Source organism: Schistocerca gregaria, chromosome 4 (genome assembly GCF_023897955.1).
Source record: "Schistocerca gregaria isolate iqSchGreg1 chromosome 4, iqSchGreg1.2, whole genome shotgun sequence".
NCBI classification, from domain to species: domain Eukaryota; kingdom Metazoa; phylum Arthropoda; class Insecta; order Orthoptera; family Acrididae; genus Schistocerca; species Schistocerca gregaria.
In genome coordinates this window covers 488,542,117-488,686,295 of record NC_064923.1, presented here as the reverse complement: position 1 = coordinate 488,686,295, position 144,179 = coordinate 488,542,117, and the positions used below count along the sequence as shown (strand labels likewise).

The following is a 144,179-nucleotide window of genomic DNA, read 5'->3' as shown; positions in this document are numbered from 1 at the left end:
AATCATTGTACATGCATGATTTCCATGGCTGCAGTTCTTTTTGTGCATGTTCTATATATGGGCCACCAATTTGCGGATGGATACCTTCAGTCGTACCTGGCCACCAGCAAGGTTCAACCACCTGAAGATGTCAGACAGTTGCTCCGAGGAAATACTGTGAAATTTGCACAGCATCACCTGGTGGCAAACCCATGAAGACTATTTACAGTTCAGCACACGTTCAGTCTGATACCCCCCCCCCCCCCCCAAAAAAAAACCTCTGCATAATTTCTACAGTGACAGTTTTGTTTCTGTGGCCTCTGTAAACATCTTCTACATTGCAGAGAAGTCAGTGTTGCCTTAGCGGCCCCTCCCTACCCTTTTCTTTCCAGATGGGGGGAGGTGGGCACATTGAGAGCCTGCTGCTCTTTTGTGCTTTATAACAACTTATTTTTGACTGTTGGGGCACTTTTTATTTTGGTTAGGGTATAGGGTTTTCCTGTTGTATTTGAGTATCGACTCTTTTATAGTCACTTTCTTTTATGAGGGTGGGTGGTAATGATTCTGGCATCCACTCTAGTTCTAAGAGACACCTCCCTAAAAGCATCTGTTGAATGTTCTATTGCTTGTATCTTTGCTGTTTGTCTTCCTCATCTGGTGTTCAGTGTGTGGTCTCTTGACATGATCTGTCTTCCTCTTCAGGATCATCCTCTTGTAAGTGTTTCATATTGTCCTGTTGTATATCTGATGGTAAAATTTGTTGCAGTTTTTGTACCAGTCGCCTTTATGCAAGTTTTGATGATTGTGAACAGATAGGGGTATTTTGTTTTTGGGTACCTTAGAACTGTATACTGTCTTTCTCAGAGCTCAGTTGTTGCTGTTTTGTTCTGGAATTGTTTGAAGCCAATTTTGGCAGTTAATTCCAGCCATCTTTCCTTTAGTGGTTGTGCTTTCATGTTTTGGTAGACTATATTGTTCCTGATCCTGGGAGTCATCTTTCCCACAATCCTTAATATTCTCCTTTCTGTTGCCATTATTTTCTTCACTGCTGTTTTGCATATCATTCATATGGTGCAGCGTACTCTATGATGGGATGAATGAAGGATTTGTAGATGTAAACCATTGTTTCTGGTTTGCACTATCTGTCCTGTCTGCTGCTCCTGCACCAGCTTCCTGCTCATGGCATGGTAAGGCTCTTCTCATTTATTTGGTTTTTGCATTGAAATTGTCTAGGTGTGTTACTAGTCTAATAGCTTTCTTTTTCTCCATATCCAAGTTTCATTTCTTTAGGTTCCAGGCTATCCCTCTCATTTTAAATATGGACTGCTGCTTTTAGCATACCATGTTTTTATGATTTGGTATGAATGATGGGGAGTGGCTCTATGGTAGTTACTGTTTCACTATGAGTTGTTAAATAGAATATGTGTGAGCACGTTTCAAGTATTACTATATGATACTATTTTTCAGTATCCCTTTATTCTTTGCATAAATGTTATGAATTCTTTCAAAAAAATTATTTTTATTAGTTTTTGAACAGATCACCCAAGGATGCCTCTTCAATTGAGATGAAACTGATTGTAACTTTGAATAAAAGTATTTTACAGCCAGTGTGGAACATTTCACTCAAAATGTGGAAACTGCACTGTAACTGTTGGCAATTTAAAATAACACATCTGGTGAACATTTGCTAATGCAGAATTATATTCCTAAGTCCAAAAATCAGCCTAGCTAAATTTATTTTATTGCAGATGTTCCATGCTTGCTCAAAAATATAAAAACACTTCATCTGTCAAATGTCACCACAACAATTCCAGAAAATATTAAACAGAAACGTTCATCTCCACAGCTACTGTGGACTGTCATCACACAGAGTACCTCTATGATTCTGACAAAGATGATGACTTAAAGCTAGCTTCTAAGCTTATAACAGATACCATAAGACCAAGTATATGAATGCATCAGCAGTTCACACATTTCTGAGCCATGACACTATTGTGGACTGAAGTTAGAGTTACTGACAAGGGTGATTTGAAGTTCCAGACAACAGTATGGTTTGCTGAAAAGTTGAACAAATGATTCACATATATGACATAAAGGAACGCTGCTAGTGTTATTAATAACACAAATCCTCAAATGTAAAAAGAAAGCAGGAATTTTCTGACTGATGTTTTGGAATTGTTTAGGCATATGATGGCATCTGATCACTGGAAACCAGTTCAGAGTGTGGCTCAGTACTTGACAAACATATCTAAATCTAGTTATGACAATAGCAAAAGGATTTTAGCTAACTGGAACTAGATATTTAAAACCTCAAATAAGTACAACACCAACAGTATGACTGAACAAATGGACATTCACACTTAAGTTGAGAGGAACTGAACACCATGTCAGACAGTGAACCACACAGTGTGAGAAAATGTCTTTCCCTTATTTTACAGATAGTTTTGTTTGATTTAGGAAACATACAAGTAAATGTGCCTTTTGAATAGCACTTTCCAGTGTAGAGATACTTTGTGATGTTGACTAATAACATCCAAAGACTGAAACAGCATAGCAATACTGGCTTTTTAAGAAACTGTTAATGCAACAATTTCTCTACCTCTAAAATGGTAATTCACATGGATCAATTACTTTTGTTAGGTCCATGACATGTTACAATGCCCCTGCTCATTTTTCTTTCTTACCTGGGTAAAGAATTGGGTCTCCTGCTTATGGAAAACTCATAGTACTTCAAAAGTGAAGGAACTAAGACCATCTTCATTTATGAATTGTTTTACTTGGTGATTTGTAAATGTAAGTGTTAAATTAAGTTGGAGCTTTTGTGGCAACAAGCTGTACAACTTATGAGTTGTAAGGCCAGCCCTGTAGTATGGCATGAAAACAATCTGCCACGGTGTAACGCTTTTTGCATAGTATTCATCTTTTTGCTTTATAATCAGATCGGTAACCAACAAACATAACTTGTCAGACTTGGTAACAATAACTTCACTTGCTATTTTTTCACTATGACTTGAAGATTAACACTCTTAATTGGAATAATAACTTCCTTTATGTTACCCAGGATGATGACATTGACTTACTGGCATAATAGATGAGTTAATCTCTTTCAATTAGTGATGTCAGTAGTCAAACCAAAATTCCGTTCATGATTGAAACTATGTAATAAAACAGTGCTAATTAACACCAAAGTAATTTAATGCACAATTGTTTTCAATCTAGTTTGTTACAAAACACAACCAATGAATAATCTTCAAAATTACCATAACATGGAAGCAATATTAAAATCCAAGAAATGCTTAATTTACAAAATTTCATGATATAAAAACTATTTACCACCTATGTAATTTATATCTCACTAGAAAGCTCAGATGACAGAAAATTCAAAAAATCTCCCACATTCCTCTGAACTTGCTAGATAGAGGATTATTTGAAATAAGTATCTATTTTATTGCATCGTAAATAACAGATTTAAAACACAATTTTTATACTGTCAAAATAATTAATCAGCAGAGAAAAAGTCACAGTTTTTTTTAAAAAAAAACTTTACTCCAATATAATGCTGACGAGCTTGCACAAAATTTCACTCTCTAGACAAATTAAAGGCACTGTTAATAAATGAATTTGTAAAATCAGATTTCCATATCTAAGAGCAGATCTTACAATGAAAACAAAATATGTGCGGATGGATATGTGTGTGTGTGTGTGCGAGTGTACACCTGTCCTTTTTCCCCCTAAGGGAAGTCTTTCCACTCCCGGGATTGGAATGACTCCTTACCCTCTCCCTTAAAACCCACATCCTTTTGTCTTTCCCTCTCCTTCCCTGTTTCCTGATGAAGCAACCATCGGTTGCGAAAGCTATTAATTCTGTGTGTGTGTTTTTGTGTGTTGTGTTCATTGTGCCTGTCTGCTGGCGCTTTCCCGCTTGGTAAGTCTTGGAATCTTTGTTTTTAATACATTTTTCCCATGTGGAAGTTTCTTTCTATTTTATTTTTATCAATAATTTAATTGGATAGATAGAAAATCTACTCACCAAATGGCAGCAGAACACACATATAAAAGAGGGTTGTAATTAGGCAAGCTTTCGGAGCCAGTGGCTCCTTTTTCAGGCAGAAGGGTTGAAGGGGAAGAAACAGGGTTGAAGGAGGACTGGAGAGGTCTAGAAAATGGGTAGATATCAGGAAAGTCACCCAGAGCCGTGGGTGAGGGGAGACTTACCACATGGGATGAGAAGGAAAGACTGATTGTTGGGGACTGAATTGGTCAAGATTTGAAAACCTGAGAGCTTAATGGTGGAAGACAGAGTTATTTCCATTTCCATTTTTATTATCACGTAACATGCCTTATACAATCCAAGATTGTGACATAGGTGAATTGTCAGTTTTACACTATATATAATAATACCAAAAATAGACAATAAACTAATAATACAAATGGTGTAACATCATCAAAGAGGTATTTTAATTACGATTATAATGCATTGTTGCCATTCAAGAAATCTTCTACACTATAGTAACATTTATCTTTCAAATATTATTTTAGTAATTAATGGAAAATCTCATATAAAGATGTGAAACAATTACTAACAAAGAGACAGATGGGCTGGCCAGTACTTACCTCAGCTCAGTACAGCCGATAGAAACACAAAAAACAACTGAAAATTTAAGTTCCTAGCTTTCGGAATAAATGTTCCTTCATCAGGGAGGAGAGAGGGGAAAGAAAGGGAAGAAGGGAAAGTGGATTTAGTTACTCACAACCCAGGTTATGAAGCAACAGGGAAAGGAAAACAGGGAAGGTAGCAAGGATGGAGGCATGGTTGTCAGAGGGAAGCCAAAGATATTCTACTGTAGATACTGTGCCAGCTTCAAACCAAAGAGGATGCATACAGAAGTAAAGAGGTGTATAGTATGAAGATGTAGGATGAAAAGATGCATGAATATCTAAAGAGGAAAGGGAAAGAGGAGAAGACTGAAAAGTAAATGGGAGTGAGGTTGTTTAACGTAGGTTCAGTCCAGGGGGATGGCGGGATGAAAGGATGTGCTGTAGTGCAAGTTCCCATCTCCGCAGTTCAGAGGGACTGGTGTTGGGTGGGAGAAGCCAAATGGCACATATATTCTACTGTAGGTACTGTGCCAGCTTCAATTATTCTACTGTAGGTACTGGGCCAGCTTCAATATTCTACTGTAGGTACTGTGCTACCTTCCCTGTTTTCCTTTCCCTGTTGCTTCATAGCCTGGGTTGTGAGTAACTAAACCCACTTTCCCTTCTTCCCTTTCTTTCCCCTCTCTCCTCCCTGATGAAGGAACATTTATTCCGAAAGCTAGGAACTTAAATTTTCGGTTGTTTTTTGTGTTTCTATCGGCTGTACTGAGCTGAAGTAAGTACTGGCCAGCCCCTCTATCTCTTTGTTAGTAAATATTATTTTAGTGCCGTTTACATTTTGGTCATCCATATCTTTCCAAATTTTATTTACAAATTTCATGATCATATAGGATGGGGTTGTTTTATATGATTTTAATTGGTGGGTAGGTAACATGTAGCTCGTTCTATATCTAGTATCATATTGATGCAAGAAGCAGTTGCCCTCAAAAAGTTGTGGGTTTCTTTTCGTGAAAGTGAGAGTTTCATAGATATATATGTTTGGAATGCTCATTAGATCTAGTTTTACAAATAAAGGTTTACAATGTTACTTTCATTTTGCTCCCACCATTGCTCGGATGATTCTTTTTTGTAGTCTGTAAGCTCTATGTAAATTTATTTTTTCAGGCCTCCAGAAAATTATATTATACCTAATGACTGAAACAAAATATGCATTATATACAGTTTTTCTTACAGCTAAATCAGCAATACTATACAAGACATTCATAATATATAAAGAAATATAATGATACATACATTAAAGAGGACCAAAATCCTTGTAAAGCTGCCTGGAATCTTGTAAACGAGAACAGAAAGAAGACTACCTCCTGCTTAAATTCATGTAGCCCTGATGACTCCAATGTATGTTTTGTCAGAATAGTGGAAAAGACAGTGAGTGAAATTCCACACTCTGACCTACATCCGACTGCAAACATAAGAAATGCAGACAGTTGCAGTATTCAAAACTGGAAGGAAGTAAACCCTGAAGACATGATAAAAATTGTGAATTCCTACAAACACTCAGAAAGTGTAGACATCTATGGCATGTCCTACACACTGCTAAAGAAAATTATTGCAGAATTAGCTCAGCCACTAGCCATAGCAATAAACAAATGTCTATCTGCTGGTGTCCTCCCAGACTTCCTTAAACTGGGGCGCACGGTACCAATATACACTCCTGGAAATGGAAAAAAGAACACATTGACACCGGTGTGTCAGACCCACCATACTTGCTCCGGACACTGCGAGAGGGCTGTACAAGCAATGATCACACGCACGGCACAGCGGACACACCAGGAACCGCGGTGTTGGCCGTCGAATGGCGCTAGCTGCGCAGCATTTGTGCACCGCCGCCGTCAGTGTCAGCCAGTTTGCCGTGGCATACGGAGCTCCATCGCAGTCTTTAACACTGGTAGCACGCCGCGACAGTGTGGACGTGAACCGTATGTGCAATTGACAGACTTTGAGCAAGGGCGTATAGTGGGCATGCGGGAGGCCGGGTGGACGTACCGCCGCATTGCGCGACACGTGGGGCGTGAGGTCTCCACAGTACATCGATGTTGTCGCCAGTGGTCGGCGGAAGGTGCAAGTGCCCGTCGGCCTGGGACCGGACCGCAGCGACGCACGGATGCACGCCAAGACCGTAGGATCCTACGCAGTGCCGTAGGGGACCGCACCGCCACTTCCCAGCAAATTAGGGACACTGTTGCTCCTGGGGTATCGGTGAGGACCATTCGCAACCGTCTCCATGAAGTTGGGCTACGATCCCGCACACCGTTAGGCCGTCTTCCGCTCACGCCCCAACATCGTGCAGCCCGTCTCCAGTGGTGTCGCGACAGGCGTGAATGGAGGGACGAATGGAGACGTGTCGTCTTCAGCGATGAGAATCGCTTCTGCCTTGGTGCCAATGATGGTCGTATGCGTGTTTGGCGCCGTGCAGGTGAGCGCCACAATCAGGACTGCATACGACCGAGGCACACAGGGCCAACACCCGGCATCATGGTGTGGGGAGCGATCTCCTACACTGGCCGTACACCTCTGGTGATCGTCGAGGGGACACTGAATAGTAGACGGTACATCCAAACCGTCATCGAACCCATCGTTCTACCATTCCTAGACCGGCAAGGGAACTTGCTGTTCCAACAGGACAATGCACGTCCGCATGTTTCCCGTGCCACCCAACGTGCTCTAGAAGGTGTAAGTCAACTACCCTGACCAGCAAGATCTCCGGATCTGTCCCGCATTGAGCATGTTTGGGACTGGATGAAGCGTCGTCTCACGCGGTCTGCACATCCAGCACCAACGCTGGTCCAACTGAGGCGCCAGTTGAAAATGGCATGGCAAGCCGTTCCACAGGACTACATCCGGCATCTCTACGATCGTCTCCATGGGAGAATAGCAGCTTGCATTGCTGCGAAAGGTGGATATACACTGTACTAGTGCCGACATTGTGCATGCTCTGTTGCCTGTGTCTATGTGCCTGTGGTTCTGTCAGTGTGATCATGTGATATATCTGACCCCAGGAATGTGTCAATAAAGTTTCCCCTTCCTGGGACAATGAATTCACGGTGTTCTTATTTCAATTTCCAGGAGTGTATAAGGAGGGGGATCCATGTGAGGTGTCCAGCTTCAGGCCAATCTCAGTGGTACCAGTACTAGCCTAAGTTACTGAGTCTGTGATGCACTGCCAGGTAATGAATTACTTTGAGGAAAACAACTTATTCCAAAACACACAGCACAGATTCTGCAAAGGGAGATCAACAGTGACAGCCACACTGGACTTATTAAAAACGATTCGACAGAGTTTTGAAGAGTGAGAGAGTGTGTGGCACTGACACTTTGTGACCTCAGCAAAGCCTTTGACTGCATCTCACACACAACACTAATAGCCAAGTTAAGATGGTATGGTGTTGGAGGTGCTGTTCTGTCAACACTCCAATCTTACTTGGAAAACCGAAAGCAGGTAGTATCAGTGCATGGAGCAACTTCTCTTGAACAAAAACTGGAACATGGAGTGCCCCAAGGATCAGTCTTAGGACCTCTCCTAATCCTCATATATGTCAATGATATGAGCTGTAATAGTCAAATGTTGCAGTTTGCAGATGACACTACCCTTATTGCCAAAGGACAGACAGCTGCAGAAGCTCTTGGTGCATCAAATTTGTTGTTTGAAGAAATAAAAGAATGGTTCATCATAAACAAAATGAAGATCAATGAGGAAAAAACCCAACATTTGATATGCAGTCTAACCAACATTGAAGACCAGAAAACATCGAGACTGTCACACTGCTGGGCTTCCAGATTGACAGCAAACTCTCCATGAATGATCACATTGCACATGTATGCACCAAACTTCCTCGTATGATATACCTCCTGATGAAGCTGAAGAGGGTAATAACTGACCAGTTTCTCACAACAGTCTACCATGCACTCTTCCACAGCCACATTAGCTATGGACTGTTGTTGTGGGGACACTCCTCAGGTAGCAAAGATGTGCTGCTATTACAAAAAAAAGCCATCAGGATCAAATCCTCTAGCAAAAGACTGTACCACTGTAAGCCCATTTTCACCAGGCTAGGCGTAATAACTGTTTTTCTGCCTCATTTATATAAAAGAAAATCAAAGGAATTTTAGCATAAGACAAGAAATACATAATCATGACATTCGCTGTAAGAGGAACATTGAAGTGCCAAGGAGTCACCTATCAAGTACACAAGAGGAACATTGAAGTGCTAGAGAGTCGCCTATCAAGTACACAAGACAGCTTTTCAGCAGTCGCCCAAAAATTTACAATCAACTGCCTCCAGAAGTGAAATCGCTGCCACCTGAATTTTTTCGGGAAAAAATTGCTCAGGACTTGAAACAACATCCACTATGTTCCTTGGAAGAGTTTTTCAACAGTGATTCTAGTGAATGGACAAAATAATAAATATTGTTATGTTTTATATATAATTTTGCCTAAATTTAATCTTCTTTTTATGTTCTCGGTTAACTGCACATTTAATTTTGTGTTTTACTTAAAGTACATATTTTGCCAAAATGAAACATTCTGTGTGTGATCTACATTGTCTTGTAAACATTTTGCTTTATGGTATTTTCATTTGATGCTATGAAGTTTTACTTTCCTGTTTAGTTATATTTCATTTTCTCTATGTTCTATGTGTTTTTGTGCACTGCATACATATTTTCTTTTATTTGTAATACAAATTTTGTATATGGTGTTGTATAAATGTTAGTTGATAAACATTGTATTTGTGATGCAGTTTGTCCAGCCATGGCTGGTAAACGAAAAAGATATAGTAATAAAGTAATATACAATGCTATTCAGTCGACCCAGTATGTTGTCCACATGGTGACTCCATAAGAGGTCTTTATTGACTAATATGCCAAGGAATTTGATGCAGTCTGCAGTCTCTAATTTTTTGTCCATGTACCTTATTCACTTAAAGACTGTGCAGATTGTTTTGTGGTGAAATGAACAATTTCTGTTTTTGTAAAATTTAATGTCAAGTTATTGTTTTTGACCCATGCCTCCACTTCCCCAAGTGTTTGTTCAATATGATGAATTAGATCTACCTCATTTTTACAACAGACTACAGCTGTTGAGTCATCTGCATAGAGGATAGTATCAGACAACCTGGCATGGCATATTATTAATATAATATGGAAAAAGTAGTGGCCCTAATATTGAACCTTGCAGAGCACTTAATTGAGTGTGTTTCCAGCCGGAGAGAAATTTCTTGCCATTGATGTAAATAAGTACTCTTTGTTTTCTGTTTGGCAAGTATGATGACATCCAGCTAAGAGATTTGCCTTGAAACCCATAGCATGCCAATTTTTGGAGAAGCAGGTCATGATTTACTGTGTTGAAGGTTTTGGACAGGTCACAAAAGATGCCTGAGACACACATTCTATCATCAAGACATCTGCTGTCTTTTGTTGCTAATTCATTTATTGCATGGATTGTGCTGCAGCCCTTTCAGAAATCATATTGATCACATAAGATAACGCTGTTAGATGAATTGTGATTTTCGATCTGATCACATGCAGCACTTTCAAATATTTTTGAAAAAATTGGTAACAGTGAGACTGGCATATAGTGTCCCAATTCCACTTGTTTGCCTTTTTTATGTACTGGCCGAACTTCTGCAAATTTTAATCGATCTGGGAAACATCCCCCATAAAAAGATTGGTTGATTATGAAAGAGAGTGGATATGCAATACTGTGACGGACTATTTCTATTTTTCAGTGGGGACCTCATCCCACCCCACAGATTTGGAATTTTTTAGTGACATTATGATTTTGATGACATCTGAGACGGAAACATGAGAAAACTTAAAACATGGGCAATTACTGTCTGTCATATTGGGCTTTGTTTTTTGTGGTGAACAGTCACCCAATTTGTTACAGTTTATGAAAAAGTCATTTAATCACAAATGGCACTGGGTTCTGTAACAGCTCTACCATTTATCTCTATTTTAAAGGGCATTTTGACTCTGCCAACTTCACTTCTTATAGCAGGCCAAACAGCTTTTGATCTGTTTCTTGCATTTGAAATGAAGTTATTTTTTGCAGTATGGTTTGCTAGTTTAACTAGGTTGTCAAATGCTTTTTTGTATGTGCTTACATACTTAAGAAACTCAGGGCTTCGATTTACTTTTGCCTCCATATGCAGTTTCCTCTTAGTAGCACTAGACACTCTAATTCCTTTTTTTACCCATGATCTACTTTTATGGGACCTCGTCCTCACTGTTACAAAAGGGAAGCATTCATTGAATATACCCAAGAACTCAGTTAAAATGTTATTGTAAAATGTCACTTGTGGAAGTGTGTTTGCTGACTGTCCACTTTGTTTGGCTTAGTTTTTTACAAAATACTTCCACATTTTCTTGACTGAAATTCCTACACCTTTTTGTTGTGCAAACTGAATTTTGCTTTGGTAGTGGTACTCCTAAATCTAGAAGAAACTTTTCTTTTACATGATAGTTATAACTACTTACAATATTGTCAATACATGTTGCAGAGGTTCCTGTAATTCTTGTATACTGATCAAAATTGAGATTTAGCCCATTTGTGGCTACCAGGTTCTTTAAGTGTGAAGAAAATTTGTCATCAGTCCTTACATCTATGTTGAAGTCAGCACATATAACCACTTTCTTGTACAGTTTCTCACTTTTTAATTTATGTAGCAATGTATCAAACTAAAAACACAGAACTTATATGGTACCCAGGGGTGCGATATATGCTGATAATTAATATGTTATACTCTTTAAGTTCTACACAACAACTTTCAAATGTACCTTCTTCATTCAGATGGCTAAAATTCTGTCTGATATCATAGTCTACCGAGGAATGAACTAGTACGCCAGAGCCTCTATACCCATCGGTCCTACAAAAGTTGGTAGCCAGTTTATAGCCTGTAAGTTTATTCAGGAGACTGATATTTTCAGATTTTAGCCTATCTTCATTAAGACATTTTACTTTCACAGTGCAAGACACAGATTAATGCTTAAACATCATGCATGAGTTAATAAGAGTGAAAAACTAAAGGGGGGTGGTGAAAAATAGACAGGTAAGACAATGAAAGCTGTAGAAAATTAAAATGGAGTGAGGAAAATAGTAGTTACTGTGAAGAGATGCTGAAACAGAAGAAATTAACGTAAATTAAAGCCAGGCAGATGACGAGAACCACGGACATGTTGCAGTGCTAGTTCCCACCAACTGCAGAGTTCTGAGAAACTGGTGTCTGGGGGAAGAATCGATATGGTACGTGTGGTGGAGCAAGCAGCGAGGTCATGATTCTCATGTTGTAGAGCATGCTGTGCAACAGGATATTGCATGTTGCCAGGATACACCATCTGCCTATGCCCATTCATCCTGATTCATAATTTGGTGGTCATCATGCTGATGTAAAAGGCCAAACAGTGTTTCCATAACAGCTGGTAAATGACATGTGCCATTTCACAGGTGGCTCTCTCTTTGATAGTATATGTTTTGCCAGTTACGGGACTGCTATAGGTGGTGGTAGGAGGGTGCATAGGGCAAATCTTGCAGTGGGGATGATCACAGGGGTAGGAGCCATAGGATGGGGAGAGATGGGTGCAGAAGGAGCATACAGTCTGACAATAATGTTTTGGAGACTGGGAGGGCAACGGAAAGCTATTCTAGGTGTGATGGACAAGATTTCAGACAGAATGGATCTCACTTCAGAGCATGATTTTAGGAAGACATGGCCCTGTAGAAATAGCTGTTTAATATTCTAGACCAGGATAATCCTGAGTCACCAGTGGAGTGCTCTGAAGTTGTTTTTTTGAGGGACCAGCATACCAGTACTGGATGTGATGACCCAAAAATCTGCTTTTGAAGTAGGCTGGTGGGTTAATTCTGTGCAGTGGAGGCTGACATGAGAATGGTAGTGTATTGCTGTAAAGAGTCTGCAGGCGAACAAATACGCTTGCCTCGAATGCCAAGGTTGTATGGGAGCGAACATTGACATTGAACGGATGGCAACTATCAAAATGTAAGGACTGTTGTTTGTTGGTAGGTTTAATGTGGAAGGAAATGTGTAGCTAGCCTTCAGTTAGGACGAGATCAACATCAAGGAAAGTGGCAAGGGTTTTGGAATAGGACCATGTGAAATTTAACTGGGGAAGGTATTTAGAGATTCCAGGAATTTTAACAGGTCAGTCTCACCACGAGTCCATATGGTAAAGATGTCATAAATATATCTCAACCAAACCAGGGACTGAAGAACACATATGGATCCCAGGAAAGCCCTCTCCAAGCAACCCATGAAAAGCTTGGCATAGGAAAGAACCATTCTGGTCCCTATGGGCATACCTCTGATCTGTTTGTATGTCTGCCCCTCAAAGGTGAAGTAGTTGCTGGTAAGTATAAAGTTGATGAAGGTGAGTAGGAAGGAAGTCAAGGTTTGCAATCACTTGGGCACTGACTGAGGAAATGTTGAGCAGCAGACAGATCATGTCCATGGGGGATTTTGGTATAAAGGGAAGTGGCATCAATGGTGACAAGCAAGGTGTGTGGTGGGAGTGGGATGGGTATGGATTACAGACAATGGTTGGTGGCTTTGATGCAGGAGGGGTGTCTTTGTATTATGAGTTGCATGTGCTGATCAACTAAGGAAGATATACAATCAGTGGATGCTTTGAAGCCAGCAACTATGGGACATCCAAGATGACTGGGTGTGGATTGGGTAGGGTGAAGTTCGATGGATTGGAATGTTAGTCCTTAGGGGCCTGAGGTTTTAAGGAGGGACTGCAGGTCAGTTTGAATCACAAGGATGGGATCTTGATGGCAGACGCTGTTTGTAAAAGTGTCAGGCAGTTCAGACCACAATCACAACTTGATCCACCACCCTACCTCAAAATCATCCCTTAAAAGTCTTCCAGGAATTCCTCAAATCCAGCATTACTTCACAGCCATTCCTCAGTCACCTACAAGATGACCCTAACCTGTCCTCTGCAGAACTCCAGGATTCATATTCCGTAAAAGCTGATGACTCCATCATTATCCTCCCAGCATACAAAGGATCTACCACTGTAGTGCTTGACCAAAAGGAGTATGTTAGTGAAGTTCTATGACAGCTATCTGACACCTCTACATACAGTGTAGATAGTTATCAACTTACCAGTGAATAAAGCCAGATGTCTACCTGCATAAAACTATTTTTGCTAAATTAAGAGACAATAGAAAGTATTAATACACAAAAGCTGTATGGAAATATGAACCTGGGAAAAACAGTGCAACTTAAAGGAAACAATTCAGCAATAAAAGTACCAAATTTTTATATCTGTAGGTTGGTTAGTTGATCTGGGGAAGGTGACCAAACAACAAGGTCAGCAGTCCAATTGAATTAGGAAAGTTAGGGGAAGGAAGTCGGCCGTGCCCTTTCAAAGTAACCAGCCTATCATTGGCCTGAATTGATTTAGGGAAATCACGGAAAATCTATATCAGGATGGCCAGATGTGGGTTTGAACTGTGATCCTCCTGAATGTGAATCCAGTGAGATAAGCACTGCACCACATCACTTGGTATATCTGTAGCCATCCAGCCATTTTACAGCAACAGATTTCACTGTGTGCAACTCACAATCTATGAGAGCATGTATGAATTCCAGACAAGAAAGCTGAGTGCAACTTAGAACAGTCCTGTGCCACAGGATTTTAATGCATAGACATTAATTCTATGTGTTTGTTGTAGAATAGCTATCTTTTAATATATTTTCAACAACAACAAAAAATGTTGGATTCCAACAAGAAATATGCTTATAGCAAGCTGATGTGGATATCTTTAAAAAGTTTGTTGACACTAAATGAAAGACTGAATTTTGGACAGCTGCTCCCAATGACACTGCCAAACTACCAGTGACATTACATGACATTAAAGAGGAATCTGAGGAGGAGGAGGAGGAGGAGGAGGATGTAGAATTTCTGCAAACAACAGCAGAAACCATAACAATCAATCAGGGGTAGAGCGAGCAGGAACAAGCAAATGTGTTTGAGAACAAGGAGTGAAGGTAGTACGAAGTTAAGCTTGCAGGACATCATATCACCCCTGTACAAACAGATTAACCTGACTGTAGATGCAAATGACCAAATTTCCAAAGAACTTGGTGAAATGGGTGGCAAACTTACAAGAACAAAAGAAAGGATTCTAAAGCAAAAAAGAATCTTAACAAGCTAGATAGCGCTTTTTCAGAAACAAACCAGTAAATTTTGCCTATAAAAACTGAAACAGTAAATGAAATGGACACCCAAATGGCTGAAGTCAAATAGAGTTAGGTGACCAATTAACAGCACTACCAACCAGGTGGAAAAGCTAAGTCAAAGAGCAGAATAAAGGGTAACCAAAAGAGAATCCAGATTGGAAAAAATAAAACTGAAAATGACTGAAGTAGAAAGGGATCTTAGAAAGGAGACTTTCGTTTTAGAAAATCCAACGAAGAGTGGAGCATTTCGTTTCATCACAGGATCATTTAGTCGGCGTGACAGCATTACAGAGATGGTCAACCAACTCCTGTGGCAGACGCTACAAGAGAGGTGTTGGACTTCATAGAAAATTTTACTACTGAAAATTTAAGAGAATACCTTCCAGGAAGAGTCAGACAACATATTACTTCCTTCCAGAAACATCTTGTGCAATGATCACACTGAGAAAATTCGAGAAGTTGGAGCTAATACAGGGGCTTACCAGCAACCGTTCTTCCCACAAGCTATTTTTGCAAGTGAAACAGGGAAGGAGGGATCAGTTAGTGTTACAGGAAGTACAACCACTACACATAGTTAAGTTGCTTGTGAAGGACTGGTGCAGATGTAGATGGTAAAGATAAGAGTGAAACTGAAAGTAATTGCCATGCTGCAGGCTCTCGCGTAACAGATCACCAACCTTTCGGGCAACATCATCACACAAGCAGCCACCACTGCTCAGCATCACAAGTACAACATGATGGCCACCAGGATACAAAGCTATCATTTGCAGAGGGCAGCACCAATGAGGAGCCTACTTGCATCTGCACACTATTTGACAGGGAAATAGTTATGACAGTATTCCACTGGTGGTTTTTATATAAGCTGGCGACAGGACATTACAAGTCAGCCAGGCTTCAAGAGGCATCCCTGGTCCAAGCAACAGTTGCTATTCACCCCATCTAACAGGACTGTTCTGAAAGTCTGTCGTTAAGAGCAAACATCTCTGTCAGAAATCGTTGGCTGTTTCTTCTTCCAGACTCTCATGCTGGCTAATACCCAGGAATATTAGCTTCTGCAAAGGCACAGTGTGTTCATCATTATTTACGTTATCCTGAACAGGACATTCTGGCTGTTGACCATAATCTTTAAGTGCTATCTGACTGAAACTAGACCCCCAGAACAGTCATCATCTTTGGAATCAGACTTAACAGGCCTTGAGCTTAGCACCCAGCCAGTGATAATTGCCAGCCTTAGTGTCCAGCAAGTGCTCATTCCTGACTTGGTTCCAGGAAGTGTCTAGTTCCAAACAGAGCACTCTGCCAGTGTTTACTCTGTGAACTTAGCCTCTGGCAAGTGGCCTCAGCACTGAGTGTCAGCCTAGCCATATTGTGATCTGCAGTTTTTCTGTATCTAAGCCAGTAACTTTGTGTCTGCTGTGTTTTTCTTGAAATTGTATTCTTGGCCTTTACTTTCATACAAGTGAAACAGAAGTTTTTGTTCAATAAACTTGTCATGTCCTAGATATGGTTTTTCCATGTCATGGAGCATGACACTATTTCAAATAATAACCAAGTGCTAGAGTACATTAAAACTTTAAATGATAAAATTGAAGATGTAAAGAAAGATGTATGTAAATCAGATGAAGACTGCATGTCAAACATATCTGCATTACATGAAAATGTTTGGTAGGAAATAGCATTATTACAAAAGGGTACTTGTTCAAAAACTTTCTGCGATGTAGGGTATAGTTACTGGTGCAACACGCCTGCAAAAAGTTTCCCTGGGGATCACAAATTTCACCCTGTAAATATCATATAGTAGTGCAAGGACAATTAACCTCCTGGGATGAATAAGGATTGAGAGATTATATTTGTGAAAAGATTTCTTGAGGGAGAAGCGTTATCTTGGGCCAACTAACACAACTGCCAAACTTCAACATTCGAAGACTCTGAAAAAGGGTTCTCAAAAAAGTTCTGCTCTGAGGCAAGGCAAGCTAGGATTAAAAGTGAGTTTCTAAATTGACCATATTATAGAGAGCAGAAGGGAGGAGGGTGGGGGGATGAAAGAATTTTGCAGAACTGAATTAAAGGTGATGGTTCACATGAACCAACCTTATGATGAGTTAGCTCAAATTGATGCCTTAAAGAGAAGGCTACCTGAAAGAGTTTATGCATCTGATGATTCTGTTGACCAATTCCTAAAGTTTGTAGAATACTAAAGTATGTAGACAAACTGGATAGAGACCCTTTGAGATCAGCTAGAGCAAAATTTGGCTGTGGGATATCTAATTTGAGAAATAACAACCATAGGCACAACAATAATAATAACCAAGGCAAAGATAGTGGCAATAATTATAGTTATTATCATCCAGACAGAGAGCAGATGTGAGGTAACCCAAACTACAATTTAGACAGAAATGGTAACTGAGTATTTGAAAATAGAGGCAGACAGTGGCAAGAATACAATCAGTCACCACAACCCCTTAGACCTAATGATAGGAAGAATGGGCTGTTAAACAGGACCTTTCTGTTAGTGATCCACAATGTAAGAGCTTATGATCTACATCTACATGACTACTCCACAATTCACATTTAAGTGCTTGGCAGAGGGTTCATCAAACCATGATCATACTATCTCTCTACCATTCAACTCCTGAACAGCACGCGGTAAAAACGAACACCTGAACCTTTCTGTTCGAGCTCTGATTTCTCTTATTTTATTTTGATGATCATTCCTACCTATGTAGGTTGGGCTCAACAAAATATTTTCGCATTCGGAAGAGAAAGTTGGTGACTGAAATTTTGTAAATAGATCTCGCCGTGACGAAAAACGTCTTTGCTGTAATGACTTCCGTCCCAACTCGTGTATCATATCTGCCACACTCTCTCCGCTATTACGTGATAATACAAAACGAGCTGCCCTTTTTTGCACCTTTTCAATGTCCTCTGTCAATCCCACCTGGTAAGGATCCCACACTGCCCAGCAATATTCTAACAGAGGACAAACGGGTGTAGTGTAAGCTGTCTCTTTAGTGGACTTGTTGCATCTTCTAAGTGTCCTGCCAATGAAATGCAACCTTTGGCTCACCTTCCCCACAATATTATCTATGTGGTCTTTCCAACTGAAGTTGTTTGTAATTTTAACACCCAGGCACTTAGTTGAATTGACAGCCTTGAGAATTGTACTATTTATTGAGTAATTGAATTCCAACGGATTTCTTTTGGAACTCATGTGGATCACTTCACACTTTTCGTTATTTAGTGTCAACTGCCACCTGCCACACCATACAGCAATCTTTTCCAAATCGCCCTGCAACCAACACTGGTATTCAGATGACCTTACTAGACAGTAAATTACAGCATCATCTGTGAACACCCTAAGAGAACTGCTCAGATTGTCACCCAGGTCACTTATATAGATCAGGAACAGCAGAGGTCCCAGGGGAGCACCTGATATCACTTTAGTTTTACTCGATGATTTGCCATCTATTACTACAAACTGCGACCTTCCTGACAGGAAATTACGAATCCAGTCGCACAACTGAGACGATACCCCATAGGCCCGCAGCTTGATTAGAAGTCACTTGTGAGGAACAGTGTCAAAAGCTTTCCGGAAATCTAGACATACGGAATCAACTTGAGATCCCCTGTCGATAGCAGCCATCACTTCATGCGTGTTAATGCACACGTCACTGATAATGACCAATATTTTAAAACATAATTGTGGTGGTGATAGTGTAGTCTAGGTATTTCAAATGAATATGGCTACTACTGATGAAGACTACTGGAGTTGATTTTGGAAAGAACATGTAGATAATCAAAATGTGCTGAGTTCTGTTTGGAAGACAGGGATTTACATGAGTTGTTCAGTCATTAATTCGAGGGTGGACCAGAAGGTGAGAACAGTAGAGAATTACATATATTTCAGCAGAAGGGTGAGGAAAAGATAGATAGTAAGGTTAATAATGGTTTTTCTGAAGAGTAATAGGACAAATAAAGGTGTCAAAAGAAGTGAAAGTTGAAGATGAAGAAGTAGGCTATTATGTTAGTTTAAGAGAAGAAGTGGTGGTATGAGATGTAGAATATCCAGTTTCAGATACTGCAAAGTTATTACATGTTATTGGTGGAGGGGGGGGGGGGGGGTCTTAAAGATTATATGGGCTATCTGAATACTGGCTTATTAAAAATGCCTATTCTCCCATGTATTGATAGTAATGGGGGTGAAGACGATTTAAATACTGAACAAAGCCCATAATGTGGAAATTCAGATGATGACATAGGACAAAGTGAGAGGTGCCTTTACAGTATTTTGATGAATTTAGGAGAAAGTCTTGTAACAAGTCCTTTGGGAAAAACTTGCACCAACGTGCAAATAACTGTATCCAGAATGGTGGGCAAAGTATCAAAGAGTATTTTATAATTATTTCAAGGAAATTTAAGTAATGTAGGGACTCTGTTTGATAATGGTGGTGGAGAGGTGGAAGGCTACAATAGTGAGGAGAACATTAAACTGCTTGAGAGAGTACGTCAGGTCAACAAACATCAACACACTGATTTTGGTGACACAGAAACAGACTTACCAGAAAAACCTGTAGATAACACACCCTGGGAGTTAACAAGAGGCCCTTTTATCAAAATAAAAATTGGAGCTTGGCAAGGAAGGCACCTGATTAGACTCTGGGAGTCAAACATCTCATGTAATTAATGGAAGTGTGTAGCAAAGAACTTAGGAAACAACCAGACTACATTGAAATGCCAGAGATGGGAGTGAAGGTCAATGGAGCCACAAGTAGACACAGCAAACATATCAAGTGTCAAGCACTGATAACATTTGATGTCAACAGGCCTTGTGATTCCTGATCTCACTAAACATGCTATCCTTGACAATGACTCACATAAACAAAAAAAGGTGCAAATGCTGTAGCCAATTGGAAGAAAAATCTCTCTACATTATAAGCCAAGATGGTAATGTAATTCAAGCAAAGTTCCTAAAGGAGAGCTGAGTATACTCAGAGCATAAAATTAATAACCTGTCACATACAAATGATGGAACTCATATAGTTGAGAACAATAAGGAATGATGAAAAGAAGGTGAAGAAGCCCAAAAGGGTTCACAAAATTAACTGAAGAGAAGTTGTCTCGAACAAATGCGTAAGATGAAGTACAAAGAAAAATTTTGAAGTCATTAATATGGGATTATGGGAATGTATTTAGTGATATTCCTTGCACTGTAAAAAACTTTGAGTGTGTGTTAAAGATAAAGCCTCATTAACCACTCTTAGAAACCATATGAAATACCTATTACAAAAAGACCTGTCACTGAAAAAGAGCTACAGAAACTTGAGAGTTTCAGTATTATTGATAGAAGGAGCAGTAAATACAACAATCCCTTAGTCATAGTTGCTAATGCGATGGTAGAGTCAGGCTTGTGCTAAAATTCCAGACTTTCAAATAAGTGTATCCAGCAAGAAAATGACCAAAATGAAATAAATGGTGAGTTACTTCAGAAATTAAGTGTATTAAGGAAATGACCAGTTTAGGTTTGACCACAGGGTTCCATCAAATACCTTTTGCTCCGCAATCAAGAAAGTACATAGAGCCTTTTTGTTCAATTGAAAATGCTACCAGTACCATGTTGTTCCATTTGGATTTACTGTTTCATTAGCAGAGTTTACGAGCTTTGGACTGTGTATTACGGCAAGAGTTGAGATCTAAACTAACCATTTTCAAAGATGATAAACTTGCATGTAGTCAGAACTGGGAGGACCATCTAGGCCAAACATTGATTTACCATTTTATTTATGTTCTTGCTCCAGTGATTATGACTTGGGAGCTCATCTATTTCAGGTAAGTGTAGAGTATGGAGAAACATAACACCATACCATAGTGTTTACCAGTTGACTGTTACCAAAACATGAAAGGAGACACACACTAACAAAAAGGGAGTTACTTGCACTACACTGGACTTTTTATAAATTTAAATATTACCTGATAGGACATAAGATGATAGTCTACTGTGAGCTAGGGCATTAAGTTATATACAAGAATACAGACTGTATCATGAACAACTAACAAGGTGCAGTGTGTTGTTTCGATTTTTGAAATAGAAGGTTCTGAAAATAAGGTAGCTGATACTATGTCATGATCACCTGTGGGAGCAGATCAGAGTTTACTTGAGGTTGATGAAGAGAAAGAATTTAAACTTAAATATATGAATGTAGTGAAAGATGAGAAAACCATTAAGGCTATCCATAATGATATTCACAGGAATAAAAACTGTGACTACTACTGGAAATTGATGAAAAGACTTTTAGAAAAACCAGGTGAAGATAAATTACTCAAATTTTATAAAGTCCAGAAATGTATCGTATTCAGAATGACTTAGGAAGACTCTGACCACTGGAAACTATGTTGGCCGGACAGTTTATGGAAAAACGTGTAACATACACTCCTGAGAGTTACTGTCACTCTGGTGCACAAAAATGTCTACAAAAGCTGCAAGAGTATGTGTACTTTTACTGCATGAGTAAGAAAGTAAGGAAATGCACTTTAAGATGTAATGAGTGCCAAAGAGTCAAAGTGAGAAATTAGATTTGTCAGGGATCAATCCAAAACATAATCCCTGATAAACCCATGAGCCTTGTCACCCATGTTTTTTTTGGCCCATGTCCATGTCCAAGTCCAGACTGTTGTTGTGGCCTTCAGTCCGAAGACTTGTTTGATGCAGCTCTCCATGCAACTCTATCTTGTGCTAGCCTTTTGATCCCTGAATAACTATTGTGGCCTACATCCTTCTGCATCTGCTTACTGTTTTTGTCTCTTGGTCTTCCTCTACAATTTTTACTCCCCACACTTCCCTCCAATACTAAGATGGTGATCCCTTGATATCTCAGAATGTGTCCCATCAACTGATCCATTCTTTTGGTCGAGTTATGTCACGTTTTCTTGTCTCCCCAATTCTGTTCAGTACCTCCTCATTAGTTACATGATTTACCTATGTAGTCTTCAACATGTTTCTGTAGCACCACATTTCGAAGTATTCTATTCCATTTTTATCAAAACTGTTCATATTTCACTTCCATACATGGTTACCATACTGTAGGTGCAACCACAATGGAGGGGTATCTGTTGAGAGGCCAGACAAGCGTGTGGCTCCTGAAGAGAGGCAGCAGCCTTTTCAGTAGTTGCAGGGGCAACAGTCTGGATGATTGACTGATCTGGCATTGTAACACCAACCAAAATGGCCTTGCTGTGCTGGTACTGTGAACATCTGAAAGCAAGGGGAAACTACAGTCGTAATTTTCCCTGAGGGCCTGGAGCTTCACTGTAAATGATGATGGCGTCCTCTTGGGTAAAATATTCCAGAGGTAAAATAGTCCCCCATTCGGATCTCCGGGCGGGGACTACTCAAGAGGATGTCGTTATCAGGAGAAAGAGAACTGGTGTTCTATGGATCGGAGTGTGGAATGCCAGATCCCTTAATCAGCAGGTAGGTCAGAAAATTCAAAAAGAGAAATGGATAGGTTAAAGTTAGATATAGTGGGAATTAGTGAAGTTCAGTGGCAGGAGGAACAAGATTTCTGGTCAGATGACTACAGGGTTATAAATTCAAAATTAAATAGAGGTAATGCAGGAGTACATTTAATAAGGAGGAAAAAAAATAGGAGTGCGGGTAAGCTACCATAAACAACATAGTAAACACATTATTGTGGCCAAGACAGACACAAAGCCCACACCTACCACAATAGTACAAGTTTATATGCGAACTAGCTCTGCAGATGATGAAGAGATTGATGAAATGTATGATGAGATAAAGGAAATTATTCAGATAGTGATGGGAGGCGAAAATTTAATAGCCATCGGTGACTGGAATTCATTAATAGGAAAAGGAAGGGAAGGAAATGCAGTAGTTGAAAATGGAATGGGGGGTAAGGAATTAAAGAGGAAGAAGCCTGGTAGAATTTTGCACAGAGCATAACTTAATCATAGCTAACACTTGGTTCAAGAATCATGAAAGAAGGTTGTATACATGGAAGAGGCCTGGAGATACTGGAAGGTTTCAGATAGATTATATAATGGTAAGTCGGTGATTTAGGGACCAGATTTTAAATTGTAAGACATTTCCAGGGGCAGATGTGGACTCTGACCACAATCTATTGGTTATGAAATGCAGATTAAAACTGAAGAAACTGAAGAAACTGCAAAAAGGTGTGAATTGAAGGAGATGGGACCCGCATAAACTGACAGAAACCGAGGTTTTAGACAGTTTCACGGAGAACATTAGGGAATGATTGACAAGAATGGGGGGGGAAAAATACAGTAGATCAACAATGGGTAGCTTTGAGACATGAAATAGTGAAGCCAACAGAAGTTCAAGTAGGTAAAGAGACGAGGGCTAGTGGAAATCCTTGGATAACAGAAGAAATATTGAATTTAACTGATGACAGGAGAACATATAAAAATAGAGTAAATGAAGCTGGCAAAAAGGAATACAAATGTCTCACAAATGAGATCGACAGGCAGTGCAAAATGGCTAAGCAGGGATGGCTAGAGGACAAATGTAAGGATGTAGAGGTGTATATCATTAGGGGTGCAATAGATACTGCCTACACGAAAATTAGAGAGACCTTTGGAGAAAAGAGAACCAGTTGTATGAATACCAAGAGCTCAGATGGAAACTCAGTTCTAGGCAAAGAAGGGAAAACAGAAAGGTGGAAGTAGTATACAGAGGGTCTATATAAGGGCGATGTACTTGAGATCAATATTATGGAAATGGAAGAGCATGTAGATGAAAATGAAATGGGAGATATGATACTGCATGAAGAGTTTGACAGAGCACTGAAAGATCTAAATAGAAACAAGGCCCCAGAAGTAGACAACATTCCATTAGAACTTTTGAAAGCCTTGGGAGAGCCAACCATGACAAAACTCTACCAGCTGGTGAGCAAAATGTATGAGACAGGCGAAATACCCACAGACTTCAAGAAGAATATAATAAAGCCAACCCCAAAGACAGCGGGTGTTGACAGATGTGAAAATTACCAAACTATCAATTCAATAAGTCACAGCTGCAAAATACTAACACGAATTCTTTACAGACAAATGGGAAAACTGGTAGAAGCCAACCTCGGGGAAGATCAGTTTGGATTCCATAGAATTGTTGAAACATGTGAGGCAATACTGACGCTACGACTTATGTTAGAAGGTAGATAAGGAAAGGCAAACCTATGTTTTAGCATTTTTTATAATGTTGACTGGAATATTCTCTTTCAAATTCTTAAGGTGGAAGGGGTCAAACACAGGGAGCAAAAGCCTGTTTACAATTTGTACACAAACCAGATGGCAGTTATAAGAGTCGAGGGGCATGAAAGGGAAGCCGTGGTTGGGAAGGGAGTGATACAGGGTTGTAGCCTATCCCTGATGTTATTCAATTTGTATATTGAGCAAGCAGTAAAGGAAACAAAAGAAAAATTTGGAGTAGGTATTAAAATCCATGGAGAAGAAATAAAAACTTTGAGGTTTGATGATGACATTGTAATTCTATCAGAGATAGCCAAGGACCTAGAAGAGCAGTTGAATGGAATGGACATTGTCTTGAAAGGAGGATATAAGATGAACATCAACAAAAGCAAAACTAGGATAATGGAATGTAGTCGAATTAAATCGGGTGATGCTGCCGGAATTAGATTAGGAAATGAGACACTTAAAGTAGTAAAGGAGTTTTGTTATTTGGGGAGCAAAATAACTGATGATGATCAAAGTAGAGAGGATATAAAATGTAGACTGGCAATGACAAGAAAAGCATTTCTGAAAAAGAGAAATTTGTTAACAATGAGTACAGATTTAAATGTCAGGAAGTCGTTTCTGAAAATATTTATGTGGAGTGAAGCCATATGTGGAAGTGAAACATGGATGATAAATAGTTTAGACAAGAAGAGAATAGAAGCTTTTGAAATGTGGTGCTACAGAAGAATGTTGAAGATTAGATGGGTAGGCCACATAACTCATGAGGAAGTATTGAACAGAACTGGGGAGAAGAGAATTTTGTGGCACAACTCGACAAGAAGAAGGGATTGGTTGGTAGTACACGTTCTGAGGCATCAAGGGATCACCAGTTTAGTATTGAAGGCAGTGTGGAGGGTAAAAATCGTAGAGGGAAAACAAGAGATGAAAACACTAAGCAGATTCAGAAGGATGTAGGTTGCAGTAGTTACTGGGAGATGAAGCAGCTTGCACAGGATAGAGTAGCATGGAGAACTGCATCAAACCAGTTTCTGGACTGAAGACCACAACAACAACATTGTTACACTCCAGAAAGGACTTTCTAACACTTAAATCGATATTTGATCTTAACAAATTTCTCATCTCTAAAAATGCTTTTCTTGCCATTGGCAATCTACATTTTACACCTTCTCTGCTTTGGCCAACATCAATTATTTCACTGCCCAACTAGCAAAACTCATCTGCTACTTAAAGCGCCTCGATTCCTAATCTGATTGCCTCACCATCACCTGATTTAATTTGACAACATCACATTATCCTTGTTTTACTTTTGTTGATGTTCATCTTACATCCTACTTGCAAGATATTGTCCATTATGTGCAACTGCTCTTCCAAGTCCTTCGCTGTCTCTGACAGAATCTAAATGTAATTGTCAAACCTCAAAGTTTTTATTTCTTTTGACTGAACATTAATTCCAACTCCACATTTTTCTTTGGTTTCATTTACAAATTGAGTGTTCATTAAAAAAAAAAAAAAAAAAAAAGACGATCATTCCACTTGGGACCTGCGGAAGGTACATTAGCTTATTTGTTTCAGTTGTAAGTATTTGTCATGTATTATGGTTTTTCTGATATATTCTACATCCTGGAGAACCTCCTTACTACAGATCAATTGGAATGAAAGTAAATCTAATCTAATTTAATCTAATCTAACATTGGGCACAGGCCACAACCCTGCCTCACTCCCTTCTCAACCACTTCTTTCCTTTCAAGTGATCAACACTTACTACTTGTGTCCAGTTTCTGTACAAATTGTAAATAAAATTTCACTCCCTATATTTTACCCTTGCTATCTTCAGAATTTCAAAGAGAGTATTCCATTCAACACTGTCCAAATCTTTCTTAATGTCTAAAAATGCTATAATGTAGGTTTGTCTTTCTTTAACATAAGTCGGACAATCAGTAGTGCCTTTTTCTTCCTACACTTCTCTGGGATCCAAATTGATCTTCCCCCCAGATTAACTTCTACTAGTTTTTCTATTCTTCTGTAGACTATGTGATCAAAATTATCCGATCACCTGGGTGAAAATGACTTACAAGTTCATGGCGCCCTCCATCGGTAATGCTGGAATTCAATATGGTATTGACCAACCCTTAGCCTTGATGACAGCTTCCACTCTCACAGGCATATGTTCAATCAGAAGTAGTCACTGATATGGAGTAGGTGGCAGCACAATGCACCTAATATGAAAATCGTATGTTTTGGGGGGGTTTTGGATACTTTTTATCACATAGTGTTAATGATTCTCTCATAAGCAGTCCTCTTTCAAATCTTAAAATCTTACTGACACACAAGTTGTCATAAATGCACATTGGAAGATTTTTCAGTTCATTCGGGATGCATGTTGGTGGTAACAATAACCATACTGCTACTCAGTGCAAAACTGCCTACAAAAGATTACCCATTCATCGGCAAGTAAGAGGTTCAGAATTTGGAACTTATTTGGACACCAAAGAGTATTTTATTCTGAATGTATCTTCATCACTGGGTATAGTACAGACAGTTTTTAATAGTCTCCATTCATCATACTTGGCACACTTACATCATGTTTTTGATGTAATCCAATTTGAGTAAAACTCACTAAACTCAATTTACTCATTTTTAAAAATCTTTTTTATTTTTTTTAACACATACTGTCCAGCATCCTCTACAAGGCTGTGCAGCCAGCTTCAGCATAACCTACTTTATTCCAAAGTTATAGTAAACAGAATACTGACCATTTTTGAAAAACTCGCCTCATGCATATGTAGTGGTCATTTAAAAACTTGCTGTATGCTACTTAGTTTTCCAAAGATGTCACAGGGATTGCTGTGTTTTCTCACAATTTGTTTAGTGTGTGATAGATGTCAGAAGAACTTTTCTGACAGTTTTATGACATTCCTGGAGTAGCTGTTTTGCTTGGCTGCAGATTGCAGGGCATATTATTACAATCTGTTGGCAGCTGGTTGCCAGTTACTGTCAACTGGTGGAAGTTAGGCATAGAAAACCAAACTTTTGTTAAATAGTGACTACGGAAGACGACAGTGAATATAATATTTCTGTGAGTGAAGCACTTTGTGAACATAAAAGAAGAAAAACAGAGCAATCAAACATCTCCAAACAATATCATTACAGCATTCAAAGCAAAATGTCGTGCCTGATATTGACTGTCAGCATGGTGAAAGAAGTGAGGCAAGCAATAATGGAAGGAAAGGCTGTTATGCAAGCAAACTCGCTTATGCTGACTTACCATATTTCAATAATCTATCATATTCTGCAGGAGACAAGAGGAATCAAGATGCATTCCTTCTGTTATACATGGATTTCATAGCAGCTGCTAGATATGCTGCAGATCCCACTGAAGCTGAGACCTCTAAATCAGTGTCTATCAAGTATAAGACAAACTTTGAGATGGATCCCTGGTACCAATTGGTGCTGCAATATTTCAGGAAATAACAGGTGTCTTGCAGGATCACTTAGCCTATATTGCTCAGCACTATCAAGAAACTGGACTGCACTACAAGAACAAAAGATGGCTCAAGTGCAGTTCAAGTTACGATTACTCTATGACCAAACAAGTGAAAGAGCACATTTTAAAGTATAAGCAGAAGGAAACTGAGTAGGTATATTTGCTCCCAACATTAAATGTAAATGGAATGTGGGAAAATATTTGCGAACAACAAAATCAAGCAGGCAATGAAAATCTATAATAATTGTAAACTCAGCTTTAGTAACCCTCTGGGTGACAACTGCTCAACGTGCAAGGAGCCTGAACTGAAAATAAAGGTCACAGAAACTGAAGGAGGCCAGGAATATGCAAAACTAACCTGTGATTGCATAAAGTCCATGCAAAGAAGTTCCAAAGCATCATGAACCCCTACTCTGAAGACACTGTAAAAGTTCCATCTGACATGCGAAATAAATCAACCTCTGTCACAGCTCTTCATTGGATAAACGTTCAATGTTTAACACACAAGAGATATGGTTCTATAACATGACTGTGGTGATACATTATCAGTATCTAGTTTTGGTTCATGTATTTCACTATACTTGGTGTGAAACAGAAGCTGCAATAGGTGCAAAGGAAATCGCGTCTGCACTACAACATTTTGTCCTACATTATTTGGAAGAAAGTGCTAGAGGTATTGATGAGAGAGGATCAAAACTTGAGCTTATTTCAGACTCATGAATCAGTCAGAACAAAAATTCTTTAATGCTCTATTTGTTAGGACAATTTATGGAACGCATTAAGGTGTACTCTGACCTTATTCACATTTTCCATTCATGGACGTGATTTCACACCACCAGATCATGTATTCGGTACAGTAGAGAGAAAACATTAAAAGAAAGAAGAGATTATATCACCTTGTCAATATGGGAATATTCTTGTGATGTTTGAAAATGTGCTGCCATGGGGAGATGACCAATTTTCTTGTGACTTCAAACAGGTTCCTAAGACAATCTGAAGTCTACCTTGCCTTTCAAAATGAGAATGTACCAATACTTACAGCCAAACCAATTGTAACATTAAGTGTGTTGTTAAAATTATGTATTTCTCTAGATCAGAAGTATACTGAAGATGTTTTCAGCAAGAACATCCTTCTTTTAAAGCCATGAAACATGCTGCCAATATTCCCTAGAAAAATAATGTCAGTGCGAAAAAGAAGACAGATGTAAAGTAGACAATGCATTTCCTTGCCATTCCTAAGTATGTTGTATGTTTGTATGATGACATACTCTCTGCAAATGATGAGCAGTATGAAAATCGTGACAGCTCAAGATGAATTTATGAGAATGAAGAGTTCCTTGTAGGTGTGTAGAAGATAAAAAGAATTATTACTCACAACTTTTTTTTTTTTTAAAAAAAAAAAGGAACAGGCAGCCAATATTCAGATGTCACTGTTCTAATTTAAGCATAAAGCAAGCTTTGGAAAAGAAAACTGTTTTCCTACTCCCAGCAGTGGATAACATAAAAAAATTTATCTATATGCAACAACTAGCCTACAACATTTTCAAAACTGTACAAAATTTAGTAATTATACATGGTTTTTCTCTCTGAACTTGTTTGTTAATTTTAAAAAACTGATTCCATAGAATTTCATTTTTTGCATAGTGAGTTTTGCAAAAACAGTCTTCAATTGAAAATAAGCGATCTGTGCTTACTTCAAGTTGTGGATTCAGGAAAAATTCTTTATTAGTCAAGATCACAAGTGCAGTTTCATATTGATAACTAATTTAGCTTAAGTTAATTAGCCATATTCAGATCATAAAACAACAACAACAACATGTCAAATAGCCATTGTCACAGCAAATCAGGCATATAAACTTGTAGTCCAGAAATGAAGGAGTTTGACTATAAGATACCAGGAACACATGGATGCCTTCTGGCTAAACAATTCTTATAAAAACATTTCTGCAACACATCAGAAGGAACATGACCACCCAGTCAAAGCCATTAATGATAGATAATCTGTAGATACTACTCACTCACAGGAAAGGAAATTGAATGAATCTTCCTCAAGAGCTAAAAATCGATAGCTCCCTATCATCACACTTAATTCTCAATGAAGAAGACCTCACAATCAATTTCTTTCTACACATCTTTAATGAAATATTCAAAAAATCCAAAACTGTACCTCATGGCCCTGTCACAACTAGCAATTTTTTGAAGGCAAAAAAGACAATGTCTATCTTACCTTACATAATTTGCAAGAAACCTTTTGTAAATTATAAATGACAGTGTGGTTCCATAATCAAGTAGCAATTTCGCTTTCACTATTTGTAATATCTGTATGTATAACATATTTTCACTTCTTTGACCTAAGCTCTTTGACCATAACTTCTGCTTTCTATGTAAACGCATTGGATGTTGTGAATGCATGTGTTTCTGAAGTTACTAACATCCAATGTGCACTACTTAATTAAAGAAATGATATGGAAGCACCAATAATTGGTGTGGTGACTAATATACAGTCATAATGTAAAAAATGAAATATTTTTGTAAAGAAAATGTGAGAAATGTAATGCAAAAACAATATGGGTACACCACAGCCACTTCCAAATGTTTCATTTGAGTCTATTTAGCCACCATAAGATTCTTTTTTTATGGAACTATGTACATGGAATGTAAAACCACTTGAAAATTAGCACAAGCTAGAGACCAGTCATGTGTTAAATAAAATCACCTTGTTTAAGTTGCATTGCTTATCATACAGCTTATAAAGATATTTTATAGCCTCCAGTAGCCTCACTTGGCACATTTATGTTGTTTTTTGACATAGTCAAATTGTAAATAAGCAATCTTTGTTTGTCGAAAGTTGTGGATTCAGGAAAAAAACTCTTTATTCGTCAAGATCACATATATAATTTTCTATTGATAGCTAGTTTTGGCTAAGTTAGCCACCTTCAATACAAAAAACCTTTTTGTTTTTTGTACTTCATCAATCAGTGGGACATATGGTCATAATCTTGCTTATGCTGTGTTGGTTATTACACGGCCTTACACATTTTTTTTTATAGTCTCTGTTCACCTAACTTGGCACATTTATGTTGTTGTTATTTTGGCATATCTCCAATATGGCTGTGTCCAATAACAACATAAACGGGCCAAATCAGGCAAATGGAGACTATCTTCATCTCCATCTGCATCTGCACCTGCATCTGCATCTGCATCGACATCTTCTGCAAGCCACCGCATGGTGCGTGGCAGAAGGTACCATGTGCCACTACTACTCATTTCCTTTTCTATTCCAGTCACAAATAAATCAAGGAAAAGAAATGACTGTCTGCATGCCTACTTATGAGCCCTAATTTCTTGTATCTTATCTCTGCAGTGCTTATGCGAAATGTATGTCAGAGGTAGTAGAATTGTTCTGCAATCAGCTTCAAAATGCCGGTTCTCTAAATTTGCTCATTCCTTGAAAAGAAAGTCCCTTCCCTCCCTTCCCAAAACATATCTGTAATACTTGCTTGCTATTCACACTTACCATAACAAATTTAGCACACCGCTTCTGAACTGCTTTGATGCCTATCAGAAACTTTGTAAGGCTGTATAATAATCAATGCCTTTTAAACAAAATTATGACAATGTGTCCCACAACTGGTGATGTACACTTTCTTGACCAAAAAGGTCTTTTTCTAAATCCACAACTTTCAGTGGAATATATGATTTGAATTATTATTTTGGCTGTTCTGATTCCATTTGTGTAATTAATTTGCATTAGGGTAGTCATAATTGAAAAATATAATCAACTGATATTAGTGGTACATTTCTATATGAGAAAGACTTTGTGAACTAACTAGCATAATTCAATATAATAACCCATATCAACAGACAGCTAAGCATTCCAACTTTCCTGTAAAGTATTCTGAATCACCTAAAACTAATTATCTTCCACAGCAATTAAAATCGAAGCTTTAGGCGAATTATAGTTTTCATCACGGATTTTGTAAGAACCACTATCACATTCTGAACTTTGACTACATACATTTGTTACCTTCATTTTTCTGCGCAAAATGAATGTAGCATTGTTTAAGTAACTCACTAATTATTAATTTCATGTAATTAAATCTAATTTCCAATATGGTGTTCATTCATGTAAACAAGGGGATGCACATTGCATAAGGATGATGGTGACCAAATATTTTCCCTAAATTTGTGATTTGCAACAAAATCGCATTAGTTCTTGTAGTTCACCAAAAACAGCAAAATCGTACCTAGCCAAATTTTAAAGCATAATGTAGTTTTCAAAATAACATTTTGTCCTATACCAGTCTTTACTATAAGTCATGAAATAGTCAGTCTGCAGTTTAAAAGTACACAAGTAACATCTATGTCGGGTGCACTCTCAGCGTTGACACTCACCACAATTTTAAAAATTTTGTTTGTGAAAATATGTGCACCAACAATCACAAAACTCATTAATATTAAAGCCTAAAGACTTCAGAGTGATTACAGCACCATTAATTAGTGAACATTGTGACTGTGTTGCGATCAAGTATTATGGAATGTGATTGTCAATGAATTAGTGATTGTTGGGCATGGTGAATCTAATTATGGACCAACTTAAATGAACTACAACAGTGTAATTATATCTGACAAATTACTGAAAGGCTACACTACGTGTGAACTTTGTCATTTTTATATTAATGTGAATGTCATATTTGTACCACGCTACGACATTCAGCTTCACTACTGGACAGTGACTTAAGTATTGTGCTAATAATTTTTATGTAGCAGATAAACTGGTAAAAGTATTTAATAACTGAACAATGATAGAAAAAAAGTGTATGTGTTAATTTCAACTAAAATGTGGTGTTGTGTATACCTTTGAGCAAACACTATCTTGCAATCACCTAAACTTTCAGCTTCGAGGTGATCAAGACTGGTGCTACCAGGGATGAGACTATAAAATCCACATCAGTTTTGTCATACATGGTACCCCAGGTGCAGACTGTTCCACTCTAGCACAATAAGGACTTATGAACTTTGAAAAATGTGGCATTGCAATGGAACTTGCAAATAGTTAAAGTGACGTGAATGATTTATATACAGCAGTGAATGACTACTGCACAGTGGACTATAATTTTGTGTGGTGTAAATGAACTGAAATTATAAATAAACTGCAAATAGGACAGTGCACAGATAAGTTTATGGAACAGAGCAAATTTTATTATATGAAACATGGACAGAAGCAGGTGCCATTACATATAGAGACCTTCGACCAACTGGGGATCAGGACTGCCTGACATCATCAGTGACACCATTTTGTTTAGCAACCGATGAGGAACTGCCAGTTCCTCATCAGTTGCTAAACAAAATGGTGTCACTGATGATGTCAGGCAGTCCTGATCCCCAGTTGGTCAAAGGTCTCTATATGTGGAGTTTTATGATGTAAACAAAGCAGTATGTGAGTGCAGAGTTATGACAAGGAACAATGAGTTGACAACATATTTTGATGGCAGCAACACTTGATGCAGAAACAATTTAGAAGTAAAATTGTCTTATTGTTTAGGGGCAACTAACTGGGCTCACCTACATATTACCACAGTTGTTTTGAGTACACCACAAAAGTTTAGTGATAGTTCAGTAAGACAAGACTGTTCCAAGACGATGGCACTGTTTGACAATGCATTAGAACCATTGCTAGCCACTTTGGAACAAGAGCTAAGAAGGCTAAACATAAATGTCAAAATATCACGTGTAAGGCATACGCTGATGAGGTGAGTCTCATGGTTGCAACTGACAACAATATAAAGAAGGCTCTACAGATTATTGCCCTATAAAAACTGGTGTCAGGAGCAAAGTTAAATAACTCAAAATTAAATATTAAGAATGTTTGACAAGGAGTACCTGTGCAAAGCCTGAGGTACAGATTACAGACCCAAATAGAGAACACCATCTCCATCAATTGTAAAAAAATCGTCAAAAGCATGTGAGTGAATGTGCATGGGCAAGGCATGAGGAAACTCTATGACCTTCAGAGCCTGGAAAACATGTGTATCATTTCAAAACTAAGCTATGTGATGCAAGTTATACTCATTCCTTGTCAGCCTTAGGTCACTTTTTAACCCACACAGACATTTTCAAAGTTAAATTTGAGACTCTAACTCTCCGTGGAAAAAATGGTGGAGTAAAGTTTGTGGAAATTAGTATCAAGTCCAAAGCTTTATACTTATGTGCAATTTACAAGCTGTGGAAGAGATCATTTAACAGCCTAACATCTCACCTGTATAATGAAATTACTCCCTTCAATGTGAATCCACTTATAAATGTGTAATATTTCCCAGCCATATTCCACCATCACAAACACTTTTAATCGAATTCAGTTGTAACAGACACACATTCTCGCAAAGAACATGATGAAGGCGAAGGGAAAGCGCTTAAATACCTCCAAGAAGATTCTGAGATACTCATCCTCCCTGCAGACAAAGGAAATACTATGGTCCTGATACCATGTCAAGTATACAAGCAAAAAATGTACAACTTAATAAAGGATGACGCTTACAAGATTTTCAACACGCATTCCATGGTAAGTCAGTGAAGAGACTTCATCTACGAGCAGCTGTGTAGCCTAGACTTTATAAACTACCTAAAATTATGCAGCAACATATGAATTATAAAATCATCTGACAGTGATGCTCAGCCCCTTTGTGGGCAAAAGGCAGCACCACACACAGAATTTTGTACAATCCATCCAGCAGCTCCAGAACTTCTGACTGGGAAAAGAAGACCTCATGGTGAGCTCGAATGTGGTATCGCTTTTTAAAGGAAATCTCTAAGAGACATCCTAGACCTCATAACAGGAAAGCCAGTGGCAACACTGACAAAACTGCTTGAATTTGTGCTTACATCAACATACTTTCTATTTGATGGAAATTATTATGAACAAGCAGACAGAGTGACTATGTGCTAACCACTATCACAAGCGGGACAACTATGTTTATGGAGGCATTTGAAGTAGTAGTCCTGGAATCAGCAGTCTACATAATACGTTCACAATCTGGCTGCATGGGCAACAAAATCTGTAAGACTTCATCCGATATCCTAATTCACCGCACCAAAACATCAAATTCTCAATGGAGATAGAAGAAAATTATCCACTTCCATTTCTGGAGATGAGCTCATCCAGCAAAGACCAGATCATCCAGCAAAGACTCGATGGCACACTTAGACACAGTGTCTACTGTAAACTGGTACATGCAGATTTGTACAGGCATCTCCCTTCACAACAGAAGGCATCTTAGGCACACTAAGGCACAGAGCACGCGTAATCTCTGACCAGCCAGTTTAGCAGCCAAATTGCAGCATCCACAGGTTGTGATTTGAATGAATAGTTACAGCAACTGCTGAATACAATGTGCCATTAAAATGAGGAAGCAAAAGCCAGCCTGCTGAGGGTGAAGAGAAACCTGTTGCCATGGCAATCATCCCAACGATGGGAATGCATTTGTGAAAATCATAAGAATGCTCTGGAAACATAGTGACAAGTTTGTGTTCTGCCCAACAGCTGAGACAAAAACCTTGTTGGGGAGGATCGAGGATGATCTAGGACACTGAAAACAGTAAGTCTGCCACATCTCCTGCCAGTGCTGGCAAATATACAGAAGCCAGACTATCTGGATAGTACAGGAGAGATGCACAGAGCATTAATGCCACAAAAAGCCGCAAAGTCTACTGTAGCAGAGCAGTGCATCTTTCACAGACAAATCATGAATTATGACAGCACCAAGTTGTCACAACAGTCCAATACCTCCTATTCCAAAAGATGCTGCAGAAATCTGGCTACACAATGAACTAATAAATAAAGACAGCAGTTTCTGGTTAAGCAAGGTTTGAGACCCAGCTTTGAGCGTGGTCAAAGCACAAGGGCAGTCTGCATGGAAACTGGTTCCCATCACAGCAACTGAAGAGGATGAGAAAATGTTGCCACAGTGCTGGCACGGATCTGTGGCCAGTGCTGTTGGCAGTGAGGCTGAGGACAACAGACCATGCCCCAGCGACATGCGTCCACCACCACTACACCACGTCTGCACTCACCGATGGCCAGCTACAGGTCACTAGTCAAAGGAGGATATGAAGACGGAAGACACGTCACAAGGAATGTCTGGAGATGGCAAAAAGTCATATTGTCGAAATAGTCTGCCTTTTGGGTGACAACATCTGGCTGAATACCTGAGAAATATATAAAAGGGAATTTACGTTACCTTACATTCAAATGGGAATTTACATTAAACACATGGACATAAAGGTACATGTGGGATCGAGCTCAAATTCCCAGCCTAGAATTGGAAAGCAATCTGGAAAAATATCAGTTACTGTAATCTGCTCAAACATGATAGTGGCCTGGTACAGCAGGGAAGTTTTGATTGATCAAAAATTTTATGACAGTCACCTAGCAGACTGACCCCTGTGCACGTCTTCCAATTTGGTATATAATGATAAACATAGATTTTTGTGTAAAGAAATAACTGAAATTAGGCAAAGTGTCAGGCTGGTGTTAGTTATTGTTCATAAAAACAACAGCTCCCAAATATACAAAACCAGCACATTGTCTGAATCCAGATCATATTCCATATCCAACAACAAAATGCTATGCTGTGAACTATATTAAAGAACAGACAACACACTGCAAAATAAAAGCAACAAAGATCTTTGGCTTTTCATCAATACACAGCACCACAATTTCTTTTTTTTAAAAAAAAAAAAAAGCCAGAAATAAGGAGTAGTTCAAAAATTTCTTAAACTTACTATTATATAACAAACAAGTGACTGACTAAAATTGACCAGAAGTTAGGGAAATTCAATAGAGTTCATCAGAAAAGTTTCAGCTGCTATTCATAAAGCAAACAAGCATTATTTATTTTCATTTTTTTCAAGGAACTTTTTTACAGTTTATCACCAATGCATATTCATTAAAATTTGATAACATTTTTACAGGCGAAAGCCCTGACTGGAGAAATGTGTAGAAAGTGTATCCCCACAACCTTCCATACTTCAGACTGGAGGAAGAATGAGCCACAATGTGCTTAATAATTTATAAACTGATTTTGTTTTATGTAACTGTGATGTGTTTTTGCAATTTTAAAAATCTTAAATAAATTTTTTTAAGGGGTAAAATGAGTAGCATTACAGATTTCAAATTTACACATCGGTGGTTTGGTTCTAGCTGGTAAATTTTTTTTCTCATTTATTTGAAAAGCATTTTTATTATCACACCAAAATGTCAGTTAACAACTACTACTCAGACTTTTTAATAAAAGTAATCTATTTAAATTTAATTACTAAATGCACAAAAATGTGAATATTCGTGACAACTGAAGTTTTGTTTTCGAAAATCCTTTACTTGAAATTCGTTTACCATGCTTTCATGCTTTAGCATTTCTGAACATCAGTACAGAAGTTGTTTCCTGGATTTCCATGTTACAAGACATAGTTACTACATCCACAATGATCTCATTGAAAATATATTATACTGTTAAGGAAAGAAAGTATTAAGGCTGCTACCAACTTCAAAAGTTAATACTCCAGAAGCAAAATCTGAAATTGTTTTGAAGTCTCTGAAATAATAAAAACAAAACTTCATTATTTCGTGGTTGATTCTCTTTATTTCCTGAATGTTGCAATAAATAGCGATAGTTCACTAGTCTTTGCGATCATCAAATGTATTCGCAGCATCAAACTAGACTTTTAATTAATTCCACATTAAATGTATAGTAGCACATAGTAACGGTCATTTACTTTAGCCACATGCCGAATACTAAGCGAGAAGTTCTGTTATGGTACCACATTTTAAATCAGTGTCTCATGCTTTTCAATAGGTGACAGCAGCACTTCTGAGCGAATTCTGGGAGAAACATGGAGGCCACCTAAGCACTGGTCACTCTCTCTCTCATTACAAAGACCACTCTCTTATTTATCATGGGTCCTGCTCAGTGAACATTTGAGGCAAAATATTTTTAAAGTGCAATAAGACACCTTAGCACAGACAATTGTGAGGGTGGCCTACACCTCACAAATGGAAGGCAAGAATGCAAATCATTTACGAATAACAGCATGCACAAAATAAGGGAAATGGAAACCACAGTATTATTGAGACCTTAATCAACAGATGGAAGCCACTTGGAAGTCAGTCAACATAATAGTAATACAAAGAATTTTATAATATCATAGGTTATAATTTTTATAGTCCAGTAATATATATCTTACCCAGCAAAGAGATACATGACTTTTTAACAAAGAATATGAAACAAAATCACTTTCAGATAAAGTTGAATGTTATCTGGAGGTATCCAATGTTAAAGTCACACAACAAAAAATTATACACCACTAACATCATTAGAACTTTCACATCTGAAACATTCTGGTCTTCTATATGACTGATGATACCTAATTCCCAGATTTACCTATAGAACTGAATTTTATATCTGGTCTTACATCTGAGAGAGAGTTGTGATCACAGATTGCAAAGTACAAATTGCATCAACATAGTGAAAATGATAAGACTGCAAAAATCTGTAATACCCACAATCTCAAAACAATGCAACAGGATCAATGAGCAGACTCACAGGTACTTACATAATTCACAACTGATCAGATGTTTTCGATTATTATTACTCGTACACAGAATCATAACATCAAACAAATAACATTCCATAAGAACTACACACAATTACTTGGCAACAGGTTGAACATAATGATCCCACCACAATACATGTAGTACTAGGGATGGAAGGCCACTGCAGCCATCTTCCCCACCCCCTGCCCGTTATCTATCCAACAACATGTATACATCTGGCATGATGCATCAATATTTGGCACGGTTGTTGCTGAAGATCACATGACGTGTTGGCAAGCTGGAGGCATGTGTGCTTGAAAACAGGTCCTTTTAAGTGGTGTGAGGTGAGACTGTGGGCAGTCATGTACGGGTGAGGATGGTGGGTGCTAGAGGGAGCTGTTAGCAGAGTGAGGCAGGTCTATGGCGGCACCATCTGACCGCTTACTGCACCAGCATCATTGTATCCTAGCTATCATGCTCCAAACAAGGCACATGTAAGCATTTCAATGGTAGTGTTGTTTTACTGGGGGCATACCTAGGTACCTAGCAATTAGTAAGCTAATAATAACAAGTACATTTGGCAGAAGTTTTGTGTGATTGTATATGCTTTTGCAAGTTTGTATGTTACAAGATTTTGCGTATTTGAACTGTTGAGCTGGGTAAACATGAGAGCAAGAAGTATTGTGGGGATAAAATATTTATGAAAGGACCAATATATACATGAATTAAAAATATGCAATGAAGTGGAAGAGGGTTGCATGGCCGAGTTGTGCTGGCATTTTCACTGCCCATTAGGCAAGCCAATAAACATGAATCTGACACCAAGGGGAAAGTGATTACTGGTGCAACTGCATGATGCATCTTGTGTACCATCCAACCCAGCCTTGTGCTGCTGGAAGGGACCTCCCCCTCATATTCACAGATGTCATGGTTGCAAGCTCTGGGGGATCACATTGCCAATATGATTAGGTATATGAAGATTCTTGCCAAAGATTTGTACTTTTCTCTTCAAATACAGGCCTTGCTGGACAAATTGGTGGCTACACAACAATGTGTTTCCATGTTGCATTGGGCAGAAGGGAGTGAAGCTAGCGAAGATTAAGGTGGAGAGGATGCAGGGTGTCTTAGCATGCAAACATGTGCAAGCTGATCTCTTAGCTTCCAAACCCCCTTCTCCCCATTATTAAAAATATTCAATTTTGTAAATTGATAAGGTGAATCAGACATTCAACACAGTGTAATATGTCAACTAATACTACCTTTGATGCAAGAACATTTCAATAGTTTGGTGACAGAGATTTTGCAAGATACTCGTTCTGTGGTGACCCTTCGCAAAACAATAGTATTTGAATAGTTAGGATTGAGCACGCACAAGGACTTGATAGAAAGATATTTCTATCAGATGCACACAGCAAATGAAAACCTTACAGATTACATTGCAGAGGTGAGGGTAGCCATGACTGTGTTGTCTACAGAATTCCCAATAGGGAAGCTGTTATGAGTTTTGTTGAAGGCATGAGACCACAGCACAGATCACAGGTGTCATTCGCAAATAAGTCACAGTCTTTCATTGATTTAGAGAAAATGATTGTCAGTATAGAAAACATCTGGCACGATGATGAAAAGAGGAATTGTGAGGGATTAGCTCGTGAAGATGCGTGTACAGAGCACTGTATGGTACGAGTGTTTTCAGTGTGGAAATGAAGTGTGTCTGGCACATGATTGTGGGGAGCCCCACAAGCAGCTTACGAAAAGCTGATGTCGGAGGGTGCCGCGTGGCATATGAAGCTTCCATTGCCATGCGGTTGCCACAGTATGTGTGCAGTGAACCTCACGCACCTACCTTACATTTATGCTGTGTTAGGGACTGAGCCAGCTTGTGCATTAATAGGCCCAGGCAGTAGCACTTCACTGCTTAGTCACACAAGGAATTGCGAGCATAAGCTCCTGGCTAGACTTCCTAATTTGCAGCCAGTTAATGAGCACTGCCATTCTGTGTCTGGGAAGCAACTTGAATTAGTGGGATGCATGTGCTGCAAGCTTAGGATTGACTAATTTACCTGCTCTATCGATTTTTTTTTTTTTTTTTTTTTTTTTTTTTTTTTTTGTAGATAGGGGTCTGACCATAAGGTTTTTGTTAGGATGCAGATTTTTTTTTAAGGACACTTGTTGTGCGTTGCATTACAGAAAGAGGGAGCTACAATTTAAGTTCTGTCTGATGGAAAAGATTGGGGTTAGTAGTCAAGGGTCCAGGCTATGAGTATGTAATGTTGGGACTGTCAGATCAGGATTTGAATTTGGTCACTTGGGTGAACTGCAGGCCTCTAAGCTGCTGGCAGGTTTGAATCAATTCCTGGAAGTTCTAACATACAGATTAGGGGTAACCAATAAGATCCAGTATGAGATTAGGCTGACTGATACAGAACCAGTGAGGCAATCCTCTATCATCTGTCACTGCCAAAGATAAGGGAGCTCAGGAAAATTGTAGATAGATTACTTAAGGACAGGGTAAACAGGCCTTCCTTATCTCCTTATGCCGCTCTCATGTTTCTAGTACTGAAGTATAATAGTACAGGATTTAAGCCGGTAGTTGATCTCTGTCGACTTAATCAGAAATTGGTCCTTGAGTCTATACCACTGATCTGCGTAACTGTTTTGCTTGGTTTGCTGGCCCTCATATCTTTACAGTGCTTGTCAAATTACACTCACTTAGAACTATGAACTTTACACCACCTTTTGCAAGGACAATAATTTTTTTGAGTTCTCCAAAATTACTTTGGACTATCCACCAGGGTGGCCGCCCTGTCCCGGCTGTTGGTTTCCATTTTGAGTGACTTGAAGTCAAAGTGTATATACAATTATTTGGTCAGTGTGGACATCTACAGTCTTAGCTTCAGCGAGCATCTTAGGCTTCTTATGTAGGTCTTGTAATGGTTGTGAAAGGCAGGCTTCAGTATCGAGCCAAGCAAGGTAACCTTAGCATGGAAGAAATATTGTTTTTAGAGCACCTTGTGGGTGAGAATGAGTAGACCAGTTATGGATCCAGGACATTTATAAATTTACAGTACAATGGAATAAGAAGCTAATTGCTGTATCTGTAGGCATGATAATTTTTTTAGGAAGTTCATCGTCATCTTCACCCAAGTTCCATCCCCGCTAAATCAGCTAAGGAAAATAGACATGAAATTTAATTGATGGGAAACTCAGCAAGCAGCCTTTGACTCCTTGAAACAAGCACTTAGCAGTGTGCTGTTTCTAGGTATACTGGATTGCAATCACTAATCTGTGGTGAAAACCAGTGCATCCAACTCTGGAATCACAGCCATCTTGTTACAAGAACAGGAAGGTGGGGTGGCAGTAGTTGGCGCATGCTTCAAGGGCATTGACAGGGCCTGAATATAATTATTCTGTATAGAAGATGGAAGCTCTGGTAGTTCTGTTCACTCTAGAATGATTTAAATTCTACCTTGTACATCAAAAGCTCCTGCTGGAAATAGATAAGACAGGCCTAGAGCTGGGTTTGGCTACATCAAGCGAGACCGGCAGGATAGCACACTGGACCGTAAGGATTTCAGCCTTTCAACTCGAGGTAGCACACATTTGCAGTAGACAGAACCAAGCTGCTGACACTCTCAGTCATATGTTTGAGGAAGAAGGCAAGGTTGAGGTGGAAGATAGTCAAGAGTCATCGACATCTGCAGTACGGGCAACGATGCTGGGCTTCCATGTAACCACGGCTGTGTTGGCTGATGTTTCTGCTTCATTTACAAAAATCTAGGAAGAGCAATGCAAAAATGATACACTGAGGGCATTCAGGAGAAATTAGAGCAGTGGCACTTGGTTTCACGCTACTCTCTAGAGAAGGGAGTGTTGTGCTTCCGCACAAGGTATGACAGGAGGATAAAGATCTACCTACTAAGGGAGTTGATAACAGTGGTATTTAAAATATTTTCATCAGTGCTTGTGTGGTTGGCATCTGGGATACCTGAAAATGTAGTCGAAGATTCTAGAAAATGTAATGTGGAAAGGAATGGGTGCTGAGATTAGGCAGATGGTCAATATGTGCCAGAGGTGTAAGACAGCCAAGCCCAACACTGGATCCAAGAAAGGATTACACCATTCAATGTGGGAAATGCTACCCTTCATAAATTCTTTATTGACTGTTCGAGACCCCTTCCATGCACCAGAAACAGGAACTTGTGTGTTTGTAGTTGTGGATGCTTTCACCAGGTTTGAGTGGGTCATCCCAATCTGAGGGGCAACTAGTAGGCTGATCATCAAGCATTTGTCTAATGTTAATGTCTTTGCAAGGTTTGGAGTGCCCAAGGTGCTGGCAAGGGACAATGCTGCTGTGTTCATGTCACGAGAGATTCAAAAATTTGGTTTGGCAATGTCATCCACCACATAATGACTACCCTGTATTATCCACAGCTGTTATTCACCAAATGCATAAATAGAAATTTGAAGCTGGTTCCGATAATATACCATTTGCAGACGCAGAAGTAGAAGGTCGGGTCCCTAAATTGGCTTACCCTTGCCTACAATATCGTGAAGCAAAAAAAAAAAAAAAAAAAAAAAAAAAAAAAAAAAAAAAAAAAAAAAAAAAAAAAAAAAAAAAAAAAGACCACACTATCTAAGCTCAGGTTTTCTGGTGGCTTAGCAATCTATCACTGCAGCATGTTCACCCAAATGATACGAGGACAAAGTGAGAGTCTGTTTAGAAGAATATATTACTGGTCCAGCAGTAGGGGGGAGGCAGGAGTTATAAGAGGGGTTGGCATGCGGTGAAAGTTGCACTGGGGGATGTAGTCTCTTTGAAGAAAATTTAGGGGCAGAATAGGCATTCGTGCAATTATGGGGTAGGTGCTGCCTCACTTTGTGGGCCTATACAAATAATTAAGGCCCTGACCCCAGTAAGCCTTGTAACATCCACGTGATAAAATTTTAGCTACAGTGGGATGAGAGGAAATTATTCCTGTAACAGTTATAAACAGTATCTATTCGACATACGAAAAAATAGTGAATTAATTATTTTTATAATATTCTATCAGGAAGTCGTTTCTGAAAGTATTTGTTTGGAGTGTAGCCATGTATGGAAGTGAAACATGGACGATAACTAGTTTGGACAAGAAGAGAATAGAAGCTTTCGAAATGTGGTGCTACAGAAGAATACTGAAGATAAGGTGGATAGATCACGTAACTAATGAGGAGGTATTGAATAGGATTGGGGAGAAGAGACGTTTGTGGCACAACTTGACTAGAAGAAGGGATCGGTTGGTAGGACATGTTTTGAGGCATCAAGGGATCACAAATTTAGCATTGGAGGGCAGCGTGGAGGGTAAAAATCGTAGAGGGAGACCGAGAGATGAGTACACTAAGCAGATTCAGAAGGATGTAGGTTGCAGTAGGTACTGGGAGATGAAGCAGCTTGCACAGGATAGAGTAGCATGGAGAGCTGCATCAAACCAGTCTCAGGACTGAAGACAACAACAACAACATAATATTCTATGATATAATTGGACATATCGATGTGTATCATACAAAGACAATCATAACTGTAAATTCCTCTTATGATCTGCAATTGTCTTCCTTTGTTTTTACCTTTTGTTGGATGGCTTTTGTAGGTTCAGCACACAACACACATATCAAACTGAGGTCTGTTAAGACATTGTAATTATTTGTTAATTATTACTTGAAAATAGAGTTCATTATTATTATAAACATGAGTGAATTATTATTTGTAACTGTAATTCCTCTCTCAGTAAGCATTATCTGTGTTAATAGTTTCTTTCCGCTGCAGGGAGCGCAGCTATTGATGATAGCAATTTGTATCTCGTTTTTGTCTGTGTTTTCATTAGAAACAAATCGAATCTTTGCTTGATGAGGTCTAAATAGTGCACAATATGAAAGTATAGTTTATAGAATTTAATAATCATTTCAAATACTTACTTATTTGGTCTAACAATAGAAAGTCTCTATCAATTGTCTGCCTCCATCTTAACAATTATCTCAGCGGCAAATTCTAATTACGAAACTCTGCAGACATAAATGCCGAACGTAATACACATGTGTAAAATTAAATGTGCACCGGTGGTCCCGAACTCATTTTAATGAAAATAATTCGAATCAGATTGATTCTTAAAAAACAGTGCTCATAGCACGATCCTTATAAGAAACTTTTCTAGCTGGTGTATGGAGCCGAAATTAATTACGCACGAGTTGCGAAGAATATTGTTTCAGGTAACATACGTCAGTGTTGTGGGCGGCTGATATTCGATGGTTTTAATGATCATTTTGCTGAAGATAACTGCTTCCATCTTAATCAATAGTTGTATAGAATCTGTTGTATGAACTGTGATTTAGTGACACTTACACAACTTACAGACAACACTTTAACACGACGTTAACTTGGAGTTCTTTAGCAACTTGATCAAATCTTAAGCCGGGAGAAAAATTATTTAGTAATTACTCAATGTAATAAAATAAGATTATCATTTCCATTTACAAATTAGTTAAATACCAAACCACTGAATAACACAGCAAACACCACAGCTTCTTGCTCTTAGAAAAATGAATGCACAAGATGATTCAGTCCCACCTGAGCTAAATCAAGATGGGGAGTGTTACGATGAGTCTGAGGAGTACAGTTTGATGAAGTTGGGGCAGCACAGATTTGGAACCTGGAAATGAAATCCTTCCCTGACGTATTTCCATTTATGGGGGATGTAATGATATTTGGCGTGGTTGTTGGCAAAGATCGCATGGTACTGTGGCATGTCGGAGGCACATGCACATGAAAACGAGCCCTTTCAAGTGGAGTGAGGTGAGACTGGACAGTGACCTATGGGTGAGGATGGCGTTCACTAGCGGAACCCACTGGCGGAGTGAGACAGGTCTGCGTCAAGAGCATGGCCGTGAGTGAGTTCATGGTGGGGAGACAATAATGGAGCCGAAGTGTGTGCTGGCCCTTGATAGCACAATGCACAATAATGCACACAGCAGTTAGTTGTGGCTCACAGGACTAGTCAACAACCGTGCTAGAAGGAATTGTGGTGAGAACTGTTGTATTACTCAAAGAGCTTACCTCTGTGATAAAGTCATGTATTTGATAATAATCAAATGAGAGTGCACAATAACTGACAGTTCAGTTCTTGTAGCCATCTCTGGAAGAGCAAATGCTGTTCAACAGGTGTTATTATTCTCAGAGTTCCAGCTGTTCCAACACACCTCATTCTGGTTAAGCCGGGCACTGTTCTCATTTAGCACTTATTCCTGTGCTGAGAAGTACGAAGTGATAAACTGATTTTCCTTTTTTTACAAAACATTGTTCATTAAGCAAGCTTTCTGCTCCCTCTCATCTTAGAAGTGTGTAATCTCATACAGTTTGTCTGTTTCTTAGAACTCAAACCGGCTGGCCATTAAATACACACAAGTTTTATTGGTGTGGTACTTTGCTGCAGGCAGCAATGACTGTTCCAATACCAGAAACCTCCCCCCTCCCTCCCCCCCCCCCCCCCCCCCCCAAATGCTCAGCGTTTTGGACAGCTGTGAATAGGCTTGATAATTCCAGCACTGCACTTGCGACACTTACACACTGCATAAAGGTTTGGTTGAGTAAAATCCACCAAGCACTCTGTTGGTACAGTGAAACTGGTGCAAATTTCCATTGACCTTTTGGCCATTTTATTATGAGTAATAGTCTATAAGCCAGTTAATGGTTTGGAAATCACGTCAGATTAAATAAGGGGCAGTGCCCACATATATGTTTTCTATACTGAAATTTGTTCATGGTGTATATAACCCAGGACAACCAGGAAATCTGGGAAAAACTCCAGGAATTTTTTCATCCTGGAGAAAACTAGAAAAAACCTGGCAACTTTTTAGAATTCAGGGAATCTTTCACTCTCCTGGTTTCAGTTAAATGTTTGTAATTTTGACTGGTAAGAACTGATATTCCAGCAAAGAATTTTAGTTTGGCCTGCTACTGCAGAATAATACTACAACAATAAAACATAAATGAATGAAAATGCCAAAATAAAACTTATGTTGCAAAGAAAATGCTCTATTTACAAAAACAAAACACAGCGCACATGCAAATGTCTGCCAACAGCAAAATGTGTCAAAGGCTTCAGGATGAAGATTACGCAATACTTAGTAACAACAAACTGCTTTTGAGGAATGTGATGCCACAACTGTTTACATTAGGTATGTCTGAGCAGATGCCACCAGGCTCTTGCGCATGCACACAACTTTAGTTGTGTATGAGCAGCATCTTCTCCTGCTTCTGACTGCTTGAAGTGTAGCTGTTAAGCAGCAGCAGGCAGCCAGATGTAAATCAGAAAAAAATTTCTAGTGTGTCCAAGCTACCAGATTCACGCATGTGGAGAGCAGTTTGAGTTGTAGTGGGGATGGCTAGAGTCCACGAGACACATGTTTACGTTTCGTTTCATGACTTTGATGTATTCATTCACAGTTCTCATGGCAAATGAAAACAAAACAGAGTTCTGTGGCAGGGAGCTATCAAATGAGTAAAGATACATTCACTTAATTATGGAAGACTGGATGTTATTACTTTCAGTTTTCTGATTTTATTTCATTTCCACATTATTGGCAATCAAGCATTAGGCACCTTAGAGAATAATGAAGTTATTTTTGTCAGTTTGCTAAAGAAATTTGGCTTTTATTAATCCTTTCCAAAGAGGCAGTCAATTTATTTGAAACAAATTGTTTTATTCCACACTGTAGGTTAGTTGGGAGCTTCCAATGTTAGGCGCATAATGGGGCCCCTTAGGAACATGGCTGCCATGGAGGGGAATGAAGCCAGTGTGCACCCCGTGTGCATACCAGGAGGAGTCATTCCGGATGTGGAAAGGGTGCTTCTGGATGCCATAAAGAGTACAGTGTGCAGCCAACTGCAGGTGGTGACTCATGTTGGTACCGATGTGTGTCACTTTGTATCAGCGGAGATTCTCTGTGGTTTCGGTCAGCTAGTGGAAATGGTGAAGACTGCCAGTCTTTCTTGTGAGATTAAGGTGGAGCTCACCATCTGCAGCATCATAGATGGAACTGACTGTGGTCTTTTGGTGCAGGGCTGAGTGGAGGGTCTGAATCAGAGGCTCAGGCAGTTCCGTGACTGTGTAGGCTGCAGATTCCTTGACTTGTGCCATTGGGTGGTGGGTTTCTAGGTTAGGTTGGTTGAAGTGTTTTGGGGGAGGAGACTAGACCGCGAAATCATTGGTCTCATTGGATTATGGAAGGATGGGGAAGGAGGTCGGCCGTGTCCTTTCAAAGGAACCATCCCAGAGTTTGTCTGGAGGGATTTAGGCAAATCACGGAAAACCTAAATCAGGATGGCTGGATGTGGAATTGAACCATTGTCCCCCCGAATGAGAGTCCAGAGTGCTAACCATTGCACCACCTCGCTCAGTGGGGTTTCTCGATTACACATAATAGGTCAGGAGTCTGCTACACACAGGAAGTGGCGACATGGGTAGCAGGGGCTGTCTGGAAGGGACTGGGTAGTTTTCTAGGTTAGTGGGTCTCAGGAAATGACAGAAAGGGCATCCATCTAAAAGGGGGCAGGTAAAACAAATTAAAGTAGTTGTAGCGATAATCGGTATTGTAGTCATAAACTGTTGTGGCTGCATTGGGAAAGAACCGGAGTTCCAAGCCCTAATAGAAGGCACTAAAGCTCAAATAATCATAGGTGTGGAAAGCTGGCTAAAGCTAGAAATAAGTTCAGGCGAAATTTTTTCAAACGACCCAACAGTGTTCAGAAAGGATAGATTAAATACAGTTGATGTTGGAGTATTTTAGAACTAGTTTATCTAGCAGTTAAATTTAAGTAGATAGTTCCTGCGAATTAGTAAGGGTAGAGGTTCTAGTTGACCCCCCCCCCCCCCCCCCATCGCCCATTGACTTAGAAGACATAGTTGCTGAACAGTTCAAAGAAAACTTGACTCTCATTTCAAATAGGTACTCCACTCATACAATTACTGCCGGTGGTGAATTCAATCTACCCTCAAAATGCTGGAAATATTATATGTTTAGAGCTGGTGCCAGGCATATCCGAAATTGTACTGAATGCTTTCCCAGAAAATTATTTTGAACAATTAGTTTATGAGCCTACTCGAAGCATAAATGGCTGTGAAAACAAACTTGACCTTTTAGCAACAAATAATCCTGGGCAAATAAGGAGTATCATGATGGATACAGGGATTAAGGGATTAGATTAGTAACCACAAGGCAGTTGCTGCTAGACTGAATACTGTAACACCCACAACCATCAAAAAGAAACGCAAAGTACAACTATTTAAAAAAGGTGATAAAAATGCTCTTAATGCCTTTTTAAGAGACAGCCTCAACTCCTTTTGATCTGATCAAGGAAGCGTAGAAAAGATGTGGAACAATTTCAGAGACATAGTATCGACGGCAATCGAGAGATATATACCTCATAAATTAATAAGTGATGGTACTGATCCCCCATGGGACACAAAACGGATCAGATCACTGTTGCAGAAGCAATGAAAAAAGCATGCCAAATTTAAAAGAATCCAAAATCCCCAAGGTTGGAATGTTTTGCTGACATTTAAAATATAGCACATACTTCAATGCAAGATGCTTTTAATAATTTCCACAATGCAACTCTGTCTCAGAATCTGGCAGAAAACCCAAAGAGATTCTGGTCTTACATAAAAGCACACAAGTCGTAAGATGCAATCATTATCTTCACTGTGCAATAACAATGGTCATTGAAGCAGAGTTTAATAAACCTGGTTTTCTGAAACTCCTTCACCAAAGAAGATGAAGTAAATTTTCCTGAATTCCAGTCAGGAATAACTGCAAAGATGAGAAACATAGAAGTAGATATCCTTGGTGTACCAAACCAGCTTAAATCCCTTAATAAAGGCCTCTGGTCGAGATTGTAGACCAGCCAGTTTCTTTTCAGAGTAGGCTGATACAATAGCTCCATATTTAGCAATTATATAAAACAGCTCGCTCATAGAAAGATCCGTACCTTAAGACTGGAAAATTGCTCAAGTCACACAAATACCCAAACAGGGTAATAGGGGTAATCTACTGAATTACACGTCCATATCACTGACATCAATTTGCAGTAGGGTTTTGGAATATATACTGTGTTCAAACATTATGAATTACCTCGAAGAAAACTATTTATTGACACTTAGTCAGCAGGGATTCAGATAATATCATTCTTTTGCAACACAACTAGCTCTTTATGCTCATGAAGAAATGAATGCTATCAACAGGGGATGTCAAATTGATTCCATATTTTTAGATTTCCAGAAGGCTTTCGACACCGTTCCTCTTAAGCATCTTCTAACCAAACTGCGTGCCTATGGAATATTGCCACAGTTGTGTGACTGGATTCATGATTCCCTGTCAGAAAGGTCACAGTTCATAGTAATAGATGGAAGCCACCAAGTAAAACAGAAGTGTTATAGGACCTCTATTGTTCCTGATCTATATTAACAACATAGGAGACAATCTGAGTAGCCCTCTTAGATTGTTTGCAGATGATGCTGTCATTTACCATCCTGTAAAGTCATCAGATGGCCAAAATGAATTGCAGAATGATTTAGATAAGGTATCTGTATGGTGTGAAACGTGTCAATTGACCCCGAATACAGAAAAGTGTGAAGTTATTCACATGAGTACTAAAAGAAATCTGTTAAATTTTGACTATGTGATAAGTCACACAAATCTAAAGGCTGTATTTTCAAATAAATACTTAGGGTTTACAATTATGAATAAGCTACAATGGAACAATCACATAGATAATGTGGTGGGTAGAGTAAACCAAAGACTGCAATTGATTGGCAGAACACTTAGAAGGTGCAACAGGTCTACTAAAGAGACTGCTTACACCACACTTGTCGCCCTACCCCGGATTACTGCTGTGCAGCATGGGATCCTAATCAGGTGGGACTGACAGATGACTTCGAAAATGTTTAAAGAAGGGCAGCTCGTTTTGTATTATGGTGAAATTGGGAAGATAGTGCCACAGACATGATACATGAATTGGAGCAGCAGCCATTAAAACAAAGGTTTTTTTGTTGTTGTGATGGGATCTTCTCACGAAAGTTCAATCACCATTTTTCTCCTCCAATTGTGAAAACATTCTGTCGGCACCCACCTACATTGGAAGAAATGATTATTGCAATAAAATAAGAGAAACCAGGGCTTGCACAGAAAAATTTAAGTGCTCATTTTTCCCGTGTGCCATTTGAGAGTGGAACGGTAGAGAGAAAGCACGAAGGTGGTTCATTGAACGCGCTGCCAGGCACTTTATTGTGAATAGCAGAGTAATGATGTAGATGTAGGTGTAGATGTAGGCTAGTTTCAACTGTCCTCTGAATTTCAAGTGCATGTTTTCATCTTCTGACACATACAGCATTATGCCATGATAAAGAACCAATCGTGAGATAATACAGTGCTGGTACTTCAAGTAAACTGGCAATCCAAAAACCACACTGAAACACCCTTACTACCAGGTAGGGCCTATTTCATTGTGATCTGGACATGTGAACGTACACATTATGATGAATTATTCATTTTAGTATGGTTTACGAAATTCTGATGCTCTTGGAGTATTATCGAATGTTCTGTTTCTTTTATGGCATAATGTAAGACCTCTTGGTATTATTTATGTCTGAACATGTGTAACTCTTCATCTGAAAATGGACAAACAGGCAAATTTGGTCTATAGTATTGAATAAAATCTTTTGTTTGAAATACATTTGTAGCTTTAGCAGGATTTCATTTCTGTGTCGCCCCAAAAACACCATGTTTCTGATCATACGATAAGTTTCAACACTTGTCTGGTACCTCCTCTAAACTTGATGTTATTTATTAATTTGTGTTGGTTACATCATAAATTTACAGAACACCATTCTTCAGTAAACTGTATACTGGCAACACACCATGTTTTACTATTCCAGTTTCTCACAAGGCTGTATATTTACTCTTGGAGTAGAGTATAAACTGCCAATTATACAGTTTCTTGGCTTAAAAAATAATCTTACAGAGTTTAAAAACGTCATGGAAAAACTTCTTGTTCTCAGTTATAGTATATACAAACAACTGTTTATTACAAGTATTTTTTTATTTTTGAAAAAAAAATTGTATTTTTTCTTGCTAGCTTATTGCAGTGCTGTGAGGCTGCAAAAGTGATTGGAAATGCTACATAACAGTATTGCAGAGTACGAATAAATAAAAAAAAAGTTAAAATCACCACATAGCAAAATATTTGGGTACTTTGAGCTGTAGAGTCTAGTTTTGAAATGAATATTATGCCAAGAACTGCTTACCGGTACTTATTTTGCATCCCTTATCTGGATAGGATATGGCCCTAAGTACAATAAATCCCTATGTCCCCCAGAACAACATGCCACAGTGCTGCACATGATCACACGTGTACCACTATACAAGAAATTCCAAACATAAATATGGTGAAAAGCATATGAGCAGAGCAAATACCAAGCACAGACTTCCTATGGCATCAAAGCTGCGCATGTGCAGTAACGCCTATTTTCTGGTGCTCTCTTGCAACTGCTCAAATGAACCTAAAATTCTAACGAGTCACAGGAAAATATTGCAAATGGTGATTTGATTGAGTGAAAGAACTGGAAGCGAGGTGTAGCAAAGCTAATGCAGTGAGCGCTCAACTACAATCTACTCTCTTCTGCAAGAAAGAAGTCAGTACCAAGACTAAGTTATCTGTGCACCGTTCTATCTTTCGACCAACTTTGTTGTATGGGAGCAAAAGCTGGGTGGATTCAGGTTACCTTATCAACAAGGTTGAGGTGACGGATATGAAAGTAGCTAGGATGATTGCAGGCACTAGTAGATGGGAACAATGGCAGGAGGGTGTCCACAATGAGGAAATCAAAGAAAAACTGGGAATGAACTCTATAGATGTAGCAGCCAGGGCGAACAGGCTTAGATGGTGGGGTCATGTTACATGCATGAGAGAAGCAAGGTTACCCAAGAAACTCATGGGTTCAGCAGTAGAGGGTAGGAGGAGTCGGAGCAGACCAAGGAGAAGGTACCTGGATTCGGTTAAAAAGTAACAGGTTTAACATCAGAAGAGGCATCAATGTTAGCACTGAATAGGGGATCATGGAGGAATTTTATAAGGGGGTTATGCTCCAGACTGAACGCTGAAAGGCATAATCAGTCTTAAATGATGATGATGATGATGGTGATTTGAGAAGCTTTACTTTCAAAGTAAATTTCCTTTTATGAATGATCAATTGTTATGTGTGAGAATGTGCAACAAATATCTTACAAGATAGATGGTTTGACTCTCATTCAAAACTTAACACTTTGAGGACCAGCCACTCACAAAAATTTTGGATGCAAAAGAACAACATTTACGTCATTATTTACAAATTTTACTGGCACATTTCTGTTTGATATATCTTAAACGATAACACAAGTAAAAAAGATCAATGTTATATGTGAAACCTTAGCTTTTCTTGTAGCTATATCTCATGTATATTAATTTAAACCATTAAATTTTTCTGTTTGTATATTTGTGTTACTTAGCAGTGATGTTACTATGGCTCACTACATCACATATCCTGTGCTGTCACTGGCTGGAGAGATCAAATGATGGGAGCTGTGATTAGCTGGAGAGATCACGTAATGTGAGCTATGATAGCCAACAAAAACAAATCGCTATCCCAATTTCAATGCTTTAGCCACTAATGTGCGTGTTTGCTGGAATTTGTATATATACTTTCATAATATGAAAAATAAAGTGTATATGTTGCTGCACATCAAAGCTCTTACCATTTTATTTTATTTTTTTTTTTTTTTTTTTTTTTGCTGGGTTTCACTTCCTAAAGTACCACAAAGTTCTGCGTCGATGTATGAAACCTTTATTGATTCAAAGAAGTGATAAAATTATTTAAGTGGATAGATAAAATGTGGTGTCACCGCCAGACACCACACTTGCTAGGTCTGTTTCCCAGGCTAAGAAGTATTCTCCTTGTGGTGTCATTGACAGACACAACACTTGCTAGATGGTTGCCTTTAAATCGGCCGCGGTCCGGTAGTATACGTCAGACCCGCATGTCGCCACTATCAGTGATTGCAGACCTAGCGCTGCCACACTGCAGGTCTAGAGAGACTTCCTAAGACTCGCCCCACTTGTACAGGAGACTTTGCTAGTGATGGTTCACTGACTCCTATGCTCTAATTTGCCGAGATGATAGTTAGCATAGCCTTCAGCTACGTTATTTGCTACGACCTAGCAAGGCGCCAGTATCCGTATTATTGATATTGTGAATCATGTACCATAAAGAGCGACGTTCTCCGATAATGGATTAAAGTTAAGTATTCCACCAGCTATGTCCGTTTTTCTCAATTCTAATTCCCTTGTCATGTTCCAGACCTCACGCCAGCCTGCATGAGCTAAAATGCATGCATTTCAACCTCCTTTAGGAACACGGTTGGCTCTCCTGTCAACCACAACATTGGCTACGAGAGTAAAAGTGTTCTTATCTAAATTGCCCTGATTTATTTGTGTAATGGCTTCGCCACAATCTCCAGAGATACTGTCCGAATTTTATCGCTTGCAGAATCAGCAGACGCAGGCCTTACTGGATGCCCTTGGACAGCTCGTCCAGGGTCAACGTGCGATGCAACACAATGCGGCAGCAGCCGCTTCACCGCTAACGCAGCCACAACACGCTGTTGCACCAACTTTTTGACCTTTTGATGCTGCACTGGAAAGCTGGACGGAGTGGTCACGCCAATTTGGATTCCATCTCGCCGCCTACAGAATTCAAGGTAATGAGCGGCAGCCTTTTCTTCAACAGATGTGACCACGAACCGTGTGATAGTCAAATTATTTCCCCGACGCGACGTAGCAACTCTGTCCTACGAAGAAATTTTGTCTGCATTAAATGCATATTTCTAGGAATCAGTCAATGTAGTTGCGAAAAGGTATCCCTTCTTCCGTACAAAACGTACGGCATGTCAGACTAATCGGGAGTGGGTTGCAACCTTGCATGGCCTTACTAGGGATTGTGCTTTTGAGTGTCAATGTGGACTCCCTTATTCAGATACTATGGTACATGATGCAATTGCACAGAACGTTTCTGATGTTCGTATAAGGGAACAGATTTTGAAACTAGTAAATCCCTCCCTTCAACAAGTGATGGACATATTGGATCGGCAGGACACACTTGACTTTGCTCAGGAATCATTTGAAACTTCGCCAGCAATGTGTCAGGTTAACCGGCCCGCCGGGCGAGCTGCACGGAGCAGTGAACAACCCTCGCGCCCGGCCGCGCCACTGCCGCCAGGCTCTCAGCCACGTGTGCCGCACCAGCAAGCAATTGCAGTGATAAAATCATGCCCGCGGTGTGCTACTAAACATTCGCGTGAGAATTGCCCGTCATGCCAAGCTATTTGCTTTTATTGTAATAAAAAAGGACATGTTCAGAGTGTTTGCCAGAAAAAGCTCAAATCGGAAGCTCAAAACCATTCCAGGCCCTTTGCTTCGCGCCGGAATCGGAATCGAACCAAGGATACTTAGGCTCGCGAAACTTCGCCCATGGAAATTCATGTAGTTATTCCACTCTGCGCAGTGCCACTATCTGTAACAGTGTCTGTGTTCGTCCCAAAAATAGTGTGCATCGACATTGCTGGAGCTCCCATCAAGTCGCAAGTGATTATGTACCAGTGTCAGTTCACGTTGCATGAGACAGTCGCTCTTGTCGTCAGCATGACAATAAACTTTGTGTGGACTTGGACATTAATGGCAAAGTGATACCATTCCAGCTGCAGTTTCCCTGATCAATCAAGACACTTACAAACTGCTGGGTACACCTCCGTTGCATGCCGCAAAGGTTAATTTAAGTAGTTATTACGGTCAAGCTATCCCTGTGTTAGGACAGTGCAACCTTCTTGCAACATACAAAGGACAAACAAAACTTGTGTCAATTTACATCCTTCATTCTTCTTCTGCAATTAACTTGTCTGGTTTCGATTTATTTCAGTTGTTTAACTTGTCTATAGTAAATCAAGTCCTTTCAGTGAACCACACTGTGCCTTCAGACAGTGTTTCTCGGCTATGTGAAAAATTTGCAGACATTTTTGCACCGGGCCTCGGTTGCGCTTAAGAACTATAAAGCACATTTGGAACTGAAAGTAAACGTGCAACCGAAATATTTCAGAGCGCGCAATGTTCCCCACGCATTGCGTGATGAGGTCACAAAAACATTACACGATTTGGAATCACAAGGTGTAATTGAACGTGTGCAGGGTTCTCTCTGGGCATCATCTTTAGTAATTTTGCCAAAACCTTCCGAAAATTGAGACTTCGTGTGGACTTCAAAGCAACAGTGAATCCACAACTAGTGATTGCAACTTTTCCTTTACCCTGCCCGGAAAATCTTTTCGACAAACTGTGCTCGGGTAAATATTTTTCGAAGTTGGACCTAGCAGATGCATGCTTGCAAATACCGGTGGACAAAGAATCCCAGCGCGTTTTGGTGTTTAACACGCACCTTGGTTTGTATCGATTCAAATGACTGCCATTCGGGTGTGCATCCGCTCCTGCATTATTTCAGCAATATCTACAAACTGTCTCTGCGTCGGTCCGTACTGCAGCAAATTATCTGGACGATATTGTGATCTCCGGAAAGACGGAAGAAGAACATTTGGCCAATCTCCGAACATTATTTCAGGTCTTGCGACAAAATGGTCTTCGCTTGCAAAAGGACAAATGTGTGTTTTTGCTCGGGACTTGCCATACCTGGGACATGTAATCAATGACCAAGGCATACATCCCAGTCCCACGCACCTTCGTGCCATACACAACTTGCCTTCGCCGCAGAATTTGAAGCAGCTACAGAGTGTGCTGGAAAAAATTAATTATTATCGACGTTATATACCACACGCCTCTTCCATTTCAGCTCCACTTCATCGCTTACGCCGTAAAGGTGTTCCGTTCGTCTGGACAACGAAATGCGAACGCACCTTTCGCCAGTTGAAATCGGTGTTGCTTTCAAATACTTGCCTTACGCCATTTGATCCCCAGAAGCCCCTTTTGTTGATGGTGGATGCATCGGATTTCGGGATCGGTGGTGTGCTTGTGCACAAAGATGGGTCGCAAGATCGTCCTATTGTCTTTGCGTCCAAATTGTTCTTGTCTGCGCAACGAAATTATTCACAGATCGAGAAAGAAGCATTGGCTCTCATATTTGGTGTTACAAAGTTTCATGATTTCTTGTATGGTCGTCACTTCACCATAATCACAGACCACAAACCATTGACGTCGCTTTTTCATCCGACCAAGCCTGTACCTCCACGTTCAGTACAGAAATTCATTCGCTGGTCTATTTTCCTCTTGCAGTACCGCTACGATATCTTGTATCGGTCCACTGCTAAGCACGGAAAAGCCAATGCATTGTCCCACTTGCCTGTTGCTGAGGATAGGGCATTCGATTCCTCCAAACTTGCTTGCATGTTCACTGATATGGAAACCGATGACGTGGTCAAATCGTTTCCGATTGATTTTCGTCGTGTAGCTACAGCCATAGCTGCCAACCCTGTCCTTGCTCCCATTCTGTGTTTTGTTGCTACACAATGGCCCTTGTCAAAATCACGTATCGGGGACCCGTTGGTTCACCTATTTTTTGCTCACAAGGAGAGACTTTTTGTACGACGTGGTGTTTTGCTGTTGCGTTCTGATAATGATCAGTCCAGGGTCGTGGTACCACGTTCGTTACAGTCCTCTGTCTTACAGCTTCTCCACAAAGGACATTGGGGTATAGTGTGAACGAAACAACTTGCTCGTCAGCACTGTACTTGGTTCGGAATTGATGCCGTGATTATGAATATGTGTTGTTTTTGCATGGTGTGTGCCGAACAAAAATCAGCACCACCGCGGATATTCTTTGCATGGCCAAAAGCCACTTCCCCTTGGCAACACTTACACATCGATTTTGCTGGTACATTCTGGAATGCTCGATGGTTGGTAGTGGTAGATTCCTCCAGTAATTTTCCTTTTGTTGTCCGGATGTCTTCCACGACGTCATCTGCTACCATCCATGCATTATCTGCTATCTTTTGCATTGAAGGTCTTCCACAGACTATTGTTTCCGACAATGGCCCACAATTCATGTCCGCAGAATTTCAGTCATTCTGCAAGGCCAATGGTATTCAACATCTGACGTCCGCGCCGTTTTCGCCACAGTCAAACGGTGCCGTTGAACGATTGGTCAGGACTTTCAAGTCACAGATGTTGAAGTTGAAAGAGTCTCATTCTCGGGAGGATGTGTTATTGCTCTTTTTGTCCTCGTATCGCTCTCAGCCCCGAGATGGTCGCTCGCCAGCTGAGTTTGCTTCACGGTCGTCATCATCGAACCTTGAAAAATATATGGGAAAGACAATGAAAGATGTAGAAAACTAAAATGGAGTGAAGCAAAAAGTAGTTACAGTGAAGAAGTGCTTAGATGGAAGAAATTAACGTACATTAAGGCCATGGGGGTGGCGAGAACCAAGGACACGTATATCTGCCTTAGTTGATCAACACCTACTGCCCATAGTACAAAGACTCCAACCTACTTTAAAGATGCCAAACATTTCCTAGACTGTCTGAAATCCAGGCCCATCCCACTTCCACCACACACCTTGGTTGTCACCACTGATGCCACCTCGCTCTATACCAACATCCCCCACGGACATGGTCTGTCTGCTGCTGAACATTTCCTCAATCAGTGCCCCCTGATTCCAAACCTATGACTTCCTTCCTACTCACCTTAATCAACTTTATACTTACCAACAACCACTTCACCTTTGAGGGACGGACATACAAACAAAAAAGGGGTACAGCCATGGGAACCAGGATGGCTCCTTCCTATGCCAACCTTTTCATGGGTCACTTGGAGGGGGCTTTCCTGGGATCCATAGTTCTTCAGCTCCTGGTTTGGCTTAGATACATTGATGACATCTTTACCATACAGACTCATGGTGAGGCTGACCTGCTAAAATGCCTGGTATCTCTGAATACCTTCTCTCAATTTAATTTCACATGATCCTATTCCGAATCCCATACCACTTCCCTTGATGTTGATCTCGTCCTAACCAAAAGCCAGCTACACACTTCCGTCCACATTAAACCTACCAATAAACAACAGTACTTACATTTTGACAGTTGCCATCCTTTCCATGTCAAACGTTTCCTCAGATAGAGCCTTGGCATCCGAGGCCAACATATTTATTCGGATGCAGACTTTTTACAGCAATACACCACCATTCCCATCTCAGCCTACATGGCATATAATTACCCCACCAGCCTAGTTCAAAAGCAGATTTCCTTGGCAGGGCAATCACATCCAAGACTGGTATGCCGGTCCCTCCAAAAAACATTTTTAGAACACTCCACTCGTGACTCATTATTATCCTGATATAGAATATTAATCAACTACACTCATGCTCATAAATTATGGATAAATGCCGAATGTAGTGCCACACAGACACCACTAGCACGTCTGAAAACGTCTGCACACTTACTCGCTGCACCATACTCTGAGATGCACCAACACACCTAAGCATATGTGGACTGCTGCCAGCACCAACATGCGATGACTGCAGGTCAAATGCACCGCATGGTCACATCCTGAGGTGATTTAACCCCACAAACTGCCCACCAGAGTGTTGTTTCACCATGTATCAGTAGTATCCTTAATTTATGAGCACAAGTGTATTTCTACAGGGCCATGACTTCCTAAAATCATACCCTGAAATGAGATCCATTCTGTCTGAAATTTTGCCCACCATGCCTAGGATACCTTTCCACCACCCCCTCCCAATCTCCGCAATATTCTTGTCAGACCCCATGATCCTTCTGCACCCATCTCCCTATCCTATGGCTCCTACCCCTGTGACCGTCCCCACTGCAAGGCCTGCCCTATGCACCCTTCTAATGTCATCCATAATAGCCCTGTAACAAGCAAAACATATACTGTCAAAGGGAGAGCCACCTGTGAAACCACATTGTCATATACCAGCTATTATGTAAACACTGTTTGGCCTTCTACATCAGCATGACTACACCCAAAGTATCAATTAGGATGAATGGGCATAGGCAGAGGGTGTATAGTGGCAACTAGCAACATCCTGTTACAGAGTATGCTCTACAACATGACATTCCTGACCTCTGCGCCTATTTCACCACACGCACCACCTGGGTTCTTCCCTCAGACGCTAGTTTCTCAGAGCTCCGCAGGTGGGAACTAGCACTACAACATGTCCCTAGTTCTTGCCACCCACCTGGCCTTAATTTACGTTAATTTCTTCTGTCTCAGCATTTCTTCATTGTAACTACTCTCTGGTTCACTGTGTCTTCATTTTCTACATGTTTCATAGTATTTCCTGTCTATTTTTCATCACCCCCTTCCCACTTCTGTTATGTACAATGCACTGAAATTTGTTTAACATTTCGAAGATCATTAAAAGAGGATAGCGCTTGTGTTATCTTTTCTATACTCAAAATTGTTTAATATTCAAAGGAATGAGATCCTGATATCATATTTAAATTTTCTTAACATCTTGCAGAGACTAATGTCTCTTTACTTGCTATATCCAAATCATTTAAGTATTTTGAGGAGATAGTTCCTGACCTTTATTGATTACAAGTCATGTCTTGGATTTAAATATGAGGTAAGGCCGGGTTGTAGCTTGCCTTACGTAAAGCAAGTTGCAACAATGGTTGGTTCCAAAATGCTGAGCTTTCATTCATAAAATGGAAGAAACTCCCAGATACAGCACAAGGCAAAATTTGTGTGTGATAAGGCAAGGAACAGTTTCTGTGTGATATCATGTACAAATTATTATTATTGATAAATGTTTGTTCTATGTAAAAAACACTATGAGACAGGAGAACTTCGACTAATCATTCATACCAACTGAAAATCAAATCAAATGAATCTAAATCTTCCACTCAACCCATAGTACTTACGGCACAGAGAACTTAGGTAATGCTTATTGTTGTAAAATCAAACAATAGACGGTCCAGGATGGAATACTAACACTATGGAAAAGACAGATTGCTACTCACCACAAAGAGGAAGACATTGAGCCATGACTCGACGATTACTGATGTAACGTAGCGGTGAAGCAATTTTATTCTTAGGAAACTAAAGCAATATCTTTCAACGTAAACATAATCATGATGTCAGAGAAGTAAGAATGGCAGAAATAGGTTTCACCAGTTTGTTAACATTGTAATTTTACATATGGAGAATAAAAACATGACTTTCCAACTTATCTACATGCTCAAAATAATGATGCACACAAAACTTGTAATTTATATGTTTACATCATTCTCTTCATTTCTGTAAAATGTAGAAAAGTGATGAGGAACTGTGCACCAAGTGCCACCTACTCCAATTTCCCAGTGTAGAGACCATCAACTGCTCGAGAAGTTTCCATTGGTAACTCATATTAACCTCCTATTTGTGGCCCCCTCCTTAATACAACACATTGCAAACACTTGCCAAACACAGCATGCAAGGGGGGATCACATGGATGGCCCCCTATAAACTTCACCAATACGATTTGTTTGTATCACTTGTAGACAATGTCACAAAATCAATTTCCACTTTTTTTAGCATTGTTTTGCTATTTACATTTTCCTTAGCTTGATAACAATGTTGAATGGATAAGTCGTGCTGCCAACTGTCTCACGGAAAAGCTGTGCATGCTGCCATGCTGTTGTACCTCTCCCTCTACTTAGTTCAGCACTCAGGGTCAAACACTTGGAACCATCTAAAATCTTTGTGGAAACTGCTCTTTCATCTGTAAATGGGCAAAGTCATCAAACATAAGTAAATAAAATGTGTAATTGCCTAAAACAATACTAAGAAATTGTCTGAATCTCCTTACTTGGTGGTATTTCCATGTTGTTTGTATCCCCTGTCATTAGTAACTTAATAACACCATTTTCAAACACACTTCTCACAAACACAAGATTCACTGTTTCTATAACTAAGCCAGAGGATGTAAAGTCAAATTTCCATGTAATGGTGCCTTTTGGGCTTCCCTCTGTTAAAATGAGAAAGAAAAAGGGCTAGTTAATGCAGATATGTGAAAAGAGAGAATTTATGCACATTATTACAAATTAAACACACTTTCTCAGAAATATGGAAGGTAACACCATCAGCAATACATGAACCTCATTAATATCAACTGATACACTGACACAATTAAGGTTAATCTGCATACTATGAAAATTCATGAAAAACAGATTCATTGCCAGCAAAAAACACAAATAAGGAACAGAGGTACAACAAAGGAGATGTTATAATGAAACATAAGGCAAACAGAAGACAAAAACTGCAAGTGTGGAATTTCTGCATCCCCAAGTACAGCTCTAAAAGTACATTTATATTTAAGTAATATACAACAACATATTGAAGAAATTAATTGTGCATTTAATGCTGCACCAAATCAAGAGAAATATCCAACTGGGAGAACAGAACACGAATTCTAAAATTTGCACATGGAGCGATGTACTGAAATGCGAGTAAATGTAATAAAGGAAAAAAATGAAGAGGGCAGAATCAAGTACTCAAGAATAAATCAAGATTTCAATTATAGTATGGAAAGTATGTCACAGTAACAATGAAACTTAAATGCAATTGCAGACTCATATTAGTTGACAGTTCCACTATAAACCAAAACATGGCAGTTCTATGTCTAGCTTCAGATTTTCACCTCATGGAAAATTCATCATGTGTGCATGTAAACGTTGATCAATGCCAAAAACAGTCTGCTATTAGTAGTAATGTGTGCCATGGTCATGTCTGAGAAATGCTCTTTAGGGACGATTTGTAAAAATCTGAGGATGACGTGGATAACTATGATTCAGATAAAGATACTATGTTCCTTAACGCAAATGAGATTCAATAGTTGCTATTAATCAGGATGACGTGGATAACTATGATTCAGATAAAGATACTATGTTCCTTAACGCAAATGAGATTCAAAAGTTGCTGTTAATCAGCAAAATGTGAATAATTATTTAAGCAATTAAACACTATTAATTTGTGTTGCTTACCACAATTTATGTGGCTTTGTGTGACAGAGTGATGGCACAAATGTTAGGTGTTATCCTTAACACTATTTACATGCTGTAGTAAGACAAGAATAAAATTAATTTTTATGTTCTGAATCACAGATTACTTTTGGGGTTTTTACGGCTTATTACTGTAAAAAATGGTAATGCGAATCTTAGTATTCTAAATTGAAAGAATTTGGATCTTTCAAATTTGTGAAGTTTCACAGTAATATTTCATTAACTCAACCAACAAATAAACAGTCGTAACTCAACGCTAATCCACGTTAAGTCTCCTCAGTTAGCAAGTTAACATTGTTAAGTTTCCACTTAAGTACTTTTAAGAATATGATTTTGGATAGATTTTACAATTTCAAAATCACGTCACTACTCTAGAAATATTAAAAAAGATGACCTATCTGAATAAAACAAGCACAGTGGATGTACTTGAAGCCTCTTACAAATAAGACTTTATTGAAACTTTACTGCCCTGTTTCTCAAAACAACCAACTTGTCCCTTAAACTTTTGTGTTATAAAGATTCAAAACAAGTACATTCAGCAGTAAAACAGTGTGAATAACTATTTCTTGCAAAAATATGATGATATCATAAACGTATTTAAAAGAGCTTACATGACTTTATAAACCCTATGGCATCAATTAACATAAAATCCATCACAAGTCATTGTTGGCATGTAGTAATATATATTACACTACCAATAATAAAAGTTACCCAGCATTGTCAATCTTCCTTCTATAAAAGATCCAGCTAAAAAATAACTGCACTGATTTTTTAACACATAACCAGCATCGTCCACAACGTCAAATACTATACTGCTGAGTCATGTAACATCTCTTCTTGCCATTTCCACTGCCCACTCCCTGCCGGACCCTCTGTTGGCCCGTGGCCTTCATTTGTGTCAGACAATGTACCTGCTGCCTCTCAAAAAAATGCTTACTGTAGATTAATGTGAATTTTTTTGTGTAACTTGGAACTTTTTTGAAACAAGGATAGAGCAATGCATTCAAGTTTTTTCAGTGGTTTAAGTGGTTCGAAGAGGGATGAGAAGTGAATGAAGGCGAGTCATGTCTTCGACAACACTCTATGTCAACAATGGACAAAAACATTGAAAAATTTGGAGATTTAATATAAAGAGACTGTTGGTTGAGTATGTGAGAAGTTGCCAATATTGTAAGAACTGACAAACAGTTCTGCAGATTTTACATGAATGTTTGCACATGTGGATAGTATGTTCAAAAATGGTGCCAAGAACCTGACACCTGTTACGAGTAGCAGGGATACTATAAGTTGGAACATTCACCCTACTCACCCAATTGTGCTGCATGGGACTTTTTTTCTATTCCCAAAACTGAAATCTGCTCTGTAAGGAACATTATTTGAGAAACTCGAAGCCACGAAAAAAAAGTGATGGAGACCATAAACAAGCTTTCAAAAGATAACTTCGAACACTGATTTGAGCAGTGGAAAACACGCATGGTTTGGGCGTAAGACTCGTGAGGTCTGTTTTGGAGTGAATAATACAAAAGTTGTGGAGAAGTAAAAATAAAGAATGACGTATACCTAAATTGATTATTTTTGGCCAGATATATATTTGCTGTGCCTTACTTCAGTTAGAACACACGATAATAAATAGGCAAAGAAAGTAGAGGCACAAATCCCAAGAAAAATCATTACCAATTGCTTTTCTTTTAAATGTAACTGATTTCAATAGCCTAAAACACAAACACTTACCTGTTCTTGATAAATAGAACATCTTCCAGTCTTTTTCTTCTTTTCGAAAGACTGAATCAAATTGAAACACACCATTCTGCCATCCAGAAATGCAGGACTCCTCAGTGTTAGTACTTCGAAAATATTTGTCCTTTTCACAAGAGTAACTTAACTGAAATCTTTGTGCTGAAATTTCTGCAGCATTTGGAGTCCAAACATATGTAACTTTTTCTGTAACCTCTCCCCTTGCAAGTCTCCAGAGCAGGGAACCTGAGGTGCGCCCCTAAAAATTTAATTTACATCATTTACTTGAAAAACAGCCTCAATATTTTAATATCTGCTATTCTGGTTGTTATCACAGCTAATATTATTAATAAGGTATTACTAAGATTTTCTGTTACATGAGCATCATAAGTTAATTAATTAAAGCTATGTGTTTTGAAAATATTTACTTTCCGCAAGGTGTGATTGGGCATATATGGGGCTTAAACATGTTCAACTGTGAAGCACACATTTCTGTTTGATAAATGAAATACTGCTTGTTCCACATCTACATCTACATCGATGCTCTGCAAGCCACCTTATGGTGTGTGGCGAACAGTACTCTGTGCCACTTTTAATCATTCCCTTTCCCGTTCCACTCATGAATAGAGTGAGGGGAAAACAACTGTCTATATGCCTCCATATGAACCCTAATTTCTCATGTCTTCATCTTCCTGGTCCTTACGCATAAAGTTTGTTGGCGCCTAGAAGCACTTGGCAGTCAGCTTCAAATGCTGATTCTCCACATTTTATCAATATTGTTTCTCGAAAAGAACATTGTTTTCCTTCCAGGGATTCCGATCTGAGTCCTCAATGTATCTCTGTAACACTTGTGTGTTGTTCGAACCAACTGGTAACATAGCTAGCAGCCCGCCTCTGAATTGCTTCAATGTCTTCCTTCAATCCAACCTGGTACTGATCTGAAACACTCGAGTGGTAATCAAGAACAGGTCACACCAGCATCCTACATGTGGTCTAAAAATTTTTTGGGATAACACTACAGACAAAAGGATATTTGCTACTCACCATACAGCAGAGATGCCGAGTTGCAGATAGGTGCAACGAAAAGGCTGTCAGAGAGTGAGCTTGGTCAAAAATACACAACACACACACACACACACACACACACACACACACACAAAACACACCTCACACATGACCAGTTTATGGCTGCTGAGGCCAGACTGTTAGCAGCAGCACATGATGGGAGAAGCAATTGGGTGGTGGGAGTAAGAAAGAGTCTGGGGTGGAATACTCATGGTGGCCAAATGCATTGGCCCAGACTGGGGTCCAAAGTGTTTAGTGCCTGCAGGGAGGCCACAGGGTGGGTAGCAGGAGATTCAACACCATGCACAGCTAGGGTCCATGTAGCAGTTCTTCTGGGTTCTTCCCACCAACGAGTGTGGACCTATATGAACTGAGAAAACGTTTGAGTGCCTCTTATACTGAGTCCTCACCAATGTACTACTTCTTTTGCAAATTGAAAGTGCATATGAGACATTCCACTTCCCCAATCAAATGCGGATAGAGAGATGAACTGCAGGCTGTTGTCAGTTGCCAGAGTACAGGGCAGGCCTTTGATGGAAAAAAATCCGAGTGAGAGTGCACGCCATTGCATTTGCTGTATGGGAACAACAGTTGACAATGTACGGAAACTGAGAGTAAGCATCAATGGCCACTAATGAATGAGCACCCAAGAAGGGGCCCACAGAGTTGAAGTGGACATGCTCCCAAGGCTGTAACGGCTGAGGCCACATTGAATAACACTGCCAGGGAATCACCTGGTGACCTGCACACTTAGAACAAGCAGTTGTTAAATATTCGAATTTCATGATTGATCTAACACTATTAGACACATCAGTGAGCCAGCATCTCCATCCGTGAGATGCCCCGATGACCATGGCGCATGAGGCAAAAAATGTCCCACTGGAGAGTTGTCGGAATGACCATCTGTAGCATTTTCTATAGACAACAGAATAGCACCATCACTGAGTGCGAGTCTCTGTTGTAACATAAAATAGTTGTGGATGAGCTCCAACACATGAGGCTGAGGTCATTCCAGCCATCCTTGCTAAATGTACTGCCACACTTCACAAAGAGCAGGGTCAGAGGGAACAGTTTGAGCAATGCAGCAATTGGTAGTAGGTAATTCATCAACTGTCTATAAAGCTTCCTCATAAAGGTCAAAACAAAGTACTTCATCCTGATCGAAATCAGGGTCAGGTCCCACTGGTAGGAGCGAAACAGCACCCACACTGGAGTGCTGAACCATGAGTCGGAAATGAATCTCATATCCACTGAGAAACAGGGCCCACTGTTGAAGTATATGGGCTGTCTTATCTGACAAATGTGCCGCTGGACTAAGTAATGGCTTTTGATTAGACAGCAAGTAAAACAGAACACCATAAAGAAACACATGAAACTTCTTCATAGCACAAGTAATAGCAAGGGCCACCTCCTCTATTTCCAAGTAATTCTTCATGTATCATTGGGCACCTTTGATGCCAAAGCAATGGGTTGCTCCAAATCCATATGCACTACATTGAGACAAGAAGACTCCACGAAGTATGTGAGGTGCCCTTGCAATCACAAGCCATCACCCCATTTGACATGTGACCCTTTGGGGCAGTATGCAAACCAGCTTTCAACATCCAAAATGTGCGGTCGCAGGCTGGTGTCCAATCAAATGATCCACTCTTCTTATGCAGCTGATTTAAGGGCTGTGGAACAGTAGCCCTTACAGCAGGAACTTTATAATGTGATTTCACCTAAGAATGCTTGGAGTTCCTTCAGTAGGGTGCAAGATAGCCTTAACAGCCACAACGTGACTGTTGGTGGGCTGACTCCCCCGACGAGAAATGGCATGTCCCAAATATCTTACAGGTGTTGGAAGAAACATGACATATCCAAAAATTCTCAGTTCTGAAATATACCATTATTGTCTGCTTGCCAATTTCATCATAAGTTCATCCACGTGAGGGAAGTCATACATATTGACCACTGATTGAGAATTAACCGTCACCTGCAAATCACCGCAAAGACGTAGCTTGCTCATTGATTTCTTGTTAATATCTAATGGTAACATTTAAATTGTGAGTGTTGTTTTGTTACTACTCAATCTAAATAATCTTACTTGGACTCCATGGTTCGGAATGCTATCATTAGGTCTGTCCTCGATAAGGAGGTCCGTCAACAGGCATTGCAGTTTGAAGACCCTCCCTCTTTTGAAGAAGTACTTAAGATAGCACAAGCATGCTACTTTTCAAGAAAAGGAATCTCCTGCCAATTATAAATGAATGAGATTGGCACCACAATGCTTCAAGCTGTCAGATGATCCAGTTCTTCCTTTACTTGAACAAGAAGTGCAAGCAGCACTGACCTGGCAAAAAAAAGAGCTAGGTCTCACCATGGATTTGAGAGTGATGTGTGGCACTTAATCTGTGACTTTGCCAAGCCCCGGCAAAAATGAGGCAGAATACATCTTGCACAAGGCACCCAACTCCTGACAGGGCACAAGATCAGGCACTAAATTGGCTACTGTAAATCCAAATGGTGTAAAAACATGTGAGCCCAACAAATTTTCCATAAATGCACTGTCTACTACAAGAAATGTCACTGGTCAGACCACTGTCTTGTGAGCAGTCTTTGTTGTAAATTGTTCAAGAAGAGAAATCTCCTGCCAGTAATAACTGACAAGACAGCACAAAGTAGCCAACAGCGGAGGGGAACCAATGCATAGATAATAGAACTCAGAAGTAATGATGCTGCACCCATATCTACGAGGGTTGTTTTTTAAGTAAGGGCCGTTCGCGCGTATAGTCCCGTAGTTTACGCAGACGCCGCAACAAGCCACCGCACCACTTGCCAGCATCCTTCCCGTTCACACTGATGCAAGTTGCAGCTCTGTAGCTGACGTGTACGTATCGCTGTGCTACTTTATAATGTTTACGATTATTGAATCGCCAGCCGCGTGTGAGATACGGTCAGTGATATGTTTTTTGACCGCGAGAAGCCTATCAGCTGCATAAATTCATCGTCAGTTAACAGAAGTTTATGGCTTGAATGCAATGAGTGAAGGTAAAGTGCGTCAATGGGTTAGAGAGTTTAAAAATGGCCGTCAAAACGTCCATGACGAAGAACGGTCAGGCCGGCCCTCTGTGATCACTGATGATTTGGTGGCTGCAGTCGAAACAAAGATTTGTGAGGACAGAAGATTCACAATTTCCACTCTTTCTTTGGAATTTCCACATGTTTCAAGATCGGTTTTGTACAAAATTGTGTCTGAAAACCTAAACTTTAAGAAACTGTGTTCTCGGTGGGTACCCAGACTCCTCACAGAGGACCACAAAGGGAAGAGATTTGCCACTTCATTGGACTTTTTGATTCGTTACGAGGAAGAAGGGGATGACATGTTGAGTCAAATTGTCACTGGAGATGAAACATGAGTATCCCATATCACTCCCGAAAGCAAGTGACAATCGATGGAATGCCGACACACAACCTCACCCGTCAAGGTCAAAGCCAAACAGACGCTGTAAAAGTGCAAGATTATGGCAACTGTGTTCTGGGACCAGCACTGTGTTTTGCTTGTGGACTTCATGCCACGAGGAACGACAATCAACTCAGACGCCTACTTGTGCATCTCTAAAGAAGCTCCGCAGAGCAATTCAAAACAAAAGGCGGAGCATGCGACAAAAGGAGTTTTGCTCCTGCACGATAATGCTAGGCGTCACACCTCTCAAAAGACTCAGGATTTGATTGATTCTTTTGGCTGGGAAGTTTTGGACCATGCACCATACAGCCCCGACCTTGCTCCTAGCGATTTTCAGCTTCTTGTGTGAAACACCATCTTGGCGGGCAGCGCTTCAGTGACAACGATGAAGTGAAAGCAGCCGTGAACTCTTGGCCGTCGGAACAAGCGGCCGAATTCTTTGAAGAGGGAATTAAAAACTTCGTTGTATGGTATGACAAGTGCTTAAATAAACAAGGCAACTATGTAGAAAAATGGGTAAAAGTGTGTAGAATCAGAAAATAAAAGTTTTTTTACAAAAGTACTTGTATCTTTTTTAAAAAATAAAAACGGTCATTACTTAAAAAACAACCCTTGTACTTGTAATCTTAAGAGCATACTGTTGATACACATATTACTGAATGGTTTTATTACAAAAAGTTGCAATATCATCCCTTGACTTGCTAAAAACATTGATGCCCATAGCTTAAAATGTTGAAGTCAAAGCAGGAGCTGACCAAGCATTGCATACCATAGCAATATGGCCTTTTTATTCTACAGAGATGGCAAGTAGCCCAATGCTGAGGACAGGCCAGCCAGTCATGTTGAAGAAGACAAGTAGGCAGGGGGTTGTGGTAAGTTGTCCACGTTGGATATGTATTGTCATGACTTCCACTTTCGAAAGCATGCTAGATTGTGTGTGGCAACTGTCAGATAAGTGGACAGAGGCCACGTTTGCCCAGAGCCTAACTGGCAACCTGTGCCACAGTTCCTGTACTATTTTAAGTACTACTTCTAAAGAGGTGATCTTCAAACTGCAATGCCTGTTGATGGACCTCCTTATTGAAGACAGACCTAATGATAGCATTCCGAGCCATGGAGCCCACATAAAATTCTTTAGATCGAGTAGTAAAAAGCAACACTTATGACTTAAATCTTGCAACTCTCCCACTCAATTTCCAATATGATAGTGCTTTAATTGAGTCTGTTACCTATAATGCCAAGAAGAATTTCTCACACGTTTTCAAGTCCTCGGCCACTCTGCCATAGGCAGATAAAGATGGCATGTAGGCTAGCGAATTTTGAGATTATGTTACCAGTCCTATAAACATTCTCACCAACATGTTCACGCGTTCCTGCAGCTGAACCCAAAAACTCTGAAAGACAGCCTCTGAGGTTGCCTCTCTTGATTTAGTAATTTATTGAACATATGTGAATAGCAAACCTTACCCATCATCACTTGTGTAGTAACACACACAAATGAGTACGCCAACAGTATGCAATATGGACATGTTGAGTAAATCATCCCTTTACCTAGGGTGGAACTTCAATAGTGGCAACACTGATGTGGAGGCACTATGCAATGGAATCTACTATTGTCGCTGATAGTACATGTTGAGATACCTACCTGACCTCTGAGCAAATGAAATAATCCATCCCACATCACCCGCGTGCGCACAATCAAGGGAAACACAGTCACTTGGGAGCGAGCAGTCTAACGTAACAGTGTCACTACGTTTTTGAAACAGGAACAACTCAATTGCACCAGGATTGAATGTGTCAGATGTCATACAGCACGACAGTGTCATGAAGGTCTTCAAGAGGCATGTGGGGAATCGACATTGCCATACAGAACAGTGGCACATTGGGTAAAAGCCTTTAAAAAAAGGTCAGCAAACTGTAACAGTCATGCATCGGGCAGGTCGTCCTAACATCTCTGAAGTAGTAGTGAACGCTGATGCCGCGTCAGTGGACAGTGATCGGTGCCATACGATTCGTGAGCTCGCCCACGAAATCAGATTAGTGCATACAACTGTGCTTCGCATCCTGAAGGAACGCCTGAGCATGCAAAAAATTGCATCATGATGGGTTCCACAAGACTTGACAGAAATGCAGAAATGGATGCGTTACAACACTGCTCAGACGCACTTGGAGTGCTATGAGCATGAAGGAGAGGCTTTCTTGTGCTGTACCTTAACATTGGATGAAACATGGGCCACATCGTATGAGTCAAAACTAAAATGTCAATCCAACAAATGGCATCTTATGAGTCACCACGAAAGTTGAAAGTGTGTCAGAGCCCCAGTATGGTGAAAGTTGGGTTGGTTCTTGTGTATGACTGTGATGGTGTTATCCTGATGCATTAATTCTCCATGGCAGACTGCCAATGCACAGTATTACTGCATTTTGGAGCATCACCTGCGACCAGCTTTGCGAAAGAAGTGGTGACACTTTCTGCACAACCCACCCATCATTTTGCACGACAATGCGCGGGTGCATACAGCCCAAGCTGTGGCTGCTCTGTTCAGTCAGTGGGACTGGCAAGTACTGTACCATCCACCATACTCCCTGCACTTAAGTCCTTATGACTTTGATTTGATTCTGAAGATGAAGGAACTACTTCGTGGCATTCACTTCAGAACTTTTCCAGAGATTTGACATGCAGTAGACTGCTCCATTCATACCATCAACAGGCTCTGCTAACTGTATACTATGCCTTCCACATTGCTGGTAATGGGTTCTACACAATGTGAGTGACTACTTTGAGGACAGTAATAGGTGCAAACATGTAACTCTTTTGTATCGGTTGTGAATAAACAGTTACCACTATTTAAGTTCCAATCTTCATACATAGCAAAGTCGGTACTAGTGAGACATACAGTATTCTGCAAGCGGAGTGAATTTAACGGGAGTATAAACCACTGCAGGAAGAGAGAAGCCACTCTGCTCTAGGATTATATAGAATGACATGTGACAGATTTTCAAGTGGTGGTGCTCGGTGGCACCTGCGTGAGCTGCCTCCCAGCGGCCAAATTTAGGCACCTTGAAGCACTGCTGACTAGTTGAATTAACACAGCACCGGCACAATCAAGGTTGTAGCTGTGGGTTACCACAGTTACATTATTATTAAATATTTTAAACAAAAGCATTTGATTTTAAGCATTTGATTTTAAATAATGAGTTGTTATGGAAAACTTGTTGTATGTATAGGCATATTTTGCCCTCTTTCCTCCACTGAAAAAGCTCATTTCAATTCAAAAGATAGTTTTCAATAAATATCAAAAACCAAGTGGTTCATTGTTTTCATATCAGGCTTTGTGGCATTAGGTCCTGGATGCAATCTCTCAGAAAATCTTTTGCTTCACTGCAAAATAAAGGTGGTTTTGACTTCCAATGTTAGGAATGTCAGGCATGATTTCTAAAAAGGATACCAAATCAAAAATTCAAATCACATGACAACAGCTCATAGACTAAACACAAATCAAGTAAAATGATATGAAAAGACATAGATAACATGAAGCAATTTTAATTATTAGCTCAGTCTGGAGCAATCTAGCAGGTGTATCAAGTGCTGGAAAATCCACCTCTGGCTGTTAAAGAGTGGTGAATTCAAAAGAATTATATAACAATATCTTTAAAGGCCTTAACCGCCTAATTCAAACTTGCTCAGGGAATGCAATTATCTTCATTAAAAGTTATCTGTTTCTGATTCATCTCCTGAGTTATACAATTATTTTGAGAAAACTTCAAATTTGTGTGCAATTTTAAGTCTGTTGTCCGTTTCTGTACCATCTACCACATTAATTGAAGAAATGTGGCCTGCACCCAACGAAACTACCTGTTTTTGTTTTATAATCCGTTTTGTGACACCTGTTTCTTGATCAAATTTTCTTTGCATCCTTTCACATATTCTCAAATAGTTTTATTCAATTCAGGAAACTCTAACATGTCATGTATGGGAACACATGGGAAGTTTCCCATTGTGTAAATGTGTCCTCTTTTCATCCTATTTTCTCTTTAAAAGCTACTATTATCATTTTCTAATTGTTTTCACTGCTATTTATAAGTTTCTATAACTCTTCATAGAGGTCTTCTATGAGGTGTGATTGGAAAGTTTAAAGAATGGGCTTGCAATTGTACAATTGTGGTACTTACATGCTACTGTGATGCATCTCCTTCAAAATAATCCCCTTCTGATTGAACACACCGACTCCAACGATGTTTCCACTTTTGGAAACATTCCTGGAAATTTTATTCCTGAAATGTGTTAAGGACGCTCTCTGTATTTGCCTGAATGTCTTCAATCGAATCAAATTGCTTCCCTTTTGGTGAAAATTGCACAGGGGCCAAATCAGGGGAATATGGCAGTTGTGGAAGCACAGGAATTCAAAGGAATTACATAACAATGATGGAGAAGGCACAATGAGCTGGACCATTGTCATGGTGTAGCACCCAACTCCTGTCTTTCCACAATGCAGGCCTTTTCTTCCACACCTTTCCACACAAACACTCAAGGACACATTTGTAGTACTCCTGGTTAAGTGTCTGTCCTCCGCTGGTAAATTCATGATGCACAATACTGGTAGAATTAAAAAAAAATCACCCGTATTATCTTCACCTTCGACCAACTTTGCCGTGCTTTTTCCATTCATGGTGAACCTGGAGTCTTCCATTGCGAAGACTGCACTTTGGTTTCAGGATTATATCCATATACCCACAATTTGTCACCAGTAATTACCCTATTTAACAAATCTGGGTCATTTTTAGTCCAATTAATCATTTCTTGGCACACTTCAAGTCAGTATTGTCTTTGGTCATTTGACAACACTTTCGGAATGAATTTTGTGGACACTCGATGCATGTTCAGATATTCAGTTAAAATTGACTGAACTGCATATAAACTTAAATTAAATTCTTCAGTCATCTCCCTAAGTGTAAGTCTATGATCAGAGTGCACTAAGTCGCAAACTTTCACAACATTTTCATTCATTTTTTGGTGGAAGGACGGCCAGACCATGGTTCATCTTCAAATGATTCGCGGCCATTTTTAAATCTGTTGAGCCAGACAAAATCATTTGACTGGCTCACACAATTATCTCCAAAAGCTGTCTCAGAAGCTGATTTCCCGGTTTTAAAACAAAATGTCACATAAACTTGTTGCTGCATTTTTACATCCATTTTCAGGCAGACAGAATCCGCCAACAAGCCCTAACAGACCCGCACTCAACCAGCTGCCACAATGCCACAATGAACTGAATAAAGGAAACACAGTGTCCTGTCAGAGGGCATTCAAGGACAAGGCAGTGACTCACTCCCCTCCCTCCGTGGACCTGCCCGCCAAACCAGTAAGCAGTAGTGGATCCATTCTTAAAACTTTTCGATCACACCTCGTATATCTTCATTAGATGTTTGTGCATACACTTAAATGATTTCCATGGAATATGTTTCATATTTTCAAAACAAGTCTGGCTATTCTCTCTCAAATTTCTTCAATATCTGTAAGCTTGTCTTTAATTTCCTTGTTTACAACACCATTTAAATCTGGCTTTTCCCCGTGTTATGTTCCTTACACTACATAATATGCTCTGATTTTAATTCTTTTTGGTCTTCTTTATTTGGCACACTTCTAATAACCCTACAAAATCTTATTTCGCTGTTTATTTAACTTCCACTCCAACACCACTAACCTATTTTTGAATTCTAATCTGCAATTTATTCTTCATAAATAAGAACAACAATAGAAGCATTTGGGGCTCTAAAGGCCGTGTTATTGTCTATTTAATCAAACTGCATGTAACTAACTGTGAGCAAAGGAGGAGATGGACATGTCCAAAGCCTGAAGCTATGAGTTTCCTCAGTCAGCTACTCGCAGAAAATTTTTACCCAGGAACTTTAATGGCACTGGAGGGCATTCAATGACCCTACCTACAGTACACAAGACTGCCAGGGCTGGAATAGTTTGATGAAATATTCCAAAAGGGCTTTACCTCAGCACAGCTATGCTCAAAGCAGTCTCTGTTAAGGCCTTTGTTTTTCTAAATCTCAAAGCATGAGATAAACAAGTTCAGTTCACATGCTGATCACATTCCTGAGCTAGATGAGGGGTAGCTGACAAGTTCCCAAAACTGTCTTTATTCACACTGATGAACATACGTAGTTCATTCACAGGTCACTTCCTCCTACTGAATAAAGGTTATCCCACATTTGTATATCTATGTTGTATTCCAAGCTAAAGAGATACCGTCAGTCACTCATCAAGTTTGTGCTTTGAAACAGATAAAACTTGCCTTAATATATTCTATCATACATATCAACACAAAGGCAGCTATTTTCTCTAACATCATATTTACTCTTTTGATTGGACCCACCTGAATTCCATCTTCCCTTTCACATTCCCTTTTTGGATGACCCATGTCCATCTGCATTATATGCGGTATAATAGTACATTCTTACTATGTTAACCTTCCTTTTTCACATGTACAATCACCCAGAGTTCAGTTGTTATGACCCCCACAATCGAAGTTCCAAAGCACATGTTTCCATAATCTCTAGCACACAACACTCAAAGTTTACAGTGATGTAACAGTCTAGTACTGGATGATCTCTCTCAAGTACTCATTATCAGATGTCAACCTATAGCACAGATAATTTAAGAAATATTATGGACACTATTTGTCTCACTCAAAAAATTCAATGTCAGCACAAAAAGCAAACTGTACACCTCTTTGTAAATATATTCGGTAACCGTTATATAACACTGAAAAATTAACACTTCCTCATGAAAAGGATCACAAAGAGACCAGCTTTGCTTAAAATAATAATAATAATAATAATAATAACAAGAAAATTAATAAATGGAAAAAACTGTTCAAAAACTAAGAGATGAAGCAGATACCAGTTTAAAAGGACTTAATATGTAATTTGAAAGCACAGATGGTGAGAGATTAACTGACTAAAGGCCCATCCTGATTTTGGGGTGGATACTACAATCCATTACATATGGTTCTACAGCTGAACAGTGAAGAAAGTAGTAGACATCATATCAAATATATTTCATGTATTCAAAATAATTCATTTAACTTCATATGTACTTTATCTTTAGTTACAAACTTTCAGCAACAATCACTGTTTCCAATATTCCCTTAGAAACTTTCCGTAGAATTAAGGAAAGGTAATCCCCCTCCCAGAGCAGTTCAATGCACGGAGCACAGAAACACATAACAGAAAACAACATTCACACTAGCTTTAGAGCACTAGCTCTTGGTCTAGCAATATTACTGACATTCACACACAGAACCGCACGGATGTCCAAATGCACTTGCCATGGCAAGAGTAATTTAGTGTGTATCTATTTCTCATGTACGAGCACAAATTTTAATACATTGCATGAACTCACCTCATATGCTGCATCAGTCTGCTTTGGAGGTGTTAGAAATTCCACAAGTTCTTTTAACATTCGCTTCTTGAGGTACTCTTTTCTTGCCAATGACAAACCACGTTGTCTTTTTTCTCTTATAGCAAACATAATATCTAAGAGCTGCTGCTCAGAGCACAAATTTCTGCGCCTTAATACTGCATTGAAATTGCAAGTATAGCGCCAAGTGACATCTTGTACATCATCATAAGAAAATGCAATCACATATGAAAGATTTTTCTTCCAACCTACTTCATACATTAAAGGTTTATCATACGCATTTTCACAAGGATCACAATGTATCCATCTTTGTTGACTTACAGAGAACACCTAAAACAGATCAATTAATTAGTCATTTTGTCTTTTGAAGAAAAGCAGATAATATTAGAACACTAATTGTGATATCGACTGTCTATTTTCAGACAATTTAGCACTAGAATTGTAAAATTGGCAAAACATGATTTTGGAATTTTGTCTCCCTACACAAAAAATATTTTTTTAATAAAACTCAGAAATTGAGAGACATACATATTTTCAATAGAAACTGCACTGTATAAATCACAGACCTATACCTACACTCATTGCTTTTATTTCTCACTGAATACTTAGAACTGCAACAGCAGTCATTCTGGCTGCATAACATTTATTTGCACATCTATGCACCCTGAGTGGACTGAAAACACTTACTTGCATTGCAGATGATGTGACATGATGCATTGATGTGTGCGATGTTTTTCAGTTGTTATTGTGTCTCACAAAATCTAAAGTGCTCAACTGTTAGAATGTATGATAGAGATATCGAAAGTGGCTCGTAAGTGGCCAGACAAGGAAGTAATGGAATATTTAAAACACCTGTAGCAAGTTTAACAGAGAGGGTATGAAGATAATGAAATTGGAAGACAAGTAGAAACTAGAATTTATTATTATATTCAAGACAATGTTGAATCAAGAGAAAGTAAATGTGATGCATCCAAAAAAGTTACACAAATGGCTGTTACAACAGTAAGAGAAACCCCTCCATCAATACCAGTATTTCTTGCAGGAAGGAATGTAGCAGAGGGAGACAGTGATGAAAAGGTAGCTGAACCATTTTTTGAATGCTGAGGGTACATTCATTATCAGTTATGTGAAGTCTACAGGCCACAGTGTTTGGATGTCAAAAATGTGCAAAAATTGGTCACAAAGTTCAAGAAAGGAGGTATAGATGCCCACAAATAGTGCTCTGGTTGGCTTTTGGCTTCGGTCAAAACAACTGGGCAGCTGTTGCATGACCAGAAGGTGATGGTAGCCTAGGTCAAGACATGATGGAAACAGAAACCGTGGCCTGGGTCAGGGCCCACTGGCAGGTGACAGCAAGCTACGATCCTCAAACAAATGGAGTGTTAGAGAGGTCTCATCAAACACTAACTGAGATGGTGTGATTGTATGTAAATACAGCCCAGATAAGCTGGGAAAGTTGAATTCCATTCATAGTTTTTATGTATAATACAACATGACATAGAATGACAGGTTACAAGCCACATGGATTGTTCTTTGGAAGAATATGTAACATTCCAGGGATACTACAGAAATATCAAGATGGTGTGAGGTATAATCTTGATGATTATGTGACAGAGCTACAGGAACACATTAAAGAAATGCACCAATGTGCAAGAACACAGAATGCAGAATGTAAGATAAAAAAATATGTAATATTATGATGGGACCCAGAAGCCAAAGTGATTCCGTTGTGGGGATAAGGTTCTATTGTTTGGTGAGAGCTTATGAGGACGTAAAACGTAAGTTAGATAAGCAATGGCGAGGTTCATACATGGTGATACAAACAAAGGTGACTAATTGATAATTTATCTGGTAATAAATATGCAACCACGGTTTTTTTTCTTTTTTTTCTTTTTTTTTAAAAAAAAACCATGAACATGTTTTTGAGCCACTGCAGGCTCATCATCAGTTGGAGGTGTAACAAGAACATTATGTTGTGGATCAAGTGTAGCTAGATGCAGTGCTGGTGAGTGTACTGCCTTGTGATATCCATATCTGATCGCTTCTTATAACAGAAATTATTAAACATTGTGCACAAATTGCACAGTATTTAGCTACACTTGGTTTTACACCGCTTCACAGAAAGTAAACATGTGATGGTCCACAACATAATGTTCTTGTAACACCTCCATCTGATGATGACCCTGCAGTGGCTCGAAAACATATCCATGGTTGAAAAAAATCATAAAAAAGGACTGGTTGCATATTTATTACCAGATAAATTGTCAATTTAAATCACAGTCGCAGTTTGTCATCCACAATGGATATACAGGAAAAAAAGGGGGACTAATGTTGTAATCTGTCTCAGACAAAATAAATATTTTGCATTTCATGCAAACAGACTGCAGGAATTTTTCTAATTCCTGATGTCAGCATCTTACTGTTACATCAATGTTATCCTACTGCTCACTGGGGTTGAGCACTCCAGGCAAGAACTGTACACGCAGGTAACGAAGTTCCAGTTGTATGTATTATGATAATGTGGACCAAGTGAAAATTTACAATGTAATGTGGTAAATTGTGTTATTTTAATTTAATGGAACTGAGGTTCTCACAAGGTGAGCAGTTGGATATTGTAAAGACAAGTTGGCATTATTGAATATGAGTGCAACAGAATGTAACAGTGCCGAACTTGCTTTAAAATGGAATGTAGGAAAAATAGAAAAGTCATTGGGCCTGACTAGGCAATTGGCATGGCATGAATCCCATGCAAAGAAACAAGGAATCTTAAACTTCATGGGCGAGGTCCATAAAATTCTGTTTAGAACACTAGACAAAGATGACACCACATACTTCAATAGATGTCTTAGAAGGAGAACAGAAACAGCTGCTCCAACTTTTGAAGGAACAAGTGACAACAGCTGAAGAAACCTTGACTTTTTTTATTCAAATGGTAGGCTCCATAGCCACAAATGAGGAAATTATCATGCATGGAATGAAGCAATTAAGCTGGCACATCATAGAATTTGAGAACATTATTGGCAAACAGTTTCAGAGAGTAGTAATTTTGATCACAGTTACCGAACAGCTGATACAACTGATGGACATTTTCAATGGGCTAGAATGGGAAAACGACTGTCAACAATGCTCAGAAAGGTATTCTGGAACTGCATCTGGTCAGTCCATTACACGTCACGAAGATCTAGAACTAATAACAAAGGACATCAAAAACAAGCAGTTCCCTGTCGACATTAAGGTACACAGAATGATTGATCTGGATGTTGTTGCTGGTGGAAACATCTTAAGTTATGTGTTAAATATCCCACTAGCAGAGAACGATGTGTATAAAATACTACCATTACTCTCAAAAGTGGACAGAATGTGACATCTATCTACACATATTGCCCCAAAGAAAGAGCTATTGCTAACTGATGATGCAAAATGTCAGTATGCAAAGTTAAATAACAAGCAGTTACAGAAGGACTGTGTGCAAAAGATAATAGTGTTAAATGAAAGTCTGTGGACACCATTAAGTAATAATGAATGTCTATTGGTAGTCCCAGTAGATAAACGCATTACAGTCATCTGGCATGACATAAATCACATTGATATCATGCTCTGAGGCACAGGGAAGATACAACTTTTAAGTAAACGTTGTGGGGTACATGGCTCAGATGGTGATACAGTCTGAACATATAATATGAACAAATGTTCCCAGTAGTGATATAGTGCCAAACTTAAACACGGAAATAGATTGCTGCATAGTGAATAATGAGAGGAAGAATATAAGTGAACTTAAAGTTGGAACTTCCATTACAACTAGCCATTAGCCATTGAGATGATCTAACAGCTGAATGACATAAGTTGGATGAGCTACAAAGTGAGACTGAATACCAGGAGAGAAGTGCCTTCAGCGACATCTCGTTAAGTCATTTCTCTTTCTTGAGTCTAATAGGCTCTGGTGTAGTAATTATAGTAATATTATGTTGAATATATAGATATTGTAAATGTTGCTGAGACTGTTTTAAATGTGTGTGCAAAATAATAGATAATGATTGTTTCACTAAAATATGTGTTAGAAACATTATAATAAATCAGTGCCCAGAGAGGCATAGAGTCACGTACCATCCTGCAAGAAAGACTTCTAGAGACAGTGAAGTGCCTGCTAAAAATGTTGGAAGTGGTGTTTATCAAAGTGTTAAGACAAAAATGGACAAATGCTGGTGAACAATAACACTGGTAGAAAATGTGAAAAACTAGTGCAAAGTGTTTTCTCTTTTAAGTACTGAAATTGTAATTATGTTATGAAGTGTACACCAATGAGTCAAATGTAATTCATTGCAAAGTTGACTGTAAAATAGTATACATACCAATGTAGCAGAAAAGAGAATTGGTAGGGTAATACAAAATGTCTCATATTGTAATATAAAATGTATCTGATTTCAGGTATTAGAATATGTAACAATGATATTCAATGTGAAATGTAAAAATATAAATGTTTCTCTTACAGTAAAAGATTGATTTATACGTATTTCTGTTGTGGACAGCTGTAAAGCAGTTGTGTGTGTCTTTTGAACATTACTGTGTAAAACAAATGTGTGTGTTACCCCATTAATTGAATAAAATTTGTGAAAAACCTCATACAAAAATGAGTAGTTGCTGAGGACACCACCTAAAAATTTTTCCCTATAGGTGGAAGGTGTCACATGTTTAAAAAATACAATGCCTGAAAGGCAACAGAACAGCAGCCAGAACAAATAAATTTCCTAGAAAGTACTCGAAGTACAAAGGAAATGGCACAGGAAGGGCGCTGGTTTGGGCATTAGTCAGAAATATTACATACACTCACGAAGTATCACATGAGTTCACATGTAGAGCTTTGAGGCATAGCAGTCCATTGCAGTGACCATATATGGTCATACGAGGCTCCGCAGGGTGGTGTCGGGAAGCACGAAACGTGGAAGGGGCGACACAGCCTACCGCACAGATAAAAGGCAGGGGCAGAGTAGCCCACAAGAGAGTTAAGTACAGACAGTGGTCCAAGAGCGACATCAGTGTAGGTCAGGCTGGCTGTACTCAAGCTCATACTTAGCCACTTTTGTTATCAGGAGAACTTTATGCAAGTCATTATCCAATTCTTGCACAGAAGAACAATTGAAGATTGTAGTTCTTCAAGTACCGCAAAAGGGGTTCTCAAAGCTGTTTCATCATGACATCAGGATGAGCAGATTTGATATTCCAAAGAGATGTGACCTACTCCTATAACACGTGGCATGATAACTATACACTAATTCCATGACCTAACCCCACATCTGACACCAGAAAAAGATATCCCTATGTTGTATCCAACAAGCGGTGTAGACGCTCAGTGACAATGGAGACTGGAAAAGGTCCATCCAGTCAGCTAATGAGGAGATGACTATGTGGAAGTATGAAAGAGTTATGTAACTCAGTCAGGAAATAAATGAACAAGGATAAAACTTGAATAATTACAATCTTCAATTGCTTGTCTGAGGAAGAATTGGATAGTGCATTGAATGAGAGTAAACTGCTTCCAATTGCAAAATCCCAGTGAGAGAGGTACATGGCTACCAGAGCAAATACTACAATTCCAGGCCCCAGGCCTGACCTACAAAGACGACCCTCTTGGATCGCTGTCTGTACTGAACACTTTCATGGGCTATGCCGCCCCTGCCTTTCATCTGTGCAGCAGGCTGCATTGCCCCTTTCACACTGGCACTTCTGGACACCACTCTTGTGACCATATATGGTTACTGTTAACACACTGTCATGCTTCGTGGCTCTCCACATGGGCCCATGTGATACCTGGTGAGTCTATGTCAAATTTCTGGTCAATGTCCAAACCAATGCTCTTCCTATGGTGTCTGCTTTGTAATCTAAGTACTTTCTAGAAAACTTATTCATTCTGGTGGCTGTTTAGTTGCCTTTAGGCACTGTATTTTTTAATTATGCAACAAACCTGAGATTCCAATGGGCATCATACTCAGAATATTAAGAGATTCCAACACTGTTTCAGAACAAATGGACTGCTACTGAACAGGTTGTAAAGAATTTGAATCACACTGAAAAAAGTACATGCTTCATGACACCTCACAGCTGCATGGACACCACAAAAGGGTATAACAAACACACATTGCTAGAGGATTTCACTGAAGAAAATGTGTCTGAGCTCCTTCATAAGACCAGTTAATATTATTTCAGTTATCATAAACTTGTCTGTGTCAGTCACTAATTGGAACTGAATGTTTCAAAAGTGTCGACCAAATTAAATGTGCAATAGTAACTCTCAGTTTCTGATTACAATCCATGAATTCCAAAACCCGATCATTTATTTCATATTTATCGAGTTCCTTCTTGAAGTAAATATAACATAGGATAAATGATGTTTGTTCAATATGTTATGAGTTGGGAATTGCATCAACAAAAATTGAATACTTCTCATTTCCTCTCAGTTTTAAGATGGCACCCCTGACATGATAGGCTTGACTAGAAACAAGGCACCCCTGACATGATGGGCATAACTGTAAATAAATTTATTCTGAGTATCACTTGACAGATGTGCACTTTTAAAAGCATTCCAGACCTTGCTAATGTATTTTGCAAGAATTGGATCATAGTGGCTCAAGAGCTCTAATATCCTGAGGAAATTTTCATTATTTACATCTCCAATTTTGTGAGCTGAACCTCCAAAGTCCAAGCCTCTTTGACCAAGAAATAATATCACATCAAGTCACATGAGGTTTGGTAATGTAAATTAGCTATTCTATGGAAGAACAGCATCAACATGGCCAATGTACATCTTTCGTGTTATTTCATTTCTTCAGTTTCATGATTCTCCCAGGAGAACTATACACAAATAGAAATGTTTTACATTGTGTTTACTGTTGAATGCAAAATGTTTCCTGCATGCTCGCTTTTCATATAAAATCACCTTGTGAAGCAATCAGAAGTGCCTTATCTTTAAATGTTGTTGGCAGACCTACCAAAGTATAAGGATGTTTCACAGCTGTCGCTGAGTACACTTGTGGAGAAAATGTTTTGGTAGGATTTCCAACACCTTTTAAGGAAAGTGCATTTTCGAATCGATCACATGATAATTTGAGTGCATGATGTCAAAAGAAAAGATTGTGCATTCAAGATTAAGCATGAAATAGAAGTGTATGCTATTGGTCTGTATGATTCATAAAACTGAAGGGGAAAGGAGGAGCTTGATTGGTTATGCTAGTGCTGGGGTAATGTTTTTTTTATTTATAATATGATATAAAAGTTATTTTGCAATAGCAGGTTGATTTTTGCCAAATTAGCAGTCTTGTGGACCTAAACCCTTGAGAAACTTACTTGGGCCTCAGGGATTTTGCCCCCTGCTCCCTCACACACCCTCATCAGGCTTGCATGTGCCGTGCCATTAGTGCTGCTGCTGAGGGTCACTGTGGCTGGGAGCCAAATAAAAACTGTTAGCTAGGAGGACCCTACATTACGCTGAGGTGGAACTGTCACCACAAATTCTTGTTTTTCTCTCTGTCCAATGACAAGAAGTGTTGTGTTCCAGTCTGTAGTTAGAGGTAATTCTGAGATCCTATTTCTCAGATTACCTGTCACCTGAATATGCATTGCCTCCTTTATCACATAGTTCAGTTCTACAAAGCTAAAACTAAGTATATAATTTTTGCCTTCTTGTCCATCATGTGACATCCTGTGCTAAGAGGATGCTCCACTATTCCCAATTTATATTACTGTCCCACTATCAATAAAACTCATCAGGTCAATCTTGCTCTGTTGACATCTGTTTAATATATTCATTCCACAATTGTAAGGAATATTGTATACATATTGTTTCCTGAAACTGAGAATTTATTTTAAGGGGCCCAACACTGGTTGTTTGTATTTGCCAGCAGTAATCAACAGGTACCACTTAACAATGTTGAGCAGCTGGCTAAAAGAAATATTATGGGATTTATGAAATGTGGTGTGGTGGTAGACTTGAGAGCCATATATACCGGGTGACCAAGAAGTCAGTATACATTTGAAAACTGAATAAATCATAGATAGAGAGGTACAAATTGACACACATGCTTGGAAGGACATGAGGTTTTATTAGAACAAAAAAATACAGAAGTTCAAAAAATGTCTGACAGATGGCGCTTCATCTAATCAGAATAGCAATAATTAGCATAACAAAGTAAGACAAAGCAAAGATGATGTTCTTTACAGGAAATGCTCAATATGCCCACCATCATTTCTCAACAATAGCTGTAGTCGAGGAATAATGTTGTGAGCAGCACTGTAAAGCATGTCCAGAGTTATGGTGAGGCATTGGCGTCGGATGTTGTCTTTCAGCATCCCTAGAGATGTCGGTCAATCACGATACACTTGTGACTTCAGGTAACCCCAAAGCCAATAACCGCAAGGACCGAGGTTTGAGGACCTGGGAGGCCAAGCATGACGAAAGTGGCGGCTTAGCACACAATCATCACCAAACGACGTGCACAAGAGATTTTTCACACATCTAGCAATACTTTTTTCTTTTTGTTCTAATAAAACCCCATGTCATTCCAATCATGTGTGTCAATTTTTACCTCTCTATTACATTATTCCGTGGCTTATTAAGTTTTCAAATTTATACTGACTTTTTGATCATCCAGTATATTGAACATATTCACAAGAAAAGCTTATAGAGTCACATTTGATGACACGTGTTTGAGCTCAGAGCAGAGAATATGTTTTCTTGTATGGCTTTTGTAGAGAATGTGAACATGAAAAAGATATGAACATTTCTATACAAGTTCTTGATTAATCTCTTTCCATTTTCTCTCTCTGTAATTACAAGATATTTTTTTGCAAGGCACGTTTGACATGGTCACGACAGAACAGGCGGACACATGATCTTCACCAAATTTCAAATAATGACCCATAATGGATTAAGACACTCTAAGGTTTGAAACAAATTTATTAAAGTAAGTAAGTGTGCATGTATACAAATGAAAGAGCTCTCTTCCAAAAGTTCCAATTCACATCAGCTTCTATGATGAACACCTTCAGATGCACTGTCAAGCACTACCAGGACAGGAAGAAGATAAGGAGAGGGAGGAAGAGGGAGAGAGAGAGAGGGAGAGAGAGAGGGAGAGAGGGAGAGAGAGAGAGAGAGAGAGAGAGAGAGAGAGAGAGAGAGAGAGAGAGAGAGAGGGGGGGGGGGGGGGGGAGATCAATAATTGTTAAACATCTTGGTCACTTTTAGCCTTCATATTATCTTAATGAAAGGGACAAACATTAAGTGAGAAAAAAACAGGGCAAAAATATTAAACAAGTCATACAACAATAATTATTACTGTAATGCTTCAAATGTCAAAATTACATAGCTATATTTCTATTAACTTAAAAGATGAACAAACCTCCACCCAAAGATGGTCTGTCACATCATAGACAACACGAACATCCCAACCAAGTGATTTGCACAACAGAGCAAAACAATTTGCCCATTCTGAACAACGTCCTTTCCTTGTCTCTAGAAGTTTTTCAGTTTTATTGTACCGAACAAAGAGTGTTACTTCCCGGCACAAGGTGCACATATATACCTGAAACATAATTTAAAGCACTGCTTGCATCACAATTCAAACCCTTGTTCAGTTATTAAAAAAAAGGAACATACATCACTTGTTGTCATTGTTGTACATGAAAATATAAATTTTATAACAACAGACCACTGCAACCATTCAGAACAAATATTTATCTGCACAAACTGGCTTCAAGAATCCACATCTTCATCATTTGTACCTATAAGTGTTAAACCCCATTCATCATGCCAGTCCACAGAGAGAATTAAAATACACTGCAACATTCCTTGTTGAACTAAACAAATCTGAACTAGACTCCACCCGAATAGGTCAAGAAGCTCAATTTGGTACAGACCAGCCGCCGCGTCATCCTCAGCCCACAGGCGTGGTCACCATGTGCAGATATGGAGGGGCATATGATCAGCACACCAGTCTCCTGACCATATCTCAGTTTCCGAGACTGAAGCCGCTACTTCTCAATTAAGTGGCTCCTCAGTGTGCCTCACAAGGGCTGCGTGCATCCCACAGCAGAGCAGATGGTCACCCATCCAACTGCCAGCCCAGTCTGATAGCGCTTAACTTCGGTGTTCTGAGGGGAACTGGTGTTACCGCTGGGGCAAGGCTGTTGGCATTCCTTGTTGAAGAAGGTGTTGAATTTAACAGTACAGCTGTGAAACCAAACATGCTTGCAAGTTTTTCTTTTTTTTTAAGATGCATAAACCATAATTCTTTGAAATAGTGATTTTGTATCAATATTTCTTCAGAAAATATTCACTCCTTAGCAATAAATTAGCAAATGATTTGCTAAATAATAAGGTCATGCCTCAGTAGCATACTATACTGTGGAGCAGCCACAGTAGTAGTGTGGAGGAAGACAACAATCTCGAACGCTTCACATTCCTTGTTTTTGAGAGTGTCAAAGGTCTATTCCTCATCCCACAAATGTAAATGCACACTGTTGTTAGTGTCACTTGTCTGAAGCCAATATCAAAACAATTATGGTTTATACTGTAGCATGTGCCTGATTCACTCAGCTGCTGTCGAACAACTTCCTTGTGTTGAACAATGAAATTACAGCTGCTATTTACTTCACTGTTGTTGGTTCACTCTGGGGAGCAGGTGTGTGCCAAAACTAATAAACCATTTAGCCAAAGACTTTGGATATCTCCTGAACACCAGACTGAATATGTAGGTTGGGTAGTAAACAAAAAGTTAGAAGGAATATCTTCTTGATCTGTCCCTCCAGCCACCACTTTCGCTGCTTCCAAGTATAATGCATCAGCATAATAACATATATGAAAATCTATAATTACCTCATTACTTTAGCACAGTTATTTATACAAAGATTGAATATTCCAGATTCCTGGTATTTAAGCAAACACTGAATATTACAGAATACACAAACAATAAAAGTGTAAGGTATTCCAAGAATCTTCCAGATATGATAGCTACTAAGTAACATACTATTACTGAATTACTGGTGGTCATATTTGAACTGGCAAGCCACAGCACACTAGCCAATGAAGCTAGCCACTATACCACACTGCATGCACCACAGTTTACAGCATTGCTCCCCCTTTTCGAAAAACAGTAATCTGCTGTTTAGAAGTTCTCATTGGGACCGATTACAGCATCTGGGCCATGGATTTTGTCAATGCTCTCTTATACGGGAGCACTGGTAAACTCTCATGTGGTGATCATGTTGTTGCATCCTCATCGCTATGATGAACATCGACGGTAGCCCCTCCTGTCCAAGCTTCATGATTCAAGTAGGTTACCAGTAACCTCCCATCATTTATCTGTGCTTCTTGATTGCAGTAGGGCATGGACAACACCCCCACACTTCAGTCTTCTTGATAAAGGGTCATAATCCTCAACTTCATATGTGACATCCAAAAAGCAATGAAGGATAAGATACCCCTAATTAGCACTTTCCTAACTTTTGCAGCAGCCTTATTTTCTGCACAGGTGTAAAAATCCATACCAAGTCTTCCAGGCTGTGTCTCACTGGCCAGTGCTTGGTGTTCTAGTAACTTATTTGACTTAATTCCGTTTACTCTGACGTGGAGGCACATATTAGAACTCTCCATCTGACCCTGTTCATTGCCATCTTCTTGATGTTACTCCAGGAGCGGCCAACAGCTGCCACCTCAGCTTCAACAGTCCTGCACCAGGTCGACCTTGGTGTGCCTCTCCTCCTTGCTCCTTGTGGGTTCCACTCTAAAGCCTGCTTTGGAATGTGTTGCAGGCCTCTTCTCAGGGTGTGTCCAATCCATCTCCATTTCCTTTCTTTTACCATCATCTCGGCTATCCATTGTTGGATGCGTTGCCATAGTTCTTGGTTTGAGATAGCATTTGGCCAGTGTACTCCCAGTACAGTCCTCAAATATTTATTCATGAAGGTTTGTACTTTCATTTTAATTTCTGCTGTAACCTTACACATCTCACACCTCCAAAAGAGAACAGATTTTACATCTGAGTCAAAGATTTTAAGCTTTACCTTCAACAATATTTCATCAGATGTCCAAACTGGTCGCAGCTGGGCAAAGGCCCCTTTTGCTTTTTGATCCTACTTTCGTGGTCTTCTGTCACCCCTCCATTCTTGGAAACAATACTTCCCAGGTAACAAAAGCTCTCCATCTGCTCAACTCTCCGAGCTTCTGTTTCCAATTCTTTAAGCTGCTCACTCATATCCTTGAAAGTGCGGGACAGAAGGGAGATGATGACCACAAAGTCCAGGTCCTCAAGGCGATCATATAGAGTCCACTGTATACTTCTCCTTTTCTCTCAGGTTACCTTCTTCACGACACCATCCTGGAGGACCAGGATTTGTATTAGGTTAACTCCCCTAGGGAAGCTGGCTTCACCATGCCTCTAGAGCCCCCCTGCCCTATGTTGTGGGACACACTTCGTCTGGATCCTAAGTCGAGACCAATCTGGCTTGGGTGACCCGCCAGTAGTTACGCACCACCAGCACAGCTCTCAACTTCACACGTGACATCCTTCTTCTTCATCATATGAGCCACATGAAAGGACCAAGGACTCTCAATGACGTCATCCAGCAGCATCTTCTCCACTTCCTCTTGGATTGTCTATTGTTCAGACAGTGACATCCAATAAAAGTGCTGGATAATTCATGGATGATTCCCTGCACTGATAGTTTTTTACTCTGAGCTCCTTGGCCAATCTTTTATCCACTGCGGAGACGAAAGCATCTAAATGGCCAACACCCACTGATGTTTATCCCAGTCATCCCATATCCTATTGACAGCAGCCAGTAAGTAGTTGCTCCCTTCCTTCTGTTGCCTGTAATGGTAGTGAAGTACGATTCTTTGTTGATGACACTAAGCTGCCATTCCTAGACTGGTCCAGTAGCCCTATGCATGTACCTTCAGGGCCTGCTCAGACAATTACTTATCAAAAGTTCTTGGCCATGTATAATGTTTACAATCATTAATGGCATGCAGTTTTTTTGTGAGCCTGAGTAACTTTTAGCAATCAACAAAAGTTTCACTATTCAACTGCTCATTTAGACTCCTAAGTAGAAACTGTTTCATTGAGGATGGCAGGTAACAATGTCTTCAATGGCAAGCAACTGCCCAGAGTAATCTTTGTTATCTGTGCTTATTGAAATAGCTTCGTCCATCTGGGGTTTTGATCTACCACAGTCTATTACTGCTTGTAATGCCTACAAGAAGGTCCATCTGAGAATAACATTATGACTATATTCTGCTAAAATGACAAAGTTCAAGGGCTGCATTCTGTTGTTAATAGTTAATCTTGTGATACATGTTCCTATCAGCTGGATGCATTTCAGATTTGCAGTCATAAGTAGAATCAAACAATGGAAAATCCAAGATGGATTCACTGTTGCTACTCACCATATAGTGGAGACACCGAGTCACAGATAGGCACAACAAAAAGACAGCCAACAAGTCCTTAAACAGATATAGGCAACACACACACACACACACACACACACACACGGGAGCTGTACCAAATGCAGAAGTAGACAGCCAACAAGTCCTTAAACAGATATAGGCAACACACACACACACACACACACACACACACACACACACACGGGAGCTGTACCAAATGCAGAAGTTTTCGACATACAATGCAGGGGTGACAAGTGGTCTGAGAGATCACTGATGCAATGAGAAAGAATGTGACACTCAGCATGGAGTCCTCCAGGATGCTGTTCTCTTGGACACATGGAGAGATGAGTGAAGTACGAACGTGAACCCGGAACAATCGGTGGGGTAAAAACTGATGAATAAAAACTGGTAGGGATTTTCGAAAGCTCCAGAGATTGAGACTAAATAAAATGTGATGGCGCCAGGCCTTGTCATATGCCTTATCTAGGTCAAACAAGACTGCAATGAGGTGTTGGCTTTTAGGAAAAGCCTGTTGGACTGCCATTTCCAAACTAACCAGATGGTTTGTTGTGGATCGTTCCTCCTGGGAACCACACTGGGGTACAAAAGGTGTAAGGAAACGGCATAAACAATAGGCAACCATACTTTCAAGCAGTTTGCAGAGCACGTAGGTGAGGCTAGCCAGCCAGTAACTGTTGAAGAATCTTCGGTTTTTACCGGTCTTAAGGATTGGAACGATGGTACTATCTCACCATTGTGAAGGGAAGACACTGTCAAGCCATATATGGTTTAAGACCCTGGAGGAAATGAAGCCAGTAAGTACCAGTCAGATCTTGTACCATATGACTTTGAATGGAGTCGGGGACTAGGACCATACCGTGACACAATGCAAGAGACTGAAGCAGTGCCCAGGCAGTGAAAGTTTCATCACATAATTTGTCAAGAGGTGAAGGAGAGAGGGCTTCTTTGTCCCTTACGTGCCAGGAAGGCTGTCACGTAACAAAAGAATGCTGACCTGTTAAATCACGGGTATCAAGGTAGCCAGCTTGTCAGTACAGAGAACATCTTGAAGCAAGAGGCCCAGTACAATTTGGCAGCCCAGAAGACTATGGGGCTTGGCTTACACCTGGGATGAAGACCCATATGTTCCCAGTGAAGAGATTTAGTGCTTCCAGTTCTCCTTTCTAATATGTTTAATTAGTTAGCATGAGCTAAGATTTATGAGCTTTGGGGCACCGCTTTCTGAAAATAGATAGCAAGCCTTAGCATGAAGTCATTTAAAAGTGATAAGGCTGGTCTATGAAGGATGTCATTTGAAACACTGCAAGGCACATTGGCAATCATGAGCAGCAACTACAATGTCTTTGGTCCGCCATGGCACTGGCCAGCAATGGAGAGGACTTGTAGAAAGAGGAATAGCAGCTCCAGCTGCATAAGTAATCAAGTTGGAGATGTTATGCACAGCCTCGTCAATGCAGTCAGACAGATAGGAGGCAAAGGTAACAGCAGAGGCATACAACTGGCAGTTGGCTCTTCAAATTAATCAATGTGGTAGTTGGTCCATCTGGCAGTGGCAAGGAAGCAACATGACAACTGGAAAGTAGTCACTGTAAAATAGGTTGTCACATAGCAACCAACAAAGCAAAGTCACAAGACATGGGAAAAAGATTGTTAGATCCGATAATTTGAAATGTGCAGCACTGATTTGGGTAGGTGTACTATCATTGAGGAGGCACAGATCAAGATCAGTAAGAAGCTGGTTAAATGGAAGGCTCCTATCAGATGAAATGGCACTGCCTCACAGGGATTGGTGTGCACTGAAGTCCCCAAGTAGGAGAAAAGGGAGAGAAAGTTGTTGAATTCAGGTGATCAACTCAATGTAAGCAAGCATGCCTGGAGGTAAGTAAACACTGTGAATGGTTATTTCTGAGGTCATCTGCACCCACATGCTATTGCTTCCACCATGGTATGAAGGGGAACCCACTAACAACATCTGCAAAAACTTACAGATACCATCTCGGTGTCAGCATGGTTCCAACAGCATGCACAGTAACCATGGAGTGTTGAGGAATGGTCATCAGTAAAATTTGTTTCTTGTAGAACAACACATATTGCAGGAGGAGGAGGAAATGAAGTACTGTAGGTCCAGCAGGTGACAGTAATGACCGTTACAGTTCCACTGAATGATCACATTCAAGCATGAAGGGGCCAGGAGTTTCAGTCATGCACCACGATCATTGACTGTCACCGATCAGGATCGAACAACATCAACTAGCATTGGTTCAGAATCTGACAGTGTGAAGGCATCTGGCACCTCTTTGATCACCAGAGTAGCCTCGTCTCGACTCTTCTCCCCCTACTCTCACTAGTCCTCCTCTCCACCTTTGGGGCAAGGGATTCTTGCAATGGCCTACCTGCCATTAGCCTGGGGACAGGTGACAAGCACATATCCCTATGACTCACAGAAGTGGTTCCTTCAGCTATTAGCTGGTGTCAGGCCTCTGATATGTGGGGTTCTGGGGAGATGGGTCCTGAGAGGGAGCTCTGCCTCTGGTACATGCCTCAGGAGAAAGCTGCTCCTCCAGCCTGGTGTGGGAAGTGGTTTCTGAAAATGGTGCTGTGGGAACCACAAGATGTGACTGGTCTTCATATCAATAGGTTATAGGCATTCATATTTTTTTCGTATCTCAGTATACAACAGACAGTCAATAGATTTATAATCCTGTCTTTTCTTTTCCTTCTTGAAGACTAGGTGTTCCAGAGGAGAATGGTGCTCCATGCAACTAATACCGGAAGGTGTTTGTTCACAAGGACTACCTCCACAGAATGATTGTCCACAGTTACCACATTTAGGGTCTGCTGTATAGTGGGATGACATATAATCAAAGCATAAGCATTGAAAGCATCTCACCAGTGGTGAGATTTAAGGGTTCATGTCATACCAGTACAACATGACTGACTTTTTCTGGGGGAAAATTCCCCAAAAAGGCTCAGATGAAGGTACTTGTATCTGTCTGATTACCCTTGGGATCTTTTTGGGCATGTTGGATAAAACGTATGGCCCCTGGTCAAGATTAGCCTGTAGCTCCTCATCTGTTTGGAGTGTATGGCCTCTGTCGACGATGATTCCTTGGACCATGGGGCAATGGTCACTGGTATGTCAACCAGACATTCACATCGGTGAAGAGCTGTAGAGTGTGTGGCAGAGGTGGCTTTAATCAATAGTGAACCACTGTCCATTTTGCCCAATGGCTCAGCTTGCCCAAACTTATCTCCAATATGTTCCACAAAAAACAGAGGCTTTGTCAGGGTACAAGTGTCTTCATCAGTTTGAGTACATACTAAGTACTGGATAAATTGTTCCAATCCCAGATGGCTGGCTTGTCCATCTTTCCTTGAGGTAGCCAGTGTGGAGAAAGCAATAGAAATATTTTAACTGTGCGCATTTAAATTACTATTCCTAAGTGATGAGATGGCCAGGTCAGAACAGCCACCATTTTGGTGTAATTTAAGATATTTCATATGCAAAACATCCACCCTGATGCCACCTATTCTGATCAAGGGACCTCCCCACAGGTGCTATCCAGCTGCAGCTAATGTCATCGGGCACAATGGTCCTTGCTTGGAGCCTTGACACTCCAGGAAGACAGGCATCTACTCTTTGGTGGGTACAGAGAGCTAGCAGCAGAGGAAACAGCAGTGTGATCACTGGGCGTCAGGATGCTTACCTGAGAGGGTTTGTACTGACTCCTCCAGATCAGATCAGCTACCACTTTGGCTTTGAAGCCCACACAAGAGTCTACACAGGTATTGTGTGCACCTGAACTGTAACACAGTATTCAGTGGGCAGTATTTAAAGTGTACTCCCCAAGTCAGAAAAACTTTGGAAAATGAAGGTCAAACACAGAAGGGGTTGAAAAATTACTTCAGGCAAAAAGTGCTGAATGAATGAATATACTGAGAAAGTAAGCAGAACCTAGGAAACAGCTGGGTTGACATCGAAGACTGCCACCATGAGAAAGAGAGTAAGAGAAGAAAGTCTTGCCATGGCCATGAGAGTGCACATTTGGGTGGTTTTGTGTGTGAATGTGCGTACTTCTGCTTGAAAAAGAGCTAGCACTCGAAAGCTAGTGTGGATGCTGTTTTCTGTTATGTGTTTCTTTGCTCCACATATCAATTTGCTATACGTGAGTGGTTCCCTTTACTTTATTATACATACTGGTCCATCTAGGATTTTCTATTATTATTATATGTAACAGAAGGAAAGATAGTCAGAGATGAGAGATTGCAGCACAAGAAAGGAAGTATGTGCTGTAATAGCTTGGGGCCCCGCACTCACAAGTTGTAAGCCCCCCTGAGGGGAGCATTACATAGACCACCAATGACCAGTAATTCACACTCAAATATGCTTTGCTTCAAACTGCAATCAGGAGTAAATGATGAGGATTTCCGCTGCAGTATTTTGTTGGAACAAAGCAATGCTTGTCCCCATATTGCCCATTCAATCATAGTAACTACACAGGATACAAAATTTGAATGTTTCTAACACCCACCTTACGCACCAACATTCACCTAACAGTGACTGTCATGTTTAGAAAGCTCACAGAAGCACTGCAAGGCAAGCATTTCAGAAGTGATAAAGAGGTGAAAACTCTAGACCATAAGCGGCTGCGTTCACACTCAAGCGGTATCTATGCAATTTTTAAACAATGGAGTGGATGTAATATAAGTCATGGTGGACTACACTGAAAAATTATACATCTATAATTTTTCTATCTTAGCTCATTTGCATAATGATAAATAATTAAAGTTTTCATTTGAATTATCCTGGTACATTGGGCAGTTTCTTATTCTGTATACATGTAAGTGACCAAAGGAGCAGTCTGTATCTCTTGCATCTGTCATTTGCTGAATATGTCTTTGGAATGTTCATTAACACAATACAGAGGTGGTGATTTTTTTTTTAACTGGCCAATGTGTGCCTTCACTCTATCACCTAATGGTAAAATCATGATATAAAAGCTATAACATGCTAAATACACACTGATGACATACCTCTAATTGATTTACTGCTGCTTGCTGATCACCAACACAATGCCAACACTCAATCACACTTTTGACACCCTGCGATTCCAAAAATTTCTAGCATTTGTTTGTCAGTTGCACATACAGCTTGAAGGAAGGAAATTAATATGTCTCCAGTAGATGGCAACACTGTGTTAAGAGAGAAACACATGTGCAGACATGAGATTATAAGAGCTGTCTGAAAAGTTCTTGGCCTCGTCCCAGAGATCGCAGCACTACTCACATGATTATTCCCCCTTATGTTCGTACATGTGTTAGTAGACACCACATAAAACTGCAAGTCATTTTTGGCAACAGTTGACAGTAGGCAATCGTTTGAAGCAGTTAAATGGAAAAAACTGAGTATTGTACAGTGATTAAATTCTTCATAAAAGAAGGTTTAACACTGACCAAAATTCATTTGCAGCTAGGGGGTATGGTAACTCTTCACCTTCAGTTTACTCCGTGAAGAAATGGGTGGCCGAGTTTAAATGTGGGCGTAAATGTGTCCAAGGTGATCCACATGAAGTATGTCCAAAAAGTGCAAGCACACTGGAAATCATTGACAAAGTACAGAGTATTACTTTCGAAGGCTGGCGTATAAAGGTGCATGAAATTGCTAATGCTCTAGGGATATCAAAGAAATGTGTTGATCATATCTTGCACCAGGAATTGAACATGAGAAAGCTTTGCACAAGATGGGTGCCAAGTGTTCACTGTGACTCACAAACACATTCGCATGACACTTTCTGAAAAGTGCTTGGTGCATTTTAAGGACAACTGAAGGGCTTTTTGCATCAATGCATGACAGTGGATGAAACATGGATTCAGCACTATGTACACTGAAGAAGGCATGGCTGCTGCCATTGCAGGAAAAGATCCTGACAACAGTGTTTTGGGAAGCAAAGGGAATTTTATTGATTGATGATTTGGAAAATGGAAAAACCATAACTGGAGAATACTACTCCCAGCTTCTAATAAAACCAGATGCAAGCATTCGTGAAAATAAACTTCGCTTAAAAAACAAAAAAGTCACCTTCCATTAGGACAATGCATCTGCCCATAAAAGTGTCTTGCCAATGGGGAAATTGACGTATTTTCACTATGAAGTACTGGAACATCCACCCTATTCTCCGGATTTTGCTCCCTTGGAGCATCTGTTCTCAAAACTGAAGAAATTTCTCACTGATTGGCACTTTTCATCCAATCGAGAAGGCACTTTGGCTGTAGCTAGATACATTGCAACACTTCCGAATGAATACTACAGAGAGAGGGTAATGGCACTGGAAAGCCACTGGATGAAATGTATTGATATTCGAGGAGATTATGTTGGAAAATAAAATTTCATTTAAAGAACTTTTCAGTCCACCCTTGTATACATATGTTACTACAAAGATATTGAAGAAGTATGGAACAAGGCAGTATCACTTCCAAAAACAGTCAATTGGCATCAGCAATTCAGTGGTGCCCAGACAGACATAATAGATCTGGAAAGGCAAAGGAGGTCACTAATTGGGAACACTCCAGAAGTAGTAGACATGGTCTGTTTCAATCAGAGAGTGACTATCACACAACAAGGAGTTAAGTGACATCATTACAGTTGATACGGCATAGGTGCACCATTTCACCCTAGAAACAATGCAGCCATCAATGGTATGCAACACACGTCACAGTCTGTGTACTTTCTCAGATCAGGGTCACAATTTTCGTTGGATGTAAGGTGCTTGTGCACAGTAAGTTTAAAAATGGGCTGCCACAATTGCTGCAACATTTTGTGAAACACTGTTGGCTCTGAGTGTTATTACCTAACTGTGAGCCAAATATTACAGAACCAATAAACCATTTCCAATAATGTAGCAAATTAATCAAGTATCATAAGGCATAGCAGAAAACTCACTCCCCCCCCCCCCCCTCCCCCCGCCCCACATGCATTCACACAGACTTCTGAATGCACACATGTATGTGTACACAAGTTGAGGTACGCACACGCACGACCCTCCCCCCTCCCCCCTACCAAAAACTCACACACACACACACACACACACACACACACACACACACACACACACACACACAGAGAGAGAGAGAGAGAGAGAGAGAGAGAGAGAGAGAGAGAACAAAGAGTGTATTGCATGAAACAAAACAGTGACTTACCTCTGCCCGGTCTCCATTATATTTAGGATCACTACTGTGGCCACGAAATTTTGTTTCTCCTTGACAAAACCAACATTTTGGAGAATCAACCCATGAGAAAAATGATTCTTTAAACCATGCCATCAATTCTAACAAAAGCATGTCCTGCACATCTGCTCCATTGTCCTCTGCACCATTTTTAATGGCTTTTTGTAAGGATCGCATATGTTTTACTGCTTTTATCTCTAGTTCTGTTAGTGGAATTAACGCCAAGGCCTTCTTCTGTAACAATTTGTTTTCATGGCCCAGCACTGTCTCAGAAATAACCAAAAGTTGACTCTTGAAGTGTGCAAATGAGGTCTGAAAATCAGAATATTGTAGTTTTAGTTTTTGTACATAAGCAATGCATATGAGAAAGAAAGAGAGAAAGAAGGTGGGTGGGGATATGCTTTGTGCATAAATTAATAACATTGACAAGCTATTATTATTTTAGCTTCTATTCTGATATAACTGTCATAAAGGGGTGTGACTGTAATATAAGTTAAATATTTATTTGACACTACAGTAGTGAAGCCATAGTCACGATGCATAAAATTATTCTTTAAAAAAAAAAATAAAAAAAAAAAAAAAAAAAAAAAGTCTTACGTTACCAGTTTCAAAGTACTATGTCATCATTTTAAAATGTAAAACATCAGCTGAAGAATATACAGGGTGTACATAAAGTTCAGCAACACTTTCAATTATTTATTGCACATGAACTAAACATTGAACAATTTATTTATTTATTTATTTATTTATTCTCTCCTGGAGCTCTACTACATCATGTGGTACAGGCGGTACATATGCCAGATCTGTGGGAAATCAAACAGAGTGAGATCTGGTGATCAGGGAGGCCATTTCATGAAATAGCTGTTCCCTTCTGTAGCACGGCCAATCCATCGATGCGTCAGCTCCGTGTTCAGGTACCCACGAACTTCACAATGGATATGAGGTGGAGCCGCATCCTGCTGAAAGATGAACAGAGAGTCCAACTGCATTCGAAGCATCAGCCATTGCTGCAACATGTCCAAGTAGGACAAGTCTCTCATACACGCTCCACATTCACATTCACTTCACTCACACTGGGATGTCTGCTTCTCTTTGCCGGGTTCTTGTGCAATAAATAAATGAAAGTGTTCCCAGACTTTTGTACACTCTGTATAATGGGAATTGTGATCATACATCTGAATTACGAAAAATAATGAGACCAGGCAACTAAGGCAATGGTTTCACAACAAAGTCACTACAAATTATGCTCATGCTTGCCTAACCTTCTATTCCATGTCATAATGTAGAATAGATAAAAACTACACCAGGGTAAAAAATACCAAAGATTCTTGCAATGTGTCTTGCTGTGACACAATGATCGTATGGCTCATATAAATTCACAAGTCTGAAAATTAAACACACATGGGTATATGTAACCATTATCATGATGCAAACTCCCATGAGATGAACACATATAATAACCTCACCATAAGTGTATCAAGCACTGCACATGATTTTACTATGTTCCGAAAATAGAATCTTAAAACAAGCTGTACTCTCATGTAGGACTGACACACTACTAACTTGCTAACATAACATTGCTCCATTTGCCTGCTAACCCATTCTGTCACTATAGGGCATGAACATAGTATAGAAACACAAGAAACAAAACAGAACCTACATAATGTACAATACAGGCATTAGATAGTGCCACAGTAAAGTTTTAATGAAACTATCAATTGCAAATAATTGCATTATGCTTTAACAGTACTGACAAATTAATTTATCATCTTCAGAAGCTTGGTATTGGTTCAACGTATGTCACAGATGCATATGTGTGATTCAGTTACTGGAAATTTTCAATCAGTGCTTACAATAATTACATACAATATGAACATTTCTGGACATACCATGGCATTATGCTTCAATGAAGAAGATACTCAGATCTGGTAAACCAATACAGAGATTCTGAAGATGACAAATTAATTTGTCAAAAGTCATAAATAATAACAAAATTCATTTGAAACTGATGGAATTTTATCCTGAAAAATTCCTTTTTCCACAACCATGATTGATTTCAAGCTTAGCCCATTGAAACAGTGAATTCTATAACTGGTTAGAAAAAACAGAGCAATTGAAAATGTGTGGTGTTTAACAGCAGTTATCCCCTTGTGCCTTCTTCTTGCTCTTGCAGTAGCAGCACTTGTCGGCAGCTGAGGTTTCAATTAATTACCATTTATTCTAGTGAAGCTGCACAGGTATCAATGGTATCTGTTCTTTCAAGAGCAGTTACTATCTCCATATATAGTTATAGGCTACCCATCCATTGACATTTATCTGTGTGAATGCGCACAGGTTGCCCGAACTCTTACAGGAATTGTCACCTTAGTTTATGTGAGTAATGAGTGGATGGGCAAATATCTATTAGGTGCATTATGTATGTAGATTGTGGACAGATGGGAATGTGGGTCCCATGGGAAGTGTGCAAGGGATAAGTCACTGCAGTCATGCTATTCATCTGTGTCCTCGGTTGTTCAGATGGATAGAGCGTCTGCCATGTAAGCAGGAGAGCCCGGGTTCGAGTCCCAGTCAGGGCACACATTTTCAGCTGTCCTCATCGAGGTACATCAACTATACCTGTTGCAGGTGAGGGTTTCAATTAATTATCATTTATGAGGATGTATGATCTACTGACAACCTTGACAAACCACCAGCAACAAGCGACATGATCAGTCAGTCCAACTGGTACCAAACAAAAGAATTCCAGTAAGATGTGCGGACTCAAAGAGTTAACAGGTCAGTGGTCCACTTCACACAGGAAGCAGCTACATGAATAGTGTGTGGGGAGGACTGGGTGGTTTTTTTAGGTTAGAGGGTCCCATGAAACCAAGAAGAGGATGTCAATAAGGAGTGCAGGGCACACACAGGACAAGGGCAGACCTGGCAAAATCAGTATTGTAGTTGTAAATTGTCATAGCTGTGTTCAGAGAGAACCAGTGCTCCAACTGCTAATAGAAAGCATTCAAGCACAAATCATTATAGGTATCTGGTCGTGGTGTGTTTAATACTGTCAAAAGTAGGTCACCTTGTAGTGAAACTGAAGTAGATAGATAGTTTCTCTGAGTTACTATTGGTAGAGGTTACACATGACAACTGGTTCCTTTTAGCACCACCTCCTTCCCCCCCCCCCCCCCCCCTCCCCTTTGGCCATATGAAGCAGTTGTTTAACAGTTCAGTGAAAACCTGAGTCTCATTTTAAACAAATATCCTACTCACACAATTATTGTTGGTGGTGACTCCAATCTACACCTGACATGCTAGCAAAAGTCACATATATTATTTCTCAATTCAACACCTCTTTTTCTTAAAACATATTCATCATATAGGGAAGACTCAGGTACCATAAGAAAGGTTTTCAGTTGGCTTCTGACACTGCATACCAATTTTGCACTAAAACTTAATATTTGTGGAAATTTTTTTACCATAAAAAGAGAGTTTCCACTGTCATACACAAAAGGGCATCACGGATGCTCAGCTTCATACCTATATTTTATGAAGCTAACTTTTTAATCATGAACAACAGACTTTATTTTCTTGTTATTTTATTATAAATATTATTTTATTTGTTTTAAAGTACTTATCAGCTGAATAATTTGTTTGCGACATTGTCATAGATAATAACCAAGACGACTGTAGTAGTAAATTATCTCTGTCCAAAGTAAAAGTTGACTTTTCTAAACGAGTATACTGTCTGACTTCGCCCCCCCCCCCCCCCCCTCCCTCCCATGAACCATGGATATTGCTGTTGTGGTGTGACTTATGTGCCTCAGCAATGCAGATAGCCGTAATGTTGCAACCATGTCGGAGGTATATTTGTTAAGAGCGTGGACAAAAGTATGGTTCCTGAAGAGGGGCAGCAACCTTTTCATTAGTTGCAGGGACAGCAGTCTGGATGATTGACTGATCTGGCCTTGTAGCATCTACCAAAAACAGCTGCAAGCAAGAAAAAACCACAGCCACAATTTTTCTCAAGGACATACAGTTCTACTGTATGGTTAAATGATGATGGCATCCTCTTGGGTAAAATATTCCAGAGGTAAAATAGTCCCTCCCCCCCCCCCCCCCTTCCATTCAGATCTCTAGACAGGGATTACTCAGGAGGAAGTTGCCATCAGGAAAAACAGAAGTGGCGTTCTATGTACTGGAGCATGGAATGTCATATCCTTTAATCGGGCAGGTAAGTCAGAAAATTTAAAAAGGGTTAGGTTGTAGTTAGATGTAGTGGAAACCAGTGAAGTTTGGTAGCAGCAGGAACAGGACATCTGATATGAGTAGGTTTAATAATGAACAAGAAAATAGGAATGTGGATAAGCTACTATGAACAGAATAGTCAGTGTATTAGTGTAGCTAAGACAGACACAAAGTACACAACTTCCATAGTATTATAAGTTTGCATGCCAACTAGCTCTGCAGATGAAGAGATTGAACAAACATATGATGAGATAAAAGAAATTATTCACAAGGGAGACAAAAGTTTAATTGTGATGGAGAAGTGGAATTCAATCGTAGGAAAAGGAAGAGAAGGAAAGAAATTGTGGGTGAATATGGACTGGGGGGAAAGGAATGAACAGGGAAGCTGCCAGTACAATTTTGTACTGAGCATAATTTAATTATTGCTAACACATGATTTAAGAATCATTAAAGAAGGTTGTATATGTAGAAGAGACATGAAGATACTGGAAGGTTTCAGATTGATTATATAATGGTAAGACAGAGATTTCAGAACCAGATTTTAAATTGTAAGACATTTCCTGGGTCAGATGTGGACTATGATTGCAATTTATTGGTTATGAACTGTAGATTAAAACTAAAGAAATTACCAAAAGGTAAGAAATTGTGGAGATGGGACTTTGATAAATTGAAAGAAATAGAGATTGTTCCAAGTTTCAGAGGGAGCACTGGCCAATGACTGTTTAGGACAGCAGAGAGAAATACAGCTTTACGAGATGAATTCATCAAGGCAGCAGAGGTTCAAATAGGTCAAAAGACAGGGCTTAGTAGAAATTCTTGGATAACACAGGAGATAATGAATTTAATCGATGGAAGGAGAACATATAAAAATGCAGCAAATGAAGCAGGCAAAAGAGAACACAAATGTCTTAAAAATGAGATTGACTGGAAGTGGAAAACGGCAAAGCAGGAATGGCTAGAGAACAAACGTAAGGATATATAAGCACATGTCGCTAAGGTAAAAACAGATATTGCCCACAGGAAAATTACAGAGGCCTTTGGAGAAAAGAGATGCAGCTATATGAATATCAAGAGCTCAGATGGAAAACAAGTCCTATGCAAGAAGGGAAAGCTGAAAGATGGAAGGAGTATATATGGCTCCTATACAAGGGAGGTGAACTTTCAGGCAATGTTACAGAAATGGAAGAGGACATAAATAAAGAAGAGTGGGAGACGTGGTACTGCAAGAAGAATTTGACAGAGCACTGAAAGACCTAAACCAAAGCAAGGCCCCAATAAGGATTAGACAACATTCTGTCAGAGCCACCAATAGCCTTGGGAGAGCCAGCCATGACAAGACTCTTCCATCTGGTTAGTTGATTTGGTGGGAAGGGGACCACACAGTGAGGTCATTGATCCCATTGGATTAGAGAAGGATGGGGAAGGAAGTCAGCCATGCCCTTTCAAAGGAACCATCCCCGCATTTGTCTGAACTGATTTCGAGAAGTCTTGGAAAACCTAAATCAGGATGACGGGTCATGGGTTTGAACCGTCATCCTCTCAAATGCGAGTCCAGTGTGCTAACCACTGTGCCACCTCGCTCAGCTCCATCTGGTGTGCAAGACATATGAGACAGGCAAAATGACCTCAAATGTCGAGAAGAATGTAGTAATTCCAATTCCAAAGAAAGCAGGTGCCAAGTCTTATCAGACTACAAGTTTAGTATGTCACAGTTGCAAAATACTAACACAAATTCTTTACAGGAGAGTAGGAAAACTGTAGGATCCGACTTCAGGGAATATCAGTTTGGATTGCAGAGAAATATGGGAACACATGAGGTTATACTGACCCTATGACTTATCTTAGAAGAAGGTTAAGGAAAGGCAAACCTATGTTCACAGCGTTCGTAGACTTACAGAAAGTTTTTGACAATATGGACTAGAATACTCTCCATGAAATTCTGAAGGTACCAGGGCTAAAATACAGGGAGAAAAGGGCTATTTACACATTGCACAGAAGCTAACTCCTCAACTCTTACAATTGCTATAAGAGTTGAGGAGCATGAAAAGGAAGCAGTGTTTGAGAAAGGAGTGAAACAGGGTTGTCGCCCATCCCTGATGTTATTCAATACATATATCGAGCAAGCAGTAAAGAAAAACAAAGAAAAATTTGGCAAAGGAATTAAAGTGAAGCTTTTGAAATGTGGTGATACAAAAGAATGCTGAAGATTAGATGGACTGATCACAAAACTGACGAGGAGAAGTTGAATACAATTTGGGAGAAAAGAAGTTTTTGGCACAACCTGAATAGAAGAAGGAATCAGTAGATAGAAAACATCTTGAGACATAAGGGATAATTGATTTAGTGTTGAAGGGAAGTGGGGGAGGGGAGGGGGGAGTAATAATCATAGAGGTAGGCCAAGAGATGAATACCATAAGCAGATTCAGAAGGATGTAGGTTGTAGTAATTATTCAGAGATGGAGGGGGAGGAGGAGATTAGTGTTTAACGTCTCACTGACAATTAGGACATTAGAGATAGAGCACAAGCTTGGACTGGGGAAAGATGTGGAAGGAAACTGGCCATGCCCTTTCAAAGGAATCATCCCAGCATTTGCCGGAAAAGATTTACGGAACTCACGAAAAACCTTAATCAGGAAGGTTGGACACGGGTTTAAACTGTCGTCCTCCCAAATGCGAGTCCAGTGTGCTAACCACTGCGCCTTCCCACTCGGTATGCAGAGATGAAGAGGATTGCACAGGATAGAGTAACCTGGAGAGTTGCATCATCAAACCAGCCTCCAGACTGAAGACACAACCAGAACAACATACTTTCTGACATGACAAACATGTCTGTCACTGTCACCTTGAACTGGGAGTTATCTATTGCAACTAAGGCCTTATATACTTACATAAAGTACAAAGTACAATTAAAATCTCAAAACACAGTTAGAGGTTATTGTGGCCTTAGTGCTATACCAGGTAAGAAGTGTACACTACATTCCGACCTATAAATTTTACATTTATTTATTTACTTTTGTCTTTTTTATTCATGTTTCTCCTTAAACTTGTCTTGAACAACAGGTAAATATAAATATTATGGTTGAAAGTTAGGAATTAAAAGCAGTAGTGCATGTATAAGAGGCGTTCAAAAAGAAACAAGCCAGAGGCATAATTACAGAAACCAGTACCTGTATGATAGAAGAACTGACCCTGGCTGTTGAGACACTTGTCCCACTGTGACGCAAGCCGGAGAATGGCTGTCTCATAAAATTACCGGGGATGCAATGTTAACCAGTTCCGCATGTAAGCTGGACGTCGTCATCCGAGGCAAATTGTTTGTCCCAAGGGAACCAAAAATAGCATAATCACAGGGAGAGAGGTTCTGACTATGGAGGGTGGCCAAGAACCTGCCATTTGAATTTCTGCAGGAGTACTGTGACTTTGTTGGTTGTACAAAGCTTTGCATTGTCGTGGAGCAGAATGACCCCACAGGTGAGATTGCCTGGTCATTTTGATTTGATCGCTTGGTGAAGGATGGTCAAGGTTTGCAAGTAACACTGGGCACTCACTGTTGTCCCAGGATGCAGGAAGCGAATCAGAAGGGGACCATCTTGGTCAAAGAAGAACTCAGCATAACCTGTGACTGACAGCATTGGACAATTGATGCATGCTGCTGCTGCTAGGTCTGTATAGTCACGTGATGTGCTCGCATGCCCTCTAGCGACAGGCTGTGAACTTCCATGCTCTGGGTGGAACCACACCTAGTTACACACGGCGCGATATTACTCTCCTGTCACTGGTTTGTGCATTCCAGACTCTGGCTTGTTTCTTTTTGAATGGCCCTTATAAATGTATATTCAAGGATGTATCATAAATTTATGATTATTATTTCCCATCATTTGGTTCATAAAAAGATGTTCTTCATTCCCATAACTCTCCTTGTCTGAAAATATACACTTATTTCACATACTGTCATTTAATCTACAAAAGTGTGAAAGTTTCACATGGATCTCCTGATACACATTTTAAGTTGGTGGTAAGCATAAAATGTTGCCCAAAATCGGACTGAATGCTTTCTCATGATACAGCGATTAGTGAGCTGCAGGTCATTGTAATAAGACTGAACACCATAACATCCAAATCCATCAAAAATAAATGCAAAATATATCTAAAAAAAAGCAGTTACAAATGTACTTGACTCTTTCCTAAGACAGAGTCTCCACTCCTTCCAATCTGACTATGTAAGACTACACCAAATGTCAAACAACAAGTATCAATGGCAGCTGAGAAACATATGTCAAATAAATTAATAATAAATGGTACTGATCACCCTTGGTATATAAACAGGTCAGAACACTGCCGCAGAAGCAACAAGAAAAGCATGCCAAATTTAAAAGAACTCAGAATCTCCAAGATTTGGTGATGTTTTACTGAAGCTCAAAATTTAGTACAGACTTCAATGCAAGGTGCTTTTAACAGTTTCTACAACAAAACTTTGTCTTTAAATCTGTCAAAAAACCAAAGAGGTTTTCGTTATATGTAAAGTGCACCAGCAACAAGACACAGCCAGTACCTTCACTACACAACAGCAATGGTAATGTCACTAATGACAATACCTCTAAAGTAGAGCTACTACACATGGTTTCCAAAACTTCTTTCACCAAAGAAGACAAAGTAGATTTTCCAAAACTTGTATCAAGTACAACTGCCAGCATGAGTGACTTAAATGTAGATATCCTTGGTGGAGCAAAGCAACTTAAATCACTTAATAAAGACATTGCCTCCGGTCCAGATAGTATACCAGTCAGGTTTCTTTCAGAGTATGCTGATACAATAGGTCCATACTTGGCAATCATATAAAAGCACTCACATGGCAAAAGATCTATACCTAAAGACTAGGAAGTAGCATAGGTCACATTAATACTCAAGAAAGGAAATAAGAGTAATCTGTCAAATTACAGACCATATTGCTAACGTCAATTTGCAATACCTGTAACAGAAAGTTTGTTAAACCCAGAAGTAAATCCTACAGCCATGAAATAATAAACTCAGAATGAACCATAACCCAAAGAACAGGCTGGATACCAATGGTGGCAGAAGTATCCAGCTACATTGCAATGATTATAAAAGTCTCCGTCATGTGCTACATTTTAAAAACTGGCAACCAGTTTCAGCTTTGCAGCTATCATCAGATTAATGATTATGACAGCAATTTGTAGGCACACAGTCAATACTGACTATGTGTAAATGTGTCACTTCTGCAAGCATAAGGTCCAATGTTGACTGCAAAGCCAAAATCGGTAATCAGTTTCAATAAAGTAGCATGTGACCAAGACACTGACTTTGGTAATCTAATTGGATGGACCTCCACAGGTCCAAATGGCCTCATTTTTCATACATTACAATGAGTTTCCTATTACGACTACTTAATGTAAGAGTACTAGGCAATGTGTGATGAGAACACATGTTAATGTTAGCTGTAATCAACACAAAAATAGTAATAATAATAATAATTTACAATTTGTTTCACACGTCCATGATTAAATGACTTACATGCCGTGTAGCACTAGCTCCTTCAGAACTTGCTGAAGACATTTCACTGGAATTGTTAACAGCATTGACTGTTTCATAATTACGCCTTCTACTAACTATTTCTGAGCGTATCTGTCTTATGTTCTCCAGTGACGCTTCTGGTGTTAGAACTAACTTGTCATCCATCTGTAAACAGGTCAAATAGAGAACATAGCTCCAATTAAAACCAACATATCATATAAAATAAAAAAAGAATGAAACAAAAACATATTGAAAGTGTCAACATGAACCAATTATCTGACTTCTTGCTGCTGTTTTCAACCTCAACAAATTATTAAAAATTCAGAGACACATCTTTACTCACTACTTCATTAATTATTCTGAAGGACTGACTTTAAAGATCCTTCTGAGAAAGAACTAAATTTCACCATACATATAACAATATTCCATTGTGAAAGGTGGAATTTTGGTACATATTACTGAAGGTACAGTTAATTAATGTTTATCCCACATTTATAATGAGGAGCAAAAGAGAAAAACTCCATCAGTCTGCACATAGAATCATCATCTATTTGCAGACCAATCACCACTAGAATTCTATAGAAATTAGTGTTTAGCAAATGTACGTTTTTGTTGCATATAATAAATTCCCCATCTTACACCGATAAAGTAGAATAGCCTATTTTCTAAGTGTACAACAGGCTCATTTCATATAAAATTACTGAAAATAAAGAAATCTTATTGCCCTCATGTCACATATGTTTTTATGAAAAATTGTTGCTAGAAAGGAGTGCATAATGAAAGAGGGTCAAAATAATTTTTCAATAATTCCTGGACCATATCCATGTTTAGGGCATAATTTTTAAAGTAAGTTTGTTTTCACAAACTTTCTAATTTATGAGGCCATTTTATTTGGTATGGTGCCATTGGAAAGATACAAGGACTAACTATTACATAAAATTATTGAAATGTCAGAAATATGCATATAAATATTTACAAAGCTGGAAAGACAGTAGTTTCTAAAGATTTATTTTCTTAAATTGCTGAAATTTTTGTCAGCAAAATCACAAGTTTTACAATATTAATTTTTTTCACACAATGTCTATTATCATACTTTTCAAAATTAAAAAACTAGGACTGTGTTTGTTCTGTTCGGTGATCTGGAACTGATAGATCACAAATAAAAATATATTTATTTCATTTTTTCACTCTTAGTTAGACTACAACAAAAGATCTTCAAGTCACATGAAGTACATACATAACATACTAAAATTGTTGACTGTTTTAAATAAGATATCAATGGGGAATATTGTGTCTGATCCAAAAGTATACATGGTATAACTAAATCCCTTTACATACTTTGAGACTAGGGACCCAAACAGTTAAGTTTAGCATGGGCACTCATTCCAAAAACGTACCAGTTTCCCTTTACACCAAAAATACCACCAACAAGTGTTATTTACTCATTCCTGCTGCTTGTCATCCAGGTCCACTTTCAAGTAGGGCTTGGTCTGATGACCACCGATATCAACATCGGTACAGACCTCTGTACCACATTCCAATACATGCAGTCACCAATCCCTAAACTTTCAGCATCTGGCACAACCAAAATCTGCACCAGAAGGTCTTACTCGGATGCCAAAAGGGTCGTGTAAAACAAGAATTTCGTATGACCTCACAGGTAGTAGTCTAACGGGTTCAAGTTGGGAGACAGTGGAGGCCAAGCAATCAGGCTATTATGACCTATCCACTGCTGCTCAAATAACTGGCTCAGATGATCTCTGGCCGCCCATGAAAAATGAGGTCGTATGCATCTTGCTGAATCCATTTTTTCATGAACATGTTGTGGCACACCTTCCATGAGCCCATGTAGTATGCTGTCAAGCAATCATTATATGTCCATCCAGGAACCTTGACAAAATGTTCAGACTATATCGTTTGTGAAACACATGAGGGTGCTCAGCCTGTGGGTTTCCATCAGCCCACATGAGACTGTTGTGGGAACTGTGAATAAATTTCTTGGTGAAGTTGACTTCATCCGTAGAAAGGATCTGCCATGGGAAGACTGGCGTTTCTACACATTAGTGCAAGAACCATTTGCTGGAATGGGCTCATGAGAGACAATCCTGTGGCTGCATTCCCTGTACCTCCTGATGGTGGTTTGAGCATATCTGCTGCTCATCAAAAAATGCCAGACAATTTGGTGATACACATTCAGTCTATCAGTTATGTTTCTGGTACGTCATTCTGTCCTCTTCCACTGAATAGAGTTCAATCTCTTCAAAGTTGGGCATCCGGTGCTGCCATGGAGCACCAGTTGTGGTGGTAGATTTACCTGTCTCCAAGGCCTGCTGGTACACCAGAGCAAAGAGGGAGTGCAAAGATGTCTGTGATGTGGGAAATGCTCCACATACAATTGACCGGCAACTCTCCCATTACACTGAACTTCATCATACAACAACATCATGTCATCATAATCCATAGACATGTATTTTATCAAGGTCAACAGCAACACATTAAAATTAAATGTACATACTGCTTGTGATCTGTGCTGTAGTGAATGATTACTGTTGTCCAGTAATACAGAATGAATAAAGACCACAAGCAAAACAGCAGGTACAAACCACTCTGGGAAGATCAGACTCCACTGAATCATATGTAAACAAACATGTAGTGGGCATGGGACAGCAGGTGATCAGATAATGACATACGTAATCCCCTATTCATTGGTCCCAAAAATGCAGGAGATTTGAATGTGTTTTGCGGTACTTTGTTTGTAGCTGGAAAATGGTAAATTCCCAGATATGAGTACTTTGAGTGCTAAACTTAACAATCTTGGTTCCCACTAGAAGTTCTCAGCAATAGTGAGGGGAACTCAGTTAACTCTGCTTAAGCAACTGGTGCTTGTGCTAAAGGCAGGCAGTCATTCAAATGTTTTAATAAGGAACCCAGCAAACATCAGCATGAAGTAGCAATGAATAAACTGAGGTATGTTCACCTGGTCTCATGAATTAGACCTTCTCCAAAATCCAAATTTTTTTCAACCTGCTACTGGTTATTCTATATAGCACTGACAAACATTTCTTCTTTAAAAATGGTAGAGACCTTGTTCTGAAGCCCAAAATGAACTTGTGTAACTTTAATAGATGGTGAAACATGTTTTACGAGCAGCCTGCTTTCATTAAGTGTCTTGAAAAAATGATTAACCCTCAACCTAGGGATGGAAGAACCTGTTACATATCATTTTTGTAATATATTTGTGAATTTTGCTATCTCCTCTACTGCAAAAAACGAAATGTTTGTTTTTCTTGTACATTAGTTTTGGCAAACGTAAACAAGTCTTTTGGACTTAAAATGTAATTGTCATATGGACGATGTAAACTTGCTATTGTCGCTAAATGTTTGATAGAAACATGCCTCTCTTCCTCCCTCCTCCCCCCCCCCCCCCCTCTCCCCATGACTAGTGGCAAAAAATAGTTTCTGGAGATACCCAATGATCTTGCTTTTAATGGCACAAATGTGTGATGTTGTTACAGCTTTTATACTGTGTAGAGCTGCGATCATTGAGATAAATGATGTATGTGTGGTTTTTCAGTATACATGTGAGAGCAGTTTTCTGGAAAACATAGAATGTGTCTGGATTATGCTGCAAATAGTCACTTACACAACACGGCAACAGTGGCTTAATGCAATCTTTCGCTTTACTGTACACAATGAAATAAGGAAGAGTTATTTAAATGTTCTGCCAGCGAAATTGTTGTGCAGCATCATGAAGCAAACTCGTATAGTTTTTTGAAGAGTCCATGATAATGATGCATAAATTATCGGGGATTGTCTCCTTCCTCGATTTTAAGTACTGACTTTTATTGTGATATTTAATTATGTTGTGGCAAGTTTTGAAGTTCTTGGACAAGATACTCAGCAAATTTATTGACTGCCTTCACTAATGTGTCCAATGCAACTCAGTAAGTTTGCATCCATTGCTGGCAATAACATTTTCACAATCTGATACTCCAACTCTAGTAAAAAAATATACACTGTTCATATTCATTGGGACATTGAAAACATTGCAGCATGCATTCCTAATTTTCCAGAGTGCAATGTATCTTGTATAATGTGCAGTGTACAGTTCTTTCACATGTACAGCATACATCATCAGTTTTACATTTTGGTGATAAATGTATTTGCAAACATTATTCATTACATGACTTTACAGTAATGCATTCTTTTCATTGCAGTTCACAATACATTATAAATTCAATTTTATCAGACAGATATTTTTCTTTGAAAGCTAAGTACACTTCTTTCAGATTAGACAAAATGAGTCTTCTGTCTAACACATTCTTTTGCCATTTTCTGAAGGGACAGGGAAACAGTCTCTTTTATTAGCAGAAATTCAACTTATATCTTCATAATGATAAAAAGTCTGACCATATGTGTCTGCATCCTTACCTATTCGGTTTCCCATGTTACAGCTTCCTTTTACCTTGGTCAACTTCCATGATGAAGAGGATTAAATATGCAAAACCGCACACAAATATGGCAAAAACGTAAACATTAAGCTTTGTATAGAGGTCAGTCAGTCACCAAAATCATTATTTGGTAATCACATTCACTGGCTCTGCCAACTGTCAGCCAAATTATCTTTCAACCTAACCCAGACCTTGGGCTACACTACTAATCAGTCTGTCAACACGTTACGATTTAAGAGGACAGGGGCAGACGGACTGTACCATACTTTAGTCAAATGTTTTCTGATCCTCTAAACAATCAGAGATGTATTATGAAGAAAGTGTAAGGGAAAACAAGAAAGAGTTAATTACTACTTTACTGACCTCCAAAATCTATGTTAGAGAACAAACAAGATTTAAATCTGGCACAGCAGAAATCTCCTTGTAGAACCGTTATAAAACTGTTGCCTATACACAGCAGTCACGTTTCTGTTACCAGCTAAAACTTACTTTCAGCTAACTTACCAGACAGATGAGGTAGCCTACTAAGAAAAGCTGACAGACACATAGTAAGTACAAAATCAGAAGACTGCGATAAAAAACACACACAGGGCCAATGTTGTCCGTCTCATGCTGCTACACTGAATTCATTGTTATTTTGTGTATTGATTGATTTTTTTTATGTTGAAAATTATGATAATAGATATTATGAGAAACAAAATTTGTGATAGTTAAGCTTGATTTCAGTTACAGATTTGTACATATTTCAGTTTATTCTCTTATCTTTTTATATGACACCAAATTGAATGCAACATTCACAAATAAAAAAAGTCATTGTGGTTACAAAATCATAAGTCACTGTTTCTCGGCACCAATTTGTGAAAATTGTTCACATTGCAACCTGATTAAAAAAATTCTTAAAAATGTTTATCAACCCCCCTACCATAATGTGCTTCATAATACCAAATTTTCACAAACATCTGTGATCTGAAGTCAATGGAAACTGCACGATTTCATGTAAAATGAGACAAATGTGATAGCCAAGATCATGATACATGCAACAACAGGATGAAAAAAAAAAGGACCAGTTGCTCCATGTTAGTATAATTTGGTTTCAAATTATTCCCTATCAAATGTAAGAAAGTATATTCAAAACATACCATAGAGTTATAGACGTTACTCTACAATCTATACAAAAGCTTGTTTAAAAAAGGGGGGATGGAGGGAGAAGGGGTGGGTTGGCGATAAAAAGTTAGTTTTTTTTTTTTAGGAGAAACTGAAAAGAACTCTGAATAATTTAAAGTCACTATCACAGAAAACAAAAGAAGTAGGCTATTGCTTATTTTTTTAAAAAAATGCATACAGCAGATTACCAAATATTTAAACGATTATTATGCTGCTACAAGTATTATGTCATATAATAAGAAAAGTTCTCAATCAGTTATGGGCAACAATGCACGAAATCCAATTCCTCTCCAGTGAGAGAATTCTTCAAGGTTGTACAAAGTGACTGGCATATCAAGCAGCCTAAAGAACAACTGCAATTATTTTAACTAATGCTTTCAGCACAAACCACCTGGATATTTAAGTTATATTTTCAACCCTTGGAGGCTTCTCGTGAGCAAAAAACTTGTCTCTCAAATTTGCAGATTCCAACATTTCTCATGCAAACACACTACATCATAACTGTGGAGAACTATTGCTACTCTCCACACACAGGGATGGCGATACTCTCTCAGTTGTCAATGCAAATGATGGCATATTCATACCTCACCAATCAGTGTGCTTTTGCCAGAACCCTTGAGATGCTACTTCGTTGTAAAACACGAATTTTATTTTATTGCTTATTATACTTGTTAGTTTGCAACTGTTCCTGTATGAGAACTTTTTAACTGCTACTGACCAAAGGCATAAAATGCTAAATACAACTTACACTACGTTTACGCCCATGCCCTATTTCGCTGGGCAATTACAATATAAGAACGAAACTGCATTATTTATAAGTGGCTAGTGCATCATGCAAACTCCACATGGCTATGCTCGTTGGTACACGAGAAGAAACAATAAGCAGCCTGTACATATCAGTGTTGTATATTAAGTGGCAATTCCCTCATTCAACATACGAAATATTATTAGTACCCAGAATAACCATAACTACAGAATCAATTCGTTTGAACTCAGTAGGTCAATCAAAATGTCAACCACCTCTTGGAAACCCATTTCACGCAAACATTCCATAGCTCCAACGGTAGCACGAAGTTTCTCTGAAATAGCTGGACTAGCTAGTTTATATGTCCTAGCTTTCGGATTCAAAGGCTCTTGCAGTACTGCGTCTACAATTTTCAGTAATAATTCCGTAGTACTGAGGTACATGTTTGTTTCATTTCTCTCAAGTAACACAACACAACGCCTAGTCATTTTGTCAGAAAACTTCTTCCTAACTTATTACAAAGTGCTTCACTGACGTGATTAGTAACATTGCGCTCACGACAGCTGATAGCAACACAACACGCGTGCATGATAAACATATAAATAGACGTCATCAGTGACAAGTACCAACCTTGGTACCAACCCTACATAGGCATCAAATGCAGGCTTACCAACGTGAATAAATCTGAATGCTATTATACACAAGGTACTTAAATGATAATTAGTACGAAGAGTACCTGCATCATCACATGAATTGTCAATGATGAATATCAAATAACAATGATAAAAAGCATTTTTTGTTTAACTCTTTCGTAACCAATGAGAACTATAGTTCCCACTTTTTTTGTTTTCGCTAAAAGTTCATGTTCATCAGTGTTCCCCCCCACAGTCTAACATAGACTGTGGTTCCCCCTTCCAGCTTGGTGCTGCCATTTTGTTGTAGTTACATCTTTAGTTAATCAATGCAAAGATGCGTTTTCTGTGTGAAATAGTTTTGCCACTGAAAGTCTCCTCTGCAGGGGAAAGTGGAGGACAGTGCTCCCATACTGGCAGCATCAGTAATTCTGTGGGTGAATTCAGTAAGAGCCAATCAGAATGCTCCATTAATTCACAAGGCATCCTTCATGCTGGGGCATAGGAGCCTCTATGGACTGGTTCGAACAAGATGGGGGCAAGGTATCTACAGAAAGTTCTGAGAGTAACATGATGTCTTCTTTGATCAAGTGCTCAAAGACAAGTTGAAGCAGACCATCCATCTCATCCGCCATTGTAGCATTAGGACATCTCCAGGCCGGCAGCTGTAGGAAATCGATAATTCCAGCCATTTTTCTCTTCTGTAGTACAATGCTTCAAGTTCTGTTTGCGTAATTGTTCTGATTTTCCCGTCTGTGCGTAGACAGTGCTGTCTTTCAAATGAACAAGAATGCATTTATGATTAGCAGTGTTTTTTGCGAACATGCACAGATGTGATGAAGGCTTTTAGCGATCATAACGTTTACCGTTTCTGAGAAGTAAGTTGAAAGCAGGACATTACTTTTCCAGGAAGAGTGCCTCGTTAGGACCATTGTGAACAAACCGACAGTAAAAATTGGTTTTGCCAAGAAATCGTCCTAATTCTTCAACTGTTATAGGCTGTGGAAATTTAAGTGTAGTTTCTACTTTCACTTGTGGTGGCCATATGCCTTGCACGTTGATCGTGTAACCTAGGAGCTGTACTTCATCTGCTCTGAAGAAGCTATTTGATATGTTGATGAGCAGCCCATGTACACAAAGACAAGTGAAGATCAATTGTAAGTGCGCCAGGTGTTTTGCCTCTGAGTTTGACGTGATCTGGACATCATCGATACACACATAACAAAAGTCTAAGTCACATATGACTTCATCCATGAATTGTTGAAATTTTTGGTCAGCATTACAAAGTCCAAAAAGTTATCACGTAAATTCAAATAGTCCAAACAGCATGCTCATGGTGGTCTTATCAATGTCGCTCGGCCTCACAGGTAACTGGTGGAATCCATGAACTGAGTGCAGCTTAGAAAAGATGTGTTTACTATTGACAATGAAAGTAAAATCTTCAACAGATGGTATTGGATAAACTCCCCCATCCATATTCTTTATGTGTAGTGGAGATAACCAAGTGCTGCTCGATGTGCAGCAGATTCCTTGTGTAAGCATTGACGAGAATTCCTCCTTAGCTATCTTCAGTTTCTAGGGTGTCAAGTGCACATTTAAGCATGAAGTGCTGGTCTAGGTGTAGTCAAAATTTAGCAAACAGTCCAGTGCTGCACAGATTCCAGTGATGGAGCCTGTCATGTGATCTCTGGGAACTGTCTGAATAGCTCTATGAATGGAGAATCACCACTAATCATTCATCTTGCTGTGCCTTCCACAAGATGCACTCTACCTTGGTATGTTAGGTTGGTAGTAGCGCCAAGAAGGCGACGATGATGGACATCAGGTAGGACAACATTAAGCAATAAAAAGTCCACACCGAATATGAGGTGTGTCACCCTCGCCACGATGAACTGCCATTCAAATTCTTGTCATAGACCTAAGTTTAACACTAATCTGACATGACCATAGGTAATACAATACATTGGGCCTTGTTAATGTAACTTCTTTTTTTAAAAAAAAAAAATATGCATTTGGAAAAACCAATAAGAGAAGGAAACAAGGTGAAAAGCTTGCTTTTTTAAACCAATTATTCCACTTTTAACTATATTTGTATCGATAGGAAACGAAGCTGGAACTCCAAAAAGAATGCTTATTTGCCTGCTGATACAGCTTCTTGTTGATTACATTTTCAGCTTTCAAAGCATACACACAACATTTTTAATTTTCGCATTTGTACAAAAAACTTACCTGAATGTGCCAGAGACAAAACTGTATAGTGGTATAACTCCACACAGGATAGAGTTCTTGTTTTATCAAATTGTCATTGCATTAGGTTCATTGTAGTTTACACATTATCTCACTTTGAAATCTTGGGTAAGAGATCAAAACTTTTGTTTACAGCATTGTGGAGCCCTGTTTGTGCTACAGACAATCTTAATGTGGTGTAATGAATGTAATTTTCTTCTCGTGGTATTGTACATATGTATATTATTGTTCCTGTTGAAGTGCAGTGGATTATTTACAACAGGTGTCACAAGAGAATGACTATTCTTTGAAACAGATAGATTGTTACTCATGCACTGAACAGCAGGCACACATGACGGAAAGAGTATTCGGTTTTCATTCAAAGCCTTCTTCACAAAGGAAGCAAAGTGCACACACACACACACACACACACACACACACACACATACGACCGCTGTCTCTGGCTGTTCGAACCAGAATCTTTTGTAAATAGGGAGAAAATATGAACAATGAATAAAAATTGGCGGGAGGAATTTAGAGAATGACAGTGATGAACATAATGTTTTGGATTACATAAGATGGCGAACGTCAACTTCAGGGTTGTGATGTAATGACATCTCCATTCCTTCTTTACCTAAATGGTAGTAAGGTAATGCTCGTTTCACAACACTCCCCACAAATTTGACGTCATGCGCAATATCGACGACGCCATGAACGGCTAGCGACTTTGTGACAGGGAAGAATGTGAATATTATTGCTCCTCCATTCGCTCGCATCAATTGAAGACCGAGCGGGGTGGATCAGTAGTTAGCACACTGGACTCGCATTCGGGAGAACGACGCTCCAATCCCGCATCTGGCCGTCCTGATTTAGGTTTTCCGTGATTTCCCTAAATCGCTTCAGGCAAATACCGGTATGGTTTCTTTGACAGGGCACCGCTGACTTCCTTCCCCGTCATACCCTGTTTGGTCTCTTCCCCCAAATCAGTCCATTCAGCAATTTAAGCTGTCCTCTTCCTGCCACACTAGGAGGTCGCCACATATTCGGAAATAAAGAGCCAAATATTTGTGACAAGGAACAATGTGAATGCTCCTCATTTCACTCGCAGCAGTTTAACTGTCCTCTAGGGTTCCTGACTAACCGTATACTCGGTTATCGCTAAATATTTATTTCAATCTTCATTCTTAGATCAGACTGAACATAAATAACATCTAATGTTTCAGAAATACTTGTATTACGTTCATTAGAAAGTCCCTGATCATGTTATCAACACATACATGAAAAACATTATTTTTATCTAACAGGATGCGAAACGACAACTTTCAACTCAAGAAACCACAACGCTATCCATTACACTAGCACTTGTCACTCTGATATTTATCTCCTGCCTTGGTTATCATATTCTCTTTTGAAGGCCTATATCGTTGCTGCTTTATTAAGTGACATTTAAATGGAGAAGTGTTTAAGATAAATCTTCAGTGGTCCGTTACCTTGAAACGATAATCCTGGAAATTATAAAACAAATGTGTTTCATTCACAATTTGTAAATTGTTGACGCTAATACCTCACTCCTGAGTGAACACACTTATATGAAGGCATTACCCGCCGATAAATCATTATGTGACATTCTATTGAGGCAATAACTATAAAAAAGCATTCGAAGATTTTTTTTAATTTCCGATACGGTCCCAAGAAATCCTGTGAGGCCCATATCGAACGCTAGAGAAAGTCGATAGCCGATTATGCGGTCGTCGATCTTGCGTGTGATGCCAAATGACTTCACGTTTGCGCGAAGTCGTACGAAACGAGCGTTACCCTTGGTAGCATGAAGGTGCATTCACGTTTGACGGAGGGTCACCGCGCGTCCGTCGCGCCAAAGATTCTCCTCTGTAGTTCAAATGGTGACATTCACACACGTTGTCAACAGAACTTCATCGACTCGTTACGTCACTCCAGCGTCATTTTCAAATTTTCTCTGGAAGGATGTTTCGGCAGGGCAGTTACAGACTCATGTGATATTTCCTGTTGCTTCCAGGAAGTAGCATCTCCATATCTGAAGGAGAGTTCCACACTCTTTACAAGGACCTGCAAGAGGAGGTGTCTTGGTTCCATAAATATTTCAAAATGTCTACACAACAGTTTCCTTACCTGTTAAGCAAACTATAAATAAAAATTACGAAGATAAATTCAAGATTTAGGCGTCCAGTATCACCATGGCAGAATATGATGGTTTGCCTAAGCTTTGGGCCGTTTTACTGAACTAAACAAAACAAATATGGAGGTGCTACCTGTCGGCAGCAACAGGGAAATATCACCTGACTCCGTCCATAACGCGACGAAATATTCTTCCCTAGAAACGTTGACGTGATTTGTCGATGACGTTCCGGTGACAGCATGTGTGAATGCCACTATTTGAACTACAGAGGAGAATCTTTCGATATGACGGATGTGAAGGTGACATTCCGTGAACTGTGTCTGCCTTTACACACAACATTTTTAATGTTCACATTTGTACAAAAACTTATCTATGTGCTCTTTGATAGCTCATAAATGAGGGCATTAAGGAAAGAAGCAAGGCATGCTATGGTATATTGCAAGACGCTGTGAAGTGCATGGCACTCAATGGCAAAAGCAACGCCATTCATAGTAGTAATAATACTTATTCTGAGGCAAAAGGTAGTAAACCTGAATATTAGTACTATCAAAACCTGCTAACAGGAAGTTCTCCACTAAATGCGAGAAAGTATGTAAAATGGATGCGAACAAAAATAATGTAGAATATAAGTAATATATTTACAATGTATTTAAATTGAGTAGCTCACATTCACCTTCGTAAGACGTAAAAAATGCACATATATCTGCAGTACATTATGCTACGAAAGCAGCTTCTGGTTTGCATGAAACAAAAACAAATATGGACTCATTACCCCATAAGTAACACAGAATACAAGGCAATTCAAAGAGTGCAATACATGCGAGAAGTCGTTATCAGATGCACACTGTGATGAAACCAACTTCTGTTAACTATGAAACGTAAGCAAACGTGGAACACTAAAAATCAGCCAATAAGGACTCTCATAGACGATCAAACAGTTCCTCAAGTTTTACTGTGTTCGAAAAACATTTTACCGTGTGCAATGCTGTTTGATTGGCGGGAAGCTTGCCAAGATGGCGGACGAAATGCCGGAGTTTCACCACATATGTTTGGTGAAATATAATTTTCCTACAATTTATCTCACTGTGTCACTTTTCACAGCTATGGAAGCTATGATCAAGGCTAAAAACAAAATAGCACTGGCAGTTACCAAAATGGTAAAGCCGCCACACCTTTTGCACTTATATATTACTCAGGAAGAGGTAATGAACAAAAACAATGCTATATGCATAACATGCAAGCGGGAGCACAGTGAGACAAAAAAAGAAAAATCGATGTTCTTTGGTCCTTCCATGGACGATGTAGGCTACATGCTTCCACATTGTGGTATTTTAATTAACTTCCATTAGAGAACCAAGTAGAAGATAATAAATTTTCGAATACTTCTGTCTTCTTTACCAGTGTTAGTGCAAAATAACTCGAAACAAGTTATTGAAAGTTCCACTCTCCATTGTCAGAAAATTATGGACACAGGGTACTTTTCCAGCTGAACATTATGTAAAAACCAAGACCCGTTTCTTACAGGCACTGTTTATATTTATATGTTTTATAGATTTTTTACTGATATCTGGTAATGCAGCACACTTTCTAAACAAATTAAATGTATTTGAATATTTTGAAGCTGTTTAGGGTTATTAAAAAATTACACAGGAATTGATGCAATTTTTTTCCAAAATGCTTCCTCAAATTGAGATACCATTTGATCCAATCTTATACATTTGAATGAGACCAAATTTTTACCAGATATCCATGACATGATGGCTGATGTACTAAATCCATTTCATTCCACCTATTAGGTATATTACAAGGATAAAAATATCACACCTTACATTCTAACTTTTATTATTTGTTTCCTAATAAAAATATCCTTTTTTCTCTAATTTAGTTGATTCTGCAATAAAGCTTAGGCCTACTACATACATATTGACTATTTCAAGTTACAGAAAAGAATTAGAGGAATGCTTTGTAAACTTTACAAAATATTTGTACTTGAATTTTGAAAAACACGATTTGCAGAAAATTGTGAATGAAGATATGAGTCCAATTAAACTGTGTCTCAGAACATTCCTGAAGCATAGTCTTCATTCCACAGCATTTCTTCATCTTCAAGCTTCCTCTTGGCATTCCTTTACAACTTCTTGCATCTTTGCTAACTTGAAGAGCGAATCTTTCAGCTTCATACATCCACTGTCTATCACAGGCAAGCAATTTATCTTCCATATTAGACCCACATTTTATGCCTAAATTTCTCAGGACTTCCAATTTTCCTCTCACTCCATGATTGAAACATATCACTGTATCTAATACACCAACTTTTAATGTATTTAGTCCTAGAAAAACTTTCTTGGGTAATCTTTCCAGTAGGCAATGGTTGAAACTTTCATATGTATTCTGAGGGCACCCATAAAGACATTTACTAAGCAAAACATGGTCACTCAGGTCTCTAAACTGGTTTTCTTTCATTCATATCAGGCTCAGGAAGAGAATGCTTATTTTGTTATATGTAGTAGTAGTAGTAGTAGCTTTATTCATCTGTAGATCTCTTTTTACAAGGATATAGGACATTTCAAAAGTATTAAAAGTTTAGACCAATTTAAAATAAGCTAATTCGTATACACATACATTTATAGACTTCTAGTTAGAGATAATCATTAGATTTACTCCAGGTATACAAAACGTTTTTTACAAATAACTTATTAAATAATGTAGTGCCGCACTGTTCACTCATATCTCCATATCAGTCGCTGCACACACTATACACACATTGTTTCGTAGCACTTCACTCACAACACACACACACACACACACACACACACACACACACACACACACTGGTGATCTTTGGGCCGTTTTCTGTACCGCAACTTTCCCTTTGGTATCCTGAAAAACTGAGTCTGCATCCCTCTATAATGAGTGAGATGTTGAGCTCAGAAAGAAGAAGTGTTAGTGTTGTGCTGTGGATAGCTTTGGGGTAAGTATTTCTAGAAAAGGAAAAAAGAAGGACAAAAACATAGTGTGAAGCTTTTATATCGAATGTTGGATTTTTTGTAATCATTGTTACTATTTATGTGTATCATATTTTTGTTACCAAACTCCTACTCTGTTTTATCTAAGTAATTCTTGAATGTATAAAATGCATTGCATACCAGGTACTATTTAGCTGCCTTTTTAAATAAGTGTATTTTGAAATTTCTTTAATCTCTTTTGGTAATTTATTGTACACTTTGATTCCTTGGTAGAAAATGCTGTTTTGAATTTTATGTTCATTTTTTCTTGGTAAATGTAAGTTGAGTTTAGCTCATGTTCCATGGGTATGGACAGAATTGTTTGTGCAGTAATAACCAATCTCATTTTTCATCTGCACAACTGATGGTAAATGTATTCACATTGGGCAGTTAAAATCCCCAGTGTTTACAATGAGCTCAAATACTATTTTTGGTTTTTATTCTTATGGCTCTTTTCCGGAGTTTGAAAATTGTGTTCATATTTTGTGCATTTGTTCCCCGAAAAAGAATGGCATACCTAAGAACTTAGTGTACATATGAATTGTATGTAACTAAAAGACACTGTATGTTACACACTGATGACAGGATTCTAAGGGCATAACATGTCGATGACATTCTGTCTGTAAGTGGCTTTATGTGTTCACACCACTTCAACAGAGAATCAATATTCATTCCCAGAAATTTTGCATTTGTTACACAGTCTATAGAGGTGACATCTACATTTAATTTAAGATCATCATTTCTCCTCTTCAAACTGAAATTCATTACATTAGTTTTTTTTTACGTTCAAAGTCACTTTATTGCTTATCGACCAATCACAAACTTCCTTGAGAAATTCATTTGCTTTCTCTGCAAGGAGATCTCCTGTTTTCTCAGTCACTATAATATTACTGTTATCGGCGAAGAGAATTTTTTCACTATGAGTAACACTACTGGGAAAGTCATTGATGTATATCAGGAATAATATTGGTCCTAATATGATACCTTGCAGAACCCTAATATTAACGTATTTTGGTTCTGATAAGCGTTTTATAAATGTTTATATCTATTTGAAGTATGTGTTATCTCTACTCTTTGTGCTCTATCTACTAGGTGTGATCGAAACCAGTCATTAGCTACCCCTCTCATTCCTAATGCTTCTAACTTATTTAATAGAATCTTGTGGTTGACTGTATCGAACGCCTTAGAGGGATCCAAAAATTTGCCTTTCACACACTCATCTTTTTCAAGAGCATCAAGTACAACTTTTGTGAATTCTACTATGGCAGACTCCATATTTCTGCCACTTTGGAACCAAATTGTTATTCGCTTAAAAGATTGTATTTATTCAGTTAATTCATTAACCTGTCTTTCATAATTGCTTCTATTATTTATGAGAATGATGACAGCAGGGAAATGGGCTGGTAATTTCTATGTCTTCTGCATTACTTCTCTTAAGCAAAGATACAACTCTTGTGTGTTTTAAATGCTCTGGAAATGTCCCTGATGTGAACGTTTCGTTGATTATATTTATTAAAGAACCTTGTATAATCTCTATGCATTGTTTCAGTTCACACGTTGGTACTTCATCTAAGCCTATTGACTTTTTATTCTTTAGTTTTTGAACAGTTTTCAGTTTTATTGACTTCATTCTCTGTGGTTGGAAGTAGTATCATTGTATTTAGTGCAACATTATTTAGAGGTATTATATTTGTTTTGGGGAAATTTTGCTGTAACTTCTTTGCAGTACTTGAAGAATGCTTGTTTACATAGTTTGCTAAGTGTTGTGGATCATTTATTGCCTTATCCCTCTCCCTTAGCAGTTTTTTATTCTTCATTTGTTTGTCTCTCCCCATTTCCCTTTGTATAACAGCCCAGTCTGCTTTGCTTTTATTCTCTGCATCATATATTATTTTGTCATTAAATGCCTTTTTGTAAGAATTAGCGCCTTCCTATAGATCTTTTTGTATCAATGATATAAATTTAAGAATTCTGGTTCATTGCTGCTCTTTTTAATGGAACTGAGGTATTTAAGTGTTTGGGAGGACTTCTTAATACCTGCTGTTATCCATCTGTTTTTGTGAGATTTTGATACAGACATGTATACTTTTGGAAATGCCTTTTCAAAGTTCAGTTTAAATAATGAGGAGAATTTAGAGAATTTCATATTCACATTAGTTGCCGTATACACTTCATCCCAGCTTTGTTTTGATAATTCTTCTGAAAAATATTTTTTTTAAATTTCTGATAGATGTCGTTTGTAGGCTTGTAGTTTAGGGAATGATTGGATGCCTGATGTTGCTGTTGTTATTTGACAGAGATGGTCTAACAGTCTGAGATCTTTTACAGCTACATCACATTTTCTCCATATTTGTGGCCACATGCAGTCGTTGTAGTAACCCTTGCTGCACTATTGACCAATACAGACATTACAAAATTTTGAAGGATATTTATGAGGGTGTTGCTGGATTCATTTATGATATTAGTGTTGATATTAATGTGCCAACACAGAATTATGTTGACCTTTGTACTTGAGACTTTATCTAGAACATCTGTTCATTTATTGAAAAAAGTATCCACACAACCACTGGGAGGTCCATACACACACAAAATGGTTAATTTCTTTGTGATAGCAAGCCCTGTTAAATTCAATCGCTGGTATTTCAAAGTGTTTGTCTTCACTTACTGTAATGAGGTAATGTCTTGATTTGAACTGTGTTACTTTTCTGATATAAATGCGTGATCCTTCACCCCTTGAAACAGTTCTGCAGCAAGAGTTTGCCCTTTCATACAACGATAATATTACACGTTGGATTTCTGTATCTCTACACCAGTGCTCAATAACACAAACTGCTGTGGAATTCAAAGATTGGAGCTCAGCGTCTAATAGTTGTATTTTATTTTTTATTGATTGCATTTTTTGATGGAGGATTGTTAAGTTTGGGAAATGCCCCATGTTACTCTTACCAGTGGTTTGTTTTTCTTTGTGACATCTGGTATGTGTGATATTTGAAGTGTTAAAATTTTGTGAGTGATTGTTTCAGTATTTTTTAAACTGCTGGAGATGCTTTTTAGGCAGGGGAACCTGTTGTCTGGATTTATCCTAAAAAAGACCTACTTTTCCTACCCATGACAACAGGTATTTGATAATGTGTGGCCCGAAATCCATCCTCTATTTTTTCTTTTGCTTTTTGGTAACCACAGATAGAATCTGCTCCTTTAGGGCCAAGGTTGTGATCAGCATGGTCATCTGTAGACAACTTACAAAATCAGGTGGCCCATACAGCTTTTCTAATTCCTGAATCATTCAGAGGTGCAGCTCGTCTAATGGCCAGTCCATAATAACTCTGAAGAAGGTCTATTTCAGTTTCTGTCAATCTGCCTCGGCGAGACAGAGATTTTCCATCAGACAGCAACTTTCCATTCATTTCTCATCATAGTTTCCTCAATCTAGCGCCCATCCTCTTTTGCATATGTCCACAACACTCTAGTTTTGTTATCAAGATATCACCATAAACAATGAACACATTAATTTTATTGAAAGCTTTAGAGTCCCCATCGCCTAGGTACTTCGTATACCTAACGTTATAAACGGACACCGACCTCTGAAATTCTTTTAGAGTTCCATGACACTCCATACTTCCACTATAACCATGATAATTGTTAGAACACTGATGTTCAATATGCCCTTCAGTGTTACCATGGCAGGTGTGGCAATACTTACATAAGCTCTCAACATCAACAACTTTTCCATTCTTAACGTTGCTATGTCCCATCAAGAACAAGAGCAGTGTCCCTGGTCCCACTAATATTTACAGTTTCTTCTACTGCACGTTTCATATATGCTTTAGACACAACTGTCAAGGCACCTACTTTTATGTACTTGCTGAACCTACTGTGAGGAGGAGGAAGGTCTATCAAACCAAAAAACGTTTGAGCAGCCTTTTTTCCTTTTCCTATTGCACTCTTTGCATATACTAACTTCAAATTCACGTCATATTAATTATGCACAATGTTTTAAGTCATTTTCAGGGTAGAGTTATCGCAGGATCTACACAGAGCAACTAATTTTGACACTAAACCCTCTCTGCTATTTTGTTGTTCATTTTTTCGAGACAGCTTACACCATCAGATTGTTTACATATCACCACTTCCTTTATCAAAGAAGATAAGATGCCCACATCAACAACAACAAATCCACTACAAACAGTGTCGTTGTTAACACAAAAATTTGAATCAGCAGGAAGCCTGCTATGTGGGAGTTTCTTCCCTGAGGAACTGATACATAGGTTACTTTCAACAGTGTGGCTTGCTTTGTTTGTGAACTGGTTATGACAGAATTAACTTTTACTGAATTTCTGGATGTGTAGCATAGTTCATATTTATTGCATACTAAAGGATATGTACATGCACAAACATATGTAGCACTTGGGCAACAAACATTCAGTAACACATGAACGAACTGTTTCAGCGAAACAAAAGTAAATACTAGCCAAGATAATCATTTAGAGAGACTAGAAATCTGCACTGTTACCAACATATACAATATATCATACGTATCGCTGGAAACAGAAAGTTCACAGGTCTTTTCGAAATAATGCTGGTTTCTGTAAGATAAATAAAGGGGGTGTGGAGGCATTCATGACTGTAACTTTAAAATTTGGTTTATATAGGTCATTTTTCATTTGAAACCCTGCAATGTATATATCAATGTAATCTGGAAAGACTAAAGAATTTCATAAAGCCACAAAAAATTTCGATTTTTGCACCACTTACAAGTACCCTGTATCCTTAACGTAATCACCAGGTTCTGAGTGTAACATTTCCATTAACTGGTTTTCATGTGTGCATTTCTCATGTTAACCATTCCCTGGAACAGCATCTTAGTTTCTTCTTCTTTAAACACAGTGCCAGAGTCAACAGCAGAAAGGCTTTATCTGCATTGGTAATCACTCCCACTAGTGCCAAAATACACATACAAGAAAAGCGTCTGCTTCAGTGCAGTGAACCAAGGGTATCTTACCAGAAGTCTCTAAATATGAATTTTATCCCCATGCAGCCACATGTGTTTTGAACAACGAGTTATGATTTCACCATTCTTGGTCTTGACCAATAAAAGAACAAACAAAATATCTGTGGGGAGTGACAACACACAGTCAAGTGTCTCTGAGCTCAACAATAAGCTTTATGGTTTAATTTCTCAGATTTTCGTTGTGTGATTGATTAATGGTGTGTGTCTGGGTGTACAGCTGCATTATAGTTTCCATATTATTCACAATACTTGAACGACTTACCCATTTGGCTCCATGACATACTGTGAATTTTGCTGTTATGTGTACTTGTGACTATACCCCACAATACTGGAGTTCTAGCAGGGAGTACACATAACAGCACAGCGTACAGCACGTGAAGAAGACAATTGGATTGGTTGTCTAAATATTGTACATAAATGGAATCAATAATTCGGTTGTATACATAGACTCACACTGTTATCCTTCATGGTTGCTTGATACTGAGCACACACACCTGTTGTTCAGCCAATGCCTGGTCACAGGCTTGCACTGTGGACAGAGAGAGCGAGAGAGATTTTACCAGTGCTTCAGTAGTTAACGTAGAGCCTTCCAATGTTATCGAACATGAACACTTGGTTGAAAGAAAAAACGAAGTAGTGTACTGAACTTTACATTTACTTATTAGAAGAATATTGAGCAGTAAGAAAGTAGGGAACGTCCAAGATTTAAGCATTCACGAAACTTGTTACTACCCACTAATATTTAAAGGAATTCAGCACAGTAACTTAAGCTCACAGATTCATTCACAGTGTTCATTACAGTTCCAGCCACAATTATACACACACACTGCAGCGAGCAGCTAAGTGCACAATTTTCTATATAATGCCAACAGATGGCATTGTTGTTGTTGTTGTTGTTGTTGTTGTTGTTGTTGTTGTGGTCTTCAGTCCTGAGACTGGTTTGATGCAGCTCTCCATGCTACTCTATCCTGTGCAAGCTTCTTCCTCTTCCAGTACCTACTGCAACCTACATCCTTCTGAATCTGTTTAGTGTATTCATCTCTTGATCTCCCTCTACGATTTTTACCCTCCACGCTGCCTTCTAATACTAAATTGGTGATCTCTTGATGTCTCAGAACATCTCCTACCAACCGATCCTTTCTTCTAGTCAAGATGTGCCACAAACTTCTCTTCTTCCCAGTCCTATTCAATACCTACTCATTAGTTAAATGATCTACCCATCTAATCTTCAGCATTCTTCTGTAGCACCACATTTCGAAAGCTTCTATTCTCTTCTTGTCCAAACTATTTATCGTCCATGTTTCACTTCCATACATGGCTACACTCCATACAAATACTTTCAGAAACGGTTTCCTGACACTTAATACTCGATGTTAACAAATTTCTCTTCCAGAAACGCTTTCCTTGCCATTGCCAGTCTATATTTGATATCCTCTCTACTTCGACCATCATCAGTTATTTTGCTCCCCAAATAGCAAAACTCCTTTACTACTTTAAGTGTCTCATTTCCTAATCTAATTCCTTCAGCATCACCCGACTTAATGCGACTACATTCCATTATCCTCATTTAGCTTTTGTTGAAGTTCATCTTATACCCTCTTTTCAAGACATTGTCCACTCCATTCAACTGCTCTTCCAAGTCCTTTGCTGTCTCTGACAGACTTACAATGTCATCGGCGAACCTCAAAGTTTTTATTTCTTCTCTATGGATTTTAATACTTACTCTGAATTTTTGTTTTGTTTCCTTCACTGCTTGCTCAATATACAGATTGAATAACATCAGGGAGAGGCTACAACCCTGTCTCACTGCCTTCCCAACCACTGCTTCCCTTTCATGTCCCTCGACTCTTATAGCTGCCATCTGGTTTCTGTACAAATTGTAAATAGCCTTTCATTCCCTGTATTTTACCCCTGCCACCTTTAGAATTTGAAAGAGAGTATTCCAGTCAACATTGTCAAATGCTTCCAGTAAGTCTACAAAAGCTAGAAACGTAGGTTTGCCTTTTCTTAATCTTTCTTCTAAGATAAGTCGTAAGGTCAGTATTGCCTCACATGTTTCGATATTTCTACGGAATCCAAACTGATCTTCCCCGATGTTGGCTTCTACTAGTTTTTCCATTCGTCTGTAAATAATTAGCGTTAGTATTTTGCAGCTGTGACTTATTAAACTGATAGTTCGGTAATTTTCACATCTGTCAGCACCTGCTTTCATTGGGATTGGAATTATTATATTCTTCTTGATGTCTGAGGGTATTTCGCCTGTCTCATACATCTTGCTCACCAGATGGTAGAGTTTTGTCAGGACTGGCTCTACCAAGGTTGTCTACTTCTGGGACCTTGTTTTGACTCAGGTATTTCAGTGCTCTGTCAAACTCTTCACATAGAATCATATCTCCCATTTCATCTTCATCTACATCCTCTTCCATTTCCATAATATTGTCTTCAAGTATATCGCCCTTGTATAGACCCTCTATATACTCCTTCCACCTTTCTGCTTTCCCTTCTTTGCTTAGAACTGAGTTTCCATCCGAGCTCTTGATATTAATGAAAGGTAAGCAGTGGGTGGGAAGGGAGTGACACAAGATTGTAGCCTCTCCCCAATGTTATTCAATCAGAATACCGAGCAAGCAATAAAGGAAACAAAACACAAATTCGGAGTAGGTATTAAAATCCATGGAGGAGAAATAAAAAATTTGAGATTCACCAATGACATTGTAATTCTGTCAGAGAAAGCAAAGGATGTGGAAGAACTGTTGAAAGGAGTGGACAGTGTCTTGAAAGGAGGATATAAGATGAACTTCGACAAAAGCAAAACGAGGATAATGGAACATAGTCGAATTAAGTCGGATGATGCTGAGGGAATTAGATTAGGAAATGAGACACTTAAAGTAGTAAAGGAGGTTTGCTATTTGGGGAGCAAAATAACTGATGATGGTCAAAGTAGAGAACATAAAATGTAGACTGGCAATGGCAAGGAAAGTGTTTCTGAAGATTAGAAATTTGTTAACATCGAGTATAGATTTAAGTGTCAGGGAGTCATTTCTGAAAGTATTCGTATGGAGTGTAGCCATGTATGGAAGGGAAACATGGATGATAAATAGTTTGGACAACAAGAGAACAGAAACTTTCGAAATGTGGCGCTACAGAAGAATGCTGAAGATTAGATGGGTATATAACATAACTAATGAGGAGGTATTGAAATGTGGTGCTACAGAAGAATGCTGAAGATTAGATGGGTAGATAACATAACTAATGAGGAGGTATTGAATAGAATTGGGGAGAAGAGGAGTTTGTGGCACAACTTTACTGCTTGCTCAATATACAGATTGAATAACATTGGCGAGAGACTACAACCCAGTCTCACTCCCTTCCCAACCACTGCCTCCCTTTCATGCCCCTCGACTCTTATAACTGCCATTTGGTTTCTGTTCAAGTTGTAAATAGCCTTTCGCTCCCTGTATTTTACCCCTGTCACCTTTAGAATTTGAAAGAGAGTATTCAAGGAAACATTGTCAAATGCTTTCACTAAGTCTACAAAAGCTAGAAACATAGGTTTGCCTTTCCGTAATCTTTCTTCTAAGATAAGTCATAAGGTCAGTATTGCCTCACATGTTCCAATATTTCTACGGAGTCCAAACTGATCTTCCCTGAGGTCGGCTTCTACCAGTTTTCCCATTTGTCTCTAAAGAATTCCCATTAGTATTTTGCAGCTGTGACTTTAGGAATTATTATATTGGAATTATTATATTCTTCTTGAAGTCTGAGGGTACTTCACCTGTCTCATACATCTTGCTCACCAGATGGTAGAGTTTTGTCAGGACTGGCTCTCCCATGGCCGTCAGTAGTTCCAATGGAATGTTGTCTACTCCGGGGGCCTTGTTTCGACCCAGGTCTTTCAGTGCTCTGTCAAACTCTTCACGCAGTATCGTATCTCCCATTTCATCTTCACCTACATCCTCTTCCATTTCCATAATATTGTCCTGAAGTACATCGTACTTGTATAGACCCTCTATATACTCCTTCCACCTTTCTGTTTTCCCTTCTTTGCTTTGAACTGGGTTTCCATCTGAGCTCTTGATGTTCATACAAGTGGTTCTCTTATCTCCAAAGGTCTCTTTAATTTTCCTGTAGGCAGTATCTATCTTACCCCTAGTGAGATAAGCCTCTACATCCTTACATTTGTCATCTAGCCATCCCTGCTTAGCCATTTTGCACTTCCTGTCGATCTCATTTTTGAGACGTTTGTATTCCTTTTTGCCTGCTTCATTTACTGCATTTTTATATTTTCTCATTTCATCAATTAAATTCAATATTTCTTCTGTTACCCAAGGATTTCTACTAGCTCTCGTCTTTTTACCTACTAGATCCTCTGCTGCCTTCACTACTTCATCTCTCAAAGCTACCCATTCTTCTTCTACTGTATTTCTTTCCCCCATTCCTGTCAAATGTTCCCTCACGCTCTCCCTGAAACTCTGTACAACCTCTAGTTCTTTCAGTTTATCCAGGTCCCATCTCCTTAAATTCCCACCTTTTTATAGTTTCTTCAGTTTTAACCTACAGTTCATAACCAATAGATTGTGGTCAGAGTCCACATCCGCCCCTGGAAATGTCTTACAATTTAAAACCTGGTTCCTAAATCTCTGTCTTACCATTATATAATCTGAAACCTGTCAGCATATAATCTGAAACCTGTCAGTATCTCCAGGCTTTTTCCATGTATACAACCTTCTTTTATGACTCTTGAACCAAGTGTTAGTTATGATTAAGTTGTGCTCTGTGCAAAATTCAATCAGGTGGCTTCCTCTTTCATTTCTTAGCCCCAATACATATTCACTTACTATGTTTCCTTCTCTCTTTTTTCCTACTACCGAATTCCAGTCACTGAGGACTATTAAATTTTCGTCTCCCTTCACTATTTATTTCATCATACATTTCTTCAATTTCTTCGTCATTTGCGGAGCTAGTTGACATATAAACTTGTACTACTGTACTAGGCGTGGGCTTCATGTCTATCTTGGCCACAATAATACGTTCACTATGCTGTTTGTAGTAGCTTACCCACACTCCTATCTTTTTATTCATTATTAAACCGACTCCAGCATTACCCCTATTTGATTTTGTGTTCGCCTGACCAAACGTCTTGTTCCTCCTGCCAGCGAACTTCACTAATTCGAACTATATCTAACTTTAACCTATCCATTTCCCTTTTTAAATTTTCTAATCTACCTGCTCGATTAAGGGATCTGACATTCCACGCTCCGATGCGTAGAACGCCAGTTTTCTTTCTGCTGATGACGACGTCCTCCTGAGTAGTCCCCGCCTGGAGATACAAATGGGGGACTATTTTACCTCTGGAATATTTTATCCAAGAGGACGCCAACATCATTTAACCATACAGAAAAGCTGCATGCCCTTGGGAAAAATTAGGGCTGTAGTTTCCCCTTGTTTTCAGCTGTTCGCAGTACCAGCACAGCAAGGCCGTTTTGGTTAGTGTTACAAGGCCAGATCAGTCAATCAACCAGAATGTTGCCCCTGCAACTACTGAAAAGGCTGCTGCCCCTCTTCAGGAACCACACGTTTGTCTGGCCTCTCAACAGATATGCCTCTGTTATGGTTGCACCTACAGTATGGCTATCTGTATCGCTGTGGCACGCAAGCCTCTCCACCAACGACAAGGTCCATGATTCTTGGGGGGGGGGGGGGCAGATGTCATAAGAGTCTGTAATTCCCCAACATCTTCCCTGCCCTGATCTGTCTCTAGGTGGATGACCAGCTCCACTGGTCGACACATCTTTATGCCACTTGACTGACAGAGAATGAAGTATCTTACTTTACAGTCTTGGCTGGGCCACACCTTTTCCACCACTACTTTCTTCCACAAGTGTCATGTTTTGATGTCCTCCTCAAATAGAACGACTTATCCAACTTTTGGTCTTCTTCTTGAGGGGTATACCTTCACCTCATGGTAGCTTCTTAGCAGCAGGAGGTATTCGTTTCTCACCTATGCCAAATGTCTTCATTGACCTTTCGTCTTAGTCAGACCTCCGTGGCAGGATCCCTTCCAGTCACTGATTCTAGTCTACATGGAAAGGTTGCTAGTTTGCCATCATTTAGGAAGTGAGCTGGCGTCAGTGCTGTATCACTCTCTCATTGTGTGATGGGTCTTGAGTTAATTGTGACTTCTTTCCTGTGAAAATGGTGTTTAAGCTCTTTTCATCCACCTGAGCGTGACCAAGCACCTTCCCCAAGCGAAGCTCGACAGAGACTATCATTCATTCTCACAAGATTCCCCACTGAGCCGCCCATGGTGATATATACTCGTACTTCTAGGTCATTCCATGACGGGAGCAGTGGTGCCATATGTCAGTATGCTGGACTGATTTGAAGAGCTGAGACAATTCTGTGTTGGCTGCATGGAACATCATAGCATTGTCTGAGTAAATAGTGGGTGTTAGGCTGATATGTCCTGCAAAGCAATTTCAATGTGAATTACACGTGTTGTGACGCATGTGAATAGGTCCAGGTATGACTTCTGATTTGGTGGCCAATTTTAACACATAATGGTATAGCAAAATCAGTCCCTGTTACTGCAAATGGTCTCGCAGGTTGAACTCTGTCTAGTAGTAGTGGAAGCTTTATTTATTCCTGTCGATGACTGCATTATCTTGCATGGTAGGCAAGAGTGAAGAACTTTCTGAACAGCTTGTTGTACTTTCAAAATCCAAAGTTCTTCTTGTAGTTCTCCCAGTATGATGGGTATAACAAGGTGGGACAGTCTTGCATGCATGTATTTGATGAGATGTTGAGTGAAATGATGACTTCTGTCTCGTATAATTGGATGCTTCTCAGAGTTGGACACAGCAACACACTGTAGCCTACCACTAAGTCGAATCACACGATGCAACAGCAGAGGATTGTATCCAGTTTTATTTGATGATTTGGGTAACTGATCTTGCTTACACAATGCAGAGAATTCAATAGTGAAGAGCTCCTCTTGAACAATTCTGATCCAGAATGTTCAGGTGTTGTGTAACTCCAGAACACTCAGACTACCACTATTTCTAATCTAGTTCTTTGTACTCTCAATAAATCGAAATACAGGGGCAGTTATGTGAAGTGTTCGCCAGTAAGAACAAAATTTTACAATACTGAAAAGGAATTTGGTGGTGTGATCAGAGCTTAATTTGTCCGAATTTTGGCTCCTAGCAATGATTTAGGTAGAGCTGGGATGTCCAGTGCTCATGACTGTTTGTCTTCTGATAGCCATGGTGGACCACATCACCAGATGTCAAATGTTACTAGCATGTCTTCCTCCAGTACTTGTGTGAAATAATCTGTAGAGTTTTGACCTCCAGAACAGTGCCTCCATCAACTGGGTGTAGTGTTCATTTGTATTTCTGCAAATGAAGGTTTACCATTTGTTGGGATTCTTTCATACCCACTCTAAGGTGACTGTTTAATCGCTCTACAAAGTAGCCTCATTGCCATCAAACACTGATTCCTGACAAAAGTAACAAAGGAGTCGTAAGTCAACCAATTCAGAAAGCAAGTCGAACCTATGTAAGGTGACTATTTAGATTGGTGCCAACTTGTTCTAACTGCAAACAATACATCCAGTGTAAGTGACTCCAGCCCATGTATATAGATCAGCACCATGGGCTCTTTCCAGTGTATCACAGAACACATGCTTTTCTGCAGACTCACTTGTGTCTGTCATACCTGTCCATCTGGGAATGTGCAACAATGACAAGTGATGAAGCTCTGAGACCCAAGGGTGTCAACTACGTGCAAGAACTGTAGGCAAAACTTCCTCCCATGCAAGATCTCTCAGCCATGTGTCTTAGAAGATGAGTTTGTAACACGCTCGGAAGTATGAGTGGGTGGGGTACTTTAAACTGACTTCTCCTTTCGTGACCGTTTCTTTTCTTGACCGTGCGCCCTGTCCACACCACGTACCTGGTAATACAGCGGTGGTCTTACTGTTCTACTCCACACTGCTGCTGGCTTGCCTGAAATTATTTAGCGAAATATGCAAGCGAATAACGGGAGCCACTCAAAGTTAAAACACAACACTGTTCGACGTCTGGTATGAACATCTATATTCTGAGACGATATGGAAACCACAGGTTGCACTGTTTACATTCTAAATAGTAAATGTTTAGCCCAATTAACAATCTTGATGATTAACAGTCCAAAAGAACATTCGGACGAGCGTACGCGTAACCGACACGACGCTGGTGATTGTTGATGATGCGGAAGCCGAATGATCGAACGAAAGTTCTTACGCTCGTCACACATACAGATACCTGGTAATAGTCCCCCTTGTCACTAGTAATGATCTAACACTGTTCGTAAAGCTAATTTGTCAGTTCTCAGTTCTCAGTTCTCAGTTCTCAGTGCGCGTAACCGTCGTGTCGCGGCTGATGGTTGATAATGCGGAAACGCGATGATCGAACGCACGTCCTCACGCTCGCTACAAGACACTGGCACTTGACTGCACGCTTTTATGGTAACTAATTTTTACTGATTTACATTGGTTCGTTCTGGGAGACCGAACACGGCTCTGATGATCGATGCTGTGCGACACGCAACGAGAGGAAACATAAATACGTTATCGACGGCACTGCTCTTTTTTTCATTACTTCTTGAGACACTTTCCTCTGAATCACTTCCATATTTCATTATTTTACTGTAAGAGCACTTGTAGCAACACTTCAACCTGAATACTAAAAAAGCCTCTCACATGCAGAGCTACACACTACACAACATAACAGTACCGTGTCCCGCGCTCGACTCACTGTAGACGCGGCTGCCCGAAAAGATACTACACAACTAAGCCAACGATATGACAATACGCTTACAAGTTTAGCAAGAACCCTAATGGGCGTGAATGGATAGAGAGGGTCATAACACTGAGCAGCTGCTTTAGAAACGTTTCTGTTGATTGCACTCAGATCTTCCACTATTCCTTGATAGTCAGTGGAGATGGAATCATCTTCTGTATTCCAACTGATTGCCAAGACTTGTGTTGTGAGCTTGATTCCAAGGCCTTTCGCATGGGAAATTGCCTTCAATTTTTTTAATTAGTTGTGTATTTGGAAAGTATAAAGCTTGTTTGCAAGAAGGGTACTGTCAGTTCCTGGTAAACATTTGCAGCACCCTCACACTCTTTTATACTAACTACAAAATCGCCCATTAATGCAGAATTGTGAACGAGTGCTAACTCTTGTGGAAACATATCAGCATTTAGTGCTGCTAGCTTCCTTATAGCAGCTTACAAAAAGAGTGGGCTTGGTGCAAGTCCAAAAGGTAAACTTTGAAGTGATATGTTATCACATCATGTTTGGTAGTGTAAGCATCGTTCTCAGTCTGTTCCACAAGATGCCAAAAGAACCTAGTGATATCTCTGTCCTCTTCATTCATGGTCAACTGAAAGAAGGCTTCGCCCACATCACGGACAAATCGCACTGGAAATAGTGGAATCGTAACAGGCTTATGAATAAATGTCGCTGTTAATTTGGACTTGTTTCAAAGGCATCATTCAAAGATGGAGAGTCTGGTTTATATGACGACACATCGAACACAATCCTGTGCTTGTTGCTTCCTCTGCTCTGTTTCTTCAACATGTGGGGTGGCAGGTAAAACACGTTTCCAATGTGTAACCTCAGGTGCAACGTGTAACTGATCCTTCTTAATGTAATTTGACATGGTCTCGTGATAAATAAACTTCAGTTCTTCATTCCCTTGTAACTTAATTTGCAAGGAGAAAAGACGTACTTCAACAGTGGTGCAGTTTCTGGAGAAATCTATGTGTTCCTTCTGAGGCAGCCGTACAGCTCTGCAGCCAATCTCCATGTTGTATGATTCTTGGAGTTCTTGCTAGACACGGTGGTGCATGAGTGTCGATGCACGCCCTTGATTCTCAATTATGCCAGCAGTCCATAAGTCCCAGAAACAGCACACTGACTCATCACACATCTCACTGCAGTTTCCATGAATGAAGTTGACAGTTGCTTTGTTAACTGCAGTACTAGTTTTGTTTTGGAAAATTTTGGAAATTTGCGGTAAGTTCTTGTGGGGTCAAACTATAAGGTCATCTGGCCCTAGGCTTACACACTACTTAATCTAACTGAAGCTAACTTACACCTAAGAACAACACACACACCCATGCCCGAGGGAGGACTCGAACCGCCAATTGGGGGAGCCGCCTGAACCGTGGCAAGGCAGGTAGACTGCGCGGCTACCCCGTGCGGCTAGTTTTGTTTCCACTAAGAACATAACCGAAGACTGTGTGAGGGAGAATCAGTGAATGTATACCTTGGTTGTTCAAATATCATAATTTTCTAATAGTAATCTGCTCCAATTATAACTTCAATAGGCAGTTCTACAATGTCACCTCTCGAATCTGTCAGCTGTGTACTCTCCATGAAGGCCATATCTCCTTAGTCTTATGGTACTGTCAGTTGATGTGAGAATTTATTGCTGCTTTCGAAAGCTGCAACTGATACTTGGGCATTGGTAGGATATCCCATCATATCGAGATGAACCTTTCTTCTTGAGAGGGTGAAGAGCATGTTGACTCTGATATTGTTATCTCCAGTGTTGATTCCAGTGACATTGAACTGGAGAGATTCTATCAGCGCATGGCGTATAAACGTTGCCTGACTCCCTGTGTCTAAGATGGCACGTGACGATTTACTTCTGCCAGTTGGTCTTCTGATACTAACATGAGCAGTTTGTAAATATGTGAAACTGGAAGTCATAGTTTCGATCTTGCTTACTGTTGTGAGGCGGGTTTTGCAGATGGAAACGTAGCGCTCTCCCTTACATTTCGCACAGGTTGCCTTACCTCGTTTAAAGCACTGATTTTCGTTGTGCCATGTCTAAGGCATAAGAATCAGTGGGTCATTTTCTCAGGGCAAGCTTGCACAGGATAGAGTAGCATGGAGAGCTGCATCAAACCAGTCTCAGGACTGAAGACAACAACAACATCTATTCTAGCCTGCAAGTTTGCCACCTCTTGGCAGTCTTGGCCCCAGCGCTGCCATTCTTCACAGTAGTCGCGGAAAAGGCCTGGATTTTGTTGTTTCTTCTTTTTGAACAGTCTACCTTTTAACTTTTACATTAAAAGTAGATGCTAGGGGTATAAAGTTCTCTTGTAAAACAGTATCTCCATGTACTTTACGTGTGATCGTGACTCTCTCCACTCTTAGTTGAAAAATTCCAAGAATTATAGGATTCCACATCTTGAATCTTCTGACTTCTTGTATGAATCAGCCACTTTCTGTAAGTTTCTTCTGAGAATGCACATAGTAGTTAGGGGTAAGCACTCTCCTATTAGAATCCACATTTTCTCCTAGTGCTCTTAGTGCTTGAATCCGCTTATGACACTCAATGTAGGTGGGTGACTTTTACTTAAAGTCGAAACATTAAGGTTATCAGGAAGTCAATGTGGCTATATGTATCCTGTTCTTATCTCCATATGTTGATTTCAAAATTTCAAGATTTGCTTTGTGTGTTCACTTGTGTCGGCTGTAACAGCCATCCCATCTACCAAATCCTTGGATTCTCTATTTAAATATCCACAGAGGAGTATGTGCATGTACATAGGCGACACCATTGCATTTTCATCTATGGAAGATGGTAACTGCTTCCAGAATCATGGTCATGCTTCTATGTCACCTGAAAAATGATGAAGTTTGATAGAAGGTAGCTTGATGTCCACGTGCACACTGGTGAGCTGCTGAGGTTGCAAGTGGATAACAGCTATATTTTTGTCCCCCAAACGTGCTCCTCTTAAAAGCTCTTTAGTCTGTCCAGTGGCACATTTGCATTTGTGAGTGTGGTCTTCACAAGCTTCTGTGTTGGCCTATTATTCCATGTCTGTTTTGAGTCATTGAATGTAATCAGCTCTTATAAGGTTTCCTGCAGACACTCCTGATAGCGTCAGACTTCTTCCGGTGGCGTAGAAACATGAAACGCGTTTATATGGCTCACGGAATGCATACTGTTTGGCCATAAAGTGCTCTGCATTTGTGTCGCAGTTGGGCAGAATCGTAGCTGCTGCCTCCGAAATGGCATGTTTTGCTTGGTTCACAGAGAGGGAGAGGGGAGAGGTGGGGGTGCGTCACTCTGTAATGGGTTGTCCATTGTCGCTAAAGAGATGTCGCTGCTGTGAACTGTTCAACGTTAGGAACCCTTAAGCCGTCGGCACACGGACCGTGCTTTCGAGCATTGAGCGTGCCGAGTTTCTGGCGTCATAGAGTGGAACAGCATATTCAGGAGACTTTCCAAACTTGCAGAGCTATATCTAGGCTCTCAGGTATTCTGAACGTGCGTGTGAGCGTTGACCAGTCACATGGGACAATGCCACCTACGTCACATGCACGCCATCTCTCTTCAGCACAGAACTGTGAGGCGCCACATTGGCATTCATTTTAAGCCTATTTCTGAGCACCAGCAAATTGAGAATCATTCGAAAACCCGTTGCTGACTGTGTGTTTCGTTGCAATAAAATAATGAGAAATATCATATTCGTGGAAAAAGAATTATTGTAACTTATATTATGAGGTTATACCATTTGAAGGCAGCGACACAGTGCGGTTCCACCAAAAACACATCGTTCTTTGTACAATTTGTTATAATTCATCTCTATCTACCTGGATACTCTGCAAATCACATTTCAGTGCCTGGCAGAGGGTTCGTCGAACCACCTTCACAATTCTCTATTATTCCAATCTCGTGTAGCGAGCAGAGAGAACGAACAAGTATATCTTTCTGTACGAGCTCTGATTTCCTATTACATTTTCTAAGTGTCCTGTCAATAAAATGCAGTCTTTGGTTAGCCTTCCCCACAAAATTTTCCGTGTGTTCCTTCCAACTTAAGTTGTTTGTAATTGTAATACCTAGGTATTTAGTTGAATAAACAGATTACACTGATTTATCGTGTAACCGAAGTTTAACGAATTCCTTTCAGCACTCATGTGAATGACCTCAAACTTTTCGTTATTAAGGGTCAATTGCCAATTTTCGCACCATTCAGATTTCTTTTCTAAGTCGTTTTGCAATTTGTTTTGACCTCCTGATGACTATAGTAGTCGATAAAAGGCAGCGTCATCTGCAAAAAACCTAAGACGGCTCCTTAGATTGTCTCCCAAATCGTTCTTATAGATAAGGAACTGCAAAGGGCCTATAACACGACTTTTGGGAACGCCAGAAGTCACTTCCGTTTTACATGATGACTTTCCATAAATTACTACGAACTGTGACTTCTCTGGCAGGAAATCAAAAATCCAGTCACATAACTGAGACGATATTCCATAGGCACCCATTTTCACTACAAGCTACTTTCGTGGTCCAGTGTCAAAAGCATTCTGGAAATCCAGAAATACGGAATCGATCTGAAATCCCTTGTCAATAGCACTCAACACTTCATGTAAATAAAGAGCTAGTTGTATTTCAGAGGAATGGTGTTTTCTAAACCCATGTTGACAGTGTGTCAATAGACAGTTTTCTTTGAGGTAATTCATAATGTTTGAACAAAACATATGTTCCACAATCTTGCTGCATATTGACGTTATCCATATGGACCTGTAATTTAGTGGACTATTCCTACTACCTTTCTTGAATGTTGGTGTGACCTGTGCAACTTTCCAGTCTTTGGGTATGGACCTTTCGTTGAGCAAACGGTTGTATATGATTGTTAAGTATGAAGCTAATGCATCAGCATACTCCGAAAGGAACCTAATTGGTATGTAGTTTGGACCAGAAGACTTCCTTTTATTAAGTGATTTAAGTTGCTTCACTACTCCGAGGATATTTACTTCTACATTACTCATGTTAGCAGCTGTTCTCGATTCGAATTCTGGAATATTTACTTCGTCTTCTTTTGTGAAGGCATTTCGGAAGGCTGTGTTTAGTAACTCTGCTTTGACAGCACTGTCTTCGGTAGTATATCCATTGCCATCGCCCAGAGAAGGCATTGATTGTTTCTTGCCGCTAACATACTTCACATAGACCAGAATCTCTTTGGATTTTCTGCTAGGTTTCGAGACAAAGTTTCGTTATGGAAACTGTCATAAGCATCTCGCATTAAAGTCCGCGCTAAATTTCGAGCTTCTGTAAAAGATCGCCAATCTTGGGGATTCTGCGTCTGTTTAAATGTGATATGTCTCTTTCGTTGTTTCTGCAACAGTGTTCTAACCCATTTTGTGTAACAAGGAGGATCAGCTCTGTTGTTTGTTAATTTATTTGGTATAAATCTCTCAATTGCTGCAGATATTATTTCTTTGAATTCAAACCAAATCTGGTCTACACTCTGAGATTGTCTCTCAGGAAGGCGTCAAGTGAATTTTTACCTGCTTGTTTGCATAGGTATATTTTTCGCTTATGTTTGAAGGATTTGGGGATTACAGTATTCAATCTCGCTACGACAACCCTGTGTTCACTAATCCCTGTATCGATTTTGATGCTCTTTATTAACTCAGGATTATTTGTTGCTAAGAGGTCAAGCGCGTTTTCACAACCGTTTACTATTCGCATGGGCGCATGAACTAACTGCTCTAAATAATTTTCAGAGAATGCGTTTAGCACAATTTCGGATGATATTTTACATGTATCTCCGGAATTAAACATGTATTTTTGCCACATATCGAGGGTAAATTAAAGTCACCACCAATAAATTATCATATGAGTCTCATACGTGTTTGAAATCAAACTCAAGCTTTCTTTGAATCTATGAGCAACAGTATCATCTGAATTGGGAGGTCGTTAAAGGGATCCTATTATTATTTTATTCGGGTTGCCAACAGTGACCGCTGCCCATACTAACCCACAGGAAGTATCTACTTCAATTTCGCGACAAGTTAAATTATTTCTAACAGCAACAAACACGCCACTGGCAACCATGTTTAGCCTATCCTTTCGGAACTCTGTTAGGTTCTTCGCAAAAACTTCGGCTGATCTTATATCCGGCTTTAGCCGGCTTTCAGTGCCTATAACGATCTGAGCATCAGTGCTTTCTATTAGCGCTTGGAGCTTTGGTACTTTCCCAACGCAGCTACGACAATTTACAACTGTTATACCAATGGTTCCTGTATCTACGTTCTTCCTGTGTTCAGCCTGCATCCTTTGTAACTGAAGTCCTTCTTGTGTTTTCCCGGGACCCTCTAACCTAAAAAACCGCCCAATCTACACCACACTGTCTCTGCTACCCGTGTAGCCGCCTCCTGCGTTTAGTGGACACCTGACCTATTCAGCGGAACCCGAAGCCCAACCACTCTTTGACGCCAAGTCGAGGAATCTGCAGCCTACACGGTCGCAAAACCGTCTGAGCCTCTGGTTCAGACCCTCCACTCGGCTCTGTACTACAGGTCTGGCACTTTCCCAACACAGCTACAACAATTTACAACTGTTATACCAATGGTTCCTGTATCTACGTTCTTCCTGTGTTCAGCCTGCATTCTTTGTGACTGAAGCCCTTCTTGTGTTTTCCCGGGACACTCTAACCTTAAAAAAACCGCCTATTCCACTCCAGATACCTGCATTAGACAGGCAGGGAGTATTTCCCCCTGCATGGCTTCTCAACTTGCATCGGTCGGTGTGGGAGTGGCTTCCTCAATGCCCCACAACTCCTCCTGGCAATCAGCAGGAGTTAGCTGTAAACACTCAATAACAACCCCACTCCTGCAGATGCTTCGCTGTCTGTACCAGAAAATTGGACTTTTGCCGAAAAAGCTGTATTAGTGGTTTGCAGTTGGCTGTTAACTGGAATTTGCTGCTATACAACTGCTATTTAGATGTATATATTCCATAGAATATTGTTTTATCGAAATAAAGTGGAACGAGTCAATTTACATGATATGTATACATGATTAGTGTTAACATTAACTCATGCCACTAAACTTAAAACATTTTTTTTCTTTTTACACGCTACCATTTTTGAAATAGAAATTCGTCCATGGAATAGAAGGAGTTGTACACGAGAAATGATTTTAGGTTGCATTTAAAATTTTCTTTGCTACCTGTTGGACATTTATATTATTGGGCAAATGATCAAATATTTTGGTGCTGCACTTAGAACTCTTTTCCTGAGCCACTGACAGCTTTAATAATGGGTAATAAATGTGGCATGTTCCTCTAGTGTTCTTCTCATATTGCATCATTCATTGTGCTGTTTTTAAAAACCCCATAAGACATCGGAAAGTCTGCTGACATACTGATGACCACACAAAAATAACGTCATGTGGCGTTTATGACCTTTCTCTGCCTCCATCTCATTACACATCACTCTTACATTAAAAAAAAACAGTGTAGAAATATTTTCGTTGCTGGAAGCTAAAAAGTAGGTAGGATAATCTAGCATACCCATCAGATGCCAGGTGATCTTAGAGCATGAGAACAGCCTAGTGTGTGGAAGCTGTATTGTGCCAGAGTATAGTGAGACAGCAGTGATTCAACTACAAGGCTAGGCGCAAAGAAGTGTATGTTTCATTATTTATATTTAATGTTTAAATATTAATGTCCATCTCCAACTGAGCATGCTGATGTTACTTGCACTGAGAGCTGGTTATCAATAATTTCTACAATCACAAATTTCAGTTACTATTGATTGTCAGTGGCAGATACCAAGAACCAGTCACAACCATGCCCTCAGCAGGCAGATACCAAACTTTTAAAATAGCTCACTGCTAATCCACGATCGGTTTCCAAGGAGATAATACATGAATCAGTGTAAAATTTGATCTTGTTAAAGACGGAATAACTTATTAAATTACTCTTGGATGATGCGATCCTGTGTTAATCCTACTAGTCAATGTTCAGTTTCTGGGGAGGCAACGGACACTTTATTGCATGCAATGCGATTTTGCACAAAGAGGGATCAACTATAAGTGCAATCTTGTATGAATTCTAAGATTGTTTGGATCATTTTGTTGTAACTTTTTATGGTACTTTTGAAATAATTAGTATCCAAAGATCTTTGCTATGAGTGTTAACAGTAGACTGGCTCTCGTAATTGATTCTATCAATAAACCAAAAGTCAGGTGGCGTCCAAATAGTTCGCAATTTCAGTTTCTAGATGCAATGAATTTTTTCGACCTGTTACTTGTTATTTATTCTTTATCGCATCCACGTTAGTTCCTATGACAACAGAGAAGAATCAAATCAGAATGATGGCTATGAATCATCTTTATGAGGAAAGATGTAAGCAAGTTACTCACCAGTTGTGCAAGGAAAAGTGAGTTTGGATATGACGCTCAGAAATCCACTGTGTTTGTTGCACCTGGAATATGTGTTTGGTGGTAAGTGCCACATTCAGGAACCAACTGTGTACCATATCAGTGATACAATTTGCAGTTTCTATGAAACTACTAATAGTCTGAACACCGAATGCTTTATTAATTAACAATGAAATTTCCTACAAGCTTCATATTCATTACAGTCTCTTGTACTTAGCTCATTTAATGGTTGAGTGACTTATGCTGTTTGGGGTATAAACTTAGCACAGTAATTCATTTTACTAAGAAAAGATTGCAGTTGTTTCATGTCTGAGGATGATACCAAGTTTGTTACTCTGTAGACATTTTCATGTATAGGTGTGATACCTAATGAGATGAGAGTGTGCCTCAGGTATTTAGTACTGGTGGGGTGGCGGGGGGGGGGGGCAAAAAAACCTATATGTATCGATCTGACAACATAGACTACTTGTGAGATCTGTTTGAAAAGTGATTTTTGGTTCATAAAATATCCCTCTTGCGATGCCCCTGTTGTATCCCTGTTGTAATAATGCTGTTTAATTAGTTAGCACTCTATAGAATAACATGAATAAATTGCTTCGAAAGTTTCTGAAATAGAACTGGTGGCTACAACATTAAATGGTAAGTGATTATACTAGAATAATTTATTTATTTATTTATTTATGCATTTATTTTACCTGGCAAGATTAGGGCCTTCAGGCCCTCTCTTACACCTAACCAGGCATACTCAGGTTGAACGAGTTACAGTTTCTACTTAACATTAAGGACATATAGCCTATTATGCAGTATTGATGTTAAAGAAAAAAAATAGATATTATATCAGTAGTATAATGATAATTATAACAATAAAAAATAATTATAACAATCAATAATAATAATTGTGATAATAATAATAATAATAATAATAATAATAATAATAGTAATAATAATAATAATAATGACTATGTATATGAAAGTAAACATACTTTTCTTTTCTGAATGTCAGTCCCATTGTTAGTTGGGAATTCTCTCGTTATGTTCTTGCAGCTTGTGAGTTATTCTCATCGAGCAGAGACATAAGACGATAGAATGGGGTGAAAGAGATATATAAGAGGTAGATAGGTTAGAGGAAGAGAAATAGAACGGTAAAATTCGAAGCTGTGATGGAGAGGAGAAAGAATAA

General features: G+C 39.4%; 1 protein-coding gene across 2 annotated transcripts; it reads right to left on the bottom strand.

Moving 5' to 3' along the window:
- Positions 1-60,274: 60,274 nt before the first annotated feature.
- Positions 60,275-113,353, bottom strand: LOC126365785 (peptide-N(4)-(N-acetyl-beta-glucosaminyl)asparagine amidase). 2 transcript variants are annotated; one of them, XM_050008360.1, is made up of 8 exons: positions 113,009-113,353; positions 106,374-106,538; positions 96,585-96,923; positions 85,324-85,506; positions 75,917-76,264; positions 63,990-64,251; positions 61,067-61,225; positions 60,275-60,979 (listed from the first exon to the last, which is right to left on the bottom strand). In XM_050008360.1, exons 1-8 carry the CDS (start codon positions 113,219-113,221, stop codon positions 60,807-60,809), a joined length of 1,842 nt encoding a protein of 613 aa, XP_049864317.1. In that variant the 5' UTR covers positions 113,222-113,353; the 3' UTR covers positions 60,275-60,806. The 2 variants fall into 2 exon arrangements, with proteins under 2 accessions (XP_049864317.1, XP_049864318.1); XM_050008361.1 differs by having other exon boundaries at positions 112,737-113,350.
- Between the last annotated feature and the right edge of the window lie 30,826 nt (positions 113,354-144,179).

Bases quoted from the DNA above. Each gene is read 5' to 3' on its own strand.
- LOC126365785 (XM_050008360.1), bottom strand. From the start codon at position 113,221: ATGACTAGGCGTTGTGTTGTGTTACTTGAGAGAAATGAAACAAACATG. The intron at 61,226-63,989 runs GTAAGTGTTTGT...TCATTTTAACAG, and splicing joins GTTCTATTTATCAAGAACAG to AGGGAAGCCCAAAAGGCACC. The intron at 60,980-61,066 runs GTAAGGAGATTC...GCCCATTTACAG, and splicing joins CAACATGGAAATACCACCAA to ATGAAAGAGCAGTTTCCACA.